Here is a 144,179-nt window from a genome sequence, read left to right on the forward strand (position 1 = left end):
CCCTTTGCAAGGGAATGAGAAGCTAATGACTGCTTTGCTAGAGCTGGAGATGGAGCACGGAGGTATATCAGAGCTCTCTTTTCTGAGATTTGGGAACTGGACATGATTTAAATTGTGTGATAGTAACTATGTCTGAACGCAATGCGAGGATAAGAGCTTTAAGTTTTAGTGGCTGTTGGTTTCTTTTTCAGTAGCACACTATAGGGTTAAGCAGAGAGCTGCTCCGGCTGGATTGTGTTCTCTTCCTCCACGCTGTGCGGAGGCCAGGGAGGGGGAAGGGAAACAGGAGATTTATGTCCTTCTGTGACACATGCTGCTCTAGGTCTCATGTTAATGGAAAATGAGATGTTTAAGAGTCTGGCAGAGAAATACAGCTCCTTTAAATCCTCTGCTTGTCAGCCGGTGTAACAGCATTATAACCATAGTCCAGCATGATAATGCCGTTAATGACAGTAATATGTCACGTTTTCAGCAGACTTCCATGCTTCTTTTACTCTGTGTCCAAGTGCAGCCTTCATCTGCTTTGGATATAGCTTATATAAAGCTGCGTGGCTGCTATGTCAGGCTAAAGGCTACGTCTACATTGAAGAATATGAGATGTCGTCAAGAAGGCCCAAAAGTGAAAGAAAAAGTGTTTTCTGTGACCATGAACTGATTAATATTCAAACAGCAAGTTCATTCACAATAGATGCCCAGTTTATCAACATGTCTTCCCACCCTCGTCTGTACACTGAAAGGCCTGTCAGTGAAATAGACTCACAATACTTTAACTAAGGTCTGTGGGAAAATGACTTGGGTCATAATTTTGTAATCTTTTCCAGACAAGGAGGGACCAATACATACTTTCCACCCATCACAATTAGCCTTTGTCCATCCAATCTGACATTCCCATAATGCCCACGTGTTTCAAATGCCTCCCTCTTCCTTGTTTCTTCAATTCTGTGTCTGTTTACTTTCTAAAGGGCTCTCTCTGCCCTCTGTTCTCAGCCTAGCTGCCCACTGCTCTGTAGGAGAGGAATGGAGACTGTAGTACTTGCCGGACTGAGGCCTCTGGTATAAGACATATAAACCAATCAGACATAACATTATGATCACTGAGAGGTGAAGTAAAACAACATTGACCGTCTTGTCACAATACAATGTTTTGCTGGGAAACTTTTGGACCCGGCATTTGTGTGGATGTTACTTAGTCATGTACCACCCACCTTGACCAGACCAGGTACCCCCACCACATAGCAATGAAACTCCTTGATGGCAGCAGCCATCCCCAGCAGGATGCAGCCTGACACAGGCGCGCACACAAAAACAGTTTAGGAACAATTCAAAAAAACATGAAGCACAGCACAAGGTGTTGACCGGGCCTCCAGTTTCACTAGATCCTAAACCGATCAAGTATCTGTGGGTCCATTCTCTGATGAGTCACAACTGTTTTGGAGGCACAAGGGAGATCTAGACAATATTAGGAAGGTGGTCATAATGTTATGCCTTACCGGTGTAGTCTAGACAATAAAATAATGATAATAAGGCTCAGTTACTGTTGTGATGCAATGACCAAAATAGGTAATTCCTCAATTTGGCCCTTCTCATTAATGCAGTATGATATTTTTGTTGGAATTCAAGCCTCATATGATTTGACGTACAGGCATTTAAAGACTAATTCTTTACAAACAGATTCTAATCTGTACATCTGTTGTTAATGGAAATGCAGACCAGAACTCAATGTGGCTTACAATGCGTTTGCTACTAAACCATGAAACACATGTTCCCTTATCTGTAATGGCCTCAGTACCATCATCAAACTTGCAATATACTGACTAGAGATGGTTATCACCGCCGGACATCCCTGCTCAACACTTCAACCCCAGCTCACCCCCATCAACCAACCAATCCCTAAAACAACAATAGGGAAGATAAAAAACAGTGCTGTGTAAACCACATCAGCTTCTCTTCCTCTTGAGCACAAAACCTATTGCCACTGCTTCCTGTGTCAGAGATTGCAGCAGGATTTCATCCGCGAAAGGATGAGTATTCTCTTAGATAATCCCAGTTCTGTGGTTGTTGTGGTACAAGCAAACAAGCACCATAGAAGTTGGCATGAAAAGTTGTGAAATGAAGAGCAGCTGTATGGGCAGCATTAACAGATATTGAGCTTAGACTGATAATTGTTATGTTTTGTATATTTTGTGGGTATTTATATAAAATTATCGGCACTCTTTTTGGTTATTTGGCCAATGAAGTGGAACACAGTCAAAAAAAGTGTTCTTCAGATGGCACTTAGTAAGTGATTTGTAACATTATAGCCAACAGATTATGCCGTTTGTATACCACACAAGGCCATCCTATTAAATCTCATCAAACATAACAGCCCATATCATGTCTTTTGTGCCTGGCACTCCTTAGAGATACACACTGCCTCGTTTATCTGGTCTGGACCAAGTCCAAAATCTTCCAGCAAAACCTAAATTTGTGTAACAAGATCTGGACCTTGAGATGCACGCCTGCCACAACAAATTGGCCTCATGTAGGGAGAGAGAAAAGGGGGGAGGCAGAGGGAGGGCAGCAAAGCTAGTGAAGATGTAAGCTAGCAGAGGGAGGTAATCTTAGAGCCTTCACGGCCTGAAGGAGCGTGCCCCCCGATGCTCAGCGTTTGGCATCAGACCAAATCGTGAGGACAAACATCATGTCTTCTTCAATTAGACACAGTTTTCTCTGCGTAGGCAGAGCGTGGTGCTACATGGAGTGGTTTTCTTTAAGTGGTTTACTCAACTTTAAATATGACCCAGTGAACACGAGCTGCCTAGTACTGAACTAATATGACTTAACAGAATTTGCGCTACATTTTGTTATTTGCTACATTTTGTTATTTGCTACATTTTTTTTCAAATCTCATTCTGGGTTAGCGCTAAGACTTTTATATTTTAATACCCCAGCCACCTGGGGCACAGACCATCCTCCATGTCACCATCTGGCAGACGGTACAGGAGCCTGGCTGCACACACAAAAAAAAAAAACTGAAGGACAGTTTCTACCACCAGGCCATCAGACGCTTCAACTCACAATAAACTTAGGTCTAGACAATGAACAGATACCCTATCTGCTGGTACACTACAATGTGTTACATGACTGCCACTCCCACGTGTTACTTTTTGTGAATATGTTGTAAATACTGTAATTTTTGTGGTTTAAATTTTAGTTATTTTACTGTTGTTTGCGCACTGAAATTATTTTGTATTACTTATGGCTGAGCTGACCGGTTCTCGCGTCCACAAAATTTCATTTCAGTGATAACCCTGTGTTAATCCTGCACCTGACAAATAAACTTTATTCTAAATCTGAATCCATAGACCTCAGGGTTGTTCATTCAGGCCTCACGGACTTGCAACTGTTACTGTTACTGAGTGATTTTAAGGATCTCTTTTTAAGGTGGGATTTTCAGAGAAATAGCCATGGGCTTAAGCGGTTAGGTCTGGAGGCTTGGAAGTGAAAATGGACCAGGCTTAATAATTTATCAATGGAATGTAGAACTGAAGTTAATTTAGGTTTTTGTGTACTGTTCCATCTCTTGGATATTGCAAGGCAAAAAGAAAACCTTGATGTCAAGTGTTCCATCCAGTCAGTGAGTTTCAAACAGACCGTTTGAAAATCAAACATCCTCTTACCGTAACGTTTTCTGTGCCATATTTCTGTCCTCCCTCTTTTTCCTGCTTTCCTGTTTCTGCCTGGCAGCAGGTGTGAGTGTGAGATGAGTGTGTCCCTGTGGCGTGTAGCACGGCTGGTTGCAAATTTAATGCATATCCTTGTAAATCAGGACTTTCTCTTGTCCAAAGTCCAATTCACAACCACTGCCTCTGTGTAACATTTTCATTTCCCCAGCCATGTTTTTCTTGAAGTTAAGGTGCAAATGAAATCACTTGCCAAAAGAATTACAGCTGCATAAAGAGCAATGCAGCACCAGTTTCTATATGCTTCGGGCTTCACTGCTTTGTTTTTATTTTATTACAAATTTGTTTAGTAATTATGTAGTGTTAATTACAACCTGCTTCCTCTGCTTTAGAAAAATATATTCGGCCACAATGTGTAGAACTGAGACGACAGACTAAAAATATCCCGTAGCTTGTCTCCGCTGCCAATCTGGCCAAACAGCAGTGCCAAAAGATGCCTAGAAAATTATCAGTGAGGTCTTTATGATGATATCCATCAGATCATCCTTCTGCCAGCCCATTAATTATTGAGTAATTTACTGTTTGAAATGCATGTCCAAGCGATCCAACCAATCAAAAGTTTTATTAGTGTCTACTCCAAGCCATGTAGGGAATCAACATGCAAAAGGTCAGAAAATCGCTGATAAGAAATTCTGTTGCTATATTACTAAATAGTATCCCCTGTTATGTTGTGATGAATAATGAAAGGATTATGTTCAGACTTCAGACTTAGACTTCTTTAATGTCCATAAAACTTACATAAAATGGAAAATTGTCTTTGACAGTGGCATAAAGACATACAAGCAACACACACACACATCACAGACAGCATGTCTGAGGTATTCTGAATAAATTAAGCACTACAGACCACGGAAAGTAACTGAAAACTTTATCAGTGTTATAAAAGAGGCTGTTAACTTCCCCTAACCTCAACCAAGAGCTGCCTTAACAGTAATGTCGAATAATGTGTAACAAGTTTAATAATGTTGTGACAAGTGGCTATTGTACTGCAAGATCAGATGTTTTATCAGAAGACAAACTGGAGATCATTTCACTAATACGTTCAGTACCTTAATAAATATGTTGACTTTTCCTCACTATGTTGATAGAAAATATAATCTGATTTGCCCTGCGTTTTCTTGAAAGGATCAATGTGCTCTGTGTGAAAACAGAAAGAGTGTGGTGTCTCAGAGAACCTCTGGACAAGGAACTGGTGACTCAACATGACCAAAGCAGAACCCCATTGTTCTGAGCAGTGTGAAGAAATGTATCAAAGAGTCCGAAGAGAACCTGTTAAACTCCTAGGAGAAAGGTAGAAAAGGGTACAGGGGAAGGTAAAAGAGTGAATTTCCATAGTCAAGAAAGTAGTTCTCAGCTGAAAAGCATAAAGGCTGAACAGTATCACTTCTGAAATGTGTCTTCAGAAGTGATACTGTCGTTTTAGAGGTATCTCTTCAAAATACAATAACAACATGTGAGTCTGTAACAGTCTTTAACCGGAGTGTGATTAATAGTGTGCAACTCTGTGTGTGAACGTGAGCCAATGCTGTGCATTTATGTGAATGAAAACACTGCCGTGAAACACTGTGCCTTGAATGCAAGAATGCCAAGTTCACGCTACCAATTGCAAGTGTGCAAAGAAACATCACCTCACTCTACACAGAAGATACTTCCATGCTGGAGATACACTGTCTTTCTCAACGCCTGTTGAAGAGTTACTGGATATATCTCTTCCACTAGCACTTCCCGGACACAATGGGTTAACACAGAGGCTTCCTGTCTTGGCACCAGTCCCAGACTAGGGCATGCCTCTGCATGTAGAGGTGCAGACTGCAAAACATCTGTGTAGCAGCGTTGTGACACATACACGCAATACCACACATATACACATTTAACAATACTGAATGTACAAAAACACCCCCACAAATCTTCTTTCTTGCTCGCCTTTTCTCATATTTCAAGATGCTAAGATAACGGCATCTGTGTGACTCATCAGTTTATATCAGTTCTGATGCAAGAACACTCAGTGTTTCATACAGCAAACTGTCAAGTCATGCGAAACCAGAGACTGAAGAAGCTCCTCTGATGTCAAGTAATAAGACAATACGATGCCGTTGTTTTTATTAGACAAACAATTGAAATGAAATACCTGTTTGCATTTCAGTCTTCAAACAATTACTGAACCAGTGCAAGTTAAAAAGCCGCACATGCTCAGTCTTGTTTTCCTTTTAGCAGCCACAGTAGCAGACTAAATGGGATTTCTGTTTTTGGTTAAGGGTCTAAAGTTGGTACTGACAGGCCAGATATTTAAAAAATATGAATGCTTACCATACCAAAGTAATTAGATTTTAACTGACATGTTTTAATTAATTGTTTCAGAAGAGCGTAGCCACCTACTTTCATATCTAACCTCTGTGCCTAGCTAAGCACTTTCTTGAGCAGTCTCAGCGATTATCACCTGGTAACTGTAATGTAATGTAATGTAATGTAATGTAATGTAATGTAATTACCGAATTTTAAATAATCCCCTACACTCGTTGTTACGGAAAGTGTTCACAATTCCTGTAACACTCTCCGGTTGTGCATTTGAGGATAGCAAGTTATCAAAACAATTCACTTCCTGTGTGAAGTGATTGTATGTGGTGCATTGTGATGCCAGGGTGCTATCAGCTGTGGATCGGAAGTTGCAGAGCTAAATGCTGCAATATAACTTGTAGGAGACACTAAGAACTTTAACGTTAAAAATGTGACATCCACTTACAGCTGATTAGCCTTAGACTTAGACTCAGACTCAGATAAACTTTATTGATCCACAAGGGAAATTGCTTGGTCACAGTAGCTTAGTTGCACATAAAAAACACTCTTAAGAACCACAAGTAAAATAAAGATAAAATAAAATAAAATATAAGTAAAATCTAGTAAAATAAAATAAAAATAGTATAAGCATAAATGTACAGAATTAGCATATGAACAACTGTACAAGAAATAGAGATGGAAGAATATATATTATATACACAGGAATGATGTAAGAATGACATCCTGTTGCGTTCAGTGTGGGAGCGGAGCTGGATCAATCTGTTGGAGAATGAGCTCCGCTGTCCCTCTATTGTCTGGTGTAGTGGATGAGATGGATTGTCCATAATGGAGAGCAGTTTGTCTAGTGTCCTCCTGTCCCTCACTGAGACAAACGTCTCCAACTCACTGCCAATAGCATGACCAGCCTTTCGGATCAATTTGTTGATCCTACTTGTGTCCTTTTTGCTGGTGCTGCTCCCCAAACAAACCACAACAAAGTACAGGGGGCTCGCAAAAACAGACTGGTAGAAAATCTCCAGCAACTTGCTGAATACATTGAAAGACCTGAGCTTCCTCAGGAAGAAGAGTCTACTCAGGCCCTTCTTGTCCCTCCAGTCCAGTCTGCTGTTCATGTGGACTCCCAGGTACTTACAGTGGTCCAGTACTTCTACCACCAGGCCCTGGATGGTGATGGGCTCCACTGGTGTCCTCTTCCTCCTGAAGTCAATGACCAGCTCCTTGGTCTTGTCTACATTCAGGAGTAGCTGGTTTGCCTGGGACCACTCAACAAAGTCTATGATCAGTGTCCTATACTCCACCTCCTGTCCATCTCTAATACACCCAACCACTGCAGAGTCATCAGATTACAGTAATCCGCTAACTTGACATACACATGTACACCAACTCCTCCCTCTATCTTCCCCTTTCCAAATGAGAAATGTGAAAAACAGCGGTCTTCGGGTAATTTAAGGCTCACTATGCCAGACATCCAGTATGCCACACTGAAGGTGCGGTGCCCTGAAGCAGTCAAGTAAATGACAATCACAACACTTGAAAGCAGCAGAGAGAAACAGCTGTCGTGCACACACCTTGCTGGAGTGAAACTCAGAGAACTGAGAGGAGATTGTCGCCTGCCTTAAAATGCATTATGACTATGAAGAATTCAGTGACTTGCAGAATTGCTTTCCTTTGTTGTATGTTCATATCTGTATCTCGCATGTGTTGCTTCTCTCTGGTGCAGGCTGTTGGAGTCAGTTTGTGCCCACAGGGAGAGAGCACAGGTGGAATTACTACCCCGACCATGCCACACGACTCACTCACCTCCTGCTACAGGTGTGTTGTCTGATCTGGATGTCTGAGGGAGTCAGGTCTCTCTTTGTTCTCTTCCCCCATTATTTTGTCTCTTCCAGGAAAGCTACGCCTTGCGATGCCGGTAAAGCATCTAGTACAGATGTCACACCCCCATCCACCGACCCAGCTCATGTCACTCACTAAACTGAGGTTACAGGTTTACTGAGTTGCAAAACTTCCCTGAAAGTCTTTATGTCAGATCAGCACAACCAAAGAAGAAACTGCATACATGCCAAACCAAACAACTTTTTTATTTTCCTTGGGATTAAAGTGTAAGCTCCACAACTGCAGTCCTTTGAGTTGACAGAATTTGGTTTCAGTTCTTGCTCAAGGGCACTTTAGAAGAATGAATGCTGTAAGCTATGTTTTTTTCCAGGACTGCTGCCTTGTTTTACAAAGTTACAACACCGCAGGAAGTCTCTTGAGGGCTTAGCAGATAGCTATAGGTGAAAGACAAGAATGGGGTTCCCCAACATCACAGGATGTTATATACGAATGCAAGGCATCACATCCTGCCTTCCTCTCACTGCTTTACCACATCACATTAAAGAAAATGCATGCACTCACACACATACACAAAACAACAAGATACTCACACAGTTCAGAGTATTCCCACACCTAAGTATGAGCTGAGTAGTTTCCTGTGGTGTTTCAGTTTTGTTTTCACTGCTACTGTACTTTCTAGGCTTTTTCTTTTGTATCTGCAACTTAACCTCTTTTACCTCCTTCTGATCTAGATCATGCATGCCGATAACATAGACCCAGATTTTTTGTGAAGTATTTAAAAAAGCTGAACGAGCTTTTCTTGATTGTCCTGCATTGCAATAAGATGACAACAGAGCTTGTGAATATTAAGAAAATGCCCTGTGAAGGGGTATTGCAGAGTTTAGTGAGTTTGCACTGTCTGTGTCTGACTCAGGGCCCAGTGTGCAATAATGACAGAAGTAAAGCACACAACAGTGATCAGTCGGATAAGCTCTCAGACCTTCCATGCACTCCTCTTCACCCTAATTGACGAGTGTAATTTGATGGCACTCGTAACAGAGTTAGAAAGCAATTAGCGTCATGGCCCATCGGCACAAACAGTGCAGAGAGGCCACCTGTGGGTCACTTTTTAATTTGGTGGAGTGCTTAGTGCTTAGCACAGGACTCTGCCTTTGATATACTCAGTAGATGGTAAATCCTGTTAGCGCTAACTCCACAAACTACCCCACCGACCAATATCCATCTAATCCACTGGTTAGGAGCTCACCAAGCCGCACAACAAATTATTAGGGTGTCATCTGGCCTAGGATTAAAATCCAGACTCCTTCACATAAAAAGAGAGAAGAAACAGTAGAGATGAAAGGGAGGGAAGCGAATGGGAGGGAAGAGGGGCGAGGCGATGATGGGGAGGGGGGTGTTTAATTAAAGCGACTGATCCGTGCTGTTTGTTGAAGGACTAATTGTCTTTCCCCCTGAGGAGGCTGTTTCCTCAAGGAGCCTCTCCAAATTACACTCCAGACGGTAAATCCTTGGTGGTGGTGGTGGAGAGGACTGCCCTAACTGGAAAGGAAAGAATAATTTAAGGAAATAAGTTGATTTCAAAACAATAAGAACACACAAGAAGATTCTCTGTGTTTCTTTTGTTCTTTGGAAATATGGACGGTCCCTGGCGTCTGTGTTTGTTCTAATTAGGCCAACATTGTTGATCTTGTCAGACACCGCGCTGTCCCACTTTTACCCCAGGGAGTGTGTTTAACATGCACTCTCCATGCCGGCTACTTGACCCAGAATGACCTTTAACCTCTCATTAAATTACCCTGGGTTTCCGAGCCGTGCTCCTCTGGCCTAAATGTCAGACTTTGACTGTAACCCTGCCCTTGAGCAAAACTCCACAGGACTTCACATGACACGTTATAAACAGTACAAGACGGTCGGTACTGTTTATGTTCTAGTGATTTATTTTTTTTTAGTTCATGCCATTTTAATGTGGGTAATTCAGAGGACATATGATTACAATGGTTTATACCAGAATCAATTGTATATTTTTTACTGGCCAGAAAAATGCAACATCTGGCTACAGCTTGATCACCATATGGATAAGATTTCCACCACGTCTAAAACTGCTTACTTCCATCTTTTCGCATGCTATTTTGATTTGAGTGCACGAGTTTGTTTACACGCAGTGCGCTATGAGTACCAGGATGTTGATCTCACATCGGTCAGAAACAATGGACTATTCCCTCGATAGTCACCATCGTGGCTGTGTAGCGGAATGGCACTGACCGCTAACCAATTTTCAGATAATGTAAAAACTGCAGACAATGTTACGCTTTTTTCAGCTAAACCACTATAGTGTTGCTGCCTTGAAGCCTTTTGTGTGTTTATCCAGTTTATTTAGAAGTCTGTAAATATTTGTTTCTAATTAAAGTATTTGGCGTTAGATCGGTAGATCATTCGGTGAAATGCTGTCATTCCCGGTTACTGTTTGACTTGTAATGTTATCCTGACAAAATGTGCACACCTTGCAATTAAATACAAAGTTCATATAAAATGGACATTTCTAAATGTCCACTACAAGGATGGATCCAGACTGACTCACTAATTGGCTCTGATCAAGTGCTGCGTCATTAAAAACTGTTAGCTGAGACAGATAGTGTTAACTGTGACATGATGGAAACAATGACATTTGTTCCTGCTCACTTTGACCACAGCTGCTGATTAATGAGCGGAACATCCTACCAGTGCTGGTTTTCTTCATTTGGTATGTTAGCACCACATCTTCAGAGCCAGTTATCATAAGGTTTTACGGTCCTTGGGTGCCATTTGGTTTTGTTTAGTTAGCTGATTCAGCTTCAGCCATGGGTAACTGAGCATGGCATTCATAGGAGAGTAATGTGAAAATTTAAAAAAAAAAACAACAACAATGTATGACTAATGAGAAGTATTTTGAACTGAACTGGAAAAGGTGGTCATTATTTTTTTTCCAACAGAACCAAACTATGTAAACTCACACAATCAACAAGTCAATGAATTGAAGCAAGACTGAACTTTGCTTGTTTGCTTTGCTAATTCAATGATCAGAATGTTTGACTGCTAATGGACTTAGGTCTTGAATCAAAAAATATACATAAAAAAACACACATATTCCATCTTTTCTGTTCCAATAGTTTGGTACTGACATGACCTTATGACTTTATTTCACCACGTCTCTGTACCATAAAGATCCATGCTCCATAAGTTATGCACCCAGTTCCAGAAAGGCTTCCAATTGGTGTACAGCAAAACTGTCACTAGGCAGTTTAAACCAGTGAGATTCCTCAAAACTCCACCTACACAGACAAAGCCAAACCTCTGGCCCCCGCTTAACCAAACAAAAGAGGAGAAAAAGAAAAGAGCCCAGAGATCCCACAGCGTTGGACAATGACAGTGTAGATTGGACATGTGTGAAAGTGAGTGTGCTGATACAGAAACGATGCGTGCCCACAGTCACTCTTTGTGTTGATGTTGCTGCAAAGTCACACAACTCTGAGTATAATCAGGTCCTCTGGCCTGAGTTCTAACTATTCACAACAGCAAATTATAGCTGACTGCGTTCTTAAATCAGTTTTGGTAAAATCGAGAAGTCAAAAGGAAAAGTACTTTTTAGATTGAGTCCTTTATTCTTGGAAAAACTTCATTATATAATATCTACTGAGTAAAATCATAATTTTGCACACTCCTGCAGGTGAAATCAATAGTTTACTGTGCTGGGCATTTAATCAAAATTACATACATACGGTATTAAATATAGAAGTCTCTAATGGATCTATTCTCCTTACGTTCTGTAGCTGAGGTTTGTCTATGAGTCTCTGTGTGGACATGCGAGTCTAACTGGCACGCTTGCAATATTTCCAGCCTGGAGTAATGTCTTTAACAGCCAGCTGCAGCCTGAATGGGGCGCAACAGGAAACACATAGCTGTCATCAAAACACACTCCTCTGGCCAGGGGTCTTGGTGATAAAAAAAAGGGGGTTTAATTCATGCAGCGGGTATGTTTTTGTGATCTCTGAGAAGGCCAGCAATTGATTGTCATAAACAGAACTGATTTATAGTTTTTATCTTCGATTAATTTTGTGGGGGTGAGTAGGTTTGAGAAATCCAGAAGCAACATGTTCTGCGTTGTAAGAAAGCGAGCAGTTCTGCGTCTTCACTCCAAACTCTGCATGAAGTGGGAGCAGCAGTCACAGATGGTGAACAAATGTTCTTTTGAGGGAGCGTTGCACAAGACTAGGTTCATGCGCAGCCCAGCAGCGAGCTTGCTTTGTTGCAGATGGTTTTGAAAAGCAGCCGCCAGCGAACGAGCCCGTGGCAAACATGAATTCTACCATTGATTTGTGATGCAATGCAACTCGAAAAGTGGGATACATGTTTGCGTTATTGCGTTTTTCACTTGTTTGTTTGTGGCTAAGCACTTGCCAAATCCTTTTACTCATTGATTGGTATTGATAAGAGCAGCGTAGACATGGCCTAGTTAATAGTGAACTAGTCAGTTTCAATATTTCAACACCATCACTGTAAACTCAGTTGTAGGAGCGGTTGCCGTGGATATGTTTTGCACGTTACTTATTTTAATTTGGAATAAACGAACACCATGTGTAATTAGTGTCTATGCAAAATGACTGGTAGCACCACTGTGTCTGGTCGGTGTGCACACTTTTTGTAGTGAAATGGTATGAAACATGCCTTCAGTAGGAGTATTTCCATCACATCTGGGATATTTCATCTCACACTGAATTACAAACCAGATTTCGCTCTCAAAATTGCAGAGCAGGCCATTAACACATCATTACGTGGTGTGAATAATGGCCGTGCGTATGAAATACAAGCATTTGGACGGCACGGCCTTTTTTAGTTTCATGCGCCTTAAAGAAACTGAGAAAATTGACACAATAATTCAGGAAAAGTAGACTGCGTCCAAGTATATATACTGTATATGAGCTGGGAAATATGTTTTGTTTGGACACAGCAGTTATGAATCTATGGCTTCACACAGTTTCTTTCCTCACAGTTTTTACATTTTGTCTACAGCTGTATTACTTAAAAAGCAGGCCCTCTGACAAAAGCTGTTATGACTAGACAGATGTGCCTTCTGTTACCACTTAGAAAACCAAAAATAAAAAGAATGCAAATGTGGAGCAGTATGCTAATCATCATAGATGATTTTGAAAATCACATCAATTGTAACTGAGTCTAGCTTGACTGCCAGGACCTGACCTGTTGTCAAGGCCATTACATTAATGTGAGAACATGCAGTGACTGAGGATTCTTCTAATGAATGAGTTAAGATTAATAACAAGATTGGCCCAGGAGCAGAGGGGAAGAGGGGACAGAGGAATCAGGGTTGCTGTTGTGCATGAACAGTGATGCCATTGTTTTAGTGAGTAGGTGTTTTGGTCTGGATTGGTGGGCCCGGTGCTGTAATTGCCGTTTGGAATGTCAGCCTGGTTAGAGGATGTGCTGCGACTACTGGGTGTCATTGTCTGTGCGCACTCCAACGCCAGAGCTCTGGAGTCGCAAACTGCAATTTAGTTTATGAGCTTTTATTAGCCAATTTAGTTCCAATGTCTCCATGGGAAGTGAATCTGGCACACAGAGACATTTGACTAACTGGTCTGAGTGGTATGGATATTACGACAACCATGTGATGTCTGCCTTGAGAATTAAACTAATTCTTGAAATATACATGAATAGCATACATATCTGTGTGTGATGGGTGAGGGGTGTGATGAGGATATGGGCGCATGTGTGCACTAACAAGAAGGAGAATATTTGTCATTCTTCTAATGACATGTCATAGAGCCTGTGAGATGTCTTCCTCACGGCTATCACAGATCTACTGGCTTTCAGTACACACAGTGCAGAAACACTGTTGGTAACCTGTCTATCTTTTAACCTCTTCAACTGATTGTTCGTTTATTGAGCTGCTACTCGTGTTTGCAAAGTTGAATCAAACACCTGTTAATATTGCTACGGATGCGCGTGATATTCAAAAAACTATACTATAAACTTCCCTCCTCTCGTCCTTTATTCTGCGCGGAGTAAGGCGGGCTACCGTGGATCGATAGCTGGCCAGACTCCAAGTTGTTAAGATAATGGTACTCACATTCCTCATGTTTCAGACAAAAACATCTTTGCAGTTCATCACTCTTATGTACACTAACAATGATAAAAAAAAAAAAAAGGTAACGTGTTTGTTGTTTGAGGAAACGAAACCTCATTTGGTGATAAGTTTGTGATATGAAATGTAATGCCACCGCCTAAATCATACAGAGAGACTTATTTTATTACTTTATGAAGCTAATAAAAGTCTACATGCACCTTGTAAGTGACTGGATGCAAAGTTAATCAGGACACCGTGACATGAATTATCATCACGCTTGCAACAAAGAAAACTTTATCAGTTCGGTTGCCGAGCAGCACAGATGCAGATGTACACGCTGTGCAATGATGATATCTCTCTCTTTCAGTTTTTCTCTCACTCAGTCACTCTCTGCGCCTATCTGTCTCTCCGTGTGTCTCTGTCCCTGTCAGACAAGCCTGGAGACTCATTGTTCTGCAGGAAATGCTCTCATCATACAGTCTGCCGGCGTGTATACTCTAGATTTAACCTTATAATAGCGTCATCGACATTTACCCAACCAGCTCCTGTTTGCTTTACATTGAAGGCCTGTTCTAAAATAGACGAAAATAGACCTTGACAACCAGCTAGGGTCTCTCAGAAAAACTCAACTGGACCAGAGGACGAAACAGAAAGTGGGGAAGCAACAGAAGTGTTTGTTTCTAACATATTACTTTGTATTTTGTTTGCTCCAAGCCTACAAGAAGCTAAAAGATAGATTTGTTTGGCATCTTCTGCCTCGAGGCCTTTGGGCTTCCAGACACTGAGAAGGCCACGGGGAGAGCAGCTGCTGTTCCTGTCACTCATAAACCCTGAACGCCTATTTACTTGCGCACACATGTGGAGGCCCTCTCAGTTTTCTCTCTTCCTCTCGAACGCGTTCACAAATACTCAGTTATTCCCTGTAATGGATGGTGCAGGTGTGAGGATGTTGCAATATGGGATTTCCCAAAGGCCAAGAAATATGCAGGCCGTAACAGCAGGGCCAATAGTAGCATTAGTTTAACCACATGTGTCCAGAGGAAGGGACTTTTACTGGACTAGCAGCACACCTGCCCTGTAAATATTGTCTCATCCCTTACTCACCTGTCCCTCACACCCATCCATCCCTACACTAACAGCTTTAAAAGTGACAGCAACTTGCTACATTTTCAGATTTTAAATGAAAATAAAGCCTACTGAGGACCAGCATGCCTGCGCCTCAGCTTTGTTTGGTGCAATTATAAGGATCATTTAGCAGTGACAGATTTATTTATCCAATAGATTCTTCTCCGATGTTTTTATCAGTCCCGTAGGCTGAGAATGGGCCTGACTAGCAGCCTCTGTGCTCAGCCACGTCAGTATCTCCCCAGACTTTCTCATTTCATTAGGAATCACTCAGCACTTCAGAGAAACATTCAATTACGCTCCAACGGTAATTAAATGTTCCTCAAATGAGTTCATTTAAATCATCTTCATTTGGGCTTCAGTTGGGTTTTTAATGCCGTGTGTTCAACACAGAGCTCAAATGAACATTAAGCGGTTCACCCACTGGGGGTGTTTGAAGGGGCATGCTCACGATCACAGTCAGATGGCATTTTAACCAGCTTAGCAGCATAGCATTTGGGAAGATATCATTATTAGGAAGAGATCCAGAGTGCTGCATTCAAACACACAATGGCCCTTTTAATACTGGAAGCACAGTGCAGGAAGTGCTGCGCTTTTGCAGGTCAGAGACAGTCGGACGATTTAAGATAATTCCACAACCTTGCAATTTTAATGTGGCGATTAGTCTTTTTGCCATAGGACCAACTGTGATTACTCAGCTCACTGTGTTAGATTATGTTTGATTTGACATGGGTAATAGGAGTGATCCGGGAGGGGACAAAACTCATCCACTCACGTTTCATTACCGCAAAGGTTTTCCTCGTAAAGGTTTAGATTGTGTGACAATAAATGTCATTTCAAATCCTCTAATTAGTAATGGCTGAAATTCAAGACCAGTACTTTAAGGTTACAAGATATTATGACAAATTAAATATGCTTAGGAGCTGCTAATAGTAAAACGTTCTCTCCCCCTATTTTAATAATTTTCACTTATCATACAACACACCATAAAGGCTACAGGTTTAGTTTTATAATGGAAGTACTCCACTCTACAGCTTTCTTGTGATGTTAATTTCAGAGACTGTTGAGAAAATCAATATACAGAAAAACTGTCCCTGTTGTGTTTAAAGGACCACCTCCTACCAGGATGGCCCCACCCTGTACAGTCAAGCATAATAAATGTAATAATTATGTGTTGGTGAAATAACTGTAAATCATTTAATGACGCTACAAGCGGGAGTTATTTTTAAAAGGGGATTCATCAATATTCTCCAGGGGTACATAAAGAAAGGTCAGAAAATCTCTCATTATGCTATGAGCATGCGCACGCATGTCCCTCTACGTGCATTTGTGTAAGCATGCATGCATTTGGGGATGGGATTGTGTCACTGCGTCTGCCTGTGTGTTTCCACTTACTTGGTAATGTTGGAGTGACAGAAGAACACGGGACAAGAGAGGCAAACAGCATCTTGATCATCCATACACAAATATGTATATGTGTCCCATCTCTGAGTGGTCTCATTTCTGAAAAAGTAAAAAAAAAGAAAGGTTTTCAAAGCCATGACAGCTCTATTCTCACTTATGTAAGAGAAGCGTAAGGCTCAAGCCCCAATAACAGACAGTGTTTGGTAAGCTTTTTGGAAAGTCTGTGGATCTTAATCAAACTGTGTCTGCCTACTTTGCTGTAGGCAGACAGCTACTGCTGCTGTATATCTTCACTAAATCAATGGTTCACATTGGCATATTTGACAAACATTGTGTTGAACACAATGAAGAGATAGTCTCATTAAGTTCACTGTAATGACTGTGCATGCGATGATGAATGAGCGGGGAAACGCCATAAATAAGGTAATATCCACGTCTTAAATAATAACAAAGGCATTTGCATGGGGGCATGTGGATATGCATTACATCCACTACTATCACCATTAACAGTTTATGTTGGGCAAAAAGCATTACAGCGTGTTTTAGCTAGAGGGGCTAGAGTCCTCATCTGTGACATTTGTTCTCCGCTCTTATTAGACTGCTAACTCTCTGTAATTGTAAAGATTAGATTTTATTGTAAGTGTCCGGTTCAGGCTACGGTAGCTCAAGGGCACAGCAGCTTTGGGAGGATGGGGGAGGGGAGACTTGCCAGAAACTTGTATAGAAGGTGACAAGTCCAGCAAACATTGCTGCAATTCCTCTTGGCCCTGTGTAGATAAATTGAAGGAGGTGGACACACTATTATAAGCTATAATACAATAGATTACAAAATGCTTGCATCTAACTCTACCTTTGAAATGTTTTTAGCCTTGAGTCAAAGAGAAATACCTTTGTCATATTTAGTAGTATTTATGTTTCACTGCCATTTTACACCAAATTCACCAAGTTTTTGTGGTTTCTATTAAAAATGTGTCTCAGTATTCTTTTCCTTTCTGAGATTTGCCTCACCATATAAACTATACTTAGCCCTGTCTGTCTGAAACATTACTGTATTTGTTTTAACATTAAGCCATATCAAAACTTAAACACACACACATAGAAATGCATGAACCAACATGCAAACACTGACACGCACAATCTGAATCACACACTCACAGTAAGAGATGAAAGTCTAAGTCGTGTGAGCCCATTGAGGACGTCCGAGGAGATAACCCTTGAAAGCTATCCAGCAGTTAATATATCATTAAACTGCGATACACATTAACCTTACACATGACAGTAAACCAATACATTATGTTCATGTGAATGTAATTATGGCTAATATGCAAACCACTCTGCCAACTCTTGTGCAATATTGACTAGTCGTCTTCGATTAATCTCTTTCGGGTGAACGGGGTAGCCTACATTTGCGGGCCACACAGTATTAATTAGCAGCCACGTTATTTAACTTGACAAATATTCAGCTGGAAGGGGAATAAATATGAGATCAAACCTCAAAACTCTGTGTCACCCGGGGTCATGTGTCAGTGAGACAGTCTAGAAAACACGTGTGACTCTGCTGTTCGCAGCACCATAACACATTCACTGGCTTACTGCTGGTCCCTCTGCACCGAGCCTGAACTGATACAAGCTCAATGTCGTACGCCAGAGTTCACCGCTCACATAAAGCCCACTAGCTGTAGGCTACTAAATACTTTCCACCGGTGTCAGAGAGGCCATCCAAAATCCACCCCAGACTTAAGATCTGCTCCCCTCCTGACCTTCCTTTGTCTGCTCTGTCCTCCATCGCACCCTTCTCAGCCTCACCCTCCTTCTGACTAATGGATTAAGGTAATTATGACCTGGCTGTGCCCACATTCTGTTGGTGGGGTGAAAATTGATATTCCAGCTTTGTTGTTCTCACTAAACTGTTGATGGAATTACATTGCCCTGGAGCAATACCAGCTCTTCGCGTTAGTAGAGATGTAAAGCAAGGGTAGTGTTTCTGTCTTTTTCACTTTAAATTTAAAAGCAACACTTAGAGAGAGTGTTTTGGTGATATCAGAGGTTATGCTGTGCATTCTTTGTTCATGCTGTTCATTGCCTGCGTGTTTACAGGTGCTATCAGCTTTCAGGTATTCACCAGTGCAGACATGGATACAGTAATGGGCTCAGGTTAGGGGCAGCTTGCAAAAGTGTTGGAATGCAAAGAGGCTGATTAAATGGCCTTATCGAGCCCTGTCTGGGACTGAGTAACCCCTGCAACCACCGCACACAAACACAGTCTATATAGATATATAGAAAACAACTCACTGACCTCTGATCTTTCTACTCAGTTGCAACTACTGCTCTCAACATGAAAATACCCATGTTACTACTGACGTTTGTGAATGCAGTTTGTGTATATTTTAGTGTATTTCTGAGAATATTACGGCAAACCTGTGGACAAGCAGTCAGTAGTCAATAGTATCCAGACATCGTCCATTGTTTCTTTCACCCTGGACAGAGTTTCTGGCAGAAACAGCCATGGTGGCAATAAACTGACTGTTACTTCTAACAACTATATTTTTTAACTGTAATAATTCTGATTGCTTTCAAAACTCTTACCCTGGTCTTCAGTTTGTGAGGACTCTAATGTTCAAAATGGTGTCAAGCCCTTACCTTGATAAAGGCATGTCCAGGACAACAATGGTCTGCTGCACTAAATATTTGGAAGACATCGTCCTGCCACCATAAGAGAAACGAGCGCTCATAGATGGTTCTGGTTAACAACAGTTAAAGAGAATATCATCTTGCCTTCTCCTTCTTTGAAGTGTTTAATGCAATGTCTGCAGAGTTGCAGATGCATATTAGGAGTACACAAAAGTCAACCAAATAGCCCTCAGACATTTCCCAGTAGGACAGCTTTGATCAGTGTCTGTAAATGTGAAGTGATCAGGATTAGGACTCCGGCGTGATCCTTTTAAAAGACCTATAATAACTGTATCTACAATGTACTAATAATGCCTTGGGGTATGAGTCTGGGACCAACGCCTTAGTTTGATCATACACTATTCCAAAACAAAAGCAGAAGTCATGTTGTTGTGTCAAAACCACGTCACGGTATTTAAAGTACAGTAAAGTATTTAAAGCCGTCGGTAACCACTGAGGATTAAATGATAATAACAGATGCTTTAATTACAATACGATATCCCCAAAAAACTCAAGGCAAGGTTCTTGTTACATATTTGCAAGTCTGAACAGATAATTTGTCAGTAGTCAGCCACAACGCAGTCGTTTTAAATAAAATGTGTCTGAGCCACGTGCACAGTGAGAATGTACGTGTTATCCTGTCAAATGCTTGTGAACTTGAAAGAGGCCACCAGACCTAATGAGTATCAACGTTTCCTCGAAAAAACTAGCGGGGTGCTAATTTATTATGCATATTTATGTGTTTCCTGTAAAAGTCCGAGCTACAGAGGCTTCCCCCTCTCTGGAATGGCTCAGTATGCGCTGAAGGGTTAAGTCCAATAGCCTGAGCAGGCCCTGCCCATCCATGTTTGAGAAAACACTCAAAACCACAAAACCAGCAGTGGTGCTGGTGAAGGAGGGACGTGAAAATGGGAAAAACTGTTTCATTAGATGCCCCCGAGTGCAGGATGAGTCAATAACAAATTAAAGTCATTTTCCAGTAAGTGTCGAACTCTAAAATACCATAAAGAAATCCTAAAAAACAACTTCTTTTGCTCAGTACTGAGTATTGGTGACGTACAGTAAAAGAAAATTTTATTTTAGTGGAACTTTAATGAAAAGAACACCATATTTTCTACAGAGTTTCAACAATTGTACCCTCCAGGTTCATGAGGCTGCCGCGGTTTCAGAAACCATTTTTACAAATGACTGAATAGCCTTAAACATGGGACTGAACCTTCTAATGATACTGTGATGTTTCCCATCAGAGTAAGACAATCCACCCCATCACATGTGCTTCTTCCTTCCTGGTTTGGTAGGTTCTCCTCACAATGGTCCAATCTCTCTCCGTGAAGATCTCTCTCAGCTCTGCACCATCAATAACTTCAAAGGCACAAAAGCAGCTAAATTAGGTCCGCCACTTTCTTCTGTCATGACTAATGAGCTCTCCCTTCGTTTGTATATTAGTCTCGCTCTGCTGTGGTCGTACTCCAGGGAACGGGCCACTGCTGCGCCTTCCCATGAACAGGTAAGCCCAAACAGATGACAAGGCAACAGAATGGAAACAGAAACAATAGGGTTTTGTTTGAGTAACATGCACGCGGTTGCATTAACATACGACCAGACACATCCATATTCCCCTCTCCTAAAACATTCAGGATGTGGCGATGATGATGATCATGTGTTTGGTTAACTTAATTTCTGTCTGCTACCATTTCTTCTACGTGGCACTATGAAATAAAACCTTTAATTGTGCATTCTATAATTACGTCTTTATTGCATTTCATTGGACAGCTGGGATAGGCTCCAGCAGACCCCCACGACCGTTAACAGGACTAAGCGGGTATAGAAGATGAATGAATGAATGAATGAATGCATTTCATTGTTAAAACACAGTAGGATATACACTATCCAAATGATGTCTGGGTACTTACTATAGAAGTAACACAGACACACAAAACAGACAGGTGAAAAAAGAGTGTTTACACTAAATCTAAAACACAGACAAACAACCTGAGCTACATTCTTAGGCAGCCGTAACATTCAACTCCTTATGGTTATGAAAATATCTGGTTGATTGTGAGAATCATCTTCCACGGGAGCTTTTGGCAGCCGACTGATTTGGCCTATCATTAAACAGCGTGCACCCAAATGTCTAAAAATACACATCTCTGCAACGATGAGATCACACACTTGGAGTGAGAGGCAGACTATGATTATAGGCTTTGTCACAGGAAAGAAATGGTTATTTGTCAGCACCATGTCAAAAGCAGCCACAGAAGAAATCGACACTCTGACTGGCCAATGAGACCGGGGCCTTACATCACTCTTCTCCCTAACAAATTGCATTATTATTGAATGAGTATACTGCCATGTGTCATCAATTAGCTGCATTCTACCAGTACAATGGGGGACTGAAACTTCGGGCTGCACGTCTTTCTTAAGTCACGTCGTTATCGTTGGCGAATTTGGGTTAATGTATAGAAATCAGAATGACTAAACTAGCATCAGGTGGTTCTTTATCAGGAACTCCAAAGTGTAGACACATCAGCTTTAAATATGCTATAAAATCTCAAGGGAAGCGTCTCTGTACCCACCAGCTAAACTAACACATTCAGCTCAACACTTATGCTTTACGGTGTTGAGTAAAACCTGCGAACATTTAACCAGACAGGACACACAGTGACACTGCAGGAGTACCAAGACGCTCTCATGTTACTGTTGTACACAAGTCAATTCAAAGTAGGAGACCTCTGAACTGAGATAAAGTGCAATGTACGGGGTTTATATGGCTCCTCAAGCAACGCCTGGGTCCTTGCTTAGATAAAGGAATTTTATGGCTGCTGGAGGTAATATCAGTTTGGACTGAACACTGGGTTCACTGGCACTCACTTCCTCTGACATGACTTCTTGGAGGCAATATAAAATTGACTCTCTTACGTTATCCAGTGGAAATTCACAAGGAATATTTAGGATTTACTTTTCTCAATGAAACAAACTCAATAACGACACTGTGAACGGGTTTCTTCTGCAAACCACATGTGTTTTCCGAGCCATATAACAACTTTTCTTCTGTTTGCCATTAGTGTGTGCTTGCTGGGAGGGGAATCCCTTGTACAGGCATGTCCAAAAGGTGGCAGTGTTGAGTTTTACAATGGTGCGCAGAGGCATGACAAACCTCCTCAATCCACCTTTCACCAGACCCCTTTTTGGTCCAGATAACGCTCTGCATCGTGCATATATGCCACCACTTGTGTTTTATATCTAGTTAATGTGTTTTTTTGTTTTTTGTTTTTTGTTTTTTTTTTAAGCTTACATGTGGTCTTTCACAGGCTGGGGTGCGTTTTCCAAGAGAGACAGTTATTACAATTAATAACTGTATGTATTATGTATTAAAATATCTGAAAAAATAAGACATAAAATGTTGCAAGAAAATAGTTCAATGTCCTGTTTATTAAAAGATTAAAAGTAATGATGGACTTTGTAGACTCTATTTTACAGTTATTCTATCTGTCTGTCGATCTATCTATCTATCTATCTATCTATCTGTCGATCTATCTATCTATCTATCTATCTATCTATCTATCTATCTGTCTGTCTGTCTATCTCCTTTTTTTGTTTTTTTTGTTCTCTTTTCTCTAAATATTGTGCATTAAAACTCTCCTTGTCACAGTGAATAGCACCAGCAGTCTTTACTTCATTCCACTTGTAAAAAAAATCTACTAAACGTTTCTAAATTGTCGCTTCATAATGTAATACCTGACGTTAAAATTAAGACTGCTGGAGCAAAAGTGTCGTTGTCGCAGCTGACAGTCAGCTGGTGGCCTTTGACAGTTGAGAAAAGTTTTGTTTCAGGAGGCTACTAATATGTTAATTAGCTCTCAGAGTGTGCGACCCTATTGGCTCTTCGTCCGAGTCAATTTCCCTTTTGCAGCCTGACGTCAGGGCAGCTACAATGCTCTTAAACTCATCTGCTGTGTGATCCCTCTAAAAAATCGCCCCACCAGTCAGCGGCTCGTAACGTGCGAGGCTGCATTTGCTCCCTTACTTTTCGGCTTCTTCTCTGCCTCTCCGCTTGCGCAATGAAGAAACCGTAAAGTGTTAAATGTTTGAAATACAAAACCGCCGAATTTCACATGCTGAAAAGGGACTCCGCTACTCGTGCGCGCGGCACTGGTGTGTCTGTGCAATAGACTCTGCAAAGACAAACTACTCTCACACGCCTGCAAGTCCGCGGCTGCAAAAAGGACGCTGAAAGGCTCTTTTTTTTTTTTTTTTTTTCTCAGTTTCAAGACAAAACGCTTAAAAAATCAAACTGGCTCACGTTCTTTCCAACCAACCCAGTTTGACAGCTGCTCTTCACCCCGCTTGGAGGACTGTCAGCAGCAAGAGGATGGCATCAGAGCTGGCAATGAGCAACTCCGACCTGCCCACCAGTCCCCTGGCCATGGAATATGTTAATGACTTCGATCTGATGAAGTTTGAAGTGAAAAAGGAGCCGGTGGAGCCCGATCGCAACATCAGCCAGTGCAGTCGCCTTATCGCCGGGGGATCCTTGTCTTCCACCCCGATGAGCACGCCTTGCAGCTCGGTGCCCCCTTCCCCAAGCTTCTCGGCGCCCAGTCCGGGCTCGGGGAGCGAGCAGAAGACACACATAGAGGATTTCTACTGGATGTCCGGTTACCAACAGCAGTTGAATCCAGAGGCGCTGGGCTTCAGCCCCGAAGACGCAGTCGAGGCGCTGATCAACAGCAGTCACCAGCTCCAGTCTTTCGATGGCTATGCCAGGGGCCAGCAATTTGCTGGCGCAGCCGGAGCAGGAGGCACCATGGCCGGGGAAGAGATGGGGTCCGCCGCAGCGGTGGTGTCGGCAGTTATCGCTGCGGCAGCCGCCCAGAACGGAGGGCAACACCACCACCACCACCACCACCACGGCCACCACCAGGCACCGGGCGTCCAGTCCAACGGCACTTCTGGGACAAATCACCCACACATGCGCTTGGATGATCGGTTTTCAGATGAGCAGCTGGTGACCATGTCAGTGCGGGAGCTCAACCGGCAGCTACGGGGGGTCAGCAAGGAAGAAGTGATCAGATTGAAACAGAAGAGGAGGACCCTAAAGAACAGAGGCTACGCTCAGTCCTGCCGCTTCAAGCGGGTCCAGCAGCGGCACGTCCTGGAGGGAGAGAAGACGCAACTCATGCAGCAGGTCGACCACCTAAAGCAGGAGATCTCCAGGCTGGTCCGGGAGAGGGACGCGTACAAAGAAAAGTATGAGAAGCTCATCAGCAACGGCTTCAGAGAAAATGGATCCAGCAGTGACAACAACCCTTCATCTCCGGAGTTTTTCATGTGAGTCTCGACATTATCGCGAAAAAAGAGAAAAAAAAAAAAAAATGAGTTACTCACCACGCTTAAAAAGTTTTCATTAGGAAACTTTTTTTTTTTCATTTTTGTTTTGGCGCAAAGCCTACTAGACCAAGAACTAATTTGCCAACTTTATTTTTTTTTATTTTATACATTTTTTTTTTTTTGAAAACAACAATTTCCTCAAGTCTGCAACTGTATTAGATTTGGAGGGTTTTGTCATCCGTGTTAATTTTGGAGAAGCATATTCAGAAAACTTTCATCTACCTTTTGCTATCATATTCGGCATTATATTATGCATAGCCTGTTTGTCAAGATTTTTTTTTCCTGCCGCTGTTCATTAGATTTGCAGTGTTTGATTTTTTGAAAGTTGATCCAACTTCATGTCGCAGTGTACGAAGTGTGCTTGCAGCCACTGAGTATCCTCCGCTGAAGTTCATCAACTTGCCCTTTTTTCATCATTTTACTTTTGATCCACTGTACAGATACCCGTCAAAACTGCATCCATCGAGAATATGTTTATTTTTTATTTTTTTGGTCTTTTTTTATCTTTTCATTTTTATTTTATTTTTATTTTTTGTTGCCATTCTTGGGAGGATTGCGAGCCCTGCCGTTTGACGCCACCTCATCTCATGCGTTTGCTTGTTATTGTGTAGAGCAACAAAAAAAAAGACTATATTCATTACGAACTCATATGTTTTTACAAAGATGTGTTATTGAACTGCCCTGCATGCTGGACATGTACGGTTTTTTTTTCTTTCTGTGCTTGAAGATGTCCTTTTTGTCGGATGACTCCAGCATGGCATTCATACTTCATTTAGGCCTCCTCACTTTTTTGGGACAGCGACAAAAAAGTGACAGGACTTCCCACCCTCCCTCCCCCCCTCCTTGTAATCTATACCAGTGCATTTCAACTGTGTTGAGGTGCACCACCATCGGCTGTCTTTAGGCTGCAGTGAATGCGCTGTGCATTCCTGGTGGAAGTTTGTCGGCGGGGATCCCGATGCGAGGGGGAAAAGAAAAGACTCCACGATTAAGGAAACCCACCAGTCTATTTCCTGGAAGTTTAGTCTGTTGCTAAGCCTATATTGTTATTTAAAGATATTCCATTGTGCATTTGTCAAACCTCTGAATAATTTTTAAAGCGTAATTTAAGTACAAAGTTTTATAATCTAAGTTGCTACAGGTTGAAGCGTATACATCACTAGGGTAATTATTAAGGAGACTGCTGCACAAAAGTATTTTTTAATATTGATTTAGAGAAATTGGCTCGGCTCCAATTTATACAGTGAGCAGTATTGTGCAGTGCATAAACAGCGCTTTTGCAGCATGTGCTTTAAAAACCGTAGTGTGAGAGCTCTGGACTCTCCCACACATTTTGTAATGTATTGGAAAAAAAAATGTATTGTTGGAGAAGATATTTCTCACAGCGGAAGTAAATTGCCATGCTTTTGGAAATGTGTTTCTTCAACGACCTGACGAATTTTGAACTGAAATGCACTAAAAGAAAAGAAAAGAAAAAAAAAAAAAAAGATAAAATCTCGCCTGTTGTCATGTGGAAGTTAAGGAAAAGTTAGTCACCTCCACCTCTCAAGAAGATACGTTTGAAAATCTGTTACGAATTAATCGTAACACTTTGAGATATATTTTTTTTAATCGTCAGTTCAGATGAGGCTGTTGTTTTGTCTTAAACGAACTCAATACCTGCAAAGCAATAACTAATTATTATAATCAATAATGTCTGGACATTGTTAGATCGTCAGGGATTGTCACCCTGCATGTGCAAAACGAGGGAGAAACCATTCGCCAATAAATCTTGAAAATATGTTAATTAATCTTTCATCTTACATATAGTATATATATATAAATATATATATTTTGCTGTGCAAAATTATTTCACTCACTAACCATATGTGATGTTCATATGTGCTCGTTTTTCATTTCATTTTACAATTAAATGATATGCAATAAATGTATGTAACTGTCCTCACTAAGTTTCTCACTTTTCTTTTGACTGAGAGTTTTTGATTTTTGGGACTGAATGGTGCAGAGCTGAGAATCAAAACATGATGGGGATTATACTGCACGACACCTAGCACCGCTTACAGTGACCATCTTTAGCGCGTTTTCACACAAACCATTTCAACTCCAGTTTAACATCGAGCCACCGTTAGGTCATTTATAACATCACCATGACACAAGCATAAAGAATAAAAGTGAAAGAAATTCCGGCTGGCACAGTTCATCCATTTTGACGCATAGACGCTGAATGGATGAACGTGGAGATGAACCGGTGTCCGGTGTTAAGTTAATGAAACCACACGCAGGTTGAGGAACGCGGTGGTCTATTTGTTTATTCATATTCCCCAAATTAACTGTGAATAAATAAAAACATTTTCACAGTATATTAATCATAACACACGTAGACTCAGACTGAAATCTCACTTGTTGCCATTTCGTTTCATTATTTCAACTCCCTCTCCATTGTTCTGCTCACAATCAGTTTATTTTAGAAATATTATCTTTGCATATATTCTATTTTAAATCTCACAGTCCATGAATTGCTTCCTCTTCTGTGTTTCTTGAAGCTCAGAATGGCTCATTATCTGATAATTACAACCTGTTAATTATATTGTAAAGTGTGACCTTTGATTGGGTTGTGTGTGTTTCTCTGTCTCTTTGTGCTTGTGTGTGTGCTTGTGTGAGAGCTCATGTGTGGGGGTATGCGCAAGCATATCTGTGACCTTAAATAGGAGTGAATCTGAGTGTGTTTCTTTGAATGACAGAATGTCACGATGACATCTTTATGTGAACTTCTTGTGGTTATGCTTGTTACATATTTGCACCCACCATTCGCACCCTTTTTCGCGTTCTTTGCTTCCTGATCTGCATGCGTTTGCTGTGCCTGCATTTTTCCGACACCATGCACTCACTGTCATAAGCATGTCATCGTTCGGCTTTCCCACTTTCACTCAGCTTTATCCTGTTTGTCAGTGGTCTGGATGTTGGCCTGGAGCAGGCATGCTCTGGGAGAGGGGGTACGGTGAGGGCACAGCCATGTCAGACATGTGGGGGGGTGTCGGAGAAGGTGCCAATTTAAGTCAGCCACTGCGGTGAGCAGAAGAGGCTATGCAATTGCAATTCACTTAGTGTTTAGACATCTTGTGTTGACTTCTTTTAACGTAACTTTTAACTGTAAAGGCTACTTTTCTGAAACACAAGAGGAAAAGTTATTTCCTAAGTTCTGGGACAAGGAATGGCCTTGTGGGCATCTTGTTTCAGTGTTCCAGGACAATTTGTTTGTCGAAACAGGAAGACCAACGTGCCAAAATACACTCTGAAGAAACACAAGGTTTCTGTGGACAAACTCAAATTGAAATTGTCAGCTTTTGCAACTCAGCCACACTTTATGTATAAAAAAGGCCACACAAATTAGATACCTACCATAAAAATTAACCACAGTATCAGTGTGTTGACAAAGCACTGAGTGATCAACGGTAATTCCATAAAACAAACAGTAATCTCTGCAGTTATAAATTTCATACTTGCCAAATTTACAAAAAAGCCACCCTCTGCACCATCTGCCACGGATGATGTGCAACAAAGCTCGTCCAAAAAAGAAGAAAGAAAAAAGAAAGAAAGACAGTTCTAACTCAACACTTGTGTCCCCGTCTGAGGTGTGTGCTGCTGCTGCTGCTGCTGCTGTGGCGGCTGATTTGCCCAGAGTGAGGGGAGAGACTGAGACAATAGTCGGGCTTCGGCTGAATTAAATGATTTTGCTGATGATTAATAGTGGTGGGGGCCACCAGCTCCTGCGATGTAGAGATGATAAATCGTGAGTGCAGCTCCGTGCAGCTGTGCCAGTGTTGGGTCTTAGCATGCACACACCATGCAATTTACAGCCAAGCCGTTCTCCTTCTTCCTCAATTTATCTAATTACATCTATTTGATCCAAGCAGCAGCCCTGCTATATTTTGATATTTCATATTAACCACAACAATGTACGGAATGACTACAGAGAGAATAACTGTTTGCCTCCCCGCCTTTAAACTGTAGTTGCTATTTCAAAGACAAAATAATGTCTTCTTTACTTAGGCTTTGCCTCTATAAAGGGCATGCATTTGCATGGTGGGTTTTTTGATGTGTTTTGGGTGGTATGCAAAAAATGAAATTTTGGTTTCTGTTTAAGGCTGCTCTGTTAGACTCTGAAGCTTGTTTAGTTTGATTGTTTCCTCATTGGAATGGATCTGTTAAACCTCTAATGTCCATGCGCTAAAACTAAAAACACCACCACTTAGACACTAGAGAGGAAAACACACCAGCCTACATACAACAGCACAAACACACAACCATGTGGCCTGGCATACACTTACCCCAGCGTTTTTTTTTTGTTTTTGTTTTCTTACAGCGTATTATTCATTGGGTTTCTCCCTATTCTGCCATTTGATGTCATTCACTAAATGACATCTGTGTGAAGATAGATCTAATTTGCAAAAAGTTGTTATATCTGTTGTTATATATATCTTACATCTGTGGCACCAGAGCGCCATGGTTACGTAAGTGATAAAACGATCGATCTCCCAGTGATGCACTCATGAGGAACTTTGCCGCTATGCGGGCTGACAGCATAAGATGCAGCACAATGTTCACACAAGTAGCAGCATGCCAGTTGACAGAACCAAAAATGAAGGCTGGCTGGGGGGGATCTGACTTCTTACAGGCTTTAGATGGTGCCAAAGGAAGGGCTGGAGAGGACCTGTGTGTGTTGCTGTTTGCGTGCGACTCTGTATGTCCCAACCGTGGTCGCAAACTCATGCCAGTATGTAAGACACTGATTAGTAACGTGTTTAGATAATATGCAGGCTTGCATGTTTAAATGCGCGCACGCGTGTCTCTCTCGTCTCTGTCTTTTGGAGGAGAGGATGAGCAGAGGTCAAAAGTTACAGCGCACCAGGCCGCTCTCAAAGTCATTAGAGTAATCCCTGCCCCGGGGAACTCATGCTCATTTCCTTTGCCCAGAAGTCACTGAATGAAATGTACATGCACATCCGACACGGTGCGGTACACAGTAAATTCAAGACTACTCCCATTGCAATTTTTTTTTTCACCCACTTCCTGTATTTCACTGGTGTCTTAGTCACATTCTTGCAGCACAGTTTTCAGAAGCTTTAACAAAAGGCAAAAACTAATAGAAGTATTTGGAAGTGGAAGTACTTCTTATTTTTTTTTTATGTGTGAAAACAATATCATCAGCTAATATATTTTTGCTATGCGTGGATGGTTGTTTTTAAAGTACAAAAATAATAAAGACTATAGAGTACAACCGTTTCCATTCAGTGTGTAGAACAGGGCAGACATGGCACTTGATTAAAGCTCGGCAGGTTTAGCTTCATGCTGCCAAAAATATTTCTCTTTTCACCCCATGTAGCTGAACAGAAAGAAAAGCGTCTTGAGTCACCGTAAAGTATAAATAGGGAATGATTAAAAATTTTTTTAAAAATAAGACAGCCTTTGTACTAGCTTAACTAATCACAGCATTATAACAGGGATTGTCCGGTAGTGTCTGTGGCGGCCGTGATGAGCAGTTAATTTTATTCTCACACCCACATCATTCAAGCATTGTATTGTGGGTGTTTTAAAAACACAACAAAGCAACCAGCGGCACTAAAAGCAAAATTCATTGTTCCTCCTCTTAAATACCCACTGACTCAGACTGGGTGTGCTGAACTGAACCTTCAGCGTCAGTCTGATCAGATTTTACACTTTTTGATAAAGACGCGTATCTGAAAAATACAGAGTGAGTCCAGCTTTGTGTTTTTAGAGGACTGTCTAATAATGATAAGAAGAAAAAAGTCCTGCTTGCTTGTTTTGATCTTAGAAGTTTCCATGAAGTTTACTACATTCTTCCCTTCTGTTGTTTTTTAGCTTGTCATGTTTGCACGCCTGCAGAGTTGACGTCTGTCTATGTATACAGAATATAAGGGTCATTTTGTTTAACATGTTGGAAGCCCATTGCAGTACCACTGTATACAAATTTCTTTCATATTAATATAAAATCTTAAAGTTTGGTTCAGCAAAACAGCAGCAAAACTATGAGATGGAGTTAACACTAACAGCCATTCTATGAATAAATGGTGTGCTCACAGCAGAGACACAGACACAGCGTACATGAGAGAGACAGTACAGAGACACCCAGCCGTGCAGAATTAAATGTGCATCAGGGATCGGTTAAGGTACTTATTTTATCAGAGTGTGCTTTGCTCTTTCTATACATTTCTTTCTCTCTTTGTGGCAGAAAGGGTGCTTCAAATAGACATTAAGCGGATACACGTGGTGTCATTAGAGAGTTGTCCTTGAAAGACTGGCTGCAGGTTATGTTGGTAATGAGGTGGTAGGAACTTGCTGGGGTAATTTTATATGTCTGTAAATGGACCCAAACCAAGAGACTGTGACTTAAATAAATGCAGCGCCGTCTCTCAGCAGTGCCACTGCAAAAGGTGACACAGGCCGAAAAAACATATAGGGCAAATAATCATTAGAAGTGTCAAATGGTTGTCAGATTTCTACAAATAAAGATATCCAGATATATAACCAAAATCACAGTTTTACTCCAGTGTACATAATTTGTTATTGTATGTATTTATTATTATGAAATGTGGCGCTCCAGCTGAGGAATACACATGGGACACGGATCCAAGTAGAGTTCCGTCTTTTAGAGAGGTATAATAATCTATATTCAGCAATGTTTTTTGCATGGAGAATATTTTTCTTAGCACCTACAGTAAAAAATGACTCACAGGTGAAATAAAGACGACCTTATAACATACAGAAAACATTTCCATATATTTTTAACACACGATGTGCACCAACATGTCTTCCACCACGGAAGCGTTAATTCAGTTAATTCAGTTAATTCAGCGCAGCTCAACCTCCGTTTTCAATTTTCTTCAGGGCCATGAAGTTTACACTTAGTGATTTAGATGCAATGACGTGTGTTTCTGCTGCAGTATCATCAGGCTGCTGTTTTCCTGCTGGTTCTATGTACTTTGCAGCAGTGAGTTATGTGGCATTTATTTGAAAAGCCGATGATTTAAAATTTCCTTCACTGCAGCGTATTGGCAGAGTATTTCCACAACTGTCATTTCCCACAGTGTTTTAAAGGGAGCGTGCTTGGCATCGAGGAAAAGCTAAGCTAATGCGTTCACACGTGTAGCAATTTATGGGGGGATATGAATAACTGCCATTTGGTCAACATGCTTACCTATGTGTGTTTTACTGGGGGCGCTTGTGGAAGTTTCAGTGACGAGGTATGGGGAAAGTATCCTCCTCTGCTGCTTATTTGTCTGCATGATGAATTCCTTCCCTTTAAGAACAATTAATTATGTAACTTAATCAAATATGCAAGAATAGAGGCATTGGTATAAACGCTATTTTGCCTTTTCTGTGTGATGGCACACTGTTCGCTTAGATATTTTAGTTTTGTCTCTTGTGGTTACTGTGTTTTGATGCATGGCTTCTGCCTGTAGAATCTATTTGCATGCAAATTTTTACATTTCCCCTCCGCATCAAACGCTTACTGTGATACATGCACTGTATCTGCGCAGACAGACAAGGTGAGAGTGAATCTCACTCAGAGTGGGTCGACTTGTTTTTCTGTGATTGTTCGCGTGCGTCTGACAGAACGGCAGAAAGCGGCGCACACGCACTGGCGCGCACGGAGGAGGCAGAAGGGGGGAGAGCCGTTGACGGCACACGTGTTTGCTTTGATATTCATTTATCCAATCTGATAAGATTTGTCCGATCTCATTTGCTTCTGTAGGTCATCGAGAAAATTCCTCCATCTGTGATTTCAAGCCCCATTCCTTCGCGCCCTCGGATCCTTGAGGTAAAACCCTTTTTATTTATCTCTCCAACTTTTTAATGAGTAAAATTAGATCTGTCAAATGATTTGTTGAGTCTTACAAAATCCCTGAATACCTACTACTATACATACACAGCATATAGTAATATTATTCAACATGTGTTTATTTTCCTATTAAATCACTACGTACATAAATCCACATGAACTAATCATTAATTAGACTCTAATAGAGAGACGATACAGAGTGTTTTAAAGCATAATGCACATGTCTGCAAGGCTTCCATAACGCATACATAATGTACAGTGGTTTGTCAATTCCTATTCATATGCTTAAGAGCACACACCTTCTTCCTGTCAGCAATATCTCTCTACATCACATCACTCTCTTTCCCCCCACTGCAATAAACTTTCTATATCGGGTATTGTAAGCATTTTCATACCCTATCCAAATCCACGAAGGAGAAAAATCCCAGTCACAGACACACACAACACTTGCATTAAGTTTTCAGTCGCCCCGGATCAGCAGCACAATCAGCAGATTATAGCCACTCATTCAGATGTAAATTTCACGTTCAGATTTTGTCTTTTGCCTCGGGAAACAAGAGAGAGGAAGAGTGAAGAATGAGCTTCTAGGCTTGGAATCGATACGCGGAGACAGAGAGGAACCTGGGCAAATGTATGTTGCAGACCTAAACTGTTCCTGTAATGGTTTTACTGATTGTTCCGAAGCAAACCGCCGCGATGTGCTACGACACATAAGAATGAGAGGAGGCTGGAGCTTGTATTTGTGGCTTTCCTCTATCGTAACGTAAAATATATATGTATACGTGTGTGTGAGTGTGTGTGTGTGTGCATGTATTTGTATCCACTGTTATTTACTTGATTGTGTCTAAGTGGGGCGTGGGATCAGTAGCTGGCCTTTCTCCAGATCCACTTAACTTCAGGAGGGGAAACAGGACAAAAGCCATCAGGAAAGACAAGGACAAATCATCTTTAGATGAAGTGTTTTAAGTGCTCTGATTCTCCTCCCACGTCATCACCGTGAATTAGGTGCCCTCTGCTCACTGCTAAGGGGTGTCGAATATAAACAACGACGAAGGAACGGATGTTAAACGAATTAAAGTGGAAAACCATGAGGGTGTCTATCTTAGTCAGCCTCGTAAATCTCAGCTCCCTTGCCATGCGCTATACTGATGTTGCGCTCTGACAACCTGCCAGCTGAGCTTAGAGGGGCTGCGTGCGGTCTGGTCTGGTCGATCCCGTTCTTAACGGTTTCAACTATGGCAGACGATGCAGGCAGAGCCATGTCTTTGTTTTATGCAAATCCATGCATATGAGGAGCGGGGGGGCGATGAGCAGTCTGGCCACGTAGCTCCAGGAGGACAAGCTGAGTGATGGAGACGGAGAGCCAGGTCTTGGTGTCCTTGCCTGGGGAAAGAGTGTCCTGACTCCAGCCTGGACTGCCTAGACACTACCAGGACACAGTGTCACTGCGCCTCTACCGCACTAATCCAAGAGAAAAAGACTTTTCCAAGCAAAAATGTATTTACTCCACAAGATGTGCAGTTGGTGAGGAGATCAAAAGAGCTTAACGTTGGTATGGAGCTGCCAGTGTGTCTCACCTGCGACCGGTGAGTGCCTGTTATAAAGGGAGGCACAAAGACACACTAGAGTTCAGAGGCAAGCAGGCAGTTGAAGGACCCAGAATATGCTGACAAGGATAAAACACCAGGTGTGTCTATATGCACTGGAAGTGTGTGAAAGAGGCTGTGAGGAGGAGAGTGGAGTACAAATGTAGATTGGGGAAAAGCATGTTTGTGGGTGTGGCCAGTTCAAGGTTTCCATGTCTGCGCGAGTGGACCAATGCAGACTCTGAGAGCGGACAATGAACGTGGTTCATAGCGTGGTGGTGTGTTTCCATTCATACATCACTTTAGGGCCACTCTGTTATGTAAATGGCTTATTATGGTATTATTGTGAAGGTCATTGGTTTCTGGCTTTTTTAGCTACAGAATCAGAAACACATTTCAGCTAACTTACAGATTTGACTGTAAAAGTGCGTCATTGATTAATATTCCAAGCGCTAGGAAAAAGCCTGCTGTTGGAGTTTGTTTCCTCCCCGTCCCAAACATATCGGGTGGACATAACACAGGATTTCAGAGGAATTTGGAATGATTAGTTTAACATCATCTACCTCTTTTAATGATGAACTGTAAAAGTGTGGATAACTCACACAGCCTCTCCTCAAAATAAGCATCCATTTTGTGTATGTGCATTTGGCACCCTTTAAGTAAGTACAGTTCACATGGCCACACATTTTGGCCTGCATCCGGACGTCTGCAGAGGGGAAAGAACGCCATTAATGACAGAAAGGCAGGGCGGTTAGGGTGAAACTTGCTGAAGCTGTATCACCCAGACACCGCATCTCACAACAGCGATCAGTTTCCCATCCTAACAAGTCTCTTGCTTCCTTGTGTCAGTGTGGTTCATTTGTGCGGTAAATTACGTCTTCTGTATTTTTTCAAAATAGTTCACCATCCTCTCCCGCCTACCCCCTCTCATACCTAACGGTAACGGTTGGTCGGAGGCTCTTCTATCACAGGGAGCTCTATTTCTGGGTGCCAGGATGTTGGTCTCAGTCGTTGAGGGCAGATGAAATCGATCCAGATTGACCTGTCATGTGGAGGAGAAAATGAATGTGATAGAGGAGGGGCGCAGAGGCCACGGAGAGAAAGGGGGCAGAGCAGAAGTATAAAAACAACCTCCTGTTCCATATGGGTCAAAAGTCGAGGGATGATTTATTCAAGACTGGGTGTTATCCCTCCTTCCCCCTTCCTCCTCTATGCTCCACCTGCCTCTCGGAAAGGAGTGAGAAACTGGAGACTGCTCAGTAGGAGCTGACTATATTTAGCATCGATGACCAAAGACACTGTGGTCTAACTTTAAAGTTAAAAATATGGATATCCATGTACAGTGAGATGGGCACAGTTTGCGTCATTACAAGACACCCAGCACATGTCTCTCAGCTTGGGCTCTGACTGAGGAAAGAGTGGGAAGCTGCTCGTAGTTTTCACAGAGCGCGAAAGGCTAAATGGTAGCCCCATTCACTTTGAGCTATTGCACTTTTATCCTGCACAAATACTACAAACGATTAAATGCATTGTGTGTTATCATGACGACGAAGTTTTAACAAGAAAAAGTTTACTCCTGATTGTGAGAATAATGCTATGCAAACAAAGGAGGGGGGAAACAAACAAAGAGAGAAAGGAAGAGTGAGATTTATGGCTCCATTTGACTGTGGAGTGCTACTAGATTTAGCCCAGTGTGTTTGGGCAGAGCTCCACTTTGCTAATTATTTTCCTGTGGCAGTTTTCTCAGCATGGCGCTCCTTTCTCGCTCTGAGAGGAGAGGCGCAGCGGCGAGTGCTTAGTCAGCCCTACTCTGGGTGTGAGATAGTGTTGGGTCCCTGGTGGACCGTAGGGGAGGCAGAGCAGCATGGGACCGAAGCCATCACAAGGTGAAGTCTTTGAGATGAGGGCAGGCCCATCATCGGCCGGCAGTGAAGGAAGGCTGAGTAAAATACAAGTGTTGAATTAAGTTAGCGAGAGCTCTGTTTAGTATTTGTCTCATACAGCATCATGGTGTTTGTGGAGCTTGGATGCCCCGTGCAGAGGCTTGAAGAATCCAGGACAGATAGACGTGGCCTTAAAAGTGTAACACAGCACTGATAGTCTCTATGACTTGGTGGTTTCTGACTCGATCGCTCTGTCAATCCTTCAATTTTCTGTCTAGAGGAACCTGTCAGCATTCTGATCCTCTCTTCCCTCTCTATTTATACTCCAATGTCAAACTTGTCCTTCTTTCTGTCTCTCCACCTCTTTTTAGAGTGACACACGGCTCCTCCTCTTCTGTCTGCCCCGCTATCCTCCAAATGACTCTCCTCCCAAACAAACTTAGCTTCCTTCCCCTCGCCTCTGTTCCCAGCGTCACTTTCCCTCCCTCCCTCCCCGCGCCTCACACTGCACCTGCTTCCCTCCCGCTCTCCACTCCCTCTCCAAACGTCACTTTTCCCCCTCGTCTCTCCTCCTCCACTTCTATTCTCCCCCTCGTTAGCTTGATGAATGGCTTCACTGCGGGGAAAGTGCTGATTTTCATCCCTCTGTCTGATTTCTGCTGGCTGTTATTAATTTCAAACACTCAGAGAAAAGCAAGTGAGTCAATAAATAAGGAAATGAACACACTTCATCCTGCCATACAGCGGCTCTCACAGTCATTCACCCAGGGTGCGGGTCCTCTGTGGAGGCCAAGTCTGCATTTATACTGATAGAGTTCAGCTCCCCTCTTGAATCACAACATGCCTCCATATTTTTCAAAGCAAGAATGAAAGTCGCCCAGCACCACTGCATCATATCAAATGTTTCTGGAGTCTTTTCACCATCTTGTTTCACTCAGACAAACAGGACCGGAGGGAGACAGAATAGTACAAAGCAAATAGCTCTGAAGAGACTTGCTGTGTCCTCTCTCTCATCTTTCATCTTTCACACTACTGCGCCATTTAAGAAACGCATACAGAGAGCGACAATGGGAAGAGAGACCGAAAAGATGCAGGGAGAAAGAGAGGCAATGAGAAGCAGCAGCCTAACAGAGTTATTGCTGCACATTAAACGATGCTGTCCACACACTGTGGCTGGGGCTGTATGTCTAAGTGCACATTACTTACATTCCAGGCTTAATGCATTGTGTTTGCCTGTTAACATCAAACACAAATAGCCTCTGAGAACAACACAGTTCTCTCAATTTCTCGCTGTCAGACACGAACACTTGGACCAAAAGTTGTTATTCTCCATTTTATGCATTCAATTAAAATGTTAGGATATTTAATCAATCTGGGATTGCCGTAATGCATGCACAGACAGGGAAATTAAAGCCTAAGATATTATCACACTGTTTACAAAGTGTTAAGACAAACAGTCTGGTGGGGTATCCTATTAATACATGAGGTGCATACGCATGTCCTCAGTGGTGCTCTGCAGCCACAAGGCGTGTGTTTCCCTTGGCAATTAAAGCAATACTTGGTATCACATTAATAAACACACCGACTTCCTTGATTTGCTGATATATTCCTGACACCAAGTCTTATTTTGAGCCAAGTATTGTGGTTTGACAACTTTAGCAAGTAGCAGCATTCCCAGAAGGTCTGTTGGAGTCTTCACAGGCTGAATATAGAGCATGTGAAAATAAGTACTGATGGAGAGGAGATATCAAAACTGTTAGCTCGTGGTTTCCTATATCTTGTGAGAGATACTGTGTCAAGTTACAGCGAAAATCAAAATTTAACACTGATTAAAATGCTGCAAATAGATGGCTAAGATTCTGTAAATATTCTGAAAGCTGAATGTCAAGGTATGCAAAGTTTTGCTTCCTGAAGTGGTAAGATACATGCAGAGCATGAGGCAAAAAAGAGAGGAGAGGAGAGGAAAGAAGAAGAGAGGAGAGCTGTATTAGAATTCGCTGCAGGGGTAGTGGAGCCTGTATGTCTGCTTCATGCCTCCGTGAGCGCAGACATAACTATTGTGTTTACAAGGCTGAGTTGCTCTTACTGTTAAATTATTGGGGTGGGGGCGCGTTAAAGGAGGAGGAACAGAGGGAAGGGGTGGGGGGAAGTAAATATTTGTCCCTCTCCCTCATAGTTCTGGTTAACCAGGCTGAGGAATGCTCTTTGCTTTATAATTACAGAGTTTGGGTAGTGTCGCCCTTGGAGAGTACAGAGACCTGACCGAGGACGGCTCTCTGAAGACACAATGTAGTACAGGGGCCTTAAAGTGAGGAGGCTGGAGAGCGGCACACTCGTGCCTGTCACTACTGTCAAAGAGACATGTTTGGTTAATGGCCACGTGTCGGGAGGTTAATCTGTGGAGTGAACCGCAGGCCCGCCAGGCTGGACCAAACTGTGAACTTCGTTGATCACTTCGTTGTAGCTTTTTTTTTCCTCTGAAAGGTGTGAGACCCCTCAGTAAGAATGTTGTTGCAAAGACAAAAACAGAAATGAAGAAAGACCTGCACTTATTCTTTCGCAAAAAAAAACTAAGGAAACTGATGTGAAACCCCTTTGCTGAACACACGCAACATCTCCATTGTTCTGTAATTGTAATTTTGCTCTTCCTTCTTCCTCTCTGTGTCCTGGTCTTTAAAGGAGACTGATGAGTTCACAGCTGATAGTGTCTGGTTGCGAGGAGCGGAGAACAGTGTAGGATGACATTATCGGAAGTGGCTGCATATAGATGCTAAGACAAAAAAAAAGAAAAGAAAAAGACACAAACAGTAAGAGAATACTATGGCGTACTTCTCTCAGTATAAACGTCTGTCTGCTTGGATTACACTAATGACCCCTGACAAACCATAATAAGACACATGCATCCATATGGATACAAGCCATGACCAAAGGAATGGCTTTGTGTCTTTCCAATTTGACATTCCGCAACATGAGGCTCTTTTTAGCAAAAAACTAAAGCATCATTAGTTTTCTGTCATATCCTTAAACTAGGGCTGAAACGATTCGTCGAGTTACTCGATTAACTCGATTACAAAAATTGGTCGAGGCAAAAACTCTGCCTCGAAGCCTCGTTAAATTCCTATGACGCGCACTATACGCGCAGGGATCTGATTGTTCCACACGGACCGTTGTTTTGGAAGCACCTATGCAAGCACACCACCAGCGCGATACATTTTGAATTTAGTTGGCGCGATGGCGGAGAGTAAAGATGCCCATAAACGGCAAAAAATGTCTAAAGTTTGGGATCATTACATTCTAAAAAAAGGAAGAGAACAAAGTGCAGTATATATACTGCAAAGTAGACCTGGCGTACCACAGCAGTACAAGCTCAATGATCCAGCATCTAAACAGAAAACATCCACATGCTGTTTCACCAAGCGTCGCTGAAACAAGGTAACGTAACCTAAACCTGTAATTAATTAATGTTCGCTGATTTTAATCGCATACTGTATGTAGCGATGTCATGATGCGGTTTGACTAGATATGATGTTTAGCTTCAGGGGCGGAGTGGCAATCGGGACGACCGGGCCGGCCGAAGGATTTACGCAGCTGATCACAAATTGAGCGGCCGCGAGGCGAACGCGACCGGCCTGAGCTTATCAGAATCATTGACGTTACTAAATTCTCTGCACCCTCATCTCTCTCACTCTTCCTCACGCACAGCACGCGTTCACAAACAAACACACAGGTTGCTAGGTTACCCCAGAAATTATGTATTATTTGTTAGTAGCCTAATGGTAAATGCTGCAGGTGTAGAAATCTACATAAAACTGATATTTACTTTGATGTCAGGGATAGATTACAGCATGAAACTTGTTGTGCATATTAATAAATTAAATTGCTTTTTGTTTTACAGTAAGTTCGCTTAACTGTATTGTTATGTAATTGTTGGCACTGGCACTTTTAATGGGTAAATTGCAATACATGGGCTTAGTTTTGGAGCCAAATGTTGGAGTTGGAGTTCTCTGTTTTTTTGAGAAATAAAAGGCAAATGCTTGATCATTTTACAGCCACATAATTTTCGTTATGCATCATTTGTTTTGGTTGTTTAAAAACGTAAAAAAAATATCCGATTAATCGATTAATCGATCGATAAAGTGCTAGATTAATCGATTACAAAAAGAATCGATAGCTGCAGCCCTACCTTAAACCAATAGGTCACTGTTAAAACAAATGCATTCTTAACATACAAGACAGTCTGCCACAATTACTATTAGAGAGAGGGATGTGAAAGGAGGCTGATGGAGAGGGACAAAGCTTTCCCTCCGTCCCCGCGGCTGAAGTGGAATAGTTGTGGTGACGGGTTGTGACAGCTGAGGGAGAGAGGGAGCAGGAGGGGAGTATCACTCCAAAATCCCCGGGAAACAGAGAGGAGGAAAGAGTAATTTAGGATGAACTGCCTGCCGTATGCTCTCTCAAATCTCCCAAGCAGTCCGTTTTCGCTGTCTTTCTCACTTTCAAGCACAGATTCTCGTGTGAATAAGTCTTATTCTCTCTGACACAGACACACACACTTTAAGTAATAGATATTTATTCCATGGATTCTTTTGTTAAATCTCTAGTCCCTACATTATCATAATGATTCAGCCAATAAGTATTAATACTGGCTCCTTGGCTGGATCCCCGGGGTCAAAATTAGACATACGTCAAACACATATGCCACACTCGAATTAGATGCACACAGGACCAGCACACCGACTCTCATTTCCTTCCCTCGTCTCTTGATAGTATCCCTAATAGACCTCTCTCCCAGTGGCACACTGCTGTTGCAACATTCACCTACTATTGCTTTAATGAGATGTCTGTGCCGTTGTGTGTGCCAGTATGAGTGTGTGTGCATGCGTCTGTGTGTGTGTCTGAGAAGTCTGAGAAAGAAAGATGTTAGCGATCCTTGTGGCCCTGTTTATCTCCACCCTTGTGTTGGAGTAGAGGGAGGTCAGAGGCAGGGCTGCCTGTATCCATCTCCATTCCCACGGCTGCTGTCTCACAGGCACAGTGGTCACAGGAGGATGAAAAGACTATGGATTTTTTCTCCTCCTCCCTACACTCACCAGAGCAGGAAGATTAGACAGAAGATGAGCACAGCCTGGCCCATTCAAAGCAGCTTTAAGCCCAACACTGGAAGCGTCTGACCCGAGCTCTCTGGTTCATGGAGCACAAGTGAACACAAGACGTACATGCACACACACGCACAAATCGACTAAGACGAGAGTTCTTGGTTCACTTTTCGGGTTCAAAGCTTGGTCACATGGCGCCTGGATGTTAAACACTGACACTGTAACCTCTGTACATCAACACATCCCAAACACATACACACACACACACACACACACACAGAGGTACGCACACATACACTGACAGAAATAAGCACTCCCTCCTCAGCAGCCCCAGATGGAGGCTGACATTTGCATGTGCATAAAAAGATATTTTGGGGAAAACTTGATAGACAATGAGGTGAAGCGAGTCGGGAGGGAAAAGGAGGGGAGCCATATGGGGCGGGATTGCGAAAGTCAGAGAAACAGACGCAGGCAAACAGAAACAGGGAGATAAAATTCAAAGCTCTGCTGCGCTCACTAGCAATTAAAATAATTTCTGTATGATATGAGAGAGGCCTGAGCTGCCCTATCAGTTTCTAGATAAGTCTCCTCCTCCTCTTTCTCCTCCTCCTCTTCAACCACATGCAAGCGTGGCCCTGATGACTGAAAACTGACAGTGTACATTGATATTTGCTACCATATAGCTGCCTCATTTCCACTCAGTTCATTCGTAGCTGCTTAGCTTGCCCCTGCACAAACACTTTCTATATGCATGCACACACAAGCGTAAAGGCAGAGGCTGGCCGGCAGGCAATGCAAAAACTCTAAAATGGCAACAGACACAAAAAAATGAGCTCAAATTTCAGCTTTTCCAGTTTCTTGTTTAGTTCCACAACAGATTTAGCTAAATTTAGCTATTTATACGTCTAAGTGTGCATGTAGCTTTTATCGGTGAGCATCGTTCGTTTTAAAAAACCACGTAGGCTACCTTGTGGTTTTTATATATCTATCTCTGTCTCGCTGACTTCGCTTGGCGCCTCACCTGAGAAATGGTCGTTAAACATTAAGTCGCTTTCATTGAAGCTATGGATGGAAATTTTGATTAAAAGACAACACTAAGCGAAAGAGAGGAGCATTCACTAGAGAAAGTGTGGGCGAGCTGCGAAGCGAAACTAAACAGGGCCTGAAACTTAATGTTGGCTCTGCTCGTGGGGGTTACTTGCTAAGCTAAAAATAGCAGCAGATAAAACGTGTAGTGGGAAAACATGCAAACAACAAGAACTGCTAGAATTTTAGTAGCCCGAGTGACATGACGGTTGAAGAGTCTGGCATAGACTTGCGCATCTTTAACGGGACTTGATTGAGTCCCAGTGCGTTGCTTGGGAACAGTGGGGGCGGACGTTCTCAAAACACAAGTCGCAACAAGGCACTGCCAGATGTGTATGATCACAATTTAGTTTAGATTACATCAAACCTGGCTTGAGTCAGTCATGTGGGTAAACCGGTGGCTCCCCTAAGAAGAGATGCCACCAACTAACGAATCCAACATGAAGGCTCAACGTAGATAAATTGAGAATCCCCCTCGAGACCATTGGTAAGTTCCTCATGTAGAGTTTACAGTGGGATCCTTGTGGTCAAACTGTTGCTAACCGTTAATGTGATGTGACAACTGACTGCAGACTTTTTGATGCTTTACTTAAACAACGGTGGCAGGAAATGGTCAGTGGCAGTTAGGCGTGTGTCCCACAGTGTGTCAGGGACTCTGGTTTTCTTGTGCTTTGGGTCAAGTGTGAAACAGTGATCTACTGGTGTTGGCTCCAAACTGCCACCATCACAAAAGCACTGTGCGTGTGTTGTGTGAGATAGGAAAAGATATGACAAAGGAAGATAACCTTAGAGAAATAGCGCTGTCGAAGAACGACGGTTTGAATAAGATAACATTTGGTGTGGATTGTTGAAAATAATTCTGAGATGTGACCAAAGAATTGCGGCCACACATTTACAGAGTAGTTTGCACCGAAGTACTGAGTAGCAGAGTTTATCAGAGTGCGCATGTGGAAAGATTTATGCACAGAGCGAGGTGGCAAGGTGGTGTCTGAATCATTTGGGAGGTTTTCTGGTTGTCACGGACACACAGAGGGCGACGTTCCAGTGAACAGGAGGTAGGTGCAGTGACATAAGCAGGGCGCAGTGCCCCTACCATACACAATGCTTTCGCAACACCTACATATGGAGGGGTCAAGGGCATGTGCACACACTGGCTCCCACACACACATTTTATCGTGACGGGTAAACCGTCCCACATGAGGATGTGATGCATCTGTGTTGTCCATTTGACAACAAATTTGCCAGCAACATTTTTTTTGCATTGTTTCATTGCATTCTATTTAAAGTGAAATGCTATTTTTTTTTTCAGTCTGTGAGCAGATACAGTGCGACGCAGAGAGCGTCTGGTTCCATACACTTGGCAGCATCCTGCGCACACACTGTGCGAGTGCTGTAAATAGCCAGAGTGTGTCGTGCATCTCTGCTGTGTTTGGACCTATTTTAGAGCTGACACAGGAAACAGGGCCATTCTGACAGCCACCCTGCCAGCCGGTACTGCACACAGCAGCCCCGGAACCTTCTGTCACACACACATACACTCGCACACGCAGGCATACACACAGACAGACCAGATTTTTCCATGTTAACAACCTACCAGCGCTTCATCCGCCTCATAGACTTCTACGAATCATTTAATTTCCCTTTTAAGTCAACACTCTTTCTCTCTGCCCTGAGTCCCATCCAAAAAACTCAGAATGGACAGAGCTTTATCGAAAGCCCCCTGCGGCGTCACTTGGCTGTGCCCCTGTCCTCCACACATCTTCCATCTTGTCTGTATTATTGTCCATTTCAAACCTTGTAGCGCAGGGGTGATTTCACTTCTGAGCCAACCAGAATGTAGCTGTGTTACATATGCACAGCTACATTCTGCATAATGATAAGCAAAATGATATCTCTGGCAGAGGGGAGCTCAATTACCCAAGACACAGGTTTCTGCTTTCAGCTACATGAGACAGCTGGAGAGGCAGCGCAGACTACAGACTTAATTTAAAGTTAATTCATGTCGGTTTTGCTATTCCACCATTCTTTTTCTTTTTTTAATTTGTCCACCACGCTGATATAATTTAATTCTGCATCTTAGTAATTCATTCATTCGGTAAATATTTGGACAGACTCAGTGATACAGAAGCACCGACTCAGTGAGTTTAAACCTAAATGAAGCTGCATCTTCGCGATATGACAGCGCTAGCTCATTTAGAGACTGTTAGCATACAGACATAAACGCCTCTTCAAAGGCTGCAGCAGAGTCCCTCTCACCAGCCTCTCATATTTGGGGTGGAAGATAAATTCTGCAGGCTGCTCCTGCCTTCCTATGTAATTATGCGCACGGTGATGTGCCTTTACAGCCTGCCTAACAGTCGGAAATTATCTCCCGGAAATGAAGTCCAATTAATTGTGGCACTTTGCAAGCGTACGTGTGTGCAGAAACACTGTAATGACACTTAACGGGAAATTGGCTCCTGTTGAAATATTTAATAAATAACTTGTGAGATGAAACCACCTTGTATGACACTACTGGCAAACGTACCTCGTTCTTTCTGGTTATTTCTTAACACATATGCACATACAGGTGTGAGGAGTTAGGGTGTCACAGTAGACAATCATTTTAGATCCATACCCTGTAAACTTGTCACATGCAGGTTTGCCCTCATTGTACATCTCTCTTTCTCTCCTCATATGTCCTGCCATTGCCTACTGTGTGCAACTGAGTAAAGATGAAAATGTCTAAATATTCTGTATATATTGTTAAAAAAAGGCAGATAACGTCATTTTGAATTAGATACAGCTGCAAACTATCGATCTCGCCAAAAAGGGGGAAGTCTATAAAAGGAAACAGCAGTCTTTTAGGGTCAGCGACATACTGTGTCACGCCACAGCAGCTCTCTATTGTAGGGCGCACTGTGATGAGTCAGCGATTTTGCAGAATAGCACCTTTTGTTTTTGTCCCTGGGAGTCTGGGTGTCGTCCCTGGAACTACCGTCCAGACACACGCCATTCATGGATTTGATTTTTCATTTTTAATAGATTGAATTTTGCATTTTTTTTTTTTGCTTCTTTGACTTCTTTTTGTAGAAAATATTTAATATGTATAGAAAACAGTTTATAAAATGCACACCTTTTAACGGCATTGGGAGCATAATGAAAAGTATAGCCTTTAGTCTGATACTATAGGTGCTGCAGTGGAATTAGTTGATTGCTCGAGCAGCAGCATCTGCAAAGGGTGGATAAACCTTTCATTATTCACGTGAAAGGAGTTAATTCAAACACACAACCGTCTGATCACAACCTAAATATCGAATGCTTTGGCTGTCTAGGACAAAATAAAAATTGAAAAAAAGTCACAGGTTGCAGGAGTTTTACTGACAGTAAGTCACATTTAAAGCCTGTTCTTTTAAAGTTTCATCACGTTGGATTATGTTTAAAATAAAAATCATATGCTTTCAGTTAAATTATCTGATCATCAAATGAACTCTAAAGGATGTGTGTTCTTGTTCATTACCATGGGCATGCCTGATCTGCTTGGTTACACGTTACTTTTCTGGTCAGTGTGTGAGTGTGTCGACGCGTGTGCGCGTGTGTCTCTCTGGTTGCATAAGGGCCGACTGTAGACGCAATGAGCTCAGCAGTAAGGCACGTAAATGGCAGCGGAGGGGTATGAGTGTCAGCCGGAACGTGTGCTTGGCAGGCAGCGGCTATGCTATTAGCAAGCGCTAACAGTTTTATTATTAGAAAATAAACGGTGCGCTGCAAAACTCTGAATGTTATTAGCACCTCACCATCTGGGTCTGACAGCTGTGTTCAGCCACCATCATGGCTGAACTGCTAAAGGCTATATCTGAAATCTCCACTCTTTATCTGCAGCACTTTCACATTCATTCGTTGTGCGCCTGTCTGTGTCTGTCTTCCTTTCACTATCTCGCTTTCTTCATCTTGCTGCGTTTCTTGCAGACAAAGATACGAAGGTGGATAACAAGCAAGCACAGACTCATTTATTTCACCATTACTTACATATCAGGCTTAAGAAGCTTTTATTTTTTTCTGACTATCACTATTTATCACGATTATTGTTTTGGGGCCGATCTTGTATGACTATGTTTCATTAGTGATGGGTCAACTCAGGCTTATTGTCCGAACTTAGCTGTTAGACTTAAAAAGAAAAAAAAAGGAAGAACCAAAACCACAAAAAAAAAATGTGGTGTTTCCCACCACTGCTGCATCTGTTTGCTCTCACAGAAACACGGCCCTTTACTATTGTTCAACTCTCTGTAACACATGTTTTACACACAAACACACATCCCTAAAGGATGGAAACAATAAACCTTTGACAAAAAGGGGACACGCTGCTTGTGCTCGCTTGTGTGTGACCATGTTAACCTCTAAAATTTGTCGAGTTTCATGCGTGTGCTCCAGAGAGTGTCTGCAGGGGACCCTTTCATTTTTTTTTCGGCATGTGTGTTTTTCCTCCCCGATCACACAGCGTTGCGAGGCTTTATTTAAACAGATAACCTGCTACTAGAAGCCCCCGGCAGCCCCCAATCCTGCTAACTCCCCTACTTGCCTTCCAGACTTAAACAACAATCCCCCTCGCGAGGAGATACCTCCAGAAATTAACGCTCTTATTGCAGACACTGCAGAAAAGCCCACCCTCCGGTGCTTCTCTTTCTCTAGCAGAAAACACTTTTCTCCACTAAAACAGGCCAACCGATTCTAGGGTGCATCTCCTGTGCTCCACCTAATCTACATGCAGACGTACCTTCCTTTATATTTAGGGGCGTCGCTACCGAGCACCGTGAAGGACTTTGGACGGCATAAGAATCTATTTCACATATAGATGCACAAGGCTGCCGTGCAGGAATACGATATAGAGCAAGGAAATAGTATGTTTTCAATTTCACTGACCAGCTTTTGCATTATGCCGCGGTTATCTGCTGTCTAATTCTATTTATCTGAGTGTTATTTCATTGTCTGGTAGGCTGAGATACCGGCATTAAAACAAATTGAATGTAATAATAACAGATTGAATATAATAACTTATTTTCTATTTTAGTTTCCTTGACAAATTAATATGCAGTACATCAATGGGCTAATGCAAAAAGAGTGTTTGTAAAGCATTTTATTTGATCACAAACTTCTAATACAAAAGCAGCTATACAGTACTGGGCTGTTTACATGGAGTTGCTATGAGGGGGCAGTGCAGGTAACCATCTTGGAAATATGCATTAACATGAGTTGAACAGTGTTTCTGTAATTACACCTCTGCCTTCACAGCATGAATCCAGCATAAGACGGACATAACTTCTGAAGTTTGCTGGAGAAAATGCAGGTCATGCAAAGGCAAAGCTATGAATGCATGTTTTAATCGGATAGCTAATTTGAGCACGAACGAACAAACCAGTACGTGTCCGGCACGACATAAAAACGTCTGCGTCCAGCGCGTAAAGGAGCAGCTCTTAATCATTGCTTTTGGTGCGCAGATTACAGCTTTTGTTCTCTGTGTGGGTAAAAGTGTTTCATTCTTAAATCTTCAAGAGTAGTTAAAGGAGTTGAGAGTTGTTTTGTTTAAGTATGGAACTTGGCTTTATTTGGAATAATTATGGGACCGGATATCTGGATGCAAGAAAGGGAGCAATTTACAGATTTGTCTGTGAGTGAATACTTAGCAAATGAGTCATTCTGGCAGAAGAAAAAACTGATTTCTTTCCGAGCTTGTTGAAACCGTAACGCAGCACCGGCAGTAAGCTGTTATTTTGTGCATGAAGTGTGTGAATACAGTCTAAACAAACAGTTTGTGAAATGCTATCAAACACCTGGCAGGCAAGCACACTCATTTCGCTCCAGCTGAGGTTTGCAAAAGGACCACTTCGTTTTGATGGTGTGTGTGTGTGTGTGTTTATGCAGCTGAACGTACACATCTGTGTGCTACGTGGTTAATGCACTTGATTTAAGCCTGACCACAAATCAAAGTGAGGGTTGGTGAGCACCACATAAGAGAACAGAAATGAAGCAGATAAGTGTTGAGATCAAACAGACCATCCCCAGTCGAAAGCTCCCCTCGAGGGGCAGGAGGGCTGCGACACGCTAGTCAGGCTACGTCTCATTTAGTGGAGCCAGCGCTGCAACTGCTAACGAGGTGATAACACGGAGAGACGATAAGTTATTAGCAAAATGAAATAAGATCTCTTATGTCACTTTTCTTTGCTCTCTCTCTCACACTATGATACTCTGTGTGCCGCTGTGCAGTATTCAATGTTATCTTGCAGAATAAATTCAACGTGTGCAGTATCTAAACACAGACTGAGTTCAGTGCTTCAGTGACTGGATTATAAGTTGGTCTGAAGTGAGATCAGAGCTGAAGTGATCCAAACACGGCAGACAATGGGACTCGGAGGACAGATGAGGAATGGCATTGATGAGAGGTTTCTGTCACTGGGCTGGCTGGGAGCCAGGATCTAATGTGGACTGTGGAGTGTTAGAGTTTGACAAGACTGAACGCTGTTTGTCTGACAGCCAGATTACTGCATCTGAGCCCAGATCATATCCAGACCCCTTCCGCTTCTATCTTGTTGGTTCTATTTTTTTTGGCAATTTTTTCTCTTCCATCTATATATATCCATATATATGAACTTATTTTACTTGTTGAGAATCTGATCCTTAGCATATTTATCGTCTAGCTACAACACATTGACAGCACAGTCTCAGTTTTCCTTCTGCCTGAGTCAGCTGTAACGCAAGACAAAAAGCCTAAACACTGACATTCGCATAAGCACTGCAGCCGTGTTTTCATTACGTAGTTTTATACACAAACGTTGAGGGAGTGACAGTTGCGCAAAAACATGTTTAACGCTCACTTGCTGTGATTTTTACTCTTTTCAAAAAAGCTAATGCGTTTAGGAATGAGTTCTGACGAAGCTACGATTTTATTTTATTTTTTTTATTTTTTTGACAGTTTTAGTCACATGACAGGAAGGCGGTTTCAGCTTTTAGAGAAGAAGAGGATACAGTCTCACCTGTTAATCGTGAACCGCTGGTAAGCGTCGTTGTCATATGGTCCTTGCTGTGTGCATTAGAGTCATTGAATTTCTTTGCCTTCGTCTTCATACAGCATTAAACGGGGCTGAAGCCAGATGGCATAAAAGAATAAGTACAACTTGCCCAATTGGGAAAAAAAACCCTGATGCTCTCACTTTTTCTCAATGGCAAACGGGTCTTTTTTTCTTTTTCTTTGAAGCTTTTTGATAGTTGGCAAGCATTTTTTTTTTCTATTTTGGTATGCAACATTTACGTCTTCAACTCTGTTTATTACAGCCACATCAAAGAAATCTATACCACCACCTTCTGACAACATCACGCTGTCGAGTGAAGTCGCGCAAAACCATTTGATGGAAATTCAACTCATTGGTTTTTGTTCCTTTTTTTAAAACATTTCAAAGGTTTGCTTCAATTCCGCTTATCCGGATACACGTTTAGTAGAGATTCACATGTGCGGACACATCAGCCGTCTATAGCACAACACTGCTAAGCCATCCCCAGTTGTGCAGTGATCAGGTACCTGAGCACATCTGATAGAACTGTAGGAATATGTCAAACAAAAAAGGTCACCGCAGCCTATAGCGTACGATGTCTAAACTGTTTTTCTAACAGCTTCCACTTGTCCTAACTGTCGCCCTCTGTCATTGTCTAATTCGTCTCAGATAGTCACCATCCTTCTAGGAGCTAGGTTTTAGTCGACTCTATTAATGACAGTGTGGCAGAATCAAAGACAGCTTTATAACAGTTATTCCTCCCTACTGACAGCCAAATTGTTCTGTGGGAGAAATACCGACTTATCTTGTCCATTGTCCCGGTGGTACAAATTCCGCCACGGAGCAATGAATACAATAGCACACTTTTACACTTGAAATAACTTGCATTCAGCTCCTCTCTTTTGTGTTTTGCAGTGTAATGCTCTAAAGACATTTAGGGCTTCGAAGAGGATAGATGCGATAAGTTATGTCTGTGCAGGGGGAAATGTGGAGAGTGGGCGCGTGCGGGTACGAGGGGCGGTGTATGTCGTGAGTACTGCATTGAGAAAATGTTATTACATAAATGGACTATGCAAGACAAAGACTGTGATATTATCATAATTAAAAGTGAGCAGCGCCATATGGTGAGGGAGAGGAGCTGCACATAAACAATCAAATTGAAAGCCTCTCAGTGAAGAGAAATATACAAAATGCTCATTTTTCAGCCTAGAGTACTGACAAAGTCTAAACCTACACTTCCCTGTAACCTTCTCCTCTCCTCCTCCTCCTCCTCCTCCTCCTCCTGTATGTGCGTGTATGCCTGGTCAGTGCCCTGGGCCTGCAAGGGGTCTACAGTATGCTCCAGGAATAGTCCAGTCACGTGGCTGCTCTGTGGGATCTGTTCCCCTGGCAGGAAGCTGTTATATGGTTACAGTTATTTTTGTTGTCTGTCTGGGGATAGTTTTTACTGCGCTCCAGAGGATCAATAATTGTCATAAAAAGACTGCGTCACCAGGTGCCCTCTTTGAGCCGGGCAGCGAGGTGTAGGTTAGGGAGGTGCGTGCATGTGTGCGTACTGTACTGTATCGTAACACGTGAGAATGAGTGTATATTTGGATCTTTGAGTGCATCTGCGTGCAATGTCAAAGGTGTGCGAGTGTGCACACTAATATCTGTTCTGCATCTGTATTTACATTAAGATAACGAGGTGTGAGTTGTCAAGAAGTGCTAGTGGGTTCTTTTATAGGCAAAGGGAGAGTCTGAGTGGAAATTGTGAAGCATGTTTGTTGTCAGAGAGGAAGTGAGTCGCAGACAGTGTGGTATGTGAGGTTGTGAGGTGTTGCTTAGTGCCTTAAAACATTTGACGTGAGGATGGGGTGACGCAGGTCAGTCCCAGTTTGTTGGTGATTTAACTTCACCCTGGTCCCTTGTGCTGTTCCCTATACCTCTTTGACTTGTCGCGGCTCTCTGCACTCACGATTGCCTTTTCTGTCTGGAAGGCCACGCCGCATCCCTGTCTGTAGCATGTCTGCGTCTTTCCTATAGCTTGTCTACTGTATACTGTATATGTGCCACCGTAGCCCCGGAGCTGCAGTCAGCCCTAAGGGACTCAGAGAGGAGGTCCTATAACAGCGCAGGCAACGGAAGCCGGCTCCTAGCTAATTGGTTCCTGTGTTAGCGGCGCATAGAGACGGTGTCGGAGTCAGCACTTTCCCTCCTTCTTCCCTCTCCTTTTCCCTTTCTCCATCCCTCCCCTGGCTGCCAACCACAGATGCCGCAGGTCTGACATCCCTTCAGGACACATGCCTGAGCTAATATGTGCATTGCTGGATGTTTGGGTGTTGACAGAGGATTAAGGCGTGGCCCTGGTGCTGCCAATTTAACAAATACATCCAAACAACTCTAAAAGACTCTTTTAGTAATAAAGTAAAAAATAAAAATCATGATTTATACTTAATAATATTTAACTCTCTTGTGTTTGTCTGTTCTCTACAGGAATCAATACTCCCATGTTCAGTGTGTATTCCTTACTGCTAATCTATCCATCTATACCTGCAATCTTGTCCGTCATTGTTTCCTTCTGTCCTTTGCCACAAACCGTTCTGAGGGCACAGCAGATGAAGGTCACCATGTAACTCTGTTTATGTCGGCCCTCCCCTCCAAACACATACAGATGACAGCCAGAATGACAGGGAAGGTAGACTTTAGTCCAGGTAATGACAGCCCGTAGGTGTCTGTGTTCTAAAATATGTCCCGATGCCTTCTCCCGTGAGTGTGAGTGTCTTTTCATAGTGTGAGAGGAGATGACTCTGATGTGTATCCCACTGAGTTAGAGTGGACTTGAAGTGATCACAGACTACGTGTCTGGTCTGCTGTGTGTTTATCAACGCAGGATGTCTTCTCACAAATAGGCTAAAACTTTGCGAGCCTCTTGCTAACTCACGCTCATAAAGTACTATCTTCTACGTTCTCGTGTTGCTGCCAGGGGGTAAATACTGTGCATCTGTGCTGTATTTCCCTGCAGTTAAGGTTGATGGGAAACAATTTCATATACACTGTAGTCACAGTGTATATGAAATTGTACAATGCTGTCCACGGGAAAAATACAAAAACATACCCCACCATTTGAAACGTTCTGTCTCATTCAGTCTCATTCAAAAGCAACATGAAATGAATTCGAGAGTGAATTTGAAACTTGGAGTTGTCTAAACATAACTATGCATGTTGGCAGCTAGTAGAAGCAGATTGCTTTTTTTAATTTAAATTTCAGATTACATTTCAATGTAAACGTTTCTACGTGGCACTACATTTGTTGATTAAAAAAATAGTCCTACGAGAACATACTTTTTAGGAGACATGACTGCCCTGCTGTGACAAAGCTTTACAACTAGACTGTGACCTCTGAGATGGAGTGTCTCCCACAAGACCCTTTGTGTGACAGACCCTTGTCTCCTGTCCCACTCCTTAAATCGCTGTGGTCTCCTACCAGCCTGTCGGCTCCAGAGATGACCTCTTCTACGAGGGTGGCAGCCCAGGCTCGGCCCTCTCTCTGCCCCACCGCATTAAACATTGATGGAGCTGTAAGGGAAGGCTGGAGCCTGTCTCCTACTGTGGTCTGGCCATTGCCTATAGCAAGTCTCTTCACTGGCTGCAACCTGTCTCCTCTCAACCTCTCACCCTTCTTTTGCGTTTTATACACTCTCTATCGCTGTGGTGATTTGAACGTGGTGAAACGAAGCTGTCTGCAGCAAGTGCTCAGTATAAGGAGACACATCAAATCTCAAGAAATGAGAGTGATAAGTGTCTGCTGCTGCCTGTGGCCAGCTGCACAGCACTGAGACGTGACTTCCTGGAAATGACTCTGTGTGTGTATTTGATTCCTGTATCTGCATCACTGTCTATGTGTGGTGCGTTTATGTTATGCATTATGACTCTTACCACAGCGAACAGCTCTATGAAAGGAAGTGGTACACAAGACGACGATACCTCTATCAGTGTGTTAGTGTATGTGTGTGCTTGTTTGTTCCAGAGCTGCTGCAGAACACCAGAGCGCCCTGCTATCATCTCATTTTCTCAAAATGTAAAGACACCTTGCTGAAAGGAAATGATAGGTTTCAGTTCGGCTTAATGCACATCCATCGAGTACAAATTCTGAGCAGTAATAACAATAAATGAGATGCACTCATCCATAAGACCATCAGAACAACACGTAGAGACAGGTCCAAACACCGACACGTTCAAGAAGGATTTAGTTTCCTCCACCCATCCGCCCGGCCTTGCCGTGGGAGATCTGCCCTACAACGGACAAGTGCCGAAGTTCAGCAGCATACCAGACCTGATACACAGTCCTGTTGAGACTGTAAATGTATTTATAGAGTGCAATGTGAGCTGAGTTGGGGTATTAGACAGCGAGAGAATGAGAAGTTGTAATCTACCATGTGTGAGAATCAATGTCTGGCTTTTGTGCATGAATGAATGTGCGAAATCTAGGAGACAGCACGTACCATATGTGTCTTTGAGTGGGTGTGTGTGTCCATGCTGTGCGTTTGCATGTGCGGATGCTTGGGTACAGAAGGCTTGTGTTAATCAGGATCATGTCTGACTATGCGGCCACAGGGCATAGAGAGTTTACAGACAATGTTAGTGTGTTGCGCTGGCAGACTAATGTGTTGGGTGCTGAGAACGTCTACTGGCAGCTCTACACTGGCCCCTCTGCCGGTAGCCTGCTATACAGCCCTCAGGCAGACATCCGTGCAATACAGCTAAGTACAGTATCGGACTATTCTGAATCTGAATTACACAGAGCAGAGATACGATACATCCTGCAAGCTGTGTAACACAAGAGCAACGCACTTTATAAAATAAGATCACAACGAGAGAGTACAAAAACGCACAGGAGGTCAAAATGAAATGACTAATAAAATGTCACTAATAAAACACTTGGCTGAGTTTTCTACCTGGAATAATCAGATGTTGAATTGGCAAAACTAAGCTTAAGCATTCTCATTAATTCGAGGATCTCAGAAGAGTTGTCTGCGTTAAAAGAAGAGAGAATCACATGAGAATAATCCTAAGTGAAATAATCACAGCTCTGAGCAACAGCAAACGGGGATGAATAAATAAGGCTGACTAAATAAATGATCAGTGATTGTTTGGCTCTAAGTGCTGTTGCTGTAGCTCAGCATCCTGATTTAGTCGAAGCCTTCAGCCATCCCTCAGCGGAGCTATGGTCTTAGCGGAAGAGAAACGGCTAAAAAGCCCCATTCTTCTTCATACCTTCAATATTCAATGAGAGCGCTAATTGCACCGCGCTGAAAGAAAGAAAAAAAAAAAAAGGAGGTGGGAGGGATCTACTGGCTAATGGTCCGTAGGGGGGGAAATAAAGAAGAGGGGGGAAAAAAAGGGGATTTAAAAAGTTAGACATATCCTCAGGAGGTTCCTTCCTCTGTGTTTTTTACCTGTGCGTCTCTTAGCTATAATGCTAATGCTCATTAGCCAGTCTGTGTGATATCCGCCGAATCACGGAGCACTCTGAAGAAGCGAGGGCATCGAGTGGTTAGACACACGCTCCTCTGTTGTCAGCCGGAATCCTACTTTTTTTTTTTTTTTTTTGCTTTTTTGTTTTACCTCAAAAGTTAGTTGGAGACATATCTTGGAATATATTCGCTCAAGGTGCATCCATTTGTGAAGAAGAATTATGGGGGTGGGTGGGGGTGGGGCAGGGGGGGTGCATATGCATTAAAAAGTCTTTGTGTGTAGAAAAAGCCAGCACAGCACTTTAGCCTTCCCTCATCCTTCCACCCGTTTCTCCCTTTAATCTTTGCCTGAGTTATAATACAATAACTCCCTATAATCATTGCATCTCCTTCTCCCGACTTCCCTGGGATAAATGAACAGGCTTAAACAGAGGTAGACGAAACTAGAAAAGAAAACTAAATGATGCAAACCTAAAATGAGTCAGTGTAAAATAAACAGCAGTAAAATATTAAGTCTAACAAGTTTTACAAATGACTGTGCCGCCTATGACCACAAGGGGCAGCATGTACAGCATGTGTGGCTGAGGTGCTCGGCTGCCGTGTCTCAGTCTCCTCTACCTTACAGTCAGCCCTTTCACTGTCCCCTGGTATACGGCAACTGAAATACCGCTGATCGGAAGTTTTTCTCATAAATCATGCCATCCACCAAACAAAGCAATAAAGATGTTTGTTTGCATTATTGAAGGAAAAGTATTGCCTTAGGTCAGCTTTAAGCAGAGGTGTGTGCGTGCATGCATGCATTCTTAAAAGTACATGTTCACTTGGTTGCGTGCCTGCCAAGTTTGTTTTTTCTTTTTGCTTGTAAAAAAAAAAAAAGTAATTGCTTAAAGAAAAGCATATTTTATTGAGTTCAGTATTTTCCCCTCTGTAATAGCATTTCTGATTGCTTAGCCAATCAGAAATCAGCTCCGTGTGTTGGAGTGCGACAGTGGGGAGGGGGTATTGCACATGCACATACCGTAAATATATGTTTGTCTGCGGGTACGCACTTGTGAAAAAGATTCTGAGCATTTTTTTATGTTCCAGATTTGTCTTTGGGATCATTTACAACTCTTGACAATTTTATAACAACCCATTTGGTGCTATTTATATTGATGAGAGAGGGTGCCAAGCGCAGGCTCAGAATAAAGGATTTTCATGAAATGTATGAGCCTCTGTCCCTCTCTTCATCTGGTTTCCTTGCTGCAGATTGACTTCCTCCATTTTTTTTTTCACCGTAGTATGTTGTAACGTGTTTCTTTCGGAGGTTAAATGATTTTCTTGATAAAACTATACTGTTCTGTGCTGAAGGATGCCACAGAGATATGGGATCTTACGCAACGTATGGCAGTGTGACATAGTGTGTTTTCAGTTCACAAATGCAGTGAATGTGTGACATGTGAGGTTTGATCACACTCATACTAGAAAATAAGTATGTACTGATAAGATAATCTTTAAGGGCGCGTGGTGGTTAGCACTGATGCCTCACAGCAAGAAGGTTCCGGGTTCGAATCCAGGCCGACTGGGGCCTTTCTGTGTGGAGTTTGCATGTTCTCCCCGTGTCTGCGCGGGTTCTCTCCGGGTACTCCGGCTTCCTCCCACTGTCCAAAGACATGCTCGTTGGACCTGTCCAGGGGGTACCCCGCCTCTCGCCCGATGACAGCTAGGATAGGCCTCAGCCCCCCGTGACCCCTCACAGGACAAGCAGTTACAGAAGACTGAATGAATGACTGAATGACTGAATTGAAATTCTGATCACTGGCCCTAACATAACCTTGTGTGTAGTTTGATCTTTCTCTTGGTGAGTCACAAACACCAAAATATATACAGAGAAGTGTGCTGTGTGGTTTTGTTTCTCAAATAATGAAATTAGTCAGAAATCTGCAAATCAAAAGATATTTTTTCTCTGACACAAAACTTGTTGTCTGTGAGTTTGTGTTCGGACCACTCGACCATATGGCAAGAGTCTAGACACACATTGTACCTGTGTAAGATAACTTCCACCTGCTTGCTAATTAGAGAGCAACCCAACCCAGGCCTCTATCAATAGGCTCTTCTGCTCAGCTGGTCAGTCAACAGCATTCCAGATTAAGCTTGAACCTGGTACACTCATTAAAACCAAACCCAAGTATTTGGTTTGCGGTTATGGGACTCGCATGCGATTCATCATTGCATGTGTTGGTGTGTGATGAAAGCTTATAGGCCCGTCCCCAGTTGTGCTGTAACATAACCTGGTCCATGGGAGTCTGTTCTGGGCTCTTTGCTCAATGCTCATGGCCTTCAAGCATTCAGCACTTCACATGAGGAGGGATTTGTGAGTGCTCTGTGCGACCAAATCACTGCTTTTTAGCTGAGGCACTTCCTTAAGAAGACCAAAGGGAAAGTTAAAATAAAAATTGAAAAAGTTACAGTACAAAAGAGTCTTTGCGGGGAGAATGTGTGCACTGGAGCACACACATATAGGAAACCGAAAGACCTTTGAGAAAGACATTACCGGCTTGCCGTCCGCCTACTTTAAAACTTTTTACGATCTTGTTTATTCTGCCCCCTCATCCTTCCCACTCCTCCCTCATGCTCTGTCAGGGAGATGACTGATAATAAATGGCTTCCAAGAGGGTGCTGCAGAGTGAGGGGGTGAGAAACTACCTGCTTTTGTTTTCTTAACACCCAGCGGCAAGCAAGAGACAACTATCAAACATCCTGCACTACACTTGACATGAGCACACTCTACTGATGTGGAAGGAGCTGGGAGTGACATGGTTGGTGGAGTGTGCTGCGTCCTGGGCCTGGCAGCTTTATGGGCCCAGGGGGGACCATAAAGACACAGGCCTCCAGGCCCTCAACTGCTCCCTGGGTTAGGTTTAGAAAAGCATAGGCGACAGGGACAGGATGCCTGTTTGGTCAGAGTTCAGTCTTATCTGAGTAAGGCCTTCCCGTTCACAGTAGCAAGAGTAAAAGTGGGTCACTTCTGCAACCTGCTAAAGCTTGGATTTAGAAATGCAATAATATACAACAACAGCTGTCATGCACATGCACTACTGCACATTTCATTCAAAAAATTCACATGCTTCTAAATGAAGAATGTACCTCTCTACAGTTCACTTAATGTGTGACCATGTGCATGCACACATGAACACACTGGAAGAAAAGATTATTTCCTGCTTTAACCATACCTGTGGCATGTCACTGACAGATGCACGGGTCAGTGTTTGTTTTAGCAGCCAGGTCTTTAGATGACACAAGGAAGCTCTGGAAGAGCTCTATCAGTGTTTAGACAGATACCACTGGGTTTAAAAAACACATTTTACACCCTGTGGACCCAACTCATAGAGCAAGGGAATGGATACAAATGCATGCAGAATATTTACCCTGTCAGGACTATTATATTCGCATTCTCTTTGCAATATGAGCATGCACACATGCATTGTGATTTCACACTCATAATGCATGTGCTGTACAATGTTATCACACATTGCAGATTTTCCTCATATCACACAGGCCTATACAGGACCATTTCAGTCTGTGTAAGTTAGGCTTTCCAATGCAGAAAAGGGAAACTTTGAGAAAGTACTGTACGTCTGTCATTTTTGAGGCTTATGAATACTCACTGCACGGGCTGCAGTAAACTCTGCCCATTTGTCACTAAAAACACCATTAGGCCGAGAAGTGTTTCAACATGGTCAGTGATTGTTTTTACAGTGCCTTTGCCCTTGTTTTCCACGCTTTCATTGCGACTGGAGGTGGCCCACTTGGCAAGAAGTTTAACAGTGTTTTATAGAGTAATCCTCATTGTCCCAACCTCTTCATGGTAAGGAGTTAATGGGACCAGGTTGAGACAGAAACAAGGCGAGGAGCACAGACAGCTTTAGACACAATGGGAACACGGACACAGGCACGCATGGACATCTGTTTCTACTGAGATCCCACTGATGGAGAACAGACATCACTATCTGCTGCCCGAATGTGCTGAGACGCATACTCACAAAATCACAGGTGCACTTCACGCAAGCCTACATAAAGCACACATGCGCAGTCACATAGTACTAAGGTTTGAAGATATTTTAACATACTGCAGCAACGTTGATCTAAGAGCAAATAGGCTGTACGTATATATCTCCGTTGACGTGACTAAATGCAACCGGCCGAAAGACACGGAGGAGATGTGAGTCAGTGCCAGCCAACGACGGTGCAGTCGCATGCTGTTTTTCTAGGAGCGTGAGCGGGCGTTCCCTTGACAACCTCTGACAGTAAAGTGTGAATCATCAGTTGTTTCATCATCATCACACTCCTCCCTCAGGAACACAGTATGTGGGCTGTGACCGCTCCAGCCCTGTTTTCTAGTAATGTGTGAGCCAACCAACACACACACTACATACTCCCTTCTCCCCACTTTCATGAACCGCCCTCCGATTCTCGCTCTGTCATGATATATGAAGAAGAAAAAAAAAAAGCGGATCAACTTCATCTTCACGTGTATTTACAAGTAAATCAATCAGTGTTCATTGTTCAAGAGTATTGCATGAAGAAGTCTTTCACATTTACGCCACGCTTTTCTGCAGATTATATAGAGAGCTAGATAACAGTATAATGAAATTTGGATAGCTGCACATGAGGAGCATTAATGAGAGTGAACATAACGAGAGAAACCACAGCTCCTCTACCTGCTTCTTAGAGCTCCTGAGGCTGGGGAGGGGGTAGGGGTAACAATGTCACTGAATGACAACCTGTGGTAAAGGTGGTCACACTGAGGTTCACAGATGTGTGTGAGGGCTAGGCTGTGCTTGTTTATACGAGCTTGCGCCCAACTGCGCAAACCTATATATCCGTTAGAGGGGAGGGGGGGCGCACGGGAGGAAGGCAGGTAGTGAAGTTTCTGTTGCCACAGATAGCGTATCATTTCTCACCACCTCAAAAGTCACCGGAATGCGAGACTGCAGCTTCTGCCACTGCTGTGCAAACGAAAAACACTAACAGTCTCTGAACATCTAAAATGCCCGCTGACATGTTCCGCTGAGCGAGCTTACGTAATGAATGTTGGTTTTCAGCAAACTGTCTTGACAATGAATTAACTGGATTTATTGCGATGGTACATAGTGACCCAGGCTTTCTGCTGTTAGAGACAAAACACTAATGCTTCCAGTTATGTAGCTGCGCTGCCTTTGTAGCCGTGTGCATTTGTGTGTGTTGTGGGAAGGTGTTTTATTTATAGTTATAATGTTTGACGTTGCTAAAAATGCATTATTTGTGAAAGGGGTGTATTGAATTGCCTTGGAGATACAGGCCCATAAACAAATGTTGATACGTGAGAATTAGAATGGAGTGTAGTATTTGTGGGCCAAACACCAGCAGGATGTTTTGGCACCATGTGCAGCCAAAAACAAAGCTAAGACAAAGACAACCGGACTTGTTTGAGTTTTCTTAAAGATGCTCATCCAGGGGGCGTGTTCAACTCATGTACACCAACTCTTTTATGACGTACGTGCTATAATTCACACTAACAATGGCAGCACCCTTTTGCAGGAACGAGCGAAGACTGGATGTGTGTGAGTTTATGGCATGTGCAAAAGTAGAGGTGAGAGAAAATAACTGATGATAAAGTGAAGACTGAAAATGACTGCAAATTTAAACATAAACTAAGTTATAAAAGCATAAATAATCACTACTTTTAATACCAAAATAAAGAACAACCACAGGATTTGCACTGCTCTGGTTTCCAAATCTCAAATTACAGCAGATGGTCAATACTGACTGTGGTCTCTGCTGTTAGACTTGATCTGTCACAGGTTGCAGATAAAAGGAAATCTGTGATCACTTTTAACAGAAGTGGATTTATAGCCTGTTTTCCTTTAATGCATTCGCATCACTGACTCACTGTGAGTCTAATATCTAATTTCTTGTCTTACAGTTGTGTTTGTTTTCTTCTGTTATGTGATTGTCCAATATGAGCTGCACCTTCCCAGCACTGCGGAAAGAATGGTATCTATTTCTGCTCCTTCCTGCCATGGCTTAGAGCAGGCATCCATATCTTACCATAACCCCATCGTAGTTCTCTTTAGACCGATATCTCTGTCAGCCTCACAGAGTGAAATGCTGCTTCCTGTTTGGTTTGTCCAAGCAGTGCCTGCTCTCTCTTAGTGGCTGCTTCAGTGTTCCTATGTCAACTTTGACCCTATTTAACTGAAACCGCAGTAACCAGCATCAGTCACAGGAAGTCATGCTCTGAACTCATTGCCTCAGAGATGGTTATTAAACCAGGTAAAAAGAATGGAACGCGAAAATGTAGTCAGCAGAGACGCATTTTAGATCATTTCCGTGGGAGAAGCTTGCAATATGACAAGTATACAGTCTCTTAGAGTAATGCTATTAACAACAGATAAGAGCTCAACACAACAAGCAGTGATATTAGAAGAAAACTTGGTTTCATTGTGAAATATTATGTTGTGCAGTATGGGTTTTATGTATCGCAGCACAGTCCCGTGTAGATTAAACAGAGAGCTTAATGTTTTCGATCGAGTCTATCTGTGGTATACCCACCAGCTTTCATTCAACCTTTCAGTGACGTTTCCTTTTTGACGGTCTCCTCCATCCTACTTCATTTCTGTACGCTAAACCGCGACACTCCCACACTGAGTGCTGCAGCCCGGCATCTGAAGGGTGAGATGACAAGTAAAAAAATGTAAAAAGACAGGCCTCCCTTTGACTTAGTCACAGGGGCAGTCACACACAGCTAGTAGGTGCTAAGACTCATGGTGAGTGTGAGGACAGAAGACGTAAGCCCCGGCAAAGCTCTGTCTCCTGAGTTACGGTGCTGCGTTGCCTGTTCTGCTGTTAAACATCCAAAGACAAACTCACTGACAAAATATCAGTTGGGAATCTTTGATGAGTGAGTAATGTTGGAGAATGAAAGGAGGAGTAGGAGTTTCAAGAACTTCCTTGAGTGCATCTCAGTGGGAGTGCATAAGGGACAGCTGCAAAGATGAAGAGGCTGTAGATATAAAGAAAGGCCAGACAGCACGACAGACCACTGAGTGTCTAAGAGAGTGAGCGTAGCACCGTCTCCATCAGCCTTAATAGAAACACGCACCGGCCCATTATGGATAGGTGTTTGAGAATAAATCATCTAACAGGCCTCTTTTCAAAGCATTACCCTGTCAAACCTAATCTAACCTACCTCTCTCTGCTCTCCCCCCCTATCCCACGCCACACTCCCTCTCCTGCCTCCCTTAGTGAGCAAAGCCGTTTGCCGCCTCAGGCAAGGGCTGGGAACATAAGAGCAAAGTCAGAGCAGAATCGCAGAGTCGAGTCACCACCACACTGTCTCCGCTTTGCTTCACAGAAACAGACCCACATTGTGAACTGGTTTAACTCCATCAGTATGTCTTCGGCCACCAAATGCAATACTTAGGCCTCAGAAATGTCACAATTTTTCTTTTCCGAAGACACTGGAAATGCGTAATTTGTAAACGAATTTGTTTGTGAATTTGTCAAGGTTTTGTGCAGTAAGAATGTCGAAGCCTTTGGAGAACCAAATGAAAACAAGTTAATGGTCTTTGATGTGACCACTGCTGCAGTGAACATGGATGAGAACTGCTTTCCTCAAGTCTCCTCTGTGTCTGTCACACAGTGTGGTTTTCACCACAAGACACATCCCCTATCCTTCTGGGAACCATAAGGCCAACCTCTATGACAGCAAAGCAACAAATAGACTAGCGAAGAGAGTCTGACCGCGAGAAAAGAGTTTTTTCGAGAAACATGCCGACTGACTACATCTCTTGTGCTGCTTATGCCTTTGCCTGCACAAGGGCTTGTTTCTCTTTGTTTCGGCCGACTTTTATCAATTCAATTAAGTCTGAAAGGTGTAAATTCCCGTTTTTTTTCTTTCATCAATATATTCAGAATTAACAGTGTAATGACTTGGCCAGGCTTCTGATACATGAGAACTGTTTCGCACAGCTTTGCACTTCCGTTCTCACTTAAGGACAAGCCCCATTGATCGGTTGGGATATGGGGCAAAAAGTCCTGTGTGTTTTTCCATGGCTCCCTCCAGTGCTGAAGCCGGCTGATGCTCAGAGCAGCTATGACTGAGACTGCTCAGCGCGCTGACTGACAGCCCTGGATAAGGGATAGTGTGTCTGCCCTCAGTGCCAGCACAGCTAGAAGTGATAAACACCAGCAACCTGATCCAGAGACAAGAGACGCCTCTGCCTCCGACAAAGCTCAAACTTAATGCACTTCTATTCTTCTTAGCCAAGTCCAGATTTGCTTGGCTCACTCCCGCTGAGCCTGACACATCCTGGCCAGGTGGAGGTCAGTGAAGGCTATTCCAATAGTTTTTCGTCTACTCGTGATTGGCTCTTTCCTTTGCCAGTATATCTCACCGCCAAATGGACAGAGCATCATAATTTCTATCTGTCTGCTGCCTCTGCTTTATAGCTGGGCCTTTCAGTCTCCATTATTCCAAAATCTTGTCCTATTCAATATTCCTATTGCACCGACAGGACCTGAGCATTCTCTCTGGTCTGGAATATTTATGGAAAGTTTATTTTATCTGTTTTTTTTTATTGCTACTCTTGTGCAAATAGGCCCCCATAGAGTCCCTGGTTCCTGCCCTTGCAGTAATGGCAATGTAAACATGGGAAAGTAATTTGAATTCTAACAAAGTGGAGATTAGCTGGTGACAGTTTGTGGCATGGGCGATTATTTCTAAAATAATCCTGTTTTGATATGCATCTGCGTCCCGGCAGGGATTTTCAATTTGTTTTCCCATTGCCGCATGTAAACAAGCTCTAGTGTCTCCTTATCATGGCGTCGCACGGACAAGGAAAGCGCGTGTGCCCTCCCCCCCCTTCCTCCTTCCATCTCACCACACAACCTGTCTCCTCCAGCCTGCATCTGGTTAGAGTCGCTGAGCAGCCGCGCTTGTCTGGGTTTCAACAAGTCTCTTTATCGAGAGCAGGTAGGGGGTTTTATGTGTGTACCTGAAAGTCATTTGCAAACATGAAGTCCTCAAAACGCACCTCCTGAATATGTTCTGCTTGAGGGGTTCTGCCCATTCCCCGTCTGAATAGGCAAATATGCAGCATGGCAAAATGGCCTCCTGTCTGCCAAAGGAGCCATCCTACCCGCAGGCCTGGGGCATGTGATAAATGTTTACACTTTTGATTGTCAACCAGGAGTTATGGAAAGAATTGACTATTTATCTGAATTACTTGCTTTAAAAAAAAAAAAAAAAAAAACACACTTTAATTTAAAGTTACAAAGTTCATCCAAAGTGCAGTATTAGAAAGATTCATTGTAAGTGTTATTTGGCTTTTTTTGCAGATGTGAACTAGTGAGAAGGCATTTGACATGTTATCGTTGTGGTAAACTCACAAAAAGTCCGAAGCAGCGAGATATTAGCCGTTTCTTACCGTTTCTTTCATGCGGCTAGAAGGCCAGGGGGTTATTTATCTCTCTCTGATTGATTGCGCCTGCCTGAAGCTAATCAGCATGTAGCTCGTTGTGTCTTAATGTTTATGGGGATTACAGGAGGATAAACATGGTAATCCCCAGTGTTGTGCGGGACTTCCAATTATCACGCTGCTCCACCAAAAATAAGGTCACCATAGATTTAACCTATTAATACAATATAAGCCAGCCAACATCCTGATACTGGTAACTTCGCCAAAGTTAAACCTGACTTTAGATCCAAACACACAAGAACCTGGCTGGAAGGTGTAGGAGACTCATCTCCGCAGTAGACTGTGATTGGAGCTGACCAGCTAGGTTAGGCTGTGGTCATTGCCGCGGCCAAGGAAGGCTTCCTTACAGATAGAGATAACAGGCAGAGGTGAATGTCTAGTCCATGCTGACAGTCTGGATCGATTAGGGATGGATCACTTACACGCAGCGATCGTTACAACCCCACCCCAGCGCTCAGGTGGAGCCATGGAGTGACTCACAGCAGCACAGAGAGGTGATGGTCTTGACTGAGCTGTGCCCTTCCCCAAACGGTGGCTAATAGCGCCTTTTAGTGTGTGCGGTTCTTTGGCGGAGTTAGAATTAATGTTTTAAGTTTTATTTAAGAGTTGTATTCAAATCTTTTGGCAAAGGTATCCTGCAAACTCGGACTGACAACGACTGTGTGATTGATAAACCTCCTCTTTTCATGCCATTAAGGGTGTGCGAAAAGAGAGAACGCAGAGTGGCCTGGCTTTCAATGCAAGCCACTGCCATATCCTCCCCTCATTAATCTACTCTAATATATTCACTGCAAAGAGCTGCTTTCCCAGGGAAGAGCAAGCAGGCCTTAAATTACAATACAGAGGAGTGGAATCATTACTACCTTTAATGTTCCCAATCTAATTGAGGCATTAATTTAAGTAGAGTCTCCAGTGAGGATTATTCATAACTGCTTTTTAATTTAGAAGGGTGATCAGCAGAAATATTCCCAGATCAGAGGCAATGGTTCCTTCTCTGGTTTCCCCTTCCGCTGCGTTTCAGAGCCCTGTGACATTCGCTGGGTGTAGCAGGAGGATAAACGCAGCTGAAGAGAGCGGTCTCTGTTGGTTTACACATAAACACAAACTCTACGGTGTATGCGTCTTTTCATGTAATGCTAAATATCATGTGGATGCATAATAATAATTTTTGGCACACAGAGACAAATTAAACAGTAGGGTGACACTGAGCCAGAGGAGTATGCTTAGTCACCAGTCAACTGATAAACCATAAACGGTTGATTGGGCCTCAGCTTCTGGGTTTTGTCTGTGATGTCCTGACTGTAGTAAAGGAAAATACACAGATATGATACCTCTAGCATCAAAAGGTATTTCTATGATAAGTTTACACAGGCACTATTTTCCCTTTGAAATCACTTACTTAAAGAGTGAGGCCCAGCGGGGAGGTTTGTTAGTGAAGGCACTCCATATTGAACCACAGCAGCCAAATCTGGCCAAAGGGGAAAAATCAGCAGCCCATGACACAAAGGCATTTGATTGTGGGACTCTCTAAAACACACAACCCAACAAGAGCACTTAAGGGACAAACCCACACGCTCCTCTACGCGCACCGAAACAAGCGCGTGCGTGCGGACCGTGCCCCAAGGCACTTGAGTCACACCGATCCTGTCGCAGTCCCCCCTCCCCGTGGCACTAGAACCAGGCATGGCATGCCATCTGGAGTTGGGAGGAGGGTTTGTTAGAGGGGTGTTGAAACCGAGCGGTACATGCTTCGACCGTGCGGCTGACCATCTGGCTCGGCATACTGTGTATCAGTAACTTTGAGCGGCCCTGCTAGAGAGAGGCGGAGGGGAGATGGATGGATGGAGACAGAGGGGTAGATAGCTGTAGGGTTAAAAGCAGCCAGAGCGCAGTGCCACCAATTTGATGGATGTATTCTGTATAGTGCTGTCTCTCTCACCCTCTCTCTCTCTCTCTCTCTCCTTCTGTCTTTCTCTTTTACTGTGATGAGAAAGTAAACTTGTCAATTTTACAGGCACACTATAGGCAAAGGTTTTTAATCGGAAAAGGAAATAAAAGTCTGGGTCCAGTCCACAATATTAGGCATGTACGTTCCTTATTTCTTAATCATCCAATCATTTTGGGGAATAATCACTGAGCTAAAAGCTGTCCAGTCTACAGTCCATTTGCTACCACAGAAGATATAGACATGTTAGACACATTTCACAAGCTAAAACCCTAGATTTTTGGAAACAACGGCACCTAAGATTTGGCAAATTCATTAAATAACTAATAGTTTAATTTCTCATACAGCCCTGTCATTTAATTGTGTAACATTAGAAATACATCTTGAATAATTAATGTCTCTCCTTGTATTAATTAAAGTAGACAGAGAAGGTTGAAAAGTAGCATTACTTAATTTGTAGAGACTGGAAGGTAAAACAATACTTCCTGCGCCTAAACCAGATCTTATTTATTACATAAATAAATCAAACAAGACTTTATTTAGCTACACTAAGGCATAGATAAATACCTGTAGGTAGAGTGGCTCAAGAACGTGAACCCCTGCCTGTAGGAAGACAGCAATGCTTGAAGTCTGCGTAGCTCAAAACTCCATTGCACCTTTCTTGCCACACAGACAGGAGATGCAGGAGACTGTAAAGGAGGAAGTGAGAGATAAAGAGAAAAAAGAGGATTTATCTTATGTGCCTATGTGTGGCCTGACTCATGTCCGCATTAAGCCAAGTGAGGTATCCACTTCCCCTTAATATTTTATGGTTTCCTTCAAAGAGGTCCTGCAGCTCGTACTAAAGTCTCTGTAAGGGTTCTGTGCAAGAAGTCAGACTTCCTACCTGGTATCCTGCACCTGTATAGAGTTACCCTTCTCTCCTTTACTGATCCCTTTCCTCACACGCTTTACTGTATTTCCCCAGAACAGTGACGGGGTTTTGTATGATTTTCTCCTTACGGGTTTGCGTGAGCTGCACATTCAGTGCATATACAGTATAACCAGACACCTATTTTAGCCGCGATAGATGAGGAAACATGAGGAAAGGACTCGGCCGGCACATTAAAGAGTTCTACTCAAACTGACATGAGTGTACAGACACGCAGTGTAACGTGATCAGTGTACTGACAAGCAGATTTCTCACAAGAAAACGGGAATTAACACATGAAGGTCCACCCGTACTCTGAAGTTGAGAAGAAAAACAACAAGACGTACTGAAAAATGAAAGAAATGTGCTGTATGTATTTATATTGGTTCCCAATTACTGACCAGTCAAAGAGACCGAGGGTTTTCGAGAAACGGTACCAATCTGGCATTGCTTTAACTTCAAAGCTAGGAAAGGGTATAGAGTTCCTAAACACATCATGAATATTGCAAGATTGTAAAGTCACTCTTTCTGATCTGAAAGAGAAACTTTTGAAGAGCTCCACCCCCATCCTCTAACCCCCCCAACTTACAGTAGCCAAGCGGATGGGCAGTCCATTAACTATTTAAATGCACACCGAGATGTGAGAAGCAGTGGCCAGCATTTTAATGAAAAACAGAGAGTGAACTGGCTCCTGACGGGACCTCTCTGTTTCTGATTACCATTACTACAGCTCAGAGTTACATTTATAGGTCTGGCTGTGATAAAAGATGCATTGCTATTTTATTTTATTTTTTTTGAGTGCGTGTGTGCATGCTCTTTTCTCCTTAACCAACTGTGTGGTACAGAGCCTTCGCGGCGGTTCCATTTTTATATGTACAAGTCAAGACAGTGACAAAGTGCGACTAAATCCAAATAGGTCTGAGTCAAAGCCAAAGTGTCATCTATCCTGCTCGAGGGGGTTCTCACCTATCCAGCTTCCACGGTCCTATCTTGGGCTCGATGCTAATAAGGAATACCTTGTATTTAAGATGGGTAAGGCCCAGCTGAGGATTGTGGTTCAAGGCTATGGGTGCCTTTATGGGAACACTCTAGGTTAGAGATATGGGGGTTAGAATATATCACACCTTCAGCCATTAACTGTTGCCTCCTATATTTAGCTGTGCAGCTACGGGTCTAGATTGATGAATCTCATGTTAATCTTAACTCTCTCCTGCAAAACATATTTCTGTACCACTAATTTAGTTTACCAGAATTATTTTGGACGTAAGGCTCCTAAAAGTTTTAAGCAAAAGGAAGTGTCTTTGCATCCATCTTTGTCTGTTTGTCCTTTACATCAGCAGTGACATTCTGTATTCATTTAAGGAACAACACAATATTTCCTAAGAGTCAACCAATTTTTTAAGGTGTCTGAACATAAATAATTCTTAGACAGAAATTAATTTGCGTTGAACAGTTGTCCAGCCAATTTTCATCTTGACACATTTTGTTTCATCAGTGCTGTCATTTTAAGTAATCCTAAAAACCTTTTTTCAAAACAGCACAAACTGAACTTTTTGTTACAACCGCAAAATCCAACCAGCAAAAATCTGAACAACTGAATGTGTTAGTCAGTCGAATGTGAAGATGATTTCCAGCAGACTGGAAGTAAATGCGCATATGAAACAGATGTGTAAAAACTGAGGTAAAATGTGAAGCCTGAGTCCCTTTTTTAAAAAAACTCAAAAGCACGCCTGAAAAAGACATAAAGAGCAGAACGTCTCTGAAGGAAGTGTTTGCAAATCTTCTGAGCAATTACTCACAGCTGCCTCTTAACTTTTCTTCTGAGAACACAGACTCAACAAATCTTAACCTCTCTGAATGTATTCATCAATGAAGTGCCTTTATGATTTAAGGATTCAGATCCATTTTTTATTTTCAAAGTGTCTGACTCTTAAGTATTTTTACCCCTGAGACGTTCCAACAACAGCCACTTGAGTTCCCTCGGGCAGAGAGCTAAGTGGCTGTGAGGACTGGGAGAGGCTTGCATAGAAGACCAAAGACGTGCCTCTGTAGACACGCATGCATTCTGCGCTGCTCTCACTTCACACACAAGCTCTCCCCAGCAGAGCCAATAAACTGTTTGTTTTAAGTGTCTCTATCACTTTCATTCAGTCTGCGTATCCCTTGCTTGGCCCTCTGTGCGCCTGATATGAAATGCTTTTCTCTCTCTTGCCCTGCTCTTCTGAAGCTGTGCTCAATCTCTGCGCTGCAGCGCAACAGGAAGCCGTTTAGAGCAAAGTCCCCACCATTGTTCCAGTCTGTTTCTCTCAAAAAGCTTTTATCACTTCTACTAAGCGCTCTGCCAGGGGGAGAAACAAAGATTTGTTGATGGTTTGCTGCTGGTAAAATTGCACCCTAGAGGTCTGCACACTTAACATGTGGAACATGTAATAAATTAAGAACAACGAGATGCAAACTTGGTTGATGGAGGATGTTCCTGAGAGTGATGACAGCAGGGCCATGTACCGTGGCAGGGACACTGCAGTTTCCTCTTTGTTATCTCAGAGTCCTCACTCTAGCTTTCCTGTTGCTCTCAAACTTCTACCATCTTTTTCCTTCTCTTCCTTGGGAACAACTGCGCTTTTGCTTCATAAATACTGGGGGAATGTAGATGCATTGTTGGGGTTAGATTAGATTTATTAATCAAATCAGATCTTCAGAATAAAAAGTCCATGTAGTTATGTGCAAGTGTAAACACAAGAAACAAACTAAATTTCGATGGGTAATACGCTAAAACTTTTGCACACTTCATTCAAATCAGACTTCAATGGTGTTCATGCTCTTCATCACCAGAAACATTAGTTTAGGGCAGTAATTCTGTAATGTATTGAATTTTTTAAGTGAAAAACAAGCAGTCCATGCATGCCAGGAGTCATCTTCATACACAACACAAATACACACTCAGACGGGTGTGTCTGACCCTTGACCTGTCTCGTTCAGTCCTAAGATTCAAAGTCGGTTCCTTGACCCTTGTTTGGGTAAGCTACTTTTGGATAATCGATGAGCATAAGTTAATTGCCATGTCACAATGTCACAGACACCACATAGAAGACTACATATGGGGGGTCAGCTCTAAGAGGATTACAGGGACCAGATGTCTGTCTGTTTGGTTTTGGCTTTAACACAGACAGGTCAGACGGACCGGGATGAGAAAAAAAAGAATTTATTTTCCTGAAAGTGTGCTCCTTGTGCTAATAGAAGCCATAATGTTTCCAGGCGCTAAGAGTTACAGTAATAGTAATGAAAACCATATCACAACAACAGTGAGAGCATGTACTGCAGTATATGTTATCATGGAGGGATAGCAACATCACCCCATAACTTCAAGACAGTGCTACAAGCTGGTTTTTGCATAATATTACACTATAACCTTTATGTAAATAATTTAAAGTACTACTTGAATTATTCATCAAAAGTGGCTATAAAGCCTAGGAAGCCTTCGATATAGCTGCGTTCCTTTTTTTTTTTTTAATGTTCTTTACTGTAGTGACTAAATGTATTTATCGAAAATACATCACTGCGCTGATGCCTGGCTAAATGCATAATGTGAACGTATACGGTCCTGTGCACGCAGATAAGGGCTCATTGGTGTTGCCACTATGTCTGCATGTTGTAGATGCACAGTTCTGTGCGGCTGCTTATAATGTACAAAGATGCTATTAAATCTGTACTCATAGGTAGCGGAGCATGTTTATGTGAAGCCGGAGAACCTCTTCTGGTTTCTGCCTTACATATCTGTATCGGTCTCATGGGGAAAAGCGGCTAAAACGGATCTGTGCCTGCACACAGGGCAGCATGCAGGCCTTTAACTGTCATGTGGAGACAGAGAGAGAGAGATTTCAAATTTACAATGTAGAAGTTGAGAAACCACACAGGATATTACAGATGCGCTTCTTATTTAAACGCCCCGAACCTCCAGGCTTCAACTTTTTAACATCATAAAGCTCTCTTCTCTGAGGAATAAGGGATGTGGATGAGGACAGATCTGAACAGGATACAATGAAGGATTTTGGGACTGGAGCGACCTCTGGGCTTGTACCTGAGACTGAAGGCACCCATCTGTAGAAAGCTTTTGTCACTCTGTCACCATCTCTTTTCACTGTAACATATGTCCCCTTAGGCATCTCTGGGCCTCCATTACCTCTGCGTGCATTGTGGGAATGTCAATACCTCCCTGTGTGGATAGTGTGTGCCTCAGATTGATGAGCGGAGGTCTAACAGTACCCTGGGTGACTTTTACTCTAAGAACATGGACGGATTTGCATGGTGCAGGCATGTGAGACGAGTATGAAGTTCCAGGAAATAATGGTTTCTAGGGGGAAGTCTTAGATGACTGTTTTACAAGCGTGTAGTTCAGTTTTATGTTTTATTTTTTAATGAGCACCATGTCTTAAAATGTGCATACAAGCTCAAACCGGTGGAAAGGCGTGGGTGAAAATATCATATGCGATAACAATGTGAAGACTTGAAACACGAATAACTCAAAATTTTTAAGGCACAATAGCACTGTTGGACCGTTTACACAAACACACAGGGCAGTACTGTACTGTTGGATCACTTTAAGATGGAGTCAAGCTTTAATGCATGTGTGGTCTCTGTTGATACTTTTTCACAGAGATCATTATAAATATTCAACAGCGTTACATCCTCAAGTCTAAGTGTGTGTGTTTTGGTGTGCTGCCTGAGTAAACTATGTAAACCTACCTTTTCTAGAAGACGAATTCTTTCCACTTCCACACTACAGCGCCTGAACACATCCAGTTGTCAGTTCATTGGGCTTTTTTTTCCCTCCAGAGTAGCAGCACAGGGCCCTGAGCAGAGAGCTGAGGCTTTGTAATCACTGTCCTGTCTCTGCCTGTGCATTTCTCTGTCTGTGTTTTTTGTTAGTATTGGAGCTGACAGTCTCTCAGTGGAGGAAGGGCTTTGAACCTGAGGGCTCCTCTCTCTACCAGAGGCTAATCGCTACTTCAGAACAGGGGACTGCCCCTAAACAAACATTTACTGTTGTAAAGAGAGGGTCGGCCCCTAACGATGTAGGTCAGCGGGGCTTTTTTTTTTTTTTTACAGCGCGGCCTTTATGGAGACGGATGCCAGAGATGGACAAATAGCAGGACATTAGCTGTCAGCAGCACCAGCAGGAGCCAGATCTGGCCGCACTTTAATAGCTGTTTGTTGGTGGAGAGGAAGAAGCTCATAAAAAGGGTGAGACTCTTATCTTCTGTGGACCCCGTGTGTTTGTGTCACAGCCAGCACTGGCCACAATGAAACCTAACCAAGATCAGCCCTTGCCAGAGATGGACTGCGCTCCATCTGATAATTGCCGAGCATCCTCCTGTCTACACTGGCCACAGGACTGAATTATAATACTGCGCTGCCTCAGGTGTCTAGTCGTCTTTATAGCACATGCCGCCATACGCGATTTGTCAACACAATAAATACATTGTTCCAGGAGAGTGTCATGTAATGCTATGATATTCTTTCTTTTTTGGACAGTACAATCAATTCATCCAACAAGGTTTAATTCGGTGACAGCGCTGAGGGTCTTTCTCTGCCTCAGGAGGTACACCCCCCCCCCTCCCCTCCCCATGCTCACACCTTTAACGACTTCTTAAATGTCACAGAATGTCAGGCGGAGGGATAAAAGCAGAGGACCTCCTCCTGCTTCCCAGTGATCCTCTGCAGTTTTTACTACGCTACAGTGCTGCTGGGCAGGACATATGCACTCAGGTGTGGCCCAGATTTCACCGGACCGGCTGGTGACATGATTTAAAGCACTTGCTACTAAGGAGCCAAGTGAGAAGAGCTCCTCGTCAGTGGATGAACACTGATTGAGCACAGCATGCTCTTGCAAATGTATCCTTTGTGCTTGCTACTTAGGAGAAAATCATCCATCACATGCGGTTTCATACAGAATAACACTTCAGAATATAAAGGATTCTCTGTAGTGGGCCAACGAGATCCCTCATAAAAGCTGCAATATTTATTCGTCTTTGTTTCAGGAAGATTTAAAATCAGTGTAAGTTGGCTGTGTATTCCCTGGGGAACGGACTACTGCTGTGATGAAATAAGCATCAACTCTACTCAATTTTCCATTGAGCTAACCAGGCAGCTCATCTCCATTAGTGTTAGTCTAACCAGCTCCGCTCTGGATCTCTTTAGCTGTGATCTCGCCAGAAGCCAGCTGGGTGTTATGTGTGTGTGTGTGTGTGGGAGCGCGTGTGATTCTGTGAGTGCTCAGTGCTATGAGCCCTGCAGCTGTGAGAGATCTGAGTGTAAGGCCATGATGGGGCTCAGTTAAGCTCAACAGCGTGAGCCTGTATCAATTACGCTGCAACAGCGATACGGACACAGCGTGCGGTCTTCAAAGACAAAGAATTATGACCGCCCAGTGTCTCAGTTCCTCTGGCCAGAGTCAGCTGGATAACCTTCAGACAACACACATTAACTAGGGAGGGAGAAAGGCACAGGGATACATTTTTAAGCTTTCAACACTGTGTGAAAACAAATACATCTCACACGGTTCTTTCAATATTGATGTAAAACTACTCCAATTAAAACTTTAATGTGCTATTCATTGTTTTATTTCAAGCGCAGAACCTGGAGAACAATTTACATGACTGTCCAAAAACTGCAGTTCAGTAATATATTATGTGTGTTTGAGTATCTAATTTTGAACATTTGAAGTTTAAATAATGTAAACTGAAAGAGAAAGAATGTGAGAGTTCCTTGGAAGGACAATGCCTGTGACCTGCCTCGCTTCTCTGTGGAAAATCTCTGCTGTCCAGCGCTCCTTTGAACATCATATAGATCGAGTTCTAGGGCTGGAGACTAGTGGTATGGATGTATAGATAAGCTATAATCCGTGTAGGTCTATCTACCTAAAACCTCCTTTCCAATACCTTTGTAGCTCTACATTCAATAGCGCTCAAAAAGACAAACCGACACCTTTGAGGACTCCACCAAGTTTGAGAGATTCTGAAGGCAAAAGTGTCATGCATAATGCGTGTGGTATTTTCCGAGACTCCTGCTTAAAGAAATGACTGCCTGCATCAGCCAGCCAGCTGTGGACCGCGGGGAATGTGTAGGTGTGCACGTGTGTGCGCCGCGGTAATGAATGAAGGTAAATGGCAGGGTATGAAGCACTTCCTATCGTAATTTCACACTTGTCAGCTCTTGTGAGGAAACTTCACCTTTACACAAGGATAGCAGAACAGGCCAGGCCAGAGAAAACAGAGAGAATATGTCTTCATGTTGTGAGGTAAATTCCCTATGCAAAGAATTTCCCTTGCAAATGTGCCCTGTTCTCAGTTCCAGAAAAGAAAAATACAGAACATATACTCCAGTATATGTGATCCAGTTTAAACAACATACAGCCTTAAATGCCAATCAAAAAGGTATTTTAACACGTATACAATATACACTGCAAAAATCATACATTATTTATAGGGAAAAAAAATATTATAGCATTACTTCTGTCACCTACTATGACTGCATACCACTTTTGCTTAAATATATGCAAGAAATGTGTGAGCTGTAATGAGGGCCCTATAAATTATTTTAATGTACAGAGATGGGTAATACAGAGGGAAGTTATCATACAGTACGTGTTTTTCATTAATAATCCATGTGCATGCATGAGCCATATCCTCACATGGGCTACGGCAGGAAAGCAAGACATCACGCTCACCTGCCAGGAGGACGCATCTAATATTCACCGACTAAATGTTACCGTTTCTTTATGAGGTTTTAAAACGGGGCCTCCACTTTGCAGCGCAAACAGAAAAGGAGACGGAACTTTAACTGTTGTTCATGTTAAAGGAACAACTGTTGAGTATAAGTATTCGGTTTATGCGCCATTTTACGTTTAGTTTAAAATACCTGGCATAAACATTTTAGCTGCAGTCTGTCCAGCACGTTTTCACAAACACACAGCTCCCACTCATAGCTTCGTATTTACATGCAGCTCCCAGATAGTTGCGACTGAATATTCCCACTCTGCACTCTGCTGCTATTTGAAGCAAATCAAGTTAAGTGTAAAATTAATTAACAACTGCAAAATTATGCTTCGGGCTTTGTCACCACCTTTAAACAAAGTTAAAAAGCTCACCATGAAGTAAATGTGATTTTCAGAATTTACAGATAATCACAAAACATGCACAAACTTCAAAAATCCTCCAAAGAGTCCCTCGCACGTGTCAACATCTACACATCTAATATGCAGCGTAAGTTGCGGGGCGTGAAAGTGGCACTATGAGTGTGTGTGAGCGCGAGAGGAAGAGCAGGGGAAAGGAAGGGGTGAGTAGAGGAGAGGATATGAGAGCCTTCTCGGGGGACCTTAAACAAACTGACTAAAGTGGTCCTGTTTTCTGATCAGGCACAGAGAGGAGAACACTTAGCACTGCTGGAGACACTCTAAACAGCCACTGAGGAATTAGCCTGTTACTGGGAAACTTCACAGCTCCTGTACTGGGCCGTGTCCCCGGCTAAGTAATACAGAAAATAGAACAGGCAATAAACAGCAACAAACAACTGCACGCAGGCACGGACGCATCTATTCTCCACCCACACACACACGCACAGGTGCTTTAGGACGCCCTCTATGTATACCGATCAGCACAGCACTCTGGATAGCCGTCTCAAACCAGCGCAGATAAACACAACGCAAAACACCATATGCACCGTGGTCTCTCCGAGGACAGGGCGTAGATAATGAATGGGCCCCTCACACTTTCCAGAAAAGTGTCGGCATGTGACTTGAAGGAAAATATGTTTTCACTGAGGGAAAGCAGTGACCTTATTCCTTCTCCACGTTCACACACAGTTTGCCTGCATCGCCAGGTTTGGCCAAACAAAGATGAGCTTAAATTTAGGCCCCATGATGTCAACACAAACACAGGATAGAAAGTTCATCTTTAATTAGGTGTCCCCCCTTTTCTAAAGTTCATTTCAATTAGTCCCACCTCGGCCCCACTTTCAGGTCTCAGTGATTTGTCAATGCCTCAACTTGTATGTAGCGCAGTGTGGTCACAATGCAGCATGCAAATGTGTGTGTGTGTGTGTGTGTGTGTGTGTGTGTGTGTGTGTGTGTTTTGCATGCGTGTTTCTGTTTAGGCTGTGTATGTGTGACCTCAACAAAAAAGAAAAAGAAAGAAAAAAAAAAGGGGGACTCCTGTGCCCTTGACATTTCCTTCTTGTTGTTATGATGAATTGCAGGGGTTATTTACTAGTTCATAGGAGAGAATCACACATCCCAGCTTTGTTCCCAAACACTTGCAAAAAACAAAATGCGGAGACATCCATAAAAATAACTGCTGGAACTGGAACTTTCACTCCTGATCGTGATTTTTTTTTCTTTTATTCCATTAGGAAATGTGTGAGAGAAATGTTAAATATGCTTTAAACAACCTCCATTTATTTAAACATCTGATACATATACAGTTATTTCAAAAAATGATTCTCTGTAGCTTTATCAGTTTGGAAATAATTGATTCTACACCTGCTGTGCCTTGGTTTTGTTCTGATAATTTAGATGTGCCATCTCTTTTTGAATAGACTATAATAATAATTACAAATATGGCATACAATGAAGCATTTGAGGAACATGGCGTTTTAATGGCTTTTGTATAAATGTTTATTAATTTACTCTGCACACTGTGTATTCCCTGGAGTCATAAAGATTTAAATTTCTTTAAACTGTTATTTTCTTCAGATCATTATCAGTTATTTTACGACGGCAATTTGCTGTGCAGTATATCGGCGGGTTGTATAGGTGCCACTCTTGGCCTATACGTCCTACGCAGGATCCTGAAGGTGTACTATGTCTGCTCTGTCCATTTCGTGACACCCTCACATAAGCCGATCAATCAGCTGTAATGAAAGCCATCAGGTCACCTTTGAAATTTATCATTTTTTTTTTGTGTGCGTAAAATGAAACGCCCCTCGATGGTATGGAAGCTAAATTTAGATTACCTATATGCTAACATACAGTATCTACAGTCCTCCTCCCTCCCGCAAAAAAAGAAAAGCTGGCTTCTAAACTGTGCCGAGATACTGAGACCATATGCAAATTTTTTTTGAAGAACTCAGTCATAAAGAGACATAAACGTATGCACGTTTCTCTAAGAATAAATATAGAGAATCTGAAAGTTTCAAAGGTAAACATAATGCGAAACGGTGCTTTGTTGCTCATCAGCAAAAAAGAAACAACAAATAAATAAATAAAAAAAAATATTGAGCAATCACCTGAGTGTTTGACTTATCTCTTTCACCCCGCGGTGCGTTTTTCTCTCTGTGTTCCTGTCGCTTGCCGAGGTTTGAGGTGCTTAGCATCTCTTGTTTGCACACAATCCGCCTGTGATTATTGCCCGCTTCAGGCTTCAGGCACAGTTACGCGTCTTTTCACAAAGCAGCTTCATTTGCATAGATTTTGCCAAGAACCCCTCAGATCCTTAGGAGTGTGCTTAAAGACGAGTTAAGATGAGCAATCACGACGACAGATCGCAGTTTGTGTTAAAGGCAGGCAGTATCAGTATCAGTAAATTGGCTCCTCCAGTCAGACTCAAGAACTTAGGAATTTGTTTTGATGTGGTTGCGAGGATTTTCGACACTTATGTGGATTTTTCACAACAGCTTTTTTTTTTTTTTTAAATAGCGAGGCCAAATCTGTCTTACTGCAGTCAAGGTCCGACTATACGGTTCATTTTCTGCAGATGGCACACAAAAACTCCTTATTCGAGCATTTGCAAAGAAATAAGCTTTTCTTATGTGTTTGTTGATTTGTTTATTTATTTCTTTATTCTGTTGTTGTCATTTTTTTTTCTGCTGAACACAGCTGCTTGGGCCCTGCCATGCAGAAAGGCCCAATATGGCTCTGTCTGTAAATCGGAGTCCGGGGGCCACAAGACAGAAAACAGGGGGAGAACCACCCGGCGAAATTTAGCGCACGATGGCTCCCTGCGGGCATCATTTGGGGACCAGAGAGATTTTTTTCCCTCATTCTCTCTTCTCTTTTTCCTGCATGGTGAGCAGGTTGGAAAGCTCAACCCGAACATTGCTGCTGACACAACCACTCAGGGACGGCTGTAACAGCTCTCTTAGCATGGCACCTGTTATTGAGCCGTCAGGGAGAGAGAGAATGAGAAAGAGAGTATTGGGGAGGGAGGGAGAACAAGGAAGGGAGAAGGAGGTAGGTGTGAAAGCAGCAAAACTCAATTGTAATTTCAGGGCTGTCACAGTTCTGAGAGCCGGTAATTCTGCTGCTGTATCGGTGAGCGGAGGTACTAGACTGCCTCTCCGTGCTGAGACTGATCTCATCCGTCGCTGTGCTGCCGGCCTAAATTGTCATTCATCTCAAATAAAGAGAACAAACTGATTATGATTAGATTCACTTCAGACTACTTTGTAAACACAGACGAGGAGAGGATGTGTCTATACGGTGGTCACACTCCCGCTCTTCGCGTTTCTCTGGTTTAACACGTTTTCTTCCCTCTGTCTCTTTTCCATTTTAATGCATCTAAAATTACTCGGACAATGCAGCGTGCCTTTTATGCATTCCTTTTCATTTGTCTTTATCCCCTGAATACAATTGGCTTTTGAATTGAAGTGATTCATAATGCTTTCATCAAACTAGTAATGATTCTAAAGACTCTCTATGTCTCAAGTCTTACCAAGATAAATGACCAAGAGCTACAGTAAAAGAGGAGGCAATAATAGCAGATGATGTACTGATATCACTATGGTGTTTTTCATTTGAAATTTATTCTCTCTTGAGATCGTACCAGAATAGAGGACAGAGATATTTCAAGGGATTTTACAGCGGGTTAGCACAACTGTTTGTCCAATAAGGAGAATAAAAACACTTTTATTTTCCCTCTAACCTAATCAGAGGTACACTGCGACTTGCCGTCCGTTCAGGCAAAGCGGTTTGCGTTCCTCTGCAGAGCAATCAAAATGGATTAAACCAACCACCACGCTCCAGCTGCCACCACGCAAATCAGATATGCCTGTGATGATGATAATCAATCCATAATAAAATAACACAACATAAATCTGATAGTGTTGTTCCAACAATTTTAATAACATAGATTTAAATATTGCCATGTGCACTGGAGTGATTTATTGATGAAAAAGTGCTATCAAGCTTATATACACCCCGTTTCTGGTGGCCCGCCAATAATACCATTAACTGCATTGTTCAAACTCATTATGTGATGAGAAACACAATAATAATCGCAGGACTACAAACGCACAATTTCTCCCATTGAGTTAATCACTTTCGCTAGCATTATTAGTCTCTCTTCCTCTCTCGCTCCGTCTCTCGCCCTCTCCCCAGCTCTCTTTCGCCGTAAATCCTGGGAGAGGCTGGTGTATAAATCCCTAGCGCTGAATTAGTATTGTAATTTCTGGTATCCATGCATGCTTTGCCAGCGCAGACCTTGGAGTTATTAATCTGGGGGGACAGGTGCCACAGAAACAATATGCTGAGCGGTTGGCCTGGATACTGGGCCGACCCCGCCCATGCCAAAGCCCTCAGTGCATTCAATTAGAGTTACAAGGCATGGACTGAAGCCCAGTTTTAGAGAACATAAAAAAAAAAAATCTGAAAACCGAAGGGATTTTATAGGTTTTATCACTACAAGTTAAAAGTTTTTCAAAAGATTTTCCTGCTTCATATAATGTATGCGGCTTCCACATGGAGCTAGCTTGAGACATAAAGATAAAACTGGACTGACTGAACAGTTGCTGTGTTGCCTCTTGACATCTCAGAGCATCTGAGCCGAGCTGATTTCTGAGTCCCATAATGTGTGATATTGTGTGGCGTACCACCTTTCTGAAAAACGGTTACATGGCGCATATGGCCCACTGACAAACATGACAGATGAAACACTTTGTTTGCTTTTGTTTAGACACCGGCTCCTCTCCTAATACAAGCCTTTTAAGTGATCAAAAAGGCCCGGCGATATTTGATGTTGTCTGCGGAGAGAAGGGGGGAGGCAAAGGAAGTGTCATCCAGTGATATACAGCTCCAGTCCTCTGTCACACAGCGCAGTGTCTGCTGGGAAATAATCTGACATCCTGTGCTAGACACATCCAAGCGATGAGCAGAGCAGGATGGAGGAAAAAGAAAAAGGAGGCGGGAGGGAAGAAGAGATGGAAGGCAGAGTGAGGGGACAAAGAGGCTAGGGAGAAGTGGGAGTGAGAGAGAGAGAAAGAGAGAGAGAGGACACAATCAATTCACCAGCCCCGTCTCCATCATGTCATCGCCCGTCAGCATAGATTTAAGAATAAAGCTTTTGAGAGACCTTCCAGAGCTACAGTCTGATCAATGCCCCGTCTGTGTTGGCCCAGATGTCACTGACATGCATCACACGGTCTCTCAAAACACAAGCGACCCTTCCGTGGCCGCAACACTGACAACTATCCGACCCGACTACCCCATAGATTAAGACTGTAGTGGGGTGCAACACACCCCACTACAGTCTTTTATGTCGCCATCCACACATCCACAGAAACTATAAGATGTTAACCATGCACCCATAACGTAAGCTCTGGAAGCACATATGGGCAAAACCATTAAACAAAAAAAAACTGAAAGGCAGAGATAAGAGATAGTGACGGGATGAATGAATTGAGTCATTAAGCATGTTTTTTGTGGGAGCCTGGCTCCCACATGACAGAGCGGGACGGCGGGATACTTCTGCTGCCATTCCCCATAAACAGACAAACAGATTGGCTCTCTTGCCTCTCTCCTCTGGGCAGCTCTTGCCTCCTGCTTTCTGGGGAACACTTAGGACTTGCCTGGATCTCCAGAGAGCTTACGGCGAGTTTCAATTTATAGCATGCCTCCTTTTAATTAATTAACACCTCTTGTCAAATGTCAGACTCATCTGAAAGCACATCTCAACTTGTTAGGTTTGTACGCAGCTCGGAAATGCCACAAACGGAAACGTTCAATAACATATTTTAGTTAAAGAAGCCTGCATGTGCTGATTCCTAAATAGATGCTCCCTTTTTCCTCTTTTTTCTCAATGGACTTCCCTTTTTCTCACTGTTTTAATACCCTGCAAGGTTAAAATATCGTACACCTCGCATTAACTGCCAAAAATAGTAAAAAGTGAGCAGTGCAGCATGTTTTTTTTTTTTTAATTCTATTTAAAAATAAAATGACTTTCCATCTCTCTCACGTTTTACCCATCGTAACTATATTTTCCTAAAACCATCAGGTCATTTATATCCTCCAAACGGGCTAAAATGTAAGTAAAACTCCAGACTCAAATGTGCATACTTGTGGCTTCCTGCTGACCCAGCCGTCTAGGCCATGTGCCGTCAGCTTCGACCAGGAACTTTTTCCTTGTGTTTCCTGCCACTTCCCAGCTGTCAACTGGCGGGATGAAATAAAAATTGAGATGTAAATTGGTGTATAAATGAAAAAGCCTGATTTAACTTGCAGTGTCTGTGTAAAAAAATGAGCATTTCACCGTTAAAAAAATGCACAATCGCAATGTATAAATGGTTTTTAACATACAAAATACTGCCTTAAACACAGATGGTATAGGGTTTAAAAAAGCCAAATTATGTTAATGACTTGGCCTTACAGTATTAATAATAATCCTGGGTGAAATGAAGTGTTAGAAATCATATCTGCCAGCAGAGTGGAACAAATTCTACTCTGGCCAGTGGAAAGAGAAAACCACTGTGATTCCATCTCTGCAGCACAGAGAGGAAAATCTACCTCTGAGTTCAAAACCTTCTAGAAAAAGAAAAAAAAAAGACTATGCAATGTCATAGATGAAACTCAGATAAAATTGAGTCTCTTTTCCTCTCACCGTGTTTGCCTTAAGACACGCAAACTGTTATTTTTACCCAGCTGCCTTCACATCCGTTTGTTCAGTCCTCTCCAACCCTCGCACTCTGTCTTGTCTTTTGATTTCCGCGCGGAGGGCGATCGTTACGTGAGTGATGGCACCCATCAGTGTAGTGCACGTGCTGTAAAACTGTCAGCCGCTGACAGATTGACTGACATGGTCAACCCTTCGATTACCACCACGGAGCGGCGAGGGTTAGGGAGAAAAAGGCAGGGCGGGAGACGCGCGTGGAGGCAAAACGAAGGGGAAACAGGTGCATTTGGAAAGTCGGATTTTATTTTGCTTTCTTCCGTGAGCACTGATCAAATGTGGCACTAAACTAAAACCATAAAACAAACATTGTTGGTTCTTAAAAGGAGCGCGAAAGACAAAAAAAAAAAAAAAAGGTCGGTATATAGACGAGGAGTGTTCCCGTGTAATTTCCAACAGCTGTTGATTCAAAGGGAAAAACTTTATTTGGTCCAGATGGTCTCAGTCAGTGGCAGAATGAGAGAGCTGACTTCATTGGCTCGAGCCATGTGTTTTTCCTCCTGATAGAAATTAAAATGGTCGTCCGTTTGTCACCGCTCACTACACAGCTTAAAATGTAGCAATGAAACGTTCCTTGGCGATAATGCACCATAATTACTCAAACGCCTGTTCTTTATCTGCAGCAGAGGGAGGACAGAAGGAACATTTTCCTCAGACGAGATTTTAAAACCTCGGGAGCTTGCGCAAGCAACGGCAAAAGACGGAGAGCACAGTCAAAAGTCTTGTTCTTTTTGAGCTGGAAAGAGGCGTAAGCGTGTCATCTTCCTGTTCAAAGGCATGGAAAATGAAAATCCGAGTGTAATGTGACGGTAGAGGACAGCCTGATGGTGGAGCCTTCTATAGTTGGCAGATAAGCGTCTGCCTCCAATCAGATGTAACAGGCTGCGGTAGTATGCAGCCTGTACCGGGCTGTGATAAATGTATTTATTTTAGCAACCTGATGGGTATTGATCTTCTCAGTGGCGTCTCCACAGGTTAACATTATGGGACGTTGGAAGGGAAGAGAGTGGGCGACTCTTTAACAGCACACATCTCACACCTCACAAATGAGGTGAAAAACACTCAGCTGCGGAGGTGTGGAAAGGTTAACAGTGGCCTTTGACTGCCAGTTGAACATAAAGTCAGTCATTTATCGGAAATAAAAGAGTATCTCAGCAGTTGTGGAGATGAAAGACCGAAGTACGACAGACGTTGAGTCACATGGCTTGAAAGTGACACAGAACAAAAAAAAAAAAATTTAAAATGTACACATGTTGGTTTGTTTAACGCTGCTCTGCACGTCCAATGACACTCGTGCGTAGGCTGGAGGTGTATGGGCATAACTGAAGCGTAGACCTGCGGTTGTTTGACTCAAGAACATCCTCTTCCCTGTAGCACCGCACTAACCGAGAGCGCTGCTCAGTGATTCATGCAGGGTGATATTCTGAACTGGCCTTAGCCTGGGCGCGAGCAGGGGACAGTCATAATGTGTCGTGAGAAATATCACAGGCACTTGCTTTTCAACTCGGTTTCACTTCTGTATTTTTCTTTTGATCTCCCAGTCTTTGTCAACCTCTACAAACCTTTTTTGTGTGAAAAACGGTGACAGATGATTCATTGAGCTTTTTTATGTCTGCTCAAAATGTCAGCTGCCTAGTAAGAGGGCGGATTTATTATACTTATTCATATAATTTAGGCCAAAAAGTGTTTTTTAGAGAAGACATTTACGTATATAAACTCACTATTACGCACGCAATCAGTAATAAACCAGCTAAAGTAATTTAAGGAAAACATGAATGAACATTAGCAGTCCCCAGACTGACCGAACACAGGAAAATGCAAATGTTTTCTAATTTGCAAAGAAATACATGTGCTGTAAATTCAGCTGGACTTTTAAGCAGCCGGTTCATTTTTTAATTATTATTTTTTTTTTAAACTGAATAGGCAGAGAAATGGTGTTTTTCTGACGTGCTGAATCTTACCGCAACTTGAAAAAAGTCTGTGGCATTAAATCTGATTGGGGGAATTGCAGTTGTATTTTTACTAAAATACCAAATCAGAAAACAACCAGAAAATTAAAGAAATGATTTTATCTTGTTTGAGCTCTTCAATAATTGCTGCAAAGAAATCCACTTCACAGAGCGTTCGCCTGCGCAGATGATTCTGATTGTGAAACACTTGGCGCTGTGTTCCTCTCGCTGTGACTTTTTCCTCTAAAGACACGGTCTGATTGGGCAATCTGTGTCTCCACTACAGTCTCTTAAACATGAAAATTACCACACCTAACTGCAGTCAGATCCCCAGAATAAGGCTCAAGCTATCCACATAGACAAGAGCCTAGCACTCCTTGACTCACTGCTAATATTAACAGGGAATTTCCACAGTAAAGTCCATCATGATAAGTAATAATTCCGCCGATTAGTGATCACTTTGGCTCATTTATGAGTGTGTCTGATCTGAGTGTCTGTCACAACGAGCTAAGGTGAAAAAAGGATGGCAACCTTAAACAGCGATGGCTAGCAGGGAGCCAGTCAGATGAGCTACAGTTCACCACTCACTGCAGTGTTACAAAGTCACCCTTGACTGAAATCACGGGCCATAAAACTGTGCTATCAGACTCCAAAATGAGGACACCTCTCAGTCTTCCAGACAATGTGGAGGTTGAAGCACAACATACAGCACAGAATATGCATTATTTAATTTACATATGTTACATATGTCTTAATTAATTTGTAAACCATCTAACCTCATTAGAAACATGAAAAAGGTTTGTATCCACGTTTTTAGTTTTGAACTTGGTTGCCGACAAAGGCAACCTTAAAATGAGAAAGTCAAGTCACAGTTATATATTTGCATGTTAATTCGTGTTCTGCTCATACTTGCACGTGTCTCTTGAGTGTGTGGGCGTTAGGGTGTCTTAGCATAGTTAAGTGAGTCAGTGAGACAAAGAGGATAGAGAGAGGCTATCGGCAGATGAACCACAAGAATTTGCATCTCAGGAAATGTGTCAGCCATACGGGACAGTCCCAAAACCAAGAGCATTAGAGCTTTTTTGGCCTATTTTATGAAGACACGCCGTACTCAGACGTGCTGTTGAGAAATATTGGTATTAATGGAACACCTCCATCGTGCACGAAATGCAGAGGTTTGTACATCGCGACAAACCGCAGAATAACGAAATGGAAAAACTATAACATTTCAAAGCCTCGTTTTCCTGTTATTATTTTTATTTTTCCATTATGTTACTCGATGTTATCTGTTTCCCTCTTCCAGTAATATTGCATTAAATTTCCAATATTCATGGTGTGTTTTTCCATCTTTCACAGATCAAGACTTCGTGGGCTTTTTAGATGAAAAATTATCAATACAAGATGAGGCATCAGCAAAAAAAAAAAAAAAAAAAAAAAAAAAGCAGTGACACATTGCCAACATGCTCTTGTTCCCGGTGCCAGCATCAATAATTCAGCCACTAGCTCATAACTTTATTTTCAATGCATAATTGAGGCCAGCCAATGATGGCTGTTCTCTTTCTTCAGCCATTTATATGTCGAGCAATTTTTAAACAATAAGAGGAGCAGTCCATTAAGCTTTTAACATCCTCTTTTTCATACCCCGGTAGCTGCTGCGTAGTACGGACCGTGGCCTGCGGGCCTGTCTCACTGTCTTACTGCGCTGTGCTCAGGAATGCTTTCTGGTGGTTTCCCTCTGCAGCTGGAGCTACTGCAGGCACGAAAAACTTAAAATGATAACTGTGGGAAAGCTGTGGTCGGTGAATGAAAAAGTGTAGACTCCACATTTAAAAAGTGTGGTTAGGTAGGGGGGAGAGGGTCTCAGGATGAGGTGTACCTGCATTTGTAAATGCGTGCGTGCAGTGCGTGCTGAGTGTCTTTCTAGCTCCTTAAAGTATGCATAATTGTTTTCTAAAGCAGTTTTGTAGATATTTAGACGTAGATATTTTATCCCTGTTCCTTCATCCAGTGACTCATTATATAACCCCCGACTAGACTTCTCATTTGTTTTGTACCTCTGCTTAATAAATATTGATTTACTATTTTAATTACATGTTAATCTCAAAACACATAGGTGCCAGAGTTATGACTCTCTCAAGTCATACAGCAAATTTCCTGTTTGCAAATATTTATTGAGGATGGCATCCTTGGAGGGCTATAAAAGTGAATAGCAATCATTAAACAGAGACTAGCTGTCTACAATAGCTGCACAAGTGTCAATATCAGCAACACACGTTGACCCGGCTTCTAATCAATGGCTTGCTGTTTTTTTTCACCAGTAATAATTATCAGAGCACACACAGAGGGAAAAAATATGATTTCAAAAACTTTTTTGTTGTTTTTAAAATAATTTTTTTTTGAAAGAAAAAAAAATAGGTTCAATTTAATAAAACATTTACATAACACAATCAAATTAAAAAAATTCAACAAGCGACTGAACTTTCCAGCTCAACTGAAGAAACTGAAGAATGATTGCAAGGCTTTGGAAATAGCTATAATATAATCCCAGTCTAGCTCAGGATGAAATTACCTTCACACAGAAATTTGTATTATTTTTGACAAGATAACCAGGCTATAACCCACTACAGTAGCTGTTGTGTATGTACGACTTTCTGCAACAGTGTAAGAACAGGAGTCTTTTAAGATGAATGCTTGTGTTTGGATTTTTTTTTTTTTTTTTTTTTTTTTTTGGAATAAAACATACCTAAATGAATGATTATTGAATGAATTTAGATAGCATCTATATACTCTATAGCTGTTGTGAACTTCCAGCTATTGGCATACTAAATTAATTCCTAAAATGATTGCTTTGTGAAGCGTAACTTACTAATACGCCACAGGGAATTTGTCAGAAATTGAACCCAGCGATTCAAAGCGGGTTCAAATAATTGGCACGGACAGTGGAGCTATTTTCTTCCATCTTCAACTTGCCTTATCTTATATGGGTTCTAAAATATGTCATCAAAACTCATTAAAGAAAGGCGTGTTGATGAAGAATCATGTTTTGTCCTGCACCCATGGCACTTTGCATGTAGCATGTAAACATCTAATGTGAACTCTAGAGAGCCAAATAGTTATTCTAGGTTTCTTTGTTGCCAACTTTACAGAGGCCTGAGAAACTGCACAATTATGTTCCACCCAAAGATTACATGAGGCAGTTGCACTCATGATTTCCTTCACTCTGGTTGAAGTTGTTGTCATCGCCCTTTGCTGCAAGTCGTATACTGCAATTTACAGTGAAATGTTTTTAGAAACAAATCCTAAGAGGTTGCTATGCATTTATGACCCTGCTCACTTTAACTCTTGCTCCTTCATTCCATCCCAAAGAAAAAGCGAAACTGAGAGCGCATTAGGATGAGTAGGAGGCTGAAAAATTGTGTGTGTGTGTGTATGTGCGCAGCTGTAAATGAAGAACAGTAAACAACATCATTTTTATCCCAACTGCCCTGAAAGAAATGGATAGAGTGCAAAAAAAAAACAAACAAAAAACATTTGCCTTAGATGAGAGTGTTCGCGAGTGTGTGTCTGAGAATAATCCGCAGTATGAAGTGTTCGCATGGTTTATTCCTGAGATCAAGGTTGCTGGTTTAATTGAGCCTGTACTGGACCCAGGGCTGAGAGAGCAAGCAGAGGAGCATCGATAAACTATGAAATGGTTCCAATATGTCCAATCGATGAGGCTTTGTGAGCAGCTCCCCCGGGGCTTTGATTTTCCTCTCAAACAACAATCCAGGATCTCCGCTCTTCAAAGGCAAACTCCATCTTTGCTGTTATTGTTGTTGTTGCTTTCCCCATGTTTGAGTGATGTCACTGAGGTCGATTTCATCCATGTCCATAAAGGCTCTCCCACACTTGAATCACCCGGGAGACAGCCTCTGTTGGTCTGTGCGATGGTAACAACAACCAATAAAGGTCAATCTCCCATGGTAATGGCCAATTGGGTTTGTTCCCATTATTGGCCCTCTGAGCTGTGGTCAACAGATGGAGAGCTGGCATCACTGACCCAAGTTACACTCCAACCTGAAGGAGATCCAGCTCTGTTTCCAGGCGCTGCTGTGCGATCCTTCTCTCTTGTGTTGTCCTGCGTATCAGTCCATCACGTGCAGCTCCTGTATAAGGAGAACCGTCACAGTAGAGTCACAGGAGTGCTGCCAGCGAGGGCTAACCGTCTAACCATTTCAGCTAATTGCCTCATTAATGATTCACTGGTGTTAGGCTGCTCTAGCACTTCGCTGTGGGGAGCAAATTGTTCTGATTGGTTTGCCTCTGTCAATTATTGATGAGGCAGTGAGCTGAAGTGCTAACACCTGGCTTTGGAGGTCCAAATGGCCCTGCATTCCCATCGCATACTCTGTTATCACACACCCTGGGACCACATTGTGTTTTGAAGGGTTGGAGTCTTGACGCTCGCTGTTCTCTGAGAGTGGATGTAGCATGCCCCGGGGCAATGGCTGTGATCTCAGTTGTGAGGATATTAGCTCAGAGGACATGGCTCACTGCTGCGCAAAAGGTGGACAAAACAGAGACGCATAACTTACGCTGATTTGTGCTGGAAGCAGTAGAAGGCAATGTCACACAACTTATATCTTGTGCGTGTGATCACAAACAACAGCTGGAAATAACTAATTCATCACAATGTAAGAATGGGAAAAATAAAATGACAGCCTCAAACGTATCTAGGCAAATTCTCCTACTCTATCCGTGTCCTTGGGAAAGTCATGTATCGTAAAACTAAACAGAAATATCCAATACACAACAAAATAATTTATACAACAAAGGTAATAGAAAAATAGGGAAGACCAATTTATAAGCAGAACATGGGACGATATGGACATGTTGAGTGCCATTGCAAATGTTAAGGTGACATTGCCCAAAGGCAGAGGACGATGTTTGTCCTGTCCTAAACGTTGCTTTGGTGATTTGCTGCCTGACTTGGACAAGCCTATTTATGATCGTATTTAATAATTACTACTATTCAATTTTATATTTTATTGCTTTTTGCATTCAATTAAAATTTACGTTTCACAAAAAAGAAAAAAAATATCTTTTGGGCAAGTAAGGTTTGATAAAATCTCACTGAGAAGAAAGCTATAGGTTAAAGTTTGTTTCACTCATTCGTATTGATTGTATCTATTCCCATTTTAAACTAATGAAAAAGAAAATAACGAAAATAAATAAAAATTACCACCACTAATATTGGCGTCAGCTATCCAACAAAGTCTTATTTTGAAGCTCACAATTAATTTCACAATTGTCGGCTATAACTGTGATAATAACTTCGTATTTTACAGGCATGAGTGAAGCTGCAACGGTATGCAATGCAATGTCAATAGCTTCTTTGTTTATGGTGATTTATAATGGGTGCAGGCGGCACCTTTACAGTGGACTCATGTAATTGGATCTCCAGTAGATACTCGCTGAATTCCACTATAGTCCCTGTGTCTAATGGCCCACCCACAAAGAGCTCCTTCTGGCTACATGAATCATCCTTACACAGTGCACGACATGCTGGAGGGTCTCACCGAAGTTTGTGTAATTCAAGACGCAAAACGGAATGAAGCGCAGTATCTTTATGTTTCAATGTCGTAAATTACAGATAGATGTAATAATGTAGACATGAAGTCGACTCATCCACACTGCTAATGAATTTGCTCATCTCTCCTTGGCCTTAATTGAAGCTGATGATAGAGTCACCCCCCATGCTGACGCCACTGTCACTCTGAATCTCAGCCGGGGTGGGTGTGCCATGTACACTCACAGGGTGGTCACTCTGCCTTTGTTTTTACGCTGGCACCAGTGACAGCAGAGCCCACCCCGCTCTTCAAATACACCGACTGACTCAGTGTGTGTGTCACCGTAAAGCCTGGACGAGGAGACAGAGTTCAGACGAGGGTCCTGTACAGCTCACAATGTAGACTTCACTCAAAGTCTCATCGCGCACTTTATGTGTGTTTGCGTGTGTGAGAAAACTGGGGTTTGAGTCACAATTTAATGACTTCTTCTTTTCTTTTCCAACCTACCCCCACCCCCTGTCTTTCTCCTTCTGTTAACAGATAACCTAACAACTGAGCAGTGATGACATCAGTGCGGCTGACCAATCGCAACAAGACATCTACAAAGCACAACATTCAAAATGACTTCACTGAGGAACAACAGACATGACCCGCTAGAATCCCTCGAAAACCCCTCACAGAGAAATTCTCGAAGGCCTCTTACTACTCCTGTTTCCCTCCCTGATATTTTACCTCCAGCTTTTTTCTACAAAACATGAAAAAAAAGAAGAAAAAACAACAGACAGACTCATTATCATGTGGTGGTAAACATCGCCGGATAAATACACTGGAAAGACTATTTTCTCTTTGTTGGGATGATCACTGATGCATGCTGTAAATAGATCATGATAAAGCCCTATTCTTATTCCTAATATAAGAAACATACCAGTTGCGCTCACCAAATTCATAAACCTTCATTACTGTGGATAGAGTACTCATGGTTTGATATTTTCCATATAAATCCAGTATTACCTATTCAGAGCCCACGTGATTATCATTTCAAATATCTTTTCTCTAGTCTTTGGAGTTATTTGGACTGTAAAAATCATACTTCTTATTCTCTTTACGTAACAGCCTAGTCGTCCTCTCCAATATCCACCCTAGTACATGTAAATAGAGATGAATGAACACAAGAGCATGGACCAGACTATAGTGTATATTTACCACCCTGTTAGATCACAAATCTCAGACAACCTTTTTAAAAGTTTAGAATACTTGAACTTGTTTTCTGATAGAAATAGTCCCAGGTATCTGGACACTTTTCCTATGTATTTGAATAGATGCATAAAGGCATTAGCTATAGGTAATGTTGTTATCTGACGACCTCACATGGAATATAAGGCAGAAACTCCTTTGGTGTCATCAATCAGTTACACTGGTAAGCAAACAGAAGTCACGGCATCTGACATTACTTTTAAAAACCAGTAAATTGTTTGATATCGTTTACTATTTTTTTCCCCAGTATCGACTTATTTATTATTTCCCTTTGCAATAATTACCCCCACATTCTCCATGTCCAACTGCTGTAGCAAAGAAGCTGTCAGAGAAGCTGAGAGGGACACTTTTTTTTTTTCTCGGTTTGAAAAAAAGAGCACCTCACTGACTGCAGTGTAGACATGAGGATTCTCACCTCCGTCGCCAGTGGACCGAGAAGATAACCAAATGGACCGACAGATAACACGCCAAGCCAATGAACAGACAATCTCAAAGATTAGCCTCTCATCGGTGAAGACAGAAATCCTTTGCATGGACAACAGGGAAAATACTAGCTTGTTGAACACCTCATCTCCACCATCATGCATCCTCTACCTCTCCGTGTGTGCTGTGCATCGAGGAATCCATATCTTTTCAGTGATCCCCCCACCACCTCTACTGTCCCCACAGTCCGCTGCATGTCCCTATAGAGCCTCATGAGGAGGGTTCCAGCGTTGAATGCTACTGATGAACGCTTATGGCAATGGGGAAAACAAAACAAACGCTCAATTTGATACAAATGCACTCACACATATGAGCGCATGCATACAGATGCACAAGCATACACAGCACCACTCGAATATGTTGCTGTATATATGTACAGCATGTATAGTCTCAGATGCTGTACTTTGCATGTTGACTTGTAGATGGAACGTGCCCATTATTCATAGAAGAGGACATGCAGGTAGTCAGTGGGTCGGCTGTCTAAATCAATCCAAGCTGTTTTGTCATCTCCTCACTTTGATTTCTGGAAATGTACAGTAACTTGACAGAAACAGTTTCAAGTCTCCCGTTCCTATTGTGAGAGGTTGTCTTCTGCCAAACCACAGTGCTGTGCACTCTTTGAAGGGACACTCTTTGAACCTGGCCACAGTGAGCGTGGGTAGAAGAAGAGAAGAAGGGGGAAGGCAAACTGGGGCGCTCCAATTAAGTGGCAGCACACAAAGTGGCATGGGGCATCCTGCCAGCAACTGTCTATTCATCCTGTGTCAAAGGGATTTGCACGTCTCAATGAGTCTACGCACTGACAGAGAAGTCCGAGAGCAGAGGAGAGCAGAGAAAGGAAGCAAGGATTAGCAGAAAGGCGAGAGGCAAGACCGTTTTGACCAGAATTGTAGGTTGTGTTTATGATTATGCAGCTCTCTGGGTTGTTATGACCTCCCGTCCAGTCTGAGGTTAACTTTGTGTTAATGAGCATGGCTCTCAGCTCATCCAGATGTTCAGCCTCATGGTTAAATACCTGTTACCCTCTGTGATTCTTTCATGCCTGCCCACACATCTGTACAGAAACAACTTCACCAAATGAAAAATGACACTGAGTAGAGTGGAAGTCTGTAGAACAGTTGTGTTTCCCTTTCTGACTCAAAATAATAAATACTCTGATCGAGTCAGTGCGCACAATAATGTCATTTTAGCAGAATCCATGTGGTTGCCTACTTTGTATACCTGGCTGGACAGCCACATCTTAAATCAAATAATGTCAACGCACACTGAACATCACATGAAGGTATTTACAGTCAACATGTAAACAAACTTGAAATTAGGACTTAGGACTTGGCAGTGATTAGTCAAAGAAGATTTAAAACACAGAAAGGATGAAGATGTCACTCACACTGAGACGTTGTATGTGGCACTGAGAAAGCGCTTCTCTGAGCCTCAAGGCTTTCCACTATGTTAGAAGCGAAACAAAGCCTTATTTCTGCACAGATGTGTTTGAATGCAATACTGAAGTTGCTCCGCCCTGATAGTCAAGCAGTAAGTGTGCTTTTATCTGCCAGCGACCCTGACCAGGATCAAAGCAATACGCATAGTTGTGCACCTTCAGATACAGAATGTGTGGAAGTGCGCACAAACACACAGAAGCACATCCCTGGTCTCTTCATCACACGCACACATACACACACCATGTTAATCTAAACAGCAAGGCTGTATGTAAACAGATCGTCGACATAATGGGATTGTTCAGTGTGCAAACAATAAGCTGTTAGCGTAATCACAGGTCAAAGATATATTACCCAGAGGGCCACGCTGTATGTATATTAACATGATGGATATGTGGGAGAGAGGAGGGGGGCAGCGATATGAGGGATATAGAGCTCTACTGATTCAGATTTACCCCCTATTGGGCCCCGTCCACTGCTTTTCTCTCCTCTACCTCCCTCGTATGGGCCCCACTTAATCAGCCTTCCTTCTTCTCCTCTCGCTCCTTCCCCCACTCGCCTACCTCTTTCTTACTCTACAAGGTTCCTCCCTTTATTTACCACGTCTCCCCTCAAATAACTCATCCCTGTCTTTTCCTATCTCCATTCCCTTCATCCCTCCTTCTCCTATCTTCCTCCTGTGCCGGACAGATATAATCTGTTTCAGCAAAGCGGTCAATCCATCCCTGTAGTCAGTGGGGTACCAGGATAAAGCAGCTCAACAATCTTGTTTTTGGATTAAGCAAGGAGAGGTCTGCGTGATCTAGGGCTACTGAGGTGCTTCACCCGTCTGATGCATAAACACGAGCATTGAAAGAGGAAGACAGAGACAAAAAGACAACACTTTGTAGCGTCATGTTAAGAGATATTCATGTATATATGTATGCATTTATATTTCGACAATGTGATAACTAGAACAGCTTTGTGGCTGATAGAGATGGATCTACACTCCATTTAACTATGTTGAAAGTACTGAGTGTGTATCTCAGTGAGTAGCAGCATACAAGTGCCATGTCAGTCAGGATAAATCCTGCATAGCTTACTCTATAAGCTCATAGCTTATTAACTTATCTCCACTTTATTTGATTATCATCTAGCCCATTCTCTCAACTGGTTAATAAGTCCATGTCCTCCTGACTAAACACTCCATTAGTGTCATCACTGGCTGTGTGCACCGTGTATGTCTGTGGACCACTGAAGCAGACACACATATGGGCCAAGTGACAGAGTAAACACAGGTGGAACACTGGGGAGAAAAACAACTTGTAAGACAGACAATAGGTGCAAGACTCTCTGCCTCATGGGTGTTTGGCTCTAGATGTGCTTCAAAGCTTTTCTTTGGAAAACATAATTTACCACAAACAAGATGAGAGCGATATTTACACCTTAATATTTTATTGGTGGCCATGTTTCCGTGTAATTCTCAAGCATATTTGAAAAAAAACGTTTTAAATATTGGGAAAAATTGGTAGCCTTGAGACAACTTAGATTTATCTGTGTCATCAGAATGTGGTGGTTCCATTACACATCGCTGCAATTAGCAGAGTAGAATAAATACAAGTTGTGAACTGTAAACAAAACGATACCTTGAAGAAGAAATGGCTTTGGCCATTGCTTGAGCACTTTCACAGTTTTTTTTTCCAATTGGGCAAGTTGTAATTATTTACGTCAGCTATTAATTCATGTCAACCACGTTTCCGGCTATCTAGAGACAAAGATAGAAATTATTCTAATGTACGAAGCACGTACCACACAATACCAGTGGGTGGTACCCACATAGGTGCTGTTGATCAGTCAAATGAGGTAAATGTTTCGCGAATTCTGAAAAATGCAAACTCACCTCAAATGTTCTGCCTTTGCCAATACAACACAATACTACAAGACACACATAAAAATGAGTTATGGAAACATGGCTATTTACTAATAAGAATAGAACTTGATGAAATGCTAGTAAGATGTAGTACTTCCACTTCCAAAAAAGACCCCAGAAAAATAACAGATTCACTTGACACTGCATAACTGTTGCAAAGTAGGGGGAGCTGTTTGAGTGTCCCTGGATCTGGGGCCCTATTCAAATGCAGACAACTGGAGTGATCTTAAGGCCTCGAATAGATCAAATAATCATAATCATGACAAAACTTCTCGTTGTTTGATTAAAAAGTTAAAGATACAAACTTCTTTCACAAAAAGTTGCAGTGTGGATTGAAGCCAATTGTGTTATGAGCACAGTTAATGTGAAAGAAGCTTAAGGTTACAGTTCAATAGAGTTTTGAATTCTGTATTAATTTTGAATGAACTAAGCCCATATATACGATGACGAAAGATTTACTGACTCGAGGATATTGTTGTATTTTGATGCATCAGCCTTGCCACACTGGAACATAAAACACAGTGTCTCACATCACAGATGATATATATCTCGTGGTTATAACATAAATCTATAAGATCATAACATTACATGGAGGACCCTGTATTTCTATTTCTAACAAACATTTCCGAGCAACATTGCAAATATTGACACAAAACGAGGACAAAAACACTCCACAGCAACTCCTCCAGCAACCCAGAAGCAGCATAAACAGCCGTGTTTTTATCTTCTCCCGCTCACACACAAGCCCATACACACACAAACACGCTCTTCGGCCGCGAGTGTCTCTGTCTGTGTGGGTGTCATGATTAGCCGTGACCTAAAAGCTACACATGGCTGGGGTAGTGGGAGTGGGGGTCAAAGGTGAAAGGATTACAGTGAAGCAACCCATGGTCAACTGCTCTGCTGTAATCCTGACCTCCGGCTGACCTGAGGCTCTTGAAAAATGACTCACATGTATGAGCACAATATATTGTCAGTAGACCCCCGCGTTCCTTTGAGACCATCGAACTCATTCAGGTATTTGAACTGAAAATAAAAATGCTTGAAAAGTAGCACATCAAGTGGTATAGAGTCTGAAGTAGGGACACTATGGATGAGGAATGTTCTAACAGCCAGAGAGCAGCAAAGGCAGGGCAGCCTTCCTTATGCCACATACTGTAGCTAATGACGGGGATGAATAACAGAGCCTCTAAAGCCCTTACTCGCGCCTCATTCTGGCCTGCACGTAAGCCTGAGCTCTAGGTGGGCAGCCATCAAGCCCTGGCTGAGATGAGATGGGCTCCCAAGAAGATTGGGGGTGGGTAAGAGAATCGGATTAACCAAAATGCCTCATTTGGAAAGAATGCTCTGGTCTGACCTCAGTGTAATACCATTGATAAATGCTGTAAACCAAATCTTTAGCATCTGATTAGATAATGGAAGAAATCACAGCCTTAGCTGCCGAGAACCAGCTCAAACCTCTGCACTGTGTGGGAATGATAAGCCGAATTTGTACATGGCAGCAAACAAATGCCCAAGTTGCTACTATGGAAACAAATAAATGGGGAAATAATAAATTACCAGAAGCTGTGGACAGGTGGCATTTCAGTCTGCACCGTTTAGCTGTGCAGTCTGGTTTCTGACAGCTTGATTTAGTCTCCTGCACCTGAGCCAGAAAAACAGAGAGAAAATTAACGGCAGGAAAAAAACAGCTTAACTAGATTCCAATTTGCCTGCTTTGAAACTAAATTGATGACGCTAATGCACATGGAAAATACTGAATGGACTTTTGGGTAGCAAGCTTTTTGATTTGATATTTTGATATCATGGAAAGATTGAGGGCGGTAATTCAGGGTCAACTACATGGTGCGGTCGGGAAGTTAACGGCACTGATTTAATTTACCCTTTCTCTGCCATCTGAGCCTTGGCCTGTTTTTGGGGGGACGTTAGGGTTTGTCTTTAGGGTGTAACCTGGAGATTACAGTGGCTCAAGGGGAGATTCTTGGATGCATGCTGTTCTCCCTGCTGTGAACAGGGTGTAATCCTTCCGTTTTAGTGAAGTGAAAAGTTTGCAGAGTCCAGAAAGTTCTGAATACATCCCGTCTGGGCCCCCTACAGAGCAGAGAGTGTGAGCCAGCAGGGGATAACCATATGCTATCAAAGTGTTCTTCAAAGCTCCCATCTTCAGTCTACTGAATTATACAGCATCATCACATATACCTGACAAAAATAGAAGAAACATAATTATGCAGCTCAATGTACTAACAGAAAAAACAAAAACACATCTCTAGAAAAGTCTGTTGGCTTTGAACAGTGACGTGACATTCTTCAATTCTTGCTTTGTTTAAACTGTGGCCGTGTCCCAGTAGCGTGGGTCAGCTCATAATTTTGTTTTTACATGCTTTTAAAATATTGCTGCTGGTGAACAATTAAAAATTTATGATTCCTATCACAATGAGCCCCTTCACCGTTACCAGAGGTTAATTTGTGCTCGCCCCTCATTTCAATTGTACTGTAGTAAATGTCCACATTATTTCCCACATGGGCCTGGATGAGGGGTTTGATTATCCAAAGGTAGACCTTGGTCGGCTCCGTTATTGTCAGAGGGGTCGTAAGCTGCGGTAACAGCTTCTAGGGTCTTATTGCTATGGCGATCAGCCCCTTGCCACTTGGCCTTCATGACCCCAGTCAGAGATAAGCTTTATGGGAAAGCACATTAACATGCTCTGGCAGTCACCTCCCTCTTTTATCAAAGGCGGTTCGGTGAAATCAAGTGTTTATGGACCCCCAAGTGAGGGTATATTGCTGCTGATTGCCTATATTAGAGGTTGACTGTAAATGAGATAGAGGTGGACAAAGGACTTGTAGTAGCGGGGAGAGCTAAGGATGTGATACTGATGTTATTCGCAGTAAATGAGCAATATCTTTAATGACTGCAACACCCCATGCGCAGACCCTGGATTGCAAATAAATATATCCATGTCTTCCACTCTTTCTACAAAAACGAGCACTCCTTTAAGAAAAGGAACATAAATGTGATGTTATTTATGCTTTTAGCACTTTTGTATATTTTGTGTTTTCCTCTCTGTTGCACTGATTCTATTCATTAAATGGGTGTTTTATTTATTTCCATACACATGTGTTACGTTGATATGAACATGTTCCCGTGGGTGTGACAGGCACACTGCTAAAAAAAAAAAAAACTGAGTTGTCAGTAGTGAGTGCCTGCTTACAGCCTGATCACTGGCGTAAGATCCTCTCAGTATGTCTCCGATGATGGATGGTGATAGCCCTGTGTCTTTGTACACATCAGGGGGGGCCTCCTGTTGGCACTGGACAGATAGAGGGAGCAAGAAAGAGAAAGATGTAGTCGCAGCTTAATGTCCTTCTCTGGTGCTGTGCATGCTCTTTCCTATTTGCTTTTCCCTTCACGGCACGGTTAACATCGTAAATTAACCTTTCCGCGCCCCCTGTGCTCAGAGACTCGTGCGCAATACAGACAAAGAAAAAAAAATAGATCTGTGTTATGCAATGCGGTAGCACTGGTCAGAGACACAGCCTGTTACAAAGCTGAGATATTCCTTTTTTCGGTGATAGGGAATATAACAACACACTTTGTTCAGCCAAGCAAACATTCTGTTTTATGTGCATGTCCTGTGTACTCTGCAAATCGGTATGAGGCTGCTTTTTGTTCTCCATCCTAGAAATGTAAATGAAACACATGAAAGAAAACGTATTGTAGATCCCTCTCTTCTTAGTTCGAGCCTGTAAATAGGATGTAAATACCAAACAGCTATGCATGCTAATATACAAGCAATTTGTTCAGGTACTTTTGTAATCCAGACTTCTCATATGGCATGTAATGATGACAAAAAGCAAACACGGAAAAACATGATGAATTGTGAACAAGGATATGGTTTGTAAACAACTTCAAAACAGAAAAATGTACGTCTTTGCTGTTAATGTTTTCTTACTGATAACTAATGCATTGGCCTGCCATTTACTACAGTGCTCTGCTCATGTTACTTGTTATCTTCTTTTTTGTTTTTCATGAGGTAGGGCTGAGGCAAAGAAAATGTCCATAAATCACTGGTTTATGGAATAGTCGAGTAGAGGATAAGAAGAATAGGGGAAGGAAGGCAGTCGTCTGACCATGCTGTTAGTAGTTTCTTTATTGCCACTGCACGGTCACATGCGTACACTTAACTAATCATTTATCCTTCGTGTCCATAGTGTCAACCACAACCAATGAAACGTAGCGGCAAAAACATTTAGCTCAAAACTGGCAAAAACTAGGCTGCCATTTCATTCGTCTCATCAAAAAGAAAATCACCAGCTTTAAAGGGTGCCGTTTCGAAATGGCATTCACTTGTTTCTGATCTGAATGCGAACCTGTTAAACAAACTCCAAAGCTGGTACAACGAGCAATTTTCACTCAAATTTTCCAAATCATGACTTGCAAGGGAAAGAGATATTTTTTTTCTTAATTTCTAAAACATTCAATAAAAATAAAAAAATTATTATCTATATGCCAAATTTGCCTCTGCCCTAGCAAATCTAATGTGACATTTTATGAAAACAGCAATGGAGTAAATGAGAAGAGCTTTTTGTTTTGTTTTGTTTCTAAGAGTGTTTATTTTCAACCATGTCAGAACCATGTTAAATCCCAAGGCGCTCATGGTAGATGGAAGTGTCTAATTTTTAACCTGTGCTAAAGATATTTTAAATTTAATAAATAATTATTGTAACAAGAAAACGTGTCATGTTGTGTTGAGTTCTGAAGTCTTTAATGTGCTGAACACATTTCCCATGATATGACAGAAACTAAACAGAATCAAAGAGTTTAGTTAGAAAGGACATTCAGGGGTTTTGAGTCCTAGTAAACTGTCTCATGAGGGATGAAGTTTAAGTATTTAGTTTTTTCACTCATTATCTACATGAGGGAACCTGAAGAAACCAAAATCTCAAACACAATGACCTTTGACCCCAGTATCTGAACTGTGAAAGCAGTTATCACAGGAAGAGATTTAGTGTTGTGGCAACAAGAAACCGTGGAATCATAATGAATTTCAGCAAGTTGTAATGATGCAAATTATACAGTTGAGAGATACACACCGATCAGGCATAACATTATGACTACCTTCCTAGTGTTGTGTAGCTCTTCCTTGTGCCTCCCAAACAGTTGTGACTCATCAGAGAATGGACATGGGCCTTCTGAGGGCGTCCTGTGGTGTCTGGCAACAGAGTGTTGTTAGTGGGGGCCTTTGGGTCCTATGGGTTTAGGGGAGGGGCCTCTGTGGATCATCCCACAGATATTTGATCAGTTTGAGATCTAGTGAATTTGGAGGCCAGGTCAACACCTTGTGCTGCGTTTCGTGTTTTTTTTAGTTGTTCCTAAACTGTTTTTGTGTGTGTCTGTGTCAGGCTGAATCCTGCTGGGGATGGCTGCTCCCATCAAGGAGTGTCATTGCTATGGGGTGGGGGTGCCTGGTCTGGTCTAGGTTGGTGGTACATGTCTAAGTAACATCCACACGAATGCCAGGTGCAAAAGTTTCCCAGCAGAACATTGTATTGTCACAAGACGGTCAATGTTGTTTACTGCTCCTGTCAATGGTTTTAATGTTGTGGCTGATCGGTGTATGACGCGAACACATAGATCGGCATATGTTTACAGCAAGGAAATACCCTCCACATACTGATGTTTGGTATGTTTGCCAAATTTGCCATTTTGATGGCGGGCATGGAATATTGGGTGAACCCTGAAGGAGAAAGGAGAAAGCCATTGTCTATATTTTCTCTTCAAACAAAAAGCGGTTACAGCAAGATGAGCTAGTTCTTGGCAATTATAGTGCTTGTTTCACTTGGAAATATTTGAGGTGGGGTATGCAGGAGAGTAGTCTTAGAAACCAGACCATGGACTGTCCAACAGTTCTAAAGCAACGGTCGAAATCGCTTCACATTAGAATGGGACTTAAATTTCACTGCTGGTTATTATACCTTTTTGCTGGTCAACCACAAAACAATGATCCCCCACAGATTATTGATCAGATAATAACATTTGTGATGTTTGTTGTATTATCACTGAGATCACTCCATGGCTCCGTCCACAGGCGTGGCTAATAGTTTTGTGAAGGTTATCAGACTCAGTCTTTGTTTAATTAAAAGGTACTCACACAGAGCGAGGCAAGTTTGTGTTTTGCACGTTTCAACAAATTGTTTACAAGAGGACACATTCAATTAGTTATTTCATTATCGCCCAAGGTGCAATCAATTGACAATGCCGATAACAAAGCCACATCAATTTGTGAGCCGACTACAGCACATTTCTCTACATGACTGAAGAGCACTTCTGTTCCAGGCACCCACAAGCCTCCTGGCATTTTAGCAGAAACCTATATAATGGAGAATATTATCATGTTTACTATGAGAGTCTTTTCATATTTCCGAGTTCAAGAGTTGTTCATCAGTGCTCTTGGCCAGCAAGTTCACATGTAGACTCTTTTCTTTGCTCCCCCGTTTCCCCTTGAGTGATATATGGCAAAGAAAGAAAGAAGCACTTGCTTTCTCTCTGTCATTCCCTTCTCCCCTCTCCTGTAGCATAGATAAACAATGCTAGTGACAGTCTCTCATCACTCAAGAGGCTGAATCTCTGGCCCTGACCCGATAACATCAAGTGTGTGTGTCACCTGTCAAGTGGCTTCTGTCACACTTCAGTGGGAACTCAAAAACAAGACTCTGTGTATGTGTGTCTGTGCATGTGTGTGCGCGAAGTCGACTGGGGGATGGTGTTGTGGGTTTAAGAGTGCCTGTTGGCATGCAAGCGCAGGCCTCTTTAGGCATGAGTGGAGTTGAGAGTGGCGAAGGGGGGGGGGGGGGGGGGGGGGGGGGGGGGGTTGGTGCTTGTGAAGGTATGCCAGGAAACTGAGAAAGAAGGAGGGGGAGGCGTAACGACCCAAATGAGAAGGACTTGTGCAGACACTGTGAAAGTATCTCATTTTGTAGGCTCCGCTAGTCTCATTCTCATGTTCAGAATGGGCAGTGTGATCTGGGAACGCAATTATTTTCACCTATAAAAGGCAACATATGCCAAGATCATAAAAGTTCTTATTGGACAGTAATTTATTAAAGCAAGTCATAGAAATGGAGAGACGTAGGGCACCAGCTATAATGTGAAGGTGTCGCTCTGCTTCTCATTAAGGGTCTGAGTGTCAGTGAAATTCAATACACCTGGTGCTTGACAGCAGAGAGATAGATGAGCTAAACAGAAAGATGTCTTTATAAGATCCTGAGGAAATGGGAACATTTACTGCAGCCACATCATATCAAAAAATCCCCTTCATTTTCTGTTTTACACTAAACTTACCGTCTATGTGTAAGTGTGCCCTGTGTCTGACTTGACGGGTGCATCTACTACACATCTGTCCATCTTGGTATTCTTTGTTTCTAAATTCTCTTGGACAAAGGTAAGCACCAACTGCAGAGCTTTGAGACTAACGATGATCATCACCCTCCAAGCAACAAACAGCTGCTACTAAGCAGAACTGGCATCCTCTTAAATGGATGAGTGATCTGAGGCAGTGTGTTTGTTCCTATTGCAAATGTTTAAATCACGGTTGAGCTCTGAATGAGCAATAATAAACCATCATTGTGATCCTCACAATACCGAATGATGTGGATTAGCCAGTGGGGAGCAGATTGTATTGAGGAACTTATCAGCATCTTCTCATTATCTAATACGCGAAGTGGAGGGGGAGATGATTATGCCATGGCGCATTTAAACCAGAACAATGGGAGCGTGTGTACCTCTGTTCATTTGTCGCACAAAATGAACGAGGCGGATATATGCTATTGTCTGAGGTTATTGTAATGGTAAAATACAGTTTTTGTTAATGTAAATGATTGTAAATGACTCTTCTTTCAGACAAGAGCGGGGTTTTTGTATCGTTTACCGAGATAAATACCATCACAAATGAGGGTGGACAAAACAAAAGCAGAACAGGGGGAAACAGGCAATGGTGATAGAGGGAGGGAGGGTTTTGTGTGGGCCTATTGTGTAATGTCTGGCAACACGCTCGCATGTTTGTGGTCGACTTTCACACTGACAACCACATTCTGACAGTCACACTCAACACAAACGCGAAGCGCACACACAAAGGATGTTTCAGGCCAGAAAATAGGACAGACAATCAACACAATATTTACGTAAACAGAGCATACTATATGTCTAAAGTTGCGTTGTGCAAAATTGCATATAGATAGATCCAGATCCTCCCATAACCCTTGTTGATATTTGAATTGATTTTTACTGACTTTTTTCCTTCCCTTCCTGTCTTCTTCCTTGTTTGTGTGTCTTGCAAGGACACTGTATAGCTGTAGAAGCTAAATTTATCTAAAAATGCCCAAAATAAAACAGCTTCACCATGGCATTATCACGTCCAAATTATACTAGAAAGCAACTCGGTTGTTGATCTATAAACGTTCAGTGCCACGTACAGATCTAAGAATCATGATGTGCTACAAAGAAGCAAGCCTAACACTGCAGATGGTTTGTTGTACAGAACCATCTGGGAATTGTCCATGGAAACATGTAGAAACAGACTTTTTTTCCAAAAGTGACGCAGCAGTTGATTGCTGATAAAACCTCCTGTCTATCACGGGGTAACTTCAACTAGTCAGATTAACAAAACACATTATACCAAATTCGCAAATATTGCAATTTGAGGAGCCTTGAAAGCTAGCAAGAACACAGCGTAGCTAGTTATGTACTTAGCTTGCTGGTAGACAATTAATGATGTCAATCAATTCAGGTAAGAAAACTGTGGAGAGAAGGAAGTCTTAAGAGTGACTGCTGCTACATCCAATACGCCAAGATCTGCCAGTACTCACTGGTCTGCACCCCCAAGAACCCAGAAGCATGCAAAGTAATAAAGACGCCCTTCTTAGTCTATGTCCACTCGTAACCTGTTAATAATCTTTTGAAAAAGATCTTATCAAGAACAAACATGAGTTACATGATTATGCCAAACTCTGGATGTGTACTGAGATGATGTTAGAAGACATTTGCTTTTGGCAACTTCTGACTCCAACATTTTCCCATAACCTCTGTGTTCTGTTCAATCACATATTGATGTAAACTTGGCCAAGGTTGCACAGGCCAGCTGGTCAGCCTGTCGAACATGTCCAGATCATGTCTGCTGAACTGACCAAGGAAACACAGAGAGCTCTAATCCCTTGTTTGCATTGGAATCAATGCCATATTGATCTCAGACTAATTATATAATCATACTTGTATTAATAACAGATGGAATTGATTTCTTGACAGCTTATTATATAAACGTAGTGCTGCTTGGGTTGTGAGGTAAACACAGGAAGTCTCCTTGTCTCCGTCTTTGGGGCTAAGATAAGACAGGTAATAGATGCAAATTTTGAAAGGACCAAATGAAGGAGGCTATCTGAAGTCCCACAATGAACTTCATTAGTCACAGGCATGCACACTTGAACATACAGATTTCCATGCAGCACACACACCTCCACTCACATTCATATATGGACACACACGTGCACATATTCACGGATGCATATAGCCCCTTGGACATGTCTCATTAAATTCAGGTGAGCAGATTAATTAAAATGATATTTAAATCCCTCAGGACTGTAATCTGCACCACTGGGGCGTATGTCACACACACACACACACAGCAGCAAACATTGCATAGAAACGGATGGCGATGGTAAGGTGAGAAATGACCAGAATCCTACAAAGGATCCCAGTGAATTAACAAAAACAATTACACTCAGGACTTGATACACTGAACAATTTTATGATTCATTCCAGCAATGTTGAAATTAAAGGGGATTTTATTTTTATGTTTAGCTGGTGTGACCTTGTCTGCCTCCTCACACCCCCATCCACAGCACTGACCTTAACTACAGCAGTAATTGGTGGACCACAGGTACGCTTTGCTAGCCTTCTGTAAAATCTGTAATAACTTCACTGATTACCGGGCACTGTCGCATTTGGAATGACTCTGCTATGGTACACTGAAGACAAATCAGAAAGGGAAGGTGAGCTGGTGCTGAAAGGAGAAAAGGCTCATAATATCTCTGCGTTGAAGCCGAATACATAGATGCTATCAGAGCAAGAGTAAAAATAGACACTTCCTAATGATTCATTTAGGCAGGTGAATCCTTTGAATTTTGCACATTTACGTACACGTAAGCCACTTAAACCTACATCACTGCAGGATGACACTACAGGTTTCTGAAAGGTGAGTCAGACACCAGGAGAAAGCTGACATCAACACAGCAGCGTCTGCATTCCAGTTCTCATGGGATGTTTATACATCATATAAACAGAATGTCACAGCATACTAACACAGAGAACATAAGTGTTATGTAGGAGGTGTGTTTCACATATGCTCACCTACTTTCCCACCAATCAAATCAAGATAAGAAGGAAACCGAAACTCCAGAGCTGGTTTGCTACGTGCTTAAAATCAAAAAGGAAATGATGACGGGAAGTGTCAAGTATACTTAAATTTTTATTTCTTTTTGTCGCATTCGCAGCCACATTATGCACTGCGTTTTGGGATTTTAAAGCATGCTGTGTTCCTTCAAATATTCCCAGTGTCCGCTCATGGCTCAGAGAACCTTTTGAAGTGGACACAGGGACAGGAAGAAAAGAAATGAGAAATATACTGCCGTGCTACAGGCCCTATCTTGACCTTCACCTGCTGGAGAGGTGGAGAGGCAAATTGCATTACAGAATGACATGTCATTCATCTGGGCTGTACTTGGAGGATCATTTAGCTAATTTAATGATTAATAAGTTTAACACCTCTTAATAATTTCATTTGGCCCTGTGATTGAAATCCTGGCGAGCTAGGCTGAGCGCAGTGGGAGGCAGATGAGGATGCCTGAGACTGTCTGAAGCAAAGAGAGAGAGGGAGAGAGAAAGAGAGAGAAAGAAAATGAGAGAGAAAGAGAGAGAGAGAAAGAAAATGAGAGAGAAAGAGAGAGAGAGAAAGAAAATGTGTGAGAGAGAGAGAGAGAGAGAGAGAGAGAGAGAGAGACAGAGAGAGAGAGAGACAGAGAGAGAGAGAGAGAGAGAGAGAGAGAGAGAGAGAGAGAGAGAGAGAGAGAATCTCCCTGAGGACTACAGATCAGTCTATTACCACCGTGACCTTTTCCCTTCACTGGATATGCCATTAGAGGGGAAATCTGAAAGTAAAGCCTTGATTAACACAGTTATCCAACATGTTGAAAGAAAAATGGAAAAGAAAAAATATGTTCCTTCATTAGGAAAATGTTGTGCATTATTAATGTTAGAGAAGCCCAGCTAAGTGGACCTCAGAGCATTACGGATTCTTGGTTTAACCAGAGGTGATCGCTGTAGAGACTCACAAAGTCTATATGCTACAACACGATTCTACAACAGTGTGTCACAGGGATTTACTGGAAACCTTCAGTCTAATGAACCTGCAATGATTCAGCCTTAATTCTTGGTGACATTTAGGCCGGTCTGATGGTGTCTTTCACCGTTTCAACTTTTTCTGATCGTGTCAAACTGAATATATTGGAAAAAGATGAGAATCTTGGTTTTGCACCTGTCGTGAATATGTGCTCAGAACTTTCCACACGGCGACCGGTGAGTGTGCATGTTCATTTTTCTAGCATGTTTGTTTCCATTTTCATCACACGGAGGAAGTACGGTGTAACAACCTTAGCATGTCTGTTCTCACAACCAAGAAGCATTAGAGGTTAAGCAATAGTGCTCTCCACTGAAACTCATGACAATTTTCCGGGGGTGAATGTGAACCCGAGCTGTGGTAAGATTACAGTCAAACCTGATCACAACACATACCTCGTAGGTGGGATGTGTTCAGCTCTGAGCCGAAGCTTCACACGCACAGACGCTTTCTACATACACAAGTAATCCGTCAAGTGGCGCATGCGCCTTGCTCCTGTAGCAGTTTCAGCAAAACAGTGGCCATAAGCCTAACAGTAACACTGCCGTAGAACCTGCATGTATGAGAGTAGCAGCCACTCCATGTGATTGTTAGATCTTTGAAAGTCTGCGTCTTGACGGAGTAGCATTTAAAAGGCACCTTGCTCGCTTGTTTTTCCAGATCAAACCACAAGAAATCTTTCACAGAAGCCTTTGATGTGCAACATGGGAAAGAATCATGTTCACCATAGCATTAAATTCAAATTGAGTTTAAATGGGAATTTGCCCCTTCTCACCTTGGTGTCCACATCTCCTGATAAAGCCCATTTGCTGTGGTCCATGTCAACTAACTAAACAACCTCCGCCAGCCCATTGAAAAAAACACACTGACCTTGTCTTTTTCTGCATGGGACCAAATGCTTCACCTCATCCCCATCTTACTCCTCGTGACCTATGCCACACAAGGTCAGGACAGATCCTCCCACGTTCCTTTCACCTCCTTAGCAAAGCGAGCTCTGTGCTATTTGTTTGAATGAGGAGCCAAACACAGAAAGACCTCCAGACAACCTTGGAGAGCCTGTTCCAATCTATAGAGCCAGCAGGCGATGCTTATCTATAGTATAGCAGGAAGGAGACCTCTCTAATTGTGTGAAGCCACATATTGTCATGGTGGACAAAGAGACTATTAGGCTCATGCTATAAGGTCCAGGTGAAGCAAACCAAAGACCAAGCCAGCTGGCATCAGTTCTACATGTGTATAACTTAGGCCCATGTGACAGACAAAAATAAAGAATAAAAATAAGACGATTTTTTTTTTTTTTTTGTATTTTCTTATTTGAGACTCACAAATTGAACAAAGCCCATCAAATCAAAACTGCCGAGCCATCTCTTGACCACGTTTCTTCGAAAAGTCATTTTCTGCATCCCACAAAATGACTTGCCTGCACAGGTAGCCTCGTCTTCAAAACAAACTGGTGCCTGAAACATGCGGAGGTCCGTGGAGGGCCCCGCTGAGAGGAAATGGCTACGATCTCTGTGATCATTTTGGTTGGATGCCGACACACATCGTGTGTGTGCTTAAAAGCATAGTTGAAACTCAAAACTGCTCAAAAAGTACTTAGGAAAATAAACACAGCTCCCACTCCAAATAAATGTCTGTTTGAAACGAAACGTTGGACCAATATTTTGGATTTCGTTATTACTGAGAGAAAGAATGGAATACATTTTGTAAATGGACTTTTCGTCAAAGTGGGAACTCCCTTTGAGGGTTGTGCAGATCAAAGGTGCTGCACTGCCTGTTTGTTAGGGCGGGCTACCAACAGCCACATTACTCTGGCAACAGCACCCGTTCTCAACAGGGTGCACCTGGAGAACACTGAGGCCAGTGTTTTGGCTAGAGCAGTCTGCAGTTTTGCTTTCAACACCTTCCTTCCCTCCTTTTCTGAGACTGAAGCAAAGTCTGAAAAGTATTAGAAAAAACGTCACCGTGCTGCACACTCCCGCACAATATGGACACACTCACACACATGTAATAACATACAGAATGCATACGCACGCAAAGATACACTCAACATGCACAGACATACTCTTGCCAATTTGCGTTAATTGCCGTTTAGTTGGGGTAATTATGCTCATTTTCAGCCGCATCTTGTTGAAGTGAGTCCAAGGAGGTTAATAAGTATTTCATTTAGCAATTATTATTCTATCAGCAGCTTTTCCTTTTCTGATTGGTGTTTACTGGCGAAGTACTCAAGTCAGTGTGGCTGCCCTGGGTGCTTTTTAGTTCTTCATTTCTGTTTTAATTGCCTCCACCTGTAGAGAGAGGAGTGGAGAGGTTTTCCCCTCTCACTGACGAACACAGTAAGCTTTGAGATGTCAGACGCTCTCTTTAACAGGCCAATGACAGTTTCCTCCTGTCACAACTCTGACTTCCTGTACGAACATAACCTCATTAAAACTGCCACCCTGGTCTGTGGGCGGGCCTTTTGGCCCTCCCCTCCAATTAGGAGCAGTAAGGGCTGTCGCAATGACAACTCCCACTTTGAGTTAAAATCCTTGTGCTCTAGGGGCTAACGCCATGTGTCAAAACATAATTATGATCTCACCCATACCTCAGTCCAAAAGAGAAGAGGGAGTAAGGAGAGGAGAAGAAGTAAAAGAGAGTAAATGAGCGAGAGGAGGGGAGGTGGAGAGAGAGAGAGAGAGAGAGACAGCAGGCTTGGGGTCAGTGAGTGGAGGCAGCGGAGGGAATAATGAACTGAGAGGGATAATTAGATTTGACCATAGTAAGTTATCACCCCTCCCCCACATGCTTGTGTCTTCCAAATAAAGAGTAATGTTTATTCTGTATGAGTCTGGGTTGGGCAAGGGCATGTTCATCACATGTCCGTTGGTGCAGTTTCCTCCAGCAGCGAGGGTTAAGTTCAGCAGTTGAAAAGTCACAGGCTGCCTGTGTTAAGGCTGTCTAGAAATGACAGAGGGTGATACCTCTTATTCACACCGTTATCCTTCTATATTCACCACTCAACACATACACACACGCACAACAACAGCCATGCCTTTGTGTGCCTGCTATGCAATGAATCCACTCCATTTAAACTCTTTTCCCAGCATGTGAGACATGTTTTGCATGCCAGCTGATACAAGCTAGTTCCATTTTATCCTGGCGGACAGCACACAGAGATGAAGAGGGTTAAGAGAGGGGAGAAATCAAGAGGGAGGTCACAGAAGCCTGACACAAAAGGCCACCCCCTGTCTGCAGCACACAGCGACGCAGCAAGGCCTCTGTGACCCGGTATCAGGACACGGCAGGGGCCAACACACTCCAAGCTGTGCCCACTGTCACAGCTGCCAGTCAGCGAGGTTTGATCACTAACAAATTATGATACCTATGTACCGCGCCGTGTGAACCACGCACAGATAAACTCTTTAATTAAACTTGCATTTCAGCAAATTAACAACGCAATTATTGTGAGCTGTAATTTAGCGCGCCTGCCGAGATCCTCTCCGCTGCGAGTACACAAGAGGATATCTCCTCTTCCACTGAATTTCTCTGCGACCCCTCCCCCGGTTTTGTCCTTTCTCATGCTTGTCCTGTATGAGGGGGGCGAGGCGGGGCCGGAGACAGAAACAGACAGGTGTTCAGGTGTGTGATGTTTGACATGCTCGCGCAGCACGCGTTCATCACAGGGAGGAGACGTGTTTGACAGCAGCGACTCCCTGACCATGATTACATTATCTCTTGGTGCGCCGCTGAAGGTCAGGAGAGAGCCTCAGCTCTAGTGAGGAAAAGCAAACACTTGCGAGACAACTGTAAGGAAAGACTGAATTAAAAGCATGTAAACAGGGATCTGCGTTTTTGGTTTACCTTTCATTAGATGGCGTTGAGTAGCAGCTAGCACAAAAACACCTAGACCTTTCTAGAATGGCTCTTCCATTTACAAGTCACTTGGTCTGCTAATATATGTTTTTATATATATATAGAGAGAGAGAGAGATAGTTGATATTATAGGAGGTAATTATATGGAAAAGTCTAGCCAGAGTTAGACTTTTTTCTTTCTTTTGCAGACTAACATGTATTCCATGACTTAAGGTTACAGCAGATAACAGCTGGAGTGAGCATCAACCATATAGTCTATGGACTGTTTCAATAGCAAACCCCTCTTTTTACATATGTCTCAGGGCAGGGCTCTCCAGCTTTACATGTAAAATGCAGGAGGACGCATAGAATCTGAACCCTCACTGACAACAAAAAATTGAATGAAGAAAAAAATCTCATTTGCATGAGAAAAAAAGAGAGAAATGGAGAAAAAGAAAAAAGTGACCTTGGAAGGGGCCGGCTCACAGCAGTCCAGCCAAGGTGGACGAGATGTAAACAACAGCAAAAAGATTTAAAAAAATAATAATTTTAGTGTTCAGTGACACAGTGAAAAACAGTGAGAGATTTAATTGCATAACAGAGTAGCTCCTTCATCTCCCATGTATTAACACAGTCTAACTTGGCTGGAAACAGGAGCGTTCTCAGATTAAATATGAAATATTTGTCTGGGATCCATGAATTATACAAAGCCTGGCACAATGCTGATTATTATTGTTTTTTTTGTTCTGTGCTGCTCACTTTTTGTTGAATATCAACAAACCAAGCAGAGCAAAACAATAAACATCAGCTGAATAGAGACGTCAGTTACAGTGGCTACGGAGCCATAATGTGGCATTCCCTCCAGGGTGGCAGTGCGACTGGAGAGGGAGGGACCGGGGGGGGGGGGGGACACTGGGATAAATGGGTCCAGTGTTTGTAATGGAGAGGAGTGTGGCTGCTAGCCAGGGATTTGAGTTAGTGGGCCTTGTCCTGGAAAGGAACACTTCACACTCTGCCAACTGGGGCTGCCCGTGCAGGGGATGGCATGGAAAGACCTCTGTTTTCTCCATCTCCTTATCCTTGTGTGTGTGTGTGTGTGTGTGTATATATGTGTGCGTGTTCATCACTGAGCAATTGTGTGTGCATGTGCAATTGCGTGTTTAAGGGAGAGTGATTAAGGAGAGTCCTCTGGAGCACGCTACTCAGTCCTCCTCCCTTATGTAGGCTGACAAAGAAAGCGCTGCTCTGGCCTGTTCGCAGCATTTCCCGCTTGAGCTGCGGGGTAGCCATGGCGAACTTATGTTGAAATGCCACATAGTGGGAGCAGCTACATCTCTGCTAAGAAGGTCTTCGCCGGGCTGGAAAACAATCAATTTTAACCACTTGTTTTCAGGACCAGGCAGGCCAGTTGGATTTTACCTTCACACTCACACACACATGCGAACAACACAGAAACACAAACACACACACACTCTAATTGCTGTAAGTGAGTGAGCGTTTGGAGCGGGTGGACAGGTCCGGCTGAGTGGACGGTTTCACGCGTTCATGCACTGCTGCTCCAGCAGCATAATGAGGTGTGACGCATCAGACTAAGTGGCTAATGGGGTGTGAAGTCATTAGAACACTGGCTGTATCCCTCCAGCCCTCCCTGTCTCTAACTCGATCTCTCTGTGCAACTCTATCTCATTTGTTTTCACTTTTACCACCCGCCTCTTCAGTCTACTCATTTTTTTTGTTTTTGTTGTTTCACTTTGCAGTTTTTCTTTCTCCTTGCAGTGCCATGGCGCGCTTGTGTTTTATCATTAATTGATCATCAGCTGTCAGAATTCCACAGGTAAATTCACTCTGCACACTCTTAATTTCGTCCATACGACTGCTCTGGATGTCACGTGAGGAAGCCAAATGCAGGTTTATAAACTGTACATTTGATTCAACCTTAAAAAAAAAAATAAAATAAAATAAAGATAAAATTAAAAAAAAAGTTGTTAACTGACAGACTAAAAAAAGGTTGTTAGATAAATGTTAAATAGTTACATTTTAAACTATAAATGGGCTTTAAAAAAAAAAGCTGTAAAAACACAGTGAGTAAGAAACACAACTCACAAATCTGAGCATTGCAACATGTATAAGCAAATGGTAATAAAAGAAAAAAAAACTGAAAAGCAGAGAGCAGGATACTACCATCTGTTCCCTGGGATCAGACATAGTTGTAAACAGCTGTAAGAATAGAGAACAGACTGAAGACAGTGAAACTAAATATCTTTGTCCTGCTGTCATCTTTGTATTTTGGCTCCTTCTAATCTTGGCTCTCTCTTGCCCACTAGAGCACAGATGTATCCATCACTATGTGACCTTTGACCCGCCGCAACAGACCCAGATATTAGAAAAATGTCGCAAAGCGCTCGTCATAATCAGCGCTTTACTACAGGCTTGAATTTTTTGGGAGTTAATCATTGACAGGTTTAGGGTGTGAAGCGCAGATAGTGCAGACTGTTGTTGACAACACTTAGGACCGCGGCCAGACATAACAAATATATCTGACAACATACCACTGACGAGCCAAGTACACAGACGCATAACATGGTGTAAAATATCTAAAAAGGCCAAGAGCAGTGCAGAGGAATCAGAATATAAAACACTAAATTTGCACCACTTTGTTCTTGTGCCATTATGAAAATGGACAAACTCACTATATCTACAGCACCATTTATCACTGTTGTGCACATTGGCACATCTCACTCTGGTCCACTGTGCCCACCACATTTGCAGGTTTAGCAATCTGTACGTGTGTCTAGAGTTAATTTGCAACCAAGGAACTCAGCTCTTTCTGTTTTCCCAGCGCTCTGTTAAAAGTGTGCGTGCGTGTGTGTGTGTGAGAGAGAGAGAGCACACCTGCAGCTGTGGCAGCAACCCCCTGTGTAATTTCATTAACCTTTATACCAAACAGTGTATGTACAGATCCTCCCGGCAGATTATAAGCAGCGAGTCCTCCCACACACCCACTGAATGTTACAGCTGTGCCGTGTAAAAGTTTAAGGCGATAATCTGTAACATTCTTGTTTTCGCTGATTTTGAGTGCGGCGTTGGTGATAACCTTCACTGCTTTATTGTTTACTGTGGATCGTGGGACTCAGTCAAAGTTACAGCAAGGAGGAAAAGAAGGCAAACACACTTTTTGTTTTGTTTTTTTGTGTGTGTGTTTATTTATGTTTTGGGTAAGTAGGGTGATGAAGGAAGAAGTGTAACTTGACAAATAGGCAAAAGTGTATGTGCTCTGAAACAACTCAAAAGCCCGTACTTCTGAATGGTCTAGCTTTGGAAAATGTTCCATTTTATGTGTGTGGTCTACACACATTCGAACCCGACAGTGTGCATAGAGAGAGAGAGAGAGAGAGAGAGAGAGAGAGAGAGAGAGAGAGAGAGAGAGAGAGAGAGAGAGAGAGAGAGAGAGAGAGAGAGAGAGAGAGAGAGAGAGAGAGAGAGAGAGAGAGAGAGAGAGAGAGAGAAGTCCTGAAACACAGTGAAACATCATATTCCCTCGACAAAGGCAGACACTGTCCCCAGGCTCTGATCCAGGTTAACTTTCACATTCTATCATATAACAGTGAGGTCAGGAGCTGTGATAGGAGAATCTGATTCCACACCAGCCCATGGTGATAGCCCTTCCCATGGAGCATGTCTCCTCCCACCAGGGAGAGAGAGATAACACTGACAGGCCGGGAGAGCTCAGAGACCGGAGGAATCAACAGTTTAATGCTGCAGACTTCTCAGAACTCCCATCAGACCTCATCAGCATCCCGGGTTTTTTGAAGGCCTATGCCAGTGGTTTGCATGTTGAAGACCATTTACTAGATTTCAACTATATCACAGAAAAGCATTTTGAAAGCCTATTTTGTTTTAGAAAAGTAAAATGTACTTTCTACTATTCCAGACATCCGTTACTTTTGAATTTATGAACCATATGAAAAACAACTAGCACTTATTTTTGAGCTGTATATTAAGTTACTTGTGCTTAAAAACTGAAAATTTCTACAATGAACCTGCACTAAAGCTTGAATTTGTTGAATTCTAAGAAAGGGTATTACAAAATCGTGACCCCCTGGATCCTCTAATTCTCCAAATGTATATACACAACACATACTGTATTTGATAGATGCCGATCAGTTTATTAAAAAATGCAGGAAAAATATCCATCAAAATACTCTAGGGTACAGAGTTGTATCATTAAATGTCTTGCTAACCTGACATATTTTTGCATTATTGTCCCCGACCCCATAACAATGACACTCCTTGATGGCAGCAGCCACCCCCAGCAGGATGCAGCCTGACACAGACACACACACAAAAACTGTTTAGGAATAACTCAAAAAAAAAAAAAAAAAAACATAGAACAGCACAAGGTGTTGACCTGGCCTCCAAATTCACTAGATCCCAAACTGATCAAGTATCTGTGGGATGATCCACAGAGGACCCTCCCCTCAACCCACAGGACCCAAAGGCCCCCACTAACAACATCCTGTTGACAGACACCACAGGACACCCTCAGAAGGCCCACATCCATTCTCTGATGAGTCCCAACTGTTTTTGGAGGCACAAGGGCAACCTACACAATATTAGGAAGGTAGTCATAATGTTATGCCTGATCGGTGTGTAATTTAACACTGTACAGTCATATGGAAGGAAATCTCTTGGAAATAATTTAGATTTCTTGACATATCTAGAAATGACTGATGATCTGAAAAACAATGACTGTTTGACATAGTCATTATAGAAAAAAGTGATTCAAACCCACTTTCCAACAAAAATAACAATAAATTAAGTACTTATTCCCTTGAAGTTATTCCATAAACCTCCATTTCTTCTCTTTTTTTTGCTTGATTTGCTACCGTGCTTAAGATCATTTCCTGTTATAATGTCCAGCTCTGGTTATTCCTTTGGACAGATGGTCTCACATTGTGTTCAGGCACTCTTTAATGTCATACAGAATTTGTAGATGAATCAATAGCGGCAAGCTGGCTTACCACTGAGACAACAAAGCAAAACATTTCCACCAACGTGTCTCACAGCTAGTATAGGTTCCTCCTCCTAAACAAAGTTGTGTTCAGTCAGTGCCAAACACGTCTGTTACCGTGCCCAAACAACTCAATCTTTAAATCATCCGTCCAGAGCACATTATTCTAAAAAGCCTGATCTCTGTCTGTGTGTTCATTAACAAAGTGTAGTTTTGCTCTAATGTTCTTTTTGGACAGAAAAGGCTTTTTTTTTTTTTCTGGAACGGCACCCGAGCAGGTCAATTTTGTACAATCTCATTTTGATTGACTTTTTGTCACTGAAACTTGGAGGGGATCTTGGAGAGTTCTTTTGGCATCACTCTAATCTTGGGCTCAATTTGCTGGGCGGTCAGTTGTGAACAAACTGGCAATTGTTTGAAATCGGTAAATGATTTTCTTTTTTTTTTCCTTTTCTGACGGGAGCACTTTGCCATTGAAGTGTGTGGGGTCATCTTGCCAAGATCCAAAGACAACACCAGATCCTTGACGTCAGACATTTAAATAAGACATATTCCATCAGTCACTTTCATCTAATATTGAAACCTGACTAATGCGTGGGTTTATACTTCTGTGTCTTGGCGACGCAAACTGCAAGAGCCATGACTGGTCCGCTTGGTAGAAGCATGTTTCCGCTTTAGTATTTCTGGCTGCTTCTGCATCTACGCAATTTTCAAATTAATTGTTTTGGATCAATAAAGATGAAACAAATCGAGGAAAGGTTAACTCGTCATCGGCAAAATTTTGGATAAAGTTTTAGTCACCATTGTTGAAGGTGAAGCAGGAAGTAGGAACAAAAATGAACCCGACTGGCAAAGAAGACACAGCGCCGACTAGTGTTTGGGTAGCGTTTTTACAGAGTGAGCCACACTGACGAGCACACAAGTATAAATGGCTCGCACTAGCGCAGGTTACGGCGTCTATGTCCCACAGAGGTATAAACCATGTTTAAGGTATAACAAGTGTGTTGACTTACTTAGTTTTTTTCATTGTGGCAATTTTTTTAAAATTATTTTATATAATAAAAATTACTACAAAATATACCATTTATTAAATAACCTGTATATGTAGGTAGTTTAAAAGCTATATAAAATATGTCAAAAACGTCCAAGCATTTCCATGACATATAACAATAATAAGAAAAATAATATAGGACATGGTTTGCGGTTAAGGAGACTAGAACGCACAGTAATATATTTATAATTTTTTAAATAAATAGAGAGAAAAAAAAGACTTCATACCCCACACAAACACAAAATCTGCAGGAAAACTTTTCTCAGGCTTTTGTAGAACCTTTGTAGACAGGGCTCTCATCTACCTCTGCATTATGCTCCTCTTTCATGATACAAGTCTTAGCTCACCACTGAGATAACCACAGGTGAAAATATTTATTCATTATCACATAACAGGAAACACCTACTGTATCAGACCCAGTGAAAGTGAATCAGAAAACTGAATGGTCTTTCAAAACACAAATATCATTTACTAGATCTATAGACGTGATGTGGCTAAGAACAAACATAGTTACCTAGAAATATTTCGAGCTCCGCCTCAACGCATTATTCTTCCTCAGCGATTATATCAACCATCTATTTTTCAACACACAGCTGTGGTATTCCTATGAGCCAGCCAAGTTGGTGTGCGTATTTGTCTAAAAATTATTCACTTACATAAGCACAAAACTGCATTTCCTCACAAAATAAAAACATCTAATTATATTTCCAGTCCAGTGCACCGCCTACTACCAAGGGCGCAAAACATGTGTCCTTTAGCAATTCACTGAATGTTTTGCAGGGGGAAAAAAGTCCCTTTGAATACCAGCATGTGACCAAATCTCACATAAAGAATAAAGCTGTTAAGCCATTCATGTTAATCTAATGCAAATTTAAAATATCAGAAAAGCTGAGAGAGGCTGTTTAAGCATATCTATTTAAGTAAATTTTACTTAAATGCCCAAGTCAGTCGGTCTTGTTAGGTCACATCTAAAACTCTAAAGCTCTTTTGAGAAGCACTTTCAACATGGCACATTCTAAACTGAATGTGGTCTGATTAAAATAGGTTGTGAGAAAAATTAAGTGGGAATCTTTTTTCATCCTTTCAAAACACTATTGGGCATACTATCTCCTCATGCAGGATAAAATCTGGTTTAGATGCCAAAGAACACTGTAAGAGGTGATTTTGGGAGGCTTGTTTTAATGTTCTATACATTCTGAGTTTTCTTTCATGCTTACTGTAGATGAATGCGTGGATATCCAGTTACACATTACATTACAGCGTGTGAGCAAACAGAAATCACGGCGGCCCACTTCATGTCCTGTAATTTAATACAGTTTTTACACTCTAATAACTTTAAATAACAAAAGTGTTTCAGTGCATTGGCAGTGAGATGCATGGGTGTGTGTCCATTGTTGTCCATTGGTACAACAAACCTGTGCTGTGAATGACACGCAGTGATAAATTCAACAAATGACAAACTGAAAAGGGCTGCAGGCAGTGGCTCTGCTGCTGTGTCAATGAAGATGAGCACAAATCTTCGAATCTATAAAACAGGGCCTAAGTTGACGGTGCCCATTTTACAATGTTTATTGTAATGGACTTGGCAGCTAACTAGCCCTCATTTAGTTGAACTAAATGAAGTCAAATTGGTTTTCAAAAGGGACACTGGATGTAAGTCTGCACAGTGCATGCAAAATCAGCCCAAGAATTTTGTATTACTGTAATTAAGATGATACACTGTGTGAGTTCTTTCCAAGTCCCAACTCTAAGTGATTAATTATCATTAAAATGAAGCAATCCATACAATACAAACAGCGTATTTACAGATTTACATTCTGTTTCCCATTTCATTTATTTGGGCACCAATTTCTCCAAAGGCTTCGTATTGCTACAAATCTGCCCACAGTCTGGCATATCAACACAGGCTGAAGGCTACATATGGAACACAAAGAGCTCTCCAGAGAAATCCATGTGTAATTAGATCGATACTCACATTTGATTATTTAGCTTTTAATATGAAAAGATTAGAGGTGCCCGCAAAAGGATTAAATGTTCATTTGAGGGCCACTGGTGTGTGGCCATTACTCTTGTAAGGATTAGGTAAACTAATTAAGTAGAATTTGCATCTGGAACTAATTGGGTATATACATTTAGAGAATTGGAGGATCCAGGGGGGTCAGGGTTTTATAAAATCCTTTCTTAAAATTCAAATAGAGTACAATTTGCATCATGTGATAAACCAGGTGAAACCGAAAGATCATTGCTACACAAATGTGAGAGGACATTATTAGAGAGAAGAGAGGAAGACTGAGTGGTTGTTACAAAACAAGTATATAGCATTAATATGGAATCTATTGGCCTTATGGGTGGTTTATAAATCTGCGCCAATTTTGATTCCATAGCTACAGTCCAGACTCTACGCAGACGCCGTAGCCTGATGTGCACCTCCCCAGAAATGGAACTACGGGTTACGGCGACGCAGACCGCAAGAGCTATGATTGGTCTGCTTGGTAGTAGCGTGTTTCCGCTTTAGTATTTCCGCAAATTTCGGCTTGATTGTTTTGGATCAATAAAGATGGAACACATACAGGAAAGGTTAACTAAGGAGGTTCAGAGATACAAACATTTGTATGACTCGTCTTCGACAAAATTTCGGCAAAATTTTTGTTGAAAGTGAAGCAGGAAGTAGAAACTAACATTAACCCGACTGTCAAAAAAGACACGGCGACTACTAGTGTTTGGGTGGCGTTGCAAACAACTGACCGCTAGTGTGAACAATTGAGCCGCAAATATACTGCAGAAGTAGCACTGCGGTGTGCTATGAAACAGAGCAGATTGCGGATCACCTGGAGAAGGCGTAATTTACTCAAGTTTTCAAATCATAATTTATCTTAAATTCGTGGAAACAGAAAAAAAAGAGTAATATTGTAAAACGCCCGTAACAACGAAACAATAAAAAAAAAAAAAAAAAAAGAACTTTTTTTTGTGGATGTATCACCCTGCACCACAAGTGCTTCATTAAACTGATGCTAAATCAGGTTAACAGCAGTGCTCAATACCATCAGGGAACAATTTCTTAATGGAGATGTGGCACTCTTGCCAAAAATCCCAGAATACCTCAGCAATGTAATATGAACAACAAGAACATGTCCACAATTTTGACAAAAAAAAAAAAAAAATTATCAAACTGCACATCTAGCTTTCATTCATCTTCTCACGCGTCTTCTTTTGCCACACACTCCTTTAGGTCTAACTACCAACAGATAGCAATAATGGCAAATGACTCGCATTTGCAGTTCCATTATACCAATGGTTTCCCCTTCTATTACATGTCTTTCTGTGATGTTCATGGTCATAACAGGTGGAGTGAAATTCACTTGCCATGACAGTCTTACTGTAGTCCATATGTCAGAGAAAGGCTCTACGGCCATTGCAGAGAGGTCAATATCTCAACCCTAATGGCTCTCTTTGGGTCACGTGACAATCAAGTGCTCTGGAACACTCGTTACGGCAGATAGGAGCAGGAAATGATTATCAAGAGGTCAATTTATGCAAGGGAGAGGCAGAATGACAGAGTGAGAGGTCAGAGCTCGTCCATATCTCTAGGCATTAAAGATTGACATGCAGAATCTGAGATGGCCCCTGCGCTGCCTGACTCCCCGCCACGCACACGCACTTCTCCATTTAAATATCTGACAGACGATGAAAGTGCAGCCATTAAAATGTCCACCGAGCGCTTCAGGAATGAAATGGGGGAGATAAAAGAATTCCCCTGGGTAATCAACGGGGCTATGAATTAGCCGCGAGTTTGAGATGGGGGGTTAAAGGATTGGGTGCATGTCTTACTCGTTTGTCATTCATTCCTTCTTAAAACATCCGCCAAGAGTGGATGCTAAAAAAACTATATGATCTGGATGGTTAAAGGAGAAGGAACTGGCAATGGATGGCATTTGAATCTGGGGAAATAGTTAAGGGTAAATGCACACAGATACCATTTGCGTCCTTCTAAATTTGCTGACACACTTCCCCTGGCTGTTTATGCACAGTTTATATATTATCATGCTCATTCTTTCTTCTGTACTCTATAAACACATAGACGAGAGTAAATATATTTAGCTGCGACATTTGCAAGTTTAAATGCCTGAAATAAGTGTAATATGGCTGCATTATTAATATTACAGCAAAGATTCAGTGTAGTTGCACAAAAAGATAATTAACACTGCGTGACTGTGTGTTGCTGGAAGAACTGTCTATGATTTTACACTGAAGAGAACCTGTCTTGGAGTTTGTGGGACAGTCCCTAACAAAGGATCTTTAACTTTAGTTCAAAGACATGGTGGGAGACTATCAGATACAGTAGGCATGATAAAACTAAATCTGTTCCCACAGTTACCATCTGAAATACCAACTACCAAGAAACAAAGTGTTACTTGGTAGTTGGTATTTGTGTTTTTTTCTTGGTAGGTAGCTCAGAGAGACTGTATAGTTCGGGGCGATCCCTGGCAACATCTCTCAGTCAATATTCCTGACTTATTTTCCTAATACATGTTTTCTATTTGGGAACACACACAATGGAAGTAGAGCTGTGTAATGGCCACTGCTCCTGGTAGACTATCATATAGTATATGGAGAAGTGGTCTAGAAAAAGGCCTAGAAAAGCAAAGACGGGGCTTGCACCTGGAGTCATCACTGGAAACTAAATGTAGGTGAATGCCTGTAAGTGTCGGCTTTACACGTACCATTAAGAAATGTCACCGCTTCGACGACAGTCCACAAGGGGCTATACCTTTTTTCTTGAATGAAAAGAGCTGTCAGCTGCTCAGAGAGGCACTCACAAGACTGCTAAACTGGAGTGTGTCTGAACTCAAAAAGAGGGTTAATGCTGTGTGACTGTGTGTTGCAGGAAGAATTGTCTATGATTTTACACTAAAGAGAACCTGATCTAGCATTCTTGGAGCTTGTGGGACAGTTCATAACGAAAGAGCTTTAACTTTAGTTCAAAGACATGGTGGGAGTCTTTATCAGATACAGTAGGCACGATAAAACTAAATTTGTTCCCATAGTCACTGTAGGAAGTACCAAGTTACAAGTGACGAAGGTGTGGGCAGTTTTATTTTTAGACTAAATGGCAGTCCAAAGCAGGAACATGACGCCAACGTGGAAGCGACAAGAAGTGAAGTTCCTACAATGGCCACTTGAGACTCAAGCCCCATAGAGTCCAATGGTAAAATGCCCACATACATCAGAAATAAACACATCTCCTGTAAGTTACCACAAAAAACTGTTCTGATCTCTGTAGCTACTGACAACTGTACAGGGGGAATTTTTATATAAATAACAAGGTTAAACTTATGCACAATTAAGGGCATGGCGCCTTTGACATGTGGGTGCAGATGCTAGTTGTCTGTGTAGACGTCACTCGCCTGCACCAGCCCCACCTTTTCCCATATTTCGTTTAACCAGGAGTTAGGCATCGTCAGGCAATGCCAACATGGTGATGAGCCACTACTACACAGAGCTTCAAAACTGTTCTTCAGGAAACTTACTGGTGTGGTGATTTTGCAGAGTTCATATACAGTCCATTTTTTTAACGTGTATCAAGATGGGGCCAGTTTCTTTTTGCTGCTAAGAACAGCTGCCCGGGACTGATAATTCCTGGTAGTTTGACAGTGGAAGGAAGACTCCTTATAAAGTTTGAAAGCTGACTGACACACTCAAAAGACAACGCTAACCTGTCCACTCTTTCTTTAGAAGAAGTGACACAGTGGCAAGGCACTCTGCTGACGGCAGAATGAGATGCTATTCATCTCCTCTGGAAAGCAGAATCTGACAGAATGTTAAATGTCAGATCCAAGAGAACCAGGTGCTGTTCTTGCTGGACCAGCTTGTCATCCCTGCTTTTTGATGGGTTAACATGAGGTTGTCCATCCAGCCTGCCTCCATTAGTAGATTTAGTGGAGGACTGACTGTGTCCTTTGGGTATGCTGCTGGAGTCTATCGAGGACTGAATGGGAGACGAATTCAGATCCTTGAAAGACTCAGGAAGGGATTATTCCAGCTCAGCAGTAAGATGTGGTTGAGGGCTACTTTTCATAGTTTGCTGTCATTTCAGCGTGGGCCAGATGAGCAGCGGAAAATCAATTAAACTCTGCGCTATATCTGTCTCTATACTTGATTTAGTGCATGCCTCGCTCAATCTAATGCACATTTTTACCATTTCACTAGGTCCATTTGTTCAAACATTTTACTAAATTATTTAGTTTCTTAACTGATAAAAGAAGCAGTATGAAAAAAAAATAACTCATTCCAGTGTTTAGGAATTATGAAAGATTTGCTTGTTGCCGGGAAATTTAGGCTGTACTGAACTGAACTGTATATAGTGGAGACCCTGCTTAAGCTATAACAACACCTGATTTTCTTGAGGGGGTAATGCAAGGTTAATGACAGGGGAAATTACATCATTAAGGAATGCTTCGGCCATTTTCAGCTATTCAAAGCACACACTGGTTAGAATATGAATTTCTCTATTGTGAGGTTTGGATGGAGACACAGATATGCATACAGCAATTGGTCACATTGAAGGTTTTTGTGGCAACGGCTTATCAAGTTTTAACACCATCTTTCTGCTGTAATGCATACAGTAAAGAAAGCCATGCTACCATCAGATAAAACTGGCTGCAAGGCAATTTAAACCAGACGTGATATCATTCAACTGGATAAGAATGTACACATTGTGTGCCCTGAGCAGCAGTCCGTTCATGGACAGTTTATGTGGGGGGACTTGTACGGCTACAAAAGGGTACAAGAGAAAACAAAATCTTTCTTCCTGTTTACCATAAATTGAGATTAGAATTGTACTGGCATGAACAGAAAAGGTGTGATTTAAATATATCAGGTTTTGCAAACTGTCAGAATGCTAAGGTATTACATTGACTGGCTGCAAAGATTAGGTCAAGGTAGTTGGATGTGTCGCCTACTCACATATTATTCAACACCGTTCTATACATTTGCTTTAAAGGTTAAATTCTTCATAATTACAAGGAGTGAAATAGTTCAATTCACCAAAGTTATGGAAAATGAATGCCATTAATGAATGATAACAACTCAGTGGGAGCATTAATAAGACAATACCAAAGTTAGCAATACAGTGTTTGTGGTGCTTATGTCAAGTGACCTTAATCACAAGTAGTATCTTCAGTTGATGTATACATGAACACAGCTTCAATACAGTTTAATCCTTCATCCCACTGACAAACAAATGGTTGGCCTTACATTTCATTACAGACCACAGCCAGGACATTTTGTTTCACCTCAGGATTTCAGTATATTTTCTCTCCTTCATGATCGAGAGCACAGAAACTGTGCTGAATGTGTATTCTTGCAAATACCAAAATACATGTGGCATGAAAACTCGTCGATAAGCAGTGAATTTGCACACTCAGAACCAGCAGCTAAGATGTTAAAGCTGAAGCTCGTCTCTGGGGTGGGCTGGACTGATGTTGGCTGTGGAGGATGACTGGGGTGAAGGGGTTAGGAGAGGAGCGAGCGCAGCTACAAGGGCCTCTGTCCCAGGCCAGGCTGTGAGCTGCAGCCCTGTGCTGATAAGACTGTAATAGTCCTCCTTAGAGGACCCAGGGCTCTGCTCCCCTTATTAGTCATTTATCACACCTGGCAGCCTCACTGAACCATAATTACTCTTCCCTTATCCCCCCGCACTGTCATGTCCATGAGAGCGAGTGGGGCAGAGGGGGAGGGAGAGAAATAGCTGTGAGAAACAGTGTTCAGAGAGAGTGGACTGCGAGAAGGACAGAGGAGTTAGAAGGAGAGTAAGGAGAAAGAGAAAGTGTGAGTGAAGAACAGTCATGAAAGGACAAAGTGTAAACTAGACGTATATGAATAGTAGACACAGCAGCATACCAGACCAGCTAGACGGACATCAGACATGAGGGAGGAAATAGCTGTGTGGTGGCACAAACCCTTTAAAACCCGTCTTTTAATACACCAAATGCATGCAACGACGGAAAGGAATGTAATCTCACAGATACACCCCTTGCAAACAGACTTGCCTTTGTGCTACAAATGAGAACCAGTTGTTCTGACCAAAGCTCTCCAGCTAACTGCTTGACAAGACAAGGATTAAAGAGAAGAAGAGACTCTAATGGACCATTAAGACAAAAACACTGAAATGACATAAATCTGAAGTATACGTTAACATGAAAAATATCATGTCAAGTTGAAATGATTAGTAGTCACATACTGAAAAACTGGTCAACACGGTACTAACTGCACATAATCATTCACTGATTTACAATGTATATTGTTGTGGGATAAGTCCATTTTAAATAAATTAAACAGGCTGTCATGGAAATCAAAAACGACACTGCATGTCTCTGCATTTTCAGCTGAAGGCTCCCCTCTTCATGCCAAAAGTTGTTAAACTTTGCGCAACCTCTCCTCCCCTGTCTGTTATAAATACAATGCTAAGCTTGTCAAAATTGCTTGCCACACTAACATTTCTTTCACGAGTGAGTTACAGGGACATTTTCCCCGCAAATGTTTTACTTTGTTGCCACGTGCCGGGCTGTCACGAAAGCGCCCTCCTTGACACCGTAAGCAGATCCAGATGTGAGCCACATGCTTCCAATCCAGAGCTGAGGTTTGCCTACTACACCCCAAATCACCTAACCCTTAACAACTGAAATCAGGTCTCACACCCCAGTTAGTTTCATTAGCGAAAGGGTTTCACCTTTCATGAGAAAACAAACATGCCAATATGTGGTCCTTCTGCGCTTGTGTTGGGTTGTTTTAGTGTACAAATCCGTCTTCAATTTATTTCAGTGCTGAAGTTGCTCTGTGTAAGAATCACTGCAGTAAAGTGATACTTTAATGTGTATTCTTAAAAAAGGCACATTTATTGAAAATCTCTACAAGTTGTCTGAAAAAACAAACACGAACGAAAAGAAAAGTTTTAGTGTTCGGGTTGCAACCAGCCATGGGAATACTCAATGCAGGAAGGACAGACAATGAAATGAATGCAGACACGCAACTAAATTGTCAAGGAGGAACGGTTTTGAATGCACACACTCCCTGGACGCCCTGTCCAATCCTGGGTACAACCAGGAACTATCGTGCCAACAGTTGTGTCGTCCTTCACAGATGGGGACCACATCAGGGCTCATACAGCAAAGTCCAGATGTGTGAAAAGAGGGAGAACAGAGGGAGTGCAGCAGGGAGGGAGGGTAGAGAAAGTGGAAAGAGAAATGGGATTGCATGAATTTTGCTGTCATTAAAAAAAAAAAAAAACAGATGTGTGAGTCCCACAGGAAAGACATCTGGCTTCTCTCCCTATCTCTCCCTCTCTCGCTCTCTCTCTCTCTCTCTCTCTCACACACACACACACACACACTTTTCGTCAACCATGTAAGGTGAGAAAATGGAGAACGCTCTTGGCTTTTTAAGATCCGTATTGCCGCCTTCCTCCATTTTAACAGGCGTTTTATGGAGCAGCTTCCTTAATAGCCACTCACTTATAAAACAAAGCTGTAATGACATGCAAATGACTCACAGGGAAACACTGTAAAGAGGATGTGATGTATGGGCCGTCTGTGCGCCACAAACACGCACACACACACCAGAAGAGAAGAGTAACACACAAACAACAATGAAACAGTGCCGTACAGAACTACATATAGAAAGAAAATAGAATTAAGAATACAAATGAAGCACACCGCCCGCTATTTAACACTGCAAGGGATATCAAATTGGCACTGGCTATGAATTTTGCTTAATCTTACAATAATCCTTGTAATATTATTGTTTTCAATCTCTCCTTTTAAACAGTTCTCTGCATGAAATGAGGGCGTTCGGGGTGGAAAGCAAAAAACAAAGAAAAAAAAAACGAAAAAAACAAAACAAGACAAGACACTAGGGAGACGTTCACACGACACACACACACACAAGGCATGAACTCTGCATATAATGCACTTTAAATTACAAGACTGGCAGTTTTAAATGTGAAGCGCTACACCAGGGTAAAGAAAGAGCGGATCTTTGCACCAGATTAAACTACAGGCTCAACATCTGCAAAGAAACACAACGAAAAAAAGGATGCGTAGCTTCCTCCCATGTAGAGTAAAGGTGTTTATTATAAAAAGGTTGCCGAAAGGTCAGTTTCATAAGCAAGGTGTTGGTGATGGTGCAGTATATCTCCCTCGATTGACAAAGATGGGTTTGCTTTCAAAGCAAAAAATTAATCAGTGTGAAACAGCGGCGAAGAACAGACTGGTAGTTTGGATAGTTTAAGGTTCAGGTGTGTCATGTTCAAAACCACTACTCAGAGCAAAGTCTCAGAACTATTCAAAATGGTAAAATTAGCAATAATGGTCAATTATGTAAGGTTATTTTTAATAGTTTTATCAAAGACCTGGAAGCATGTGTCAGAGATAAATCATTAAGACCAACAGTCAGAGCAGTCTTCCAGGGACAAATACAGTGGGTGTTTGAGCGGATGTACGTGATTACCAGCTATTCTCTTTAACACCACCCTGGATTAAGACCTGAGTGGGACAGATGATAGGTGGGATAGTTATGTCTTTATTGGACACCAAGGAGCAGTAGCCTCCTCATCATTATGATAAAGAGGTTATCTGATGGGGAGACCATTTTTCCAATGTGGTGTTAGGGAGCAAACTTCCTCTACAGGATGTATGCCCAGAGACGGGATCATTACCAGGCTTAGGCCTTCTCACAGGGCTGTTCAAGGTGAGCAGACTTCCTCTTGAAGCCATATGACAAACTTGAACTCACATGCTGATTTGTTTTTTTGGGCCACAAGCTATATTGTTCTTTATACAATAATTCTTTGCACAATTTCTTGGAAAGCCAGTTGCATTAAAAATAGACAACAAGTTGAATTTACTTGTATTGTATTAAAAGGAAATCCCTCCTAATGTATACAAACCAACACATCCAAAACTTCAGTCTTCAAATCTTCTCCTACCCTTCCTCCAACACTGACTTTCCTTTAGTTCATCCTCCCTCCTCTGCGTCGGTTCAGTCTCAGAAAGAAGGTGTGTGTATGTACGCTGCTCTCAAGCTGCCAGAGCATCTGCATCCTGACTCCAATTAGGAGAACAAACCACAGGGAGGCATACCCACCATCAGGAGTTCAAAGGTCAGCTGACAGGAAGGAAAGAAATAAGGCAGACAGACAGTAAGTACAGTGGATAGAGGAGCAGAGAAAGCGTTCTCTTTACAGTAAAACTGACTGAAATAATAAGCCATAGCCTCCCCGTCTCTCTCAAGCTCTCGCTTTCACTCTGCATGTCTCTGTCACCTCTTCAGTCTGTTTCCTCTTTCCTCCTCTCTTCCTTGGTTTTGTTCTATTTATGACTTCCTCTGAAATCTCAGCGTCTCTTGCACACTTATGTGGGCCATAAATCAGCCATTGAAAAGGACAGTGGACAGGAGGAGAGAGAGATGGAAAATCGGAGGGAGGCCTTCGCTGTTGTCTGAGCAACCGTTTAAAGGCCCACCGGAGAGCTTTAAAACTGAAACCTGCTGGAAATATTAGCCAGCGCAGGCAGACAGGGGGACCAGCAGCATGTAGCGTTAGCAAACGGGACCGTGACAAGCCATCAGTGTCAACTCCGCTTTGTGACATGACACAAGTGAGTTATTAATTCTTCTCAAGTGTTATTTAACTGCAATCTATTTCACATAACAAGCGCCATATCTACGTTATTTTTTTTTTTTGTTATTTAATGAAATGCAGCCGCAGTAATGCAGCAGTGGTTCACTGGTGGCTACGTGAGGGAGCTTGGCCAGAGCAGTTCAGCAGATGCATGCTAGAGACTTGTATAGGACTCTGGGGTGATTAATTTTTGAAGTGTGTTGTAAAGAGCTATGAGATCCATAAACAGGAGAGTACACAACAGGCAATCCGTGGATAGCGATGCTCACAAGCACAGCTCACAAAGCACTACGGTCACATATAACCAGAGCCGGGCGTAATTTCTGAAGCTTACTGTTAAAATCAATAGCATCTTTAACATATTGGTACACTTCTGACAGTTATGGGGCGGCATTATATTTGATCTCATTTTAAAAGGTTTTCAAGCGTGAGAGTCTTTAAAAGTGACTTTTAACACAAGATTATCGGCTCCTGAATTTTCTGATTCAAGTTCAGACGGATTTCCTTGAAAACTCCACAGTGACACGTCTCACCAGCGTCTCCTTTTAAACAACACAGCGCCCCTTCAAACAATACCTTGCTAATCTCAGGAAGAAAAAGAGACCCTTGAAAGAAAGAAATGAGAGGGGGGCACTGTTGTTTCATTAATATGCCCCTGAGAGTACGGTGGCAGACGCAGAAGAATGAGAGGGGGGTTATCAGCCCTCATCTGTGAGGAAAGCCCCACCTCCCCCCCTGCCTTCCCTCGTCTCTCACTAGACTGTGCGTCCATCAGGCCTCATTACTCTAATGGTAGTGGCAGTGATTAAGGCTTCCTGGCTGCAGACCTCTTTGTTTGTTCGCTTGTGTTTCCCCTCCATAAAGACGGTCTTCAGGATGCCTGTGGCCCAGCTCACCCCCTCCTCTCACAGGGATGCAGTGCGGGCAGAGCAGCCCTAGACCTTGGAGTTATCACAGGGGGGTTGGGACAGGTTATCACATTTGAAGAGGAGAAAGCCAGGAACCGCTCAGGTCCTGCACACATACTGATAATATGGTTAGTGAGGATATTTAGCTGCAACAATGCACTCCATGGTCCTGTTCTCTCCTTCCGTCACTTATTCTGCGGCAACGTACTGTATGCACTTGTTCACTATGTAAAACGCTCTACAATATGCGCATAACAACGCAGAGCTGTGAATTAATAGTGTAATCTAAAACAATACGTATGCACAGAAACTTAATTTAGGGATGAAAAACATCAAAAATGTATCGACTTAAAGAAATATTAATGCAAAAACTATTAAATTAAAATGTAAGTCCTATCCTTTTCTCACTCTGTCACATTCTCTTTTGATGCATTGCAAAACTGTAAAACTGAGACATCCTTTTAAATTGCTATCTTACACTCGTTCCTCCTTTCTTCCCTCCAATTATTTCCCTTTGTAAACTATCCTTTAAAAAAAGAGCAACCTAAACAGCATTATAAATGCTTCTTTAATGTTATTATCATTTAAATACACACATACACACAAAAAGAAAAAAAAATCCCTGGAGGCAGAGCTGCAACAGGAACCAGCTACCGTCTGCCCCCTTTGTTATCCACTACATAAGGGGAAAGTGTAGACGTTCATTGTTCTTTGTACGACATTACTAAAGCAATCCTGTCTCTGGACTCAGTCAAGTGTTCAGTGATGTGAGTCACTCTGCCTGGCCTTCTTCAGTTTCACTCTGTTCGGTCCTTTTTTCCTCGCTGCTTCATTCATAATGGATAGCTCTTTGGGTTGCTGTCACCAAGAGTCTATCAGTGACTGAAAATCCAGCTATGGATCTCAGAGACAGCAGTAGTCACTTACAGACAGAAAATCCACTTGTTGTTGTGTTCGTAATGAGGACAGGTGAAGTTAAAAAAGAAGCGATCACACAAGCACAAACTAAGACTATAGAAGCCAAGTGACTATTCTCACCGTGTATGGTTGTAATGTATTGATGCATCTAAAATAGAATACAAAAGGGAATACAGAGTGAATTAGAGACAATGAAAGTAGACGTCAGGTAGAGGAATTCCAGGTCCAGACATCAGGTGCAGTCTTGCTCCATAAGAGGCCTAAAATGTAACTGTCTGTTCATTGTGGCGTACACCCCTGGAGGACCATCATATGCCAGACATTAAAACCTGAAAACGATGACCATGCAGAACAATGTCTGTCACAGGAGACCATCAAAAAACAACACGTCCACAAAAAAAGCAAGTAAACACGCACAATACATTCACAACGACCAAGTGTAAACAAAGAGCGGTAGCTGTTTGTCCCACATCTGAGCTGCGAGCCGCAGAGCCGAGGACCTGTGCACAGCTGTTCTGCCTGTGCTGTCAGTGGGCTTCACCAGGCTGGGGCCCGTCCCAAAGGCCTGTACTGGGAGGCCTGCACACAGTCTGACATCTGGACTACACAGGAGGGAGGTACCCTTCCCATTCTCAGATATTTTCTATCTTACTGTCTCTCTTTCTATCTCACTCTATCCATCTTTGTCTCTGTTTGTAACCCCCCTCCTCTCTCTCCTCTTTTCTCTCTCCTCCCACGGAAGGGTCCACAGGTCGCAGTCACCAGGGAAAGGATGATGAACAGCTCTACAACTGAGCCAGCTGACTCTTTAGCAGCAGAGCTGTCCCCTCGTTCTCTTCATCTTCTCCTTTTCCTCACGTTCTCCCTTTCATTTCCTTGCGTCGCATCTCTGCAGATCACCTCTCCTTCATTCCAGCCTGGCAGGGATACTGAGAGGGGGGGCGCAGAGGGACTCTACACGTACGGCCTCAGAGGAGAGCCATGAACGGTGACACATCACAACAACTTTCAGGTTATTAATCAATATGGGGTGCCATGGTGTGTTAATTTCATGAAGGAAAATTACCCTTGACAGAGTAATACATTTGTATTATTTGGTACTTAATACAATAGAGACAAGTAGAAGTTACTTTATATCATATTAAAAAGGGAAAGCGTTCCACTAAAAAGCTGCATCAATGCATGGAAGGAAGTTCTTTGTGAAGGTAAAGTAGTGATTAATGATATTCAGATCTTTGTCCTTTATTGACCTCTTTGTAAAGGTCCACAGTCCTCTGGCTACATCTTGGCTTCACCTAATGAGCTGAGCATCGCTGCCTGCACTGACTTTGTTTTCACTCTTATAAGAGACAGAACTTATGCTTAAGCCTCCATAATGCTTTAAAGAGCTGCCATAACCTTCTGTTATTCTTCTGGTTCTTTGTTCTTGTCTCTTGCTTGATAAGGCATGCCAGCCGCCAAGGTCATGGAGCCAGGAGAGAGAAGAAGAAGAAGGGGGGCTGGGGGGTATTTCTCTGGTGTAAATGAATAGTTCTATCTCTCTCTAGATGAAGAGGAAGAACCTCATCAAAATGTTGTCTCTTCCCTTCACAAAACGAGACCACATTCAAGTCAGATGAATGAGAATTGTCACGCGCAAAATCATAATTACAAGCCCTCATATTCCCTCCAGCACTGGGGAATGACTTTATCAGGCACCCATTGGTCTGTTTCTTGTGTGCTAGCTAGGGGAGGATCCTCTAAGCCCTTCTCTTGTCTGCAATCTGCGATTGTTGTATTCCAAGGGGGGTATCAGGGCTGAAAGGACCGAATTTAACAAACCTAATTATCATGCTTTAATTAGTATCAGGGGTAAACCTCGGTGGGACACCTGCAGACTTAATTTATATCCTGACAAGCCGGGAACAAGTGTTAATGTGCCGTATTTATGATAATGCCCCAAAGTGTGCAGGAGGAGCAGGAGGAAGCTCACCTCAACTCTTCCAGAACAATGTGAGAGGCAGGTAATTACAGGGAAGGGGTCTGAAGTGCTCAGGGATCAGCTCAGTCCCAATGTTGATACACAGCAATAAAATAACAGCACATGCTCTCTGTGGCGAGGAAGTGACTTCATAACTGGGCCTTAAGGTTGGTATCTTAGAAGGTGAATCATGTAAAAAAATATAAAACCTCTTCATTTTACAGTTTTCATGTCTGGCCTATTGAAGACAAATGAGATAACAGAGATAAAAAAGGATAAAGATTAAAGATAAAAAAAAAAGGAGAAAGTGGCATCACTTAGCTGCACTCACTGTGTTGTGCACTTAAAAGGGCCTCATGTCATCTAGCTGAGAAATGCTAGCCTTCACAGAAAATTCTGCTACAACAAATAAATGGGACAATTGTTGTCCTATTAGTCAAAAATAGATGCGCCGTTCGTCTGTTGTGCTGCCACAAGCAAACCTTTGCGATTGAAAAAATAGGTTAGCAGGGCGGGGAAGAAACCTGGAAAATTGTGCACGGTGTGTATAGTGGCTGTATACATCGCTGTAAACCACTACAGACTTCCGCTCGGCCGCGACGCTCTCTGCAAAGAAAACACTCAGAGGACCTATTTCCACTGATTGATTATAGAGGTCACACAGTGCTGTGCTGAAACGGGCTGTAAACAACGAACGAGTCATTTTTAAATGACTTTTGAGTTTGTTTGTTTTTTCATATTTTAAGCATTTATAGAACTTATAAGAAAACATGCTTCTTTTTTAAGCTTTAACAGCCCCTTTAAAATTCACAAATACCCCAGTCTTGCACATGGGTTTTTTCAGAAACTGTCAAAAACAACACGACTTTTGACTCACATTACAAATCACATGCATGCAGACTTTGAAGTTGGTCATGTGTGGGATACAGTAGTACGTGAGCAGTGATGCAGTGGTACAGTAATTATTCATCTTTATTTCTGTTTTCAAGAGTTCTTAATGGGAGGAAGACGTTACCTTTGTTCTCATTCTAATGTGCACGTTATCGCTTTGCCCTCGCCACATTTTTGGAACCGTGGGCTGCCTGACACTTCACCCTCCACGGGACCACATTAAAAGAGTTGTTTTTACATATTGTAGCGTGGGCTGCCCTACTTCTCAGATGTCTGTTTAGAAATTTAAGACAGTCTATTATAGAATGAAACATACAAATAACGCATGGAAATACAAAGATCACTTTCACTATGACTCATTATGTTCAGTATGTAATGATCCATAATGAGTGCATAATGAGTGTTTTGACATTTTAAAAAGTGAAATCTTCAACCTTTCATGTAACAGGTCTTAATATAACCTCGTCAAATACAGAGAAGTTTTTGTGTACATCTAATCCTAAATTGTTTCCACTACCCTCTTTTTTATTCTCTGTATTTTTGCCAGAGGCATGAACTACATTTATTTATACACAAACACAACTTATTGGTCATCTAAGTCCTACAGTAGTCCTACCAAAGTCCTACATTTGGTCCTAACTGTCCTAGCGCAAAGTTGGTGTCTTTTCTTCGGCAGGAAAATAAATGCCCTGGAACACCGGATGATCCATCATATACTGAAAGCAGAGGTCATCAGAGAGATGATCGTGTGTGTGTGTGTGGTTTTGTATGTGTGTGGGATTTGTGCGTGTGAAGTTGTGGGTTTTAGGAAGGGGTGTATGTGAAGGTATTCCACTTTCCACTTTCCGAAGACGTGGATGCGCCAATAATTTCGAAACCACAAAATCCCCAAATCCTAAAACCAGGACTTAGATCAGTGGAAAATTAAGTAATTTACTTGTGGAAAGCATTTGTTTCCTAAGTCGTGTCTATATTTCCAAGGGCCAAAATCGAATTGTTGCAACGAGTACTATATTTTTCAGGTAATGAAACAAGTGTGAATCACAAAAGATTTATGTGTTTCTTGTTTGACTGGTTCTGTCTTGACATGTTCTGTCTGGTACTGTAATTCAGTTGCGTGGTATTATTAAAATCAGCTTTGTTAAATAATGAAATCCTGTTCCTACAGTTTTCTTGCATCTTAATTATGTCTTAATTTCAGATTTCAGTGCTGAGGGGTATTCTGCTTTATCAAAGCTTGCTCAGTTTATTGAATTCCATTTAAAAAACTTTAGGATGGTAAAAATATTGAGAAAGAAAAAAACAGAATTGAAAACATTTTTTTATCAACTTCCATACAATTAACTCAGTAGTGCGGAAAGGAAACGTTGGTAATGTTTCAGTTTCTCTATTTCGTACAGGGGCTTTATGTGCTATTATTTGGCACACATCTCTGTGCAGCTGACAGGAGTTTGAGGTTGCATCTAGTGTAATCACTGAAGCGACGCCTTTGTTCACAGCCGCAGAAGTCTGAAGAAATTCCAATCACAACATGAAGCAGAACGAGATTTCTTTCGCTGAAATTTGCTTATAGGTTTGATTCAAACCCACAGTGGCAGAACTGGCATCTATGGCATGATCTTTTTTTTTTTTTTTTTCCAGGGAGATTTGCTATGTGGCTTTTTATTTTTACTCGACTAACTGTTGCTTGTTGTATTCTAACAGCCGTGAGTGTCTGAAAGTTTATTGGTTTGACTGAAGACAGCAGCCGACCTTGCATCCTTTTCTATTCCGCTGCTGGGTTTGAGGTTGTTTAGAGCCGAAGGTGCTGCTACACGAGATTACACTTCCTGTAACCCTCTGTGTACTGTCTTTGTGGAGCAGCAGTATTTATGCCAGTATCAGGTATTGACAGGTAGCTGTGAGGCCCAGCCCCGAGAGCTCTTCGGGCAGATTGTGAGCAACAGAAAAGCTGGATTGAGTAATCAGACTGTTGGCAGGCAGACAGAAGCCCTCCGGTTGAGCTGAACCGCTTTAAAAGACCTATCTGCTGTTGTTCCCCTCTGCGCTGGCAGCTTATCACCCAGACAGATTTCAGGGGCCTTGAACCGTGCGGAGAGTCCATCCACGTGTGAGAAAGACCAGGCTCTCGCGCAGACAATACGATCCCCCGCCTCTCAGAGATGGAGATAACTCTTCGGCCCACGTCACAGTGATAAAAACAAAAAGTCCCCCCCACCATCTCCTCTGCTCCTGTTTTCGTGTCATCCACATGCCTGCAAGAGGGAGGAAAGATTGTCTCTCCAAAACAGAAGCGGGGAAGTTTACAGTCTCTGTCCGGAGCTGTTAGAGATGATCCCTCAGGGAATGGGGCCAAGATCATGATCACTCCTCCACATGACTGGGTCCATGTCAATAGTACATACACACACACACATACACACACACATTTCTCTCTCTGTCCATGTGCTCTCAACACCTGCCCTCTGAATGTGCTCTCAGTTAATCTCAACATTAATTATTGACTCTGAGTTTAATTTGAAAGGCAGACGCACTGTAAGCCAGGGGACACTGCTTTAAATAATGTATACGGCCCATTCAGAGGTAATCATATTGTCATTGATTAATATACATTGGTGCCGTGGAGCATACCCGATGTGTGTGGGAGCCAGGCACAGGGTATGATAAAACTTGGCGCTGAGAGGCAGTGTCAGACCGGGAGAATCTCTAGGGCCCCGTCCTCCTTGTCTGATGTTTCAATCACAGCTTAGGGGCTGTGATGCATGGAGGCATACACTATCAACTGACTGGATAACATGAGGAGCCCCAGAGAATCACTACAGCCAGAGAGAGATAGACAATGAAAAGGTTAGAGAGAGGGGAAAATGCAATCAGGCGAAGAGGGAGGTAGATAAAATCTGGAAATGTGGAGGAAGGATACTAAAAAATCAAATACGTCCACTTGAGATCAAAAAAAGAATTTCTTCATGCCATTCCTTTGTGAACAGACCACAGTGCAGTGGCCCGCAGAAAATATCTTGCCAATTAGGAAAAGAATGATTTGGAGTGGCAATACAGTGTGGTAGCTACTGCACATACAAAGATGAGGTGCATCAAGTATCCCGGGCTGACACACCGAGGCTGAGGGATCGGGAGTGCTAATGAATTCTCCCACTCCTGTTGACACCCAGACGCAGATGCCATGTCACCCTAAGTTTAGTTTAGACAAACGCAGATCTGCCCAGAGAAGAGCGCGGAGCTGCTTCACGCGATGAAAAATTCATACACAGTTGTTACCTAGACGCCATTCAGAGAGCACACAGTTCAAAAACATGAACCAATTACAGTCTAAAACTCAACTGTCTGGACACAACACACGCATTTTGATAGCTGTAAACTTAGACACACTCAAACCAATAAAAAGTCATGCTACACTTGGTTTCTCTTGCACACACACACACACACACACCCACACACACACACACCATCTCTATCGGATAGATAAACAAATCCTGTCCAAGACTCTCCTCCTTCAGGAGATTGTGAAAGCTTTGGCAAGCTTGAGTGAATATGTTGTTTTTGTTAATACATAAAGATTAGGGAAAGAGTCTCTAGGCTCCTCTCTCACTCTCTTGGTCTCCCCCTCTCTCTCTCTCTCTCTCTTTCTCCCCTCCTCTCCTTTCATCTTCCCCCACCTTCTCTCTGAGTCTGGCAAGAGAGGTGGTCTTGTCAGACAGCTTCTCTCCCACGTACCACGGAGCTCTGAGAGGTGTGGAGCAAACAGGCTGAATGCTGGGAGGCTTCTGTCTCTCCTTCTTAAAACCTTTTGGCTGCTGGAAAATACTCTCTGACAGCAGGCCTATGTGTTCTGCTGTATGTCTGACAGGAAAGGAAGAACAGCCTGCACCAGATACAAAATAGCACCACAGGCGGATGCTTAGCCAATCTAAGAAAGCCTCATGGGTTGAGTAAGAAACAATATTCTCCAGCTGAAGAGGGACAGTCAGTTATATGTGGTTTATTTGAGAGTGTTTACGGTGCTTTTTCTGTTTCCCAACCACAGTGATACGATACTGAGTAAGTAACGGGGAAATGGTGACCTAACCGAATGGGGTGGTTAAAAGAGCGCGCTCTTATCTTAATCTTGCGGTATTGCTGGAGTGGAGGTTTGTGTATGAAAGCACTATGTAAAAGTAGAGCATCAGAGAGGAGGCCTTATTTCACCTCATTGGGTATACCTGCTAGAGACGCAGTGACATGGACAACTGCAGATCAGGGCAGAGCCACTCCATGTAAGAGAAAAGCTTTACTTAAGAATCAGCCCGGTCAGTCAACTCTTCAACTCTTTTCATCATGATATATGAAAGAGTGTAAAAATTTAAAAGCTTTTATTTCTTTTTTTCTTTTTTTCGAAGAAATCAACACGTTATTCACTCACAATCTCATAGATGGATTCTCAACCCTGCTCAAAACAATGATTTTAACTCCACCTGCAAGTGAAGTCAGACTTCACAAAAAGCATCAGTGGGCAACCGTCCCTTGAAGCCTTCAAATCGCACTCCAGTCAACCCCTAAAGGAAAGCTTTTTATCATCCAAAGTGAGGACGAGGGAAAGGCCAAATCACATCAGAGGCAACACCAGCTGCACATAAAGAAGTTCTCCTCTGAACAATGGAGCTGCCACGAGCACCACCTCTGTCTCCCAGCTGAGCCACGCAGCCGGAGCTTAACCAATCATTGGGGTCAGAGCAGCCGCATGGATGACCAAAGTGCAGCCGCCGTAATGTAATTGTCATTGTATTGCCTTCCAATGTAAAAGGCATCTCTTTTCAGTATCATGCAGGGATTGGAGTGTGGATGAATAGGTCCGAGGCCGCTGTAGGCGACTTTAAACTGATTTAAAGGAGTCTAGTATGGTATTAAGATGCACTTTGGAGTAGTGGTGTTATTCAGCCTTCACAATGGAGCTCTGTCGGAATGATGCACCAGAGTAATCAAAGCCCAACGTCTCAGTCTAATCTCAATTCAGCGGCATCTTTATACACACTAACACAATGACACGGGAATATGCTTAAAAAGTACAAGAGGTCTGATTGGAAAGGAAGAACCTATTAGGGAAATGTGAAAAATTAAAGAAAGCTATCCCAGTTTTGGCAAGGCGGCGCTCATTCACATTAGAAACAACACGTGATGAAGCAAAATGCGGAAAGAAAAAGAAAAGACAAAGGGAGAAAGACAGAGAAGGTGAGAGACAAAGAGAGCGTGCGTCTGAATTCAGATGATGATTCAAGGTCATTTGGAGAAAGATGTCGCCGTTCCTCCTACCTATCCTTGGGTCATCCTACAGCTGAGACTCTGCTACGTCTAAACACAAGCGACTGGCCACTCTCTTTTTGTGAAGTTACATTTTATTCAGCATGGTACTTGCATGTATTAATCATCCTCCTGTGTTAAATATGCAAAGATGGACGTTTAGATTAATTAAATATATCACGGCAATTTAACTTGAACTATAATGTGTTGTTGTTGTCTGCTAGACACCCCATCTCTACAATTATTCCTTCTTTCCTTCCCAGGGCCTTTTATTTATGCTAAGGGATATTATTTTATTTACAAGTCAGTCAAGTGCAGTCACATCTTGGACAAAGCAACACTGTCAGTCTACTCCCATATTTCTCAGAAACATGCACACATATTTACAACACCCGCCCCGCCTCCCAAAGAGCGCTGCCAGCATCCATCTACACTTAACCGCAGCCTCCTCCTTCATTAGCCAATGGCACCTTTAGCTTATGGTCAGAACTGCAGCAGTGTCTATAGTGTAATGAAATTTACGAAGAAGAGCCACTTGGTATGCCAGTGATGCGGCAGCAGGTCCCCGTGCTCGGTGAAAACCACACGTTCGCTTTTATAGATTGCATAATGGCCTGCATGAAAATGGTTTCACACTAACATAAATCAAATGTCAAAATACAACCGGAGCAAGACAATTCCCGCGGCGCACACATGGACACGCACGCACCCGCAACAACGGCGCACACACCGACTGTACACAAACGGCAGATACACAAGCTCAGAAGAGCCAGCCATCCAAGGAGCTCACGGTCCTTCTTATGCAGATACATGTAGAGCTTAATAGCATACATAATAATTTATTAAGAAATGTTAAATATTCATTAATATTAATCATTTATAGCAGATCTTTAAATGAAAAGGGTGCCCTTGAAGTTTCAGATGTGAAGAGTGTCTTTAGCAAAGAGGCAATCCCCTGTGGACATTTTAAATCTCTGATGTACAACACTTGGACTGCTATTGTATAATGACTGTCCCACTTTGATACTGTCTTTCTCAAAGAAAAAAAAAAACACACACACAAGCACAGAACAAACGTCTACGTAAAAGTCGTTAATATGTAGTGCCACAATTAATGTTAACCCCGCGTCTCATAAAAGTTAACCACTGCAGGACTGCTTGAACCCCGCACTGCAGGGCAAAAAATGGATTTAGAAATGTTTAGCTGGACTCTGGGCACTATCGTAGCGAAATGTCACGGCAATGTCGATGAAAGAGCAGTGACTGTGAGAGGGAAAAGAAAAGTGTAAACTGTACACCTTCTTGTTCAGCCCTATACATTATCTTGTTCTTTAAAGGACAGAGCAAACAAGTTATATATGTGGCATCATCTTTCGCGTAAAACTTTGCTCATTTATATGCCCCACAGAGCAACGTGAACTTTGATCGAAGACAAAAAGCTGAGTTTCTGACCACTTGGTAAAAGTAACTTTTAAATATCTTTAAGCTCCGTTTGTGATCTCCACTGTGATTCCTAATTTGATGCTGGAAATGTAGCGTACAATGTGTTTTTAGCAGTGATCATTTTGCCACCTGATGTTGACTTACATTTGGTGTGTATTTATTTTGTCTCTTTAACTTTTGTTTCAGTCCACAAAAACTTTTAATTTTCAAATCTTCTAATCATTATGAACCCACAGCTGTCTCTATCTTTCTGTATGGGAACATGATATTCATATTCATGACTGTGCATTACGTATGTTCAGCCTCCTTACCATTTCAACCCTCAATTAACTTTCTGGTTAACTATTTTAACCTGATACAATATGTAAATATTTGTTGTGCCTTAACATATTTACTTTTATGTAGTTTTTATAGTCTCGTCTTACCTTATTCTATTTCTTGTATTTTGCACTGTTGTTCCCTGCCTCTGCAACACCTTAATTTCCCCTCAGGGATATCATCTATTTGTCCTTCTTGGTTAAGTTATATAGAAATACTTCTTATTCTAGTAAAAAAAAAAAAATAGGTTGTCTACAAATAGCTTTTTAATTGAATCTACTCATAGTCTTTTACTGAGACATGTATTGTGTCTTGGGCTCTGCAAGCGTCTTTAACACAGGTGACATCCAACTCAATACTGTGCTTGAGTTTCTCCTGCAAAGACACACTGAGAGACGGAGCTACGGCAGCTGCTCTGCTACCAAGATGCTGCTTACGTTATGCGACCTGCCTATAGCATAATATAACAAAAGTAAAACGGCTATAACACTTACACACCATTCAGTACTGGCTAGAACATTTAATTACACACAGCTTGAGCGAATTAAGTCGTCACACTCTATACATCTGTGGCCGAGAAGGCAGAAGAGGGGAAGGACACGGCTCCTTGCCAGGGCACGCCGGCTGGTGAGACTGTATGGGACCCGCTGTGCGCTGTTACGCAGCAGCTCGGTGCCAACCACACCTGTGTCCACACGGGCGTCACACTCTCCAGGGCACGCCGAGGTCACATGGGTAATGTGCCAGCCACACCTGTCCTTCTCCTCAACCCTCGTGTATACCCTTGTGGAAACCCCGCCCCCAGATGGAGCAAAACACAGGACGCACGTTTAAAGGTTTCATTTCAAGACATTCAGTGTAAATAAAAAAAAAAAAAAAAAAACATTCAACACACAAAGTCGGTTTGACCAGAGAATGATTCTTGACTCTTTCTAATTCCTCTTCATATGCAGCAGTTGTATTTGCCATTCTTTTCATGCCATTCTCCTTATCGGTTCGTTTAATGCCCTCAGGCAGGAGAGCAGTGAGTCAGGTCATCCCATCAGCATGGGTGAAAGCAAGGTTCGGCACAGGGTTAGGGGAAAAAGGCGGCTTATAAAAGATTATGCTGCGATGATAGCAAATAATCAGGAGCTAATTCATTGTGTGGCCCTCTCTTATCGGTCCCTAAGCCTCCTTATTAGGGGGCTTACATCTACATTTGCAGCAGATGAGGGAGCTTCTCCTCTCTCAAATTTAAACAGTGCATACCAGATGGAGGCAGCGCTCTGATATTAGATTTGGTCTCAACTATTTGTGACAGTTGTGGATGGCACAGTCAGATATATGTGGAAAATCCAACGCCTAAGGGATTGAAGGGGGGTTTTGTGTGAAATTCACATAGATCTGAGTGTTTTATCTCGATCTGATTATTTTATCGATAACAGCTTGCGGGTGGCAGGTCCTCAGATAAAAGGCTTAGCCCGTATTCATTTCACTGGTACAAATCCTTCCTCTCATCACAGGTCTTATTTATTTTAAGCTTTTAATTTATCCACAGCAGCAACTAAAACGTTCTCCTGTTTTCCCCCTTTAGATGCCTAATGTATTAAAGAGTGATAGAGATTAATGGATGGAGGTACATTTTTTCAAATCACAAAACTCCACATGTGTCTGGCTCTAATTAGTTCTTTTATCATTTCAATGACAAATTTTGAATTGTGTGCCGGAGAGTTTCATTATAGCCATACATGGACATAACACACCAGCAGGAAAAACCCTCATCTATGTAGCGCAGGCTTCACCATAAATCAGACTAAATTCCCTAGAAAGAAGAATGCAGGAGGACACTGCACCCAGCACTAAAATAGTATCACCCAGGGCTACTTCTGATTGAATGTTTTATCGCAGACAATCCTGAGTGGCGGAAAAAAGAAACTAATTCATTCATCCTGCTCAAGTAAAGAACTGTAACAACCATGTAATTCCTCTGAGATTTTGCCATTTCAGAGCACTTTGATTTGTCATGTTATTCATGTCTTTTCATCCTTCTTTCTTCCTGCACTCGGCTTTACAGTGTGGTGGGTATCGTGTGCAGTAATTCAGCTTTTTATAACCCCCCTCGCTCATTCACCTATTGAGTATCTGCCACAGTAGTACCAGGGCCACATGAGTTCATCACTCCACCTGAGTAAAAGGATACAATAAGTATGTGTCCAGGGCAGCTTAGGAAGGGCATAGATATCCATCAGCAGCGCATGTGATGGATCACAGTGGTGTCTGGGATGAATAGACATGCAACACAAAATACATTGAGGCCAAAACGGGCAGGAATATACATTACATCCATTTAATCATCCGCGCGTGTTAGGAAGGCAGACGGGCCTCGCTTCTTCTAGTCCCCGCCGCCTTCAAAAGCTCTGCGTAGATTGATTATGTACGGAGAACCGCGAAGCATAGCCGCAAAACACCTGCCAAGAAGAGGAGGCTTTTTCACTGACGCACAAAATGAACGGAAGAAGACAGTGAGAACGGAAAGAATGGATGACTGCGTAGCTACCCAGATAAATATCAGTGAGTGTGCAGGGCGCAGCCGCACCAAAATCGAGCACTCCCGAGACCAAAACGGTTCTCGTCCTCGCACGCCACTTGTGGAGTGTTGAGCAGAAACCTGGACGCTGTCCTTTTTGAAGGACAGTTTCCAAGTCCTTTAAAAAGACATGGGATGTGAAAGTTCAGAGGTGATTTGAGGTTATCAGAGTTTTTACAGCCGTGAGTCGGAGGATACTACATTACTATCCTGTAAAAGGAAGCAAGTCATTAAGAAGACATACAAAAACACGGAAAACTGATAAGGTGTTCACTGGATTTAAAATCTCATCATCTTCCCCTCTCACGTATTTATCTTGATGCCCTAGGCCTCATTTAACCTCTCAGTTGAAATACTTGCAGCCTTTTACACCCACATGAAACTGGGCCATTAAGGTCAACCAGGATAAATGTATTCATGAAGTGTGTTCTGCATGAATCGGAAAAAAAAAGAAGAAAAGAGCCGTGAGACAGCGGTGCCAGACGCGTCTCAGCAGTGATGAAGTGATTGATGGTGATTAGAGATCTTGTCTTAAATCGATTTTACAGGACGCGTCATCTGCATTTCATTTGCAGAACAGCGAGCTGCTCTCAGTACTAAAATGTAAACATGTCTCCTGTCCTTAACTCAAAGTGTGCTGCACCACATGTCAAGTCTTTAACACCGCAGAATGCGTCTTGGCCCAACAGTCTAATTTCCCTCCTAACTGCTCCCTGCCTGAAGTTAAGATTTTGAAGGACTCGGGCTTGACAAAATGAAAAGGGAGAGACAGCTGAAAGAGAGAAACAAGGCCAACAGGAAGAGGAGCAAGCAGGGAGCATTTTGTAACACTTGAAAAGACACTTTCGATGAAGCGAAGTGCAGCTTCTTTTATGTTTCTTTTATGAGACGATGAAGACACAGATAGCAGTCAGTTTTTCCAGTATACACAGAAAGGTTGAACTGCTCTTTCATCCTGATTCAATAACACTCATAGCTCATGAATATAGATAAGAGACATGCAAATCAAACACCTATTGCGGTCTGTTTTGCTCGAGTCTATGACTTGCAACCCAAGGCCAACATAGTGACATGTTAAAAGTGAAAGCTCTGAGAATAAAGGCTCTATAATAAATACGTTCAGTGTATTTTTCTTTTGAGTGGCATGGCAGAGGGCTGTCTCTACAGCTGGACCTCAGAGCACCTCTCACCTCTGTCTCATCTGGAAAGCCCTGGGGTTGGGCTGAGGGAAGAAAGAAGGCTGAAGGCAGGGCCTGATGAAAAACGAGGGTGTCACAGCATTGTTGCAAGGTTAGCACACCCGCTAATGGAGCTGTACTGGGGCAGGGCGCCCCGAGGATCGACCCCGCCAAGGGGGGGCATGTACAAGCCCAAGATAAACTACTGTAGGGGGCATGGCACTGCCCCAAGCCCCTCTACTGCCCGCTAAGCACTCTCTCACACACACACACACACACACTGGCGCATACACACAAACCCACCACCCTAGGCTGCACACATCCTCTCTACATTTATAGCTGACCATCAGATGCAATACTAGGAGAACTCCGCTGCTCCTCATAAAGCACCGTGCTTGACACAGCACTATTGAGTGTTTATATAAAGCTGAGTGATGTGACACTGTAACTTTACTGTAATAAGGTAGAGTTAGAAAGATGCACTGTCTCTTCATGATTTGAATTAATTAACTTTGTACTCACAATTCATATACAATGCCATCTACTGGCATTGATATTATTTCTATTCCATGTAATGATAGCTGCTATCCAGCCCAAACCAAACCAGAACTTTTCAACTAAGTGGAGAAAAGAAAATTGAACGAACAGATTTTTGAGCTGGAGTGTGAAGGGACCACTCTGTGGTTCATGTTTCAGAATAATACGCCACGCTACATGGAAACATGCTAGTGTTATCTCTTTTCAGCAGCATAGATGATTTTAACACAGCCAGTTTAATCCTGATTATCTCAGGAGCTCAGAGGGAACAGCAGACAGCCAGGAGAAAAATGAGAGAAAGCAAAGACTGAGACATATGGCTGACATACTCCTGCTGTGCAGGGTCGCGCCACTGAGCGGTCAAGGGTGGGGAGCTGGAGACAGAGGGGACATGAAGAATGACATGCCCTGGAAGATCTCTCGCTCACATGGGACTCAGAGTTGACAAAGAAGGGTCTGTTTGGCAGAATGGCAGCCATATTAATAACCAGTTTATCACTGTTTGTCAGGGGAGGGAAAAGGGAAAAGAAAGGAAGAAGGAAAACGTTTCCCAGCAGGCCTTTAAGGAGACTGCCTTCCTGCCAGGAGAGGAGAGGAATGCTGACAACTTCCTGCTGGCTGCTCACAAGCACTTTTGATTGGTCAAGAGGGGATACACATGGGTCAGTAAGCCATACCTTGATTGGACAGAAGGAATGTGGAGAGGTCAGTGTGGAGTAAAGT

The 144,179-nt window shown here is 42.4% G+C and overlaps 1 protein-coding gene across 1 annotated transcript; it reads left to right on the forward strand.

Annotated features, from left to right (window-relative positions):
• Positions 1–22,745: 22,745 nt before the first annotated feature.
• mafa (MAF bZIP transcription factor a) lies at positions 22,746–90,015 on the forward strand. The gene is made up of 3 exons (XM_084540882.1): positions 22,746–24,501; positions 32,336–32,401; positions 89,881–90,015. Exons 1-2 carry the CDS (start codon positions 23,543–23,545, stop codon positions 32,361–32,363), a joined length of 987 nt encoding a protein of 328 aa, XP_084397008.1. The 5' UTR covers positions 22,746–23,542; the 3' UTR covers positions 32,364–32,401; positions 89,881–90,015.
• The last annotated feature ends 54,164 nt before the right edge of the window (positions 90,016–144,179 follow it).

This window comes from Chelon labrosus (assembly GCF_963514085.1).
Source record: "Chelon labrosus genome assembly, chromosome: 3".
Taxonomy (NCBI): domain Eukaryota; kingdom Metazoa; phylum Chordata; class Actinopteri; order Mugiliformes; family Mugilidae; genus Chelon; species Chelon labrosus.

What these genes read in the sequence shown, in the direction of transcription:
- mafa (XM_084540882.1), top strand. Translation starts at nt 23,543, where the DNA reads ATGGCATCAGAGCTGGCAATGAGCAACTCCGACCTGCCCACCAGTCCC. An exon ending in TCATCTCCGGAGTTTTTCAT is followed by an intron (nt 24,502 to 32,335) that starts GTGAGTCTCGAC and finishes TTGCTTCTGTAG; the next exon opens with GTCATCGAGAAAATTCCTCC.